This window comes from Crinia signifera, chromosome 8, assembly GCF_055691185.1.
Source record: "Crinia signifera chromosome 8, ASM5569118v1, whole genome shotgun sequence".
Taxonomy (NCBI): Eukaryota; Metazoa; Chordata; class Amphibia; order Anura; family Myobatrachidae; genus Crinia; species Crinia signifera.
Window position 1 is genome coordinate 54,342,419 of NC_139224.1, and position 144,179 is coordinate 54,486,597.

General features: G+C 45.1%; 2 protein-coding genes and 1 long non-coding RNA gene across 4 annotated transcripts in view; 1 reads left to right on the forward strand and 2 right to left on the reverse strand.

Moving 5' to 3' along the window:
- Positions 1-3,857: 3,857 nt before the first annotated feature.
- Positions 3,858-6,031, reverse strand: LOC146027012 (uncharacterized). The gene is made up of 3 exons (XR_014454623.1): positions 5,529-6,031; positions 4,540-4,695; positions 3,858-4,240 (listed from the first exon to the last, which is right to left on the reverse strand). It is a non-coding gene; the product is annotated as an uncharacterized LOC146027012 (long non-coding RNA).
- Positions 6,032-8,221: 2,190 nt separating this feature from the next.
- HDAC11 (histone deacetylase 11) lies at positions 8,222-73,145 on the reverse strand. Its single transcript, XM_083156419.1, has 10 exons — positions 73,031-73,145; positions 62,613-62,761; positions 54,973-55,073; positions 39,059-39,175; positions 34,743-34,785; positions 31,423-31,499; positions 29,373-29,435; positions 27,114-27,210; positions 22,884-23,062; positions 8,222-11,968 (listed from the first exon to the last, which is right to left on the reverse strand). Coding segments are annotated over exons 1-10 (1,014 nt in total). The 5' UTR covers positions 73,033-73,145; the 3' UTR covers positions 8,222-11,782.
- A 13,228-nt stretch (positions 73,146-86,373) lies between these two features.
- NUP210 (nucleoporin 210) overlaps positions 86,374-144,179 on the forward strand; it is a 66,289-nt gene continuing 8,483 nt past the window's right edge. The window contains exons 1-35 of one of the 2 annotated variants that reach the window (XM_083156418.1): positions 86,374-86,639; positions 86,673-86,905; positions 92,408-92,544; positions 95,927-96,058; positions 96,145-96,241; positions 97,820-97,970; positions 99,054-99,186; positions 100,395-100,553; positions 102,494-102,562; positions 103,750-103,856; positions 106,188-106,328; positions 107,355-107,492; positions 107,715-107,870; positions 109,822-110,017; positions 111,983-112,128; positions 113,635-113,856; positions 114,527-114,700; positions 118,398-118,590; positions 120,035-120,141; positions 122,392-122,496; positions 123,333-123,434; positions 124,719-124,847; positions 125,819-125,946; positions 126,064-126,199; positions 127,762-127,824; positions 127,924-128,103; positions 128,481-128,561; positions 129,615-129,746; positions 130,870-131,028; positions 131,933-132,024; positions 132,383-132,557; positions 136,206-136,381; positions 136,544-136,764; positions 138,719-138,855; positions 139,876-139,999. In XM_083156418.1, the coding sequence (XP_083012544.1) occupies positions 86,748-86,905; positions 92,408-92,544; positions 95,927-96,058; positions 96,145-96,241; positions 97,820-97,970; positions 99,054-99,186; positions 100,395-100,553; positions 102,494-102,562; positions 103,750-103,856; positions 106,188-106,328; positions 107,355-107,492; positions 107,715-107,870; positions 109,822-110,017; positions 111,983-112,128; positions 113,635-113,856; positions 114,527-114,700; positions 118,398-118,590; positions 120,035-120,141; positions 122,392-122,496; positions 123,333-123,434; positions 124,719-124,847; positions 125,819-125,946; positions 126,064-126,199; positions 127,762-127,824; positions 127,924-128,103; positions 128,481-128,561; positions 129,615-129,746; positions 130,870-131,028; positions 131,933-132,024; positions 132,383-132,557; positions 136,206-136,381; positions 136,544-136,764; positions 138,719-138,855; positions 139,876-139,999 (4,756 nt within the window). In that variant the 5' untranslated portion in view covers positions 86,374-86,639; positions 86,673-86,747. Of the gene's footprint in view, positions 86,906-92,407; positions 92,545-95,926; positions 96,059-96,144; positions 96,242-97,819; positions 97,971-99,053; positions 99,187-100,394; positions 100,554-102,493; positions 102,563-103,749; positions 103,857-106,187; positions 106,329-107,354; positions 107,493-107,714; positions 107,871-109,821; positions 110,018-111,982; positions 112,129-113,634; positions 113,857-114,526; positions 114,701-118,397; positions 118,591-120,034; positions 120,142-122,391; positions 122,497-123,332; positions 123,435-124,718; positions 124,848-125,818; positions 125,947-126,063; positions 126,200-127,761; positions 127,825-127,923; positions 128,104-128,480; positions 128,562-129,614; positions 129,747-130,869; positions 131,029-131,932; positions 132,025-132,382; positions 132,558-136,205; positions 136,382-136,543; positions 136,765-138,718; positions 138,856-139,875; positions 140,000-144,179 lie in introns of both variants that reach the window. The other variant, XM_083156416.1, reaches the window with a different exon arrangement.

Genomic DNA, 144,179 nt, shown 5'->3' on the forward strand with positions numbered 1-144,179 from the left:
GCAATGCCCCCAAAAGTGCCACTTACTTTAAATTTTTATATGAGCCTTCACTGCTGCTGCAGGGAGAGATGGAGAGCGGTGCAGCTGCTTCTATGGGGAGAGGAGCAGAGCACAGCGCAGAGCACGCTCCCAGAGCATGTGACATCGGGGTAGCACGCCGGGCGCCGGCACCACATGATTAAGGGGGGCGGGCTGAGGGGAAAGCGGGGAGAAGAATTGGAGCGGAAGCTACAGGGGTGACCGTCATTGACTGGGCAGAGAGCAGGGGGCTGCCCGGCTGTATTCAGAGCACTGCAGGTCACAGCTGTTTGAAATAATACCACTTTCAAAACAGAAAATACAGGGATTTGGGTTCGACTGAGATCAACCCCGAGCTTCAGTGATGCCGAAGGAGGAACTGGCAGCCGTTGAACTGGGTGGGGGTCGGAATTAGCGGGTCCCATGTTATCCTATAGGGAAAACATTCCAGATTTGCTTGGTAGTATCTCCGGTTCCCAGGGGGCTAGAGACACGGGGCTGGGCTCGTTGGAAAGCTCCATTCCTCAGCTATCAAATGGGCTAATGGGTGGTCCAGTGCACCACCGGACCACCTCCTAGATTCGCCTATGCTGCCCGGCTGTCATTTCTTTCAACTGTGTGAGTCCGGGGGCTCCCCCTTGGCAATGAGCAATTCCCTCCCCCTCGACAACGAGGTATAATGATAACTCTGCCCCCCCTCCTCCGACCCTACCTCCCCTGAGCAGCGTATTCAATTCAATGTGGTTTTTTATCATTACAATATTCAGTATGCAATATAATACACATCTGCTGCGCAGAGGGCCATAATAGCACCAGCACTTTGCATCACATTTACATTGCACAGTGAACATTTTATTATCTGTTGTTGTTTTTTCTTCTATAATTAATAACGGCCTGTTCATAAATAAGCCCGAATGAGGCAACAATTCCACACTATGGGGGAAATTTACTAAGATGTGTATTCTACTTCACATGTGATGTTGCTATGGGCAACCAATCAGAATCTACTTATTTATTTACCACCCTCTAGAAGATAGTAGACAGGAACTGGTTGGTTGCCCATAGCAACATTACATGTGAAGTCAAATACACATTTTAGTAAATTTCTCCCTATCACTTTTACCAGCACATCTACCTGGTACCCCTTCCCCCTTGTCAATGGCCCTGACTAGACAGAATATTCTCAGTGCAGCCCAAAGTAGAACTGTCATTAGATTAAACCTTTTTGGTGTCACCTGAAAATAATTAAAAACAAAACAAAAACATAAACCAGTTAATATAGGATTTTTTCAGCAATATCCGAGTAAAGGTGCCCATACACGGTACAATTGAATGGGTGCGATGTGATGCGCGCTCCCATGCAAATCACATCGCAGAGCACAAACAGTATGTCCTGCACATACTTTTTGTACTAGATTGCTCATTGCTTTGCAAAATGGATGTAATGCGATGCAAAACAGTCTAAATTGTATACAATAATTGTACCGTGTATGGGCACCTTAAGTTATATATGAAGTGAAAAAATAAGAAAGACAAAATAAACAACCAAAACATTGCCCAAATAAACAAATAAATAAATAAGAAAACACTGCCATGATAAACCAATAAAATAAAATAAAACACTGTCCTAATAAACAAAAAATGCTACTTCCCATGTGATGCATAGGTGCCGATTTATGTTTTCGCTGGTGGGTGCTCAAGCCAAAAAGATAGGGCAGTGGCTTCATGGGGAAGGGGCGTGGCCACAAAATAATACCAATTTATATTACGCAGCACAGTTGTCTCCAGTATTCAAATTAGACTGTGACTGTCAGCACATGGCCAGGCCCAGGCAGGCACCCCAAGAAAATAGAAGCTGACAAGCCTGACAGGACTGGAGTCAGATGCTGTTGTGAAACTACATGTACCAGCATGACCTGTCACAGTTTTAACAATCTATTATATAAAATGTATGGCAGGGCATTTCCATTCCATGGCTTTCCATTCATTTGTATGGGCGTTTTTTTTTTTTTTTAAGTCCTGCACTCCTGCCGCAGCTGCGCCGCCGTATATCAGGGAACCAGGGCGGATCGCCGGGGGGAGGAGAAAACGGACGGACAGGGAGTCAGGGACAATTGGCAGCTAGACTATTCTGTGTGCCCACCCAGTTCCCGGACATTTTATAGTCCGGGAACGCGGCCCAGCAGCGTGATTCATGCTGCCCGTGGGTGCTCATGGATTTCTGTGGGTGCTCAACCCCTTGAGCACCCACAGGATCGGCGCCTATGATGTTATGTTCCTATGGGCAAACAATCAGATCCTGTCTACTATCTTCTAGAGGGTGCTAAATAAATAAGAAGTAGATTCTGATTGGTTGCCCATAGCAACATCACATGTGAAGTAGATACATATCTTAGTAAATTTCCCCCATTGTCTCTCACCCACACTAACATTTCCTTTCTCTGTAAACTGCAGCACTAGTGCCTAATACAACACAGCAAACGCATACAAACAGCAAATATTCTCATTTCCCCTCCTTATTTTAATATATGGTAATTTTGTTTTATCAACGCAGGATACATTGAAATCGACATGATCTAATATTCTGTATTATAGAGCATAGGCGCATCTAAGGGGTGGTCTGGGGGTGCACCGGACCACCCATTAGACCACTAGCCGCTTAAAATTTAAAGAAATGACAGCCGGGCAGAGAGAGCTGTGTGCTGCCCGGCTGTTTAGGCTAAGGAATTGCTCATTGCCAAGGGGGATGTCTCACGCCGCTGGTTGCTGGATGCACCTAATTGAAATAAATGACAGCCGGGCGGAGAGCGATGTGCGCTGCACGGCTGTAGTCTCTAAGCAGTGGCATTGATATTTTCAGTTTTCCCTTCGGACCGCCGGCAGCCAATCAGGAGCGGCATTGGTGGTATTGAAAGCCGCTCCTGATTGGCTGCCGGACCCCAGCGTGAGAACTAAAAATATTGATGCGCCTGCAGAGACTGCAGCCGGGCAGCGCACATCACTCTCTCTCAGTGGCGTAACTTCAAAAATTGCGCCGTCCCCGTCCCTCCCCGCCAAAGGTTTCTGGTGGGTTCCCCCATGGATCCCCGCAAACCCCCATGCCCGCCCGCCACCCGCCACATATACATACATACTACATGATATATACTTACATAAACAGGGGCTCTGGCTGTCAGCGATGCGGGTGGGAGCTGGGATTCCTGTAAGCGCTGCAGTGGTCCCGGCTCCCGTCCTGACTCCTGGTTTCATTCTGATATGAAGAACGGACCATCACAAAATGTCCGCCCACATACAGCAGACAGTTTCAGAGAACTGTCTGCTATATGGGGGCGGACATTTTATGATGGTCCGTTCTTAATATCAGAATGATGCCAGGACGGGAGCCGGGACCACTGCAGCGCTGACAGGCATCCCAGCTCCCACCCGCACCACTATTACAATAGCACCGCAACCCCCTGGCGCCCGCACTTACACTGTGCCTCCCCGCGACTGCGGGGGCTGCGGTGCTATTGTTATGCCACTGCTCTCTCTGCCCGGCTGTCATTTATTTCAATTAGGTGAGTCCAGCGACGTGTAACATCCCCCCCCCTAGGTTACACCACACACCATGATGCCCATTACGCCACACACCGTGATGCCCATTACACTGCACACCATAATGCCCATTACACATTACACCACACACGTGATGCTCATTACATGATACGCCACACACCGTGATGCCCATTACATGTTATGCCAGGACTCTGCAAATTATTTAAAATGTAGGAGCCAGACAAACCACCAAAGGCGAATGCCAAAAATTTGCACCACAATGCCTATTACATGTCACACACCCATTACATATTATAACCATGCCATAATGCCCATTACACATTATGCCACACTACGTTATTCCCATAACACATACTACACAAGGTAATACTTATTACATATTACGCCACACGCTGTAATGCCCATTACACATTCTACTAAACACCGTAATGTCCATTACACATTATAACCAATACTGTAATGCCTATTACACATTATGCCACACACTGTAATGCCCATTATATATAATACCACATGCCGTAATGCCTATTACATATTACATATAAGTGCTGCTTACCTACATGCTTGTTGCTATGGGTTTCATTCTTAATGCCAGGGGTTTCAACGTTTCATGCTTTATGCCAGGGGTTTCAATGTTTCATGCTTGATGCCAGGGATTGTAAGCTCTCTGCAAGAAGATATATGATCTGCCAGGGGTTGTATGCTCTCTGCCAGGGGTTACATGCTCTATGCCAGGGGTTACATGCTCTATGCCAGAGGGTAAATGCTCTATGCCAGTGGTTACATACTCTATGCCAGGGGTTACATGATCTATGCCAGAGGTTACATGCTCTATGCCAGAGGGTACATGCTCTATGCCGGTGTTTACATGCTCTATGCAAGGGAGTACATGCTCATTGCCAAGGGTGTAGTGAGAGGTTTATTACCATGTGGGAGTTTGACGCCATTGACCATCACTGGACTCACTTCAGTGGTGGTGGTGCACTGGCACTGCTGTTTGTAGCTGTCTCAGTCACTGTCGTTCCGTCTGAGGTTGAGCTTGTGAGCTGCTGGCTGCTGCTTGCTCCTCCATTGGGGCCGCAGCCTGGGGCAGTAGCTGGGTGCCGCCGCCCAGATGAGGGGCTGAGGACACAGACAAGGGGTGCGAAGGGACTGCTCAGTGTCGTAAGTTAGTCCATGTCGCCTGGAGGCAGGAAAATAGTTGGTGCCCCCCCCCCCCCATTGATAGATAGCTAGAGTGAGGGAGAATGAGAGATAGGGAGTGCGAGGGAAAGAGAGATAGGGAATCATGGAGAAAGAAAGAAAGGAGGGTGTCAGGGATAGAGAGAAGGGTTGTAGAGAGAGAGAGAGAGAGTTCAGGTACAAAGTGAGAGGGGAAGTCAGGCAGAGAGAGGGATGGGGTGACAGGGGTGTCAGGCAGAGAGAGGGATGGGTTGTCAGGCAGAGTGAGGGATGGGGGGACAGGGGTGTCAGGCCGAGAGAGGGATGGGGTGTCAGGCAGAGTGAGGGATGGGGGGACAGGGGTGTCAGGCCGAGAGAGGATGGGGGGGGGACAGGGGTGTCAGGCCGAGAGAGGGATGGGGGGACAGGGGTGTCAGGCAGAGAGAGGGATGGGGGGACAGGGGTGTCAGGCAGAGAGAGGGATGGGGGGAAGGGGTGTCAGGCAGAGAGAGGGATGGGGGGACAGGGGTGTCAGGCAGAGAGAGAAGGATGGGGGGCAGGGGTGTCAGGCAGAGAGAGGGATGGGGGACAGGGGTGTCAGGCAGAGAGAGAGTGGTGGGCACAAGCCTAGTGCTGCTACAGCCTGGATGCAGGCACTCAGGGCTGGAGTGGGAGGGGGGACACTGCACCAACCTGCACAGGGCCCATGGTGCTGATCCCTTCTGGAACATGCACACAAAGCAGGGGCAGCCTGGGTGTGAGGTGATGGGGAGGGATGAGGGGGTGACAGGTACCTTCTTCTAGCTCCATGTCCACGGGCTCGCTGAGCTGCTGCTCCCCGGGCTTCTCCTGATGGTTCTTCATGTCTAGGTGTGGCCTCCAGGGTCCTGATCACTGTGCAGGCTTCGATTTGGCTGCAGGCCCGCTGGAACTTAGAGTGCCCTCGGCAGGGCCTGTGTACGGGCTGCAGCCTGGGCCTTCCCCGTGGGCAGGCGGCAGAAGCTCTGGTGGGGGGAGAGCGGAGGGGTCCGGGGGCAGGCATTTGATGCCTGGGACAGAAGCTCTGCTGGGGGGGAGAGAGGAGGGGTCCGGGGGCAGGCTGCGGTGCACATTTGACGCCTGTTGGAGGAAAGGCAGTGGGGATGCTTCTCCCTGGGGTCCCTCAACAGCTGCCGGTGACTTCAGGCTGGCTGACACCCAGGCATTGACTGAGACTCCTGCCGGGCCGTGCCGGGCTGCCGGGAGCTCCTATACTTTTTTCCACCAGTCCTGCGCTGGGGTATGGGTAAAATCCGGAATCGGATAAGACACCGGAATGCCGGACTGGACATCAAACTCTGCATTCCGGAGCTTGTAGTATCCGGTCCGGGGGTGTCCTGTGCGGGGGTGCTCCATCTGATGAGGCTGCTCTCGCACCTGTCACCTGGGAGAGGAGAGGGGGGAGAATACAGCCTCACCGCATGGTCCGGGGGTGTAATAAAAACTGGAACGGTCCAGACCACACAGGGAGGCTGTAATCTCCCCTTCCCCATGTCCCTGGTGTGAGCAATCACAGGCATCCCCCCGGACAAGACACCCCCCGCATGGGACACCCCTCGGACCAGACACTATAAGCTCCGGAATGCAGAGTTTGATGTCTGGTCCGGCGTTCCGGTGTCTTATCCGGGTCCGGTTTTTACTTAGTCCCCCTGCGCTGGCTGCGAGTCTCCCGCCCGACTCACAGTGAGTACAGTGTGTAGCAGCAAACCAGCTGACAAGGATGGGGTGGGGGGCTGCTGCACCGCTGTCTACAAATGTACCTCCACAAATGAGTGGAACATCGGGGGACAATGGAGCCAGTGCCCACTTTAAGGCTGGCACCCGGCGGGAGATGACTCCATTGCCTCCCGGAGTTCCGCCACTGAGGAGCAGCCCAACAGCCAGCCATAGTGTCAGGTTACGGGTATGTTATGTGTGATGAGGGAGGGGGATTGACATTGAAATGTATGCTGCGGAGGGTAGTGACATTGTAAATACATTCTGGGGCCTGGGAGGGGGCGGAGGGTTGTTTGTGTTTGACGTGGCAAGGTAGGTAATGTATGCTGGGGTGGGGGGGAGGGTACATGTGAATGTGTGCTGGGGGGGTGACATGGTAATGTGGGCTCTGGTGAATTAATTGGTGCTGGAGAGGGGTGTATTAATATTTACTGGGGGAAGTGTCAAACTAATTTATGCTGGGACAGGGTGAGGAGGTAATACCTGCTGACCCCCAGACCAGCTGTAGTGGTAGTCTAGGCGGAGAGTGGGGTGCTGGGTAGCAGTATGTAGTTTGCCAGAAAGGGGGGGGGGGGGGGCAGCATCAGTCTAGCTTGCAGGAAGGGGGGTGCCAGGTAGCAGCAATCTAGTGTGCAGTAATGAGGGTGCAGGGTAGCAGTGGTGTAGTGTGCAGTAAGGGGAGGTGCAAGGTAGCAGCGGTGTAGTGTGCAGGAAAAGGGGTGCAGGGTAACAGCAGTTTGTGTGGGGGTTGTAGGGCATGGTAGGGAGGTGTAGGGTAGTGGAGGTAGTGTACTGTGTGCATGGAGGGGGTGCAGGGTAGTGAAGGTAGTGTAGTGTGTGCGGGGAGTTGGGTGCAGAGCAGCAGTAATGTAATGTGCGGGGAGAGGTACAGGGTAGTGGTAATATATTCTGAGGGTGCAGAGTAGTGGTGGTAGTGAAGTATGTGCAGGGAGGCGGGTGTAGGGTATTGGTGTTGGCCATAGTGTAGTGTGTGCAAGGAGTAGAGGCGATGTGTGTGTGTGTGGTTGCAAGCTAGCGATGGTAGTGTGTGCAGGGATGGCGTGTAAAGGTATTGGCAGTTGAAGTGTGTGTGGAGATTAATGTGCAGGGTTGCATTGATGTAGTGTGGGGCAGGGGGTACAGGTAGAGATGCCAATCCTGTGGCATTTCTTTCAATCCTGGGCCCTGGGATTGAAAAATGTTCGATGCTGGGATTCCCGGGATTGGCATCACTAATAAAAACACGCCTGTCGCCCCACACCGGCTGCCCTGCATATTTACTTACTTTAGGGTGGCCAGGAGCAGGGCAGACAGCAGCGATACGGGGGTGCCAGGTGCCTCCGGGCATGAGGCAGCAGCAGAGTGTGCCCCCAAAATGTTGTAGTCACACCCCCTCCAGGGGGGCCCTGGGAAGTTGTTGTACCGTGGCCCAGGATTTTTCTTGGCGACTCTGCCCAACGTCTCTGGTTGTCAGACTCCTGGCCATCTCTTTGAAGAAACATTCTGATGCCTCTGATTGTAGGCTGCAGGGCAAACGTTTGTAAGGGCCCCTATGTACAATCAATGGTTTAAAATGCATTTAACACATTTAACTGTGACAGTAAAGATGGCCCCTCTCAGCTCTAGGCCCCATAGCAGCTGTACTTCCTGCACCTATGGTAGCAACACCCATGGGTGATTCTCTAATCTCAAGCTGAAGAAACAGAGATGAGACACAAGAAGACAGAATATGTTAAATATTAATGCCCATTTATTAACATACAAGTCACAGCAGCGAATTGACTGGAATACTGTACAATCATAAGTCAGTTAGTGTATGTATTAAAAGGTGCTTGCAATACAAATGTGCCAATGATAAAATATGGAAAAACATCTATAGTACTAGAAGACAAAAAATATACAGTATTCGAATATACAGATGTGTCCTCATTCACAGCATTTTAGTGCAGCATGCTGCAAATGTTATGAAACCCTCCTCTAATGGGGCATTCACACAGAGCGATTTAACCCTATTTCTAAGCGATCGTGGTAGAGTCTGTGAATCGGGGAAGGGGGATTTTCCTCTAATCGTGCACAGCGTGGGGGGAAAATGCCGGAGGGGGGGTACCTTTTCTCTTTCCGCTCTTGCTCTCTTCGCTCCCCCTCTCCCTGAAATCCCTCAATCTGGCCCTTATTCTGCTTGGAACGGCCGGAGCCGCATATGCGGCTCCGACCGTGCAGGCGAATCCCCGCCTTCCATACGGATCGCCACGGCCGTCCGTACGCGGACATGTGGCGGTCCGCATGAAAATGGCGGGGGATACGCCTCCACCATCTTGGAGCAGCCCCCTGCATTCGATGGTCACCGACCATCGAAGGCAGGGCCGCACGCTCCACCAGCTCCCGCACCCATAGACCTCACGGACACTTGTCCGTGTGAAAGCATGTATGGGGGCGGGCAGCTGACATCCGGCGATGTCAGATGCCCGCCCCCAACACATGCGTCACAGCCTCATTACCATGCGTACGCCCCGCGTTTGCATGGGAACGCCCATGAAACGCGGGGCGTATGCATAGGGAAATGAGGCTAAGTAGCCCCTCACGCCCCTATCCACCCCCTTTGCGGCGTTAAAAAAAATTGTGCAGCGATTTCGCCTGCACATGCGCAGAGTGCCCTCTGCACATGCGCAGAGCGAAAACATCGGCGGAACGGCCGCATGCGGCCGTTACCGCTTAGATCAGAATAAGGGCCTCTGTGATCTCTTTTTCTGCGCTCCCTCCCTCTCTCTCTCTCTGTTCTCCCTCTCATCTACTCTCCTTTTCTCTCTCCCTCTTCCCTTTCTCTCTGTGCTCTCCCTCTGTGCTGCCTCTCTCTCTGCGCCCACTCTCTGCACTCTCTCAGCTCTCTTGTTCTCTCCCTTCCTTCCTTTGTCTATCTCTCCCTCCCTATTTTTCTCTCTCTTGAGGGGAGAAGGGGGGACTAACTCTTAAATCCAACACTGCACAGGAGTACATGTATTTCCACCCCTAGTAGTTAGTGTACAATTACATAGTGTACAATTACACCATACTGTTGTCGCACTGCAGATGCAAATATGACACATATTTTGAGAAAACTGTAAAAAGTCGACACTCTAGATGGGACAGCTTTTTTGAATGCAATCTATTGTAATTAGAATGAACAATTAAAAGGTACATACATGTCCAGAGCTACATTTTCAAAATGGGGCAACTTGTGGCGATTTGATCTTAGGCGTATGTGGACACATCTGTTGGCTTTATTGCGGATATCTTAGTGCAAATGTAAAAGATTAAATATATAATTTACTGGTGGTGTCCGTGGCTGGGGACATTGCTTTCACAAGAAAGTATTGCCCATTAGTGTCACCTAGTTAAAAAAATATATACAAATTGCAATTACCTTGTGTTCATTCTAGAACCCTGCATCCTGCCTGGGGTGTTGCTTTCCACTGTGGGGCTTCTAGTACAGGTCTGGTCTGCATGTCAGTGCTGACATACAGACCACACTGTGTTAGAAGCACCACAGAAGAGTGTGACACCCCAAGCAGGGAAGAGGAACTGCATGGGTATGGAAAGATGCAGGGTGCTAGAACGAACACTAGTTACCTGATTGCTGTGCTCCTCTAGCATAACTTTAACCTTAGTCACTAAAATCAGCTGGCTGAGGATAGTGTTTAGGGCCTGATTCAGAAGTGGATGCTGTTTGCATCACTGATGCTAATTCCACAGGCGTTATCTCTAGAAAAAAGACGCCTCCTGCTGGCATCCGAAGATGCAGCATCAGATTATGTTATGACTACAGTCATGTCTAGGGTTTGGCAAACGTCGAAAGCACGGATGCCCATTGAAAAATAGTCACCGTCCCTGCACCCATCCCGCCCCCAACAGTGATGCAGCTTGGGGAAACAGAATGCAATCTCGCAGGTGGAGACCAGCATTTGATCGGACTGATTCTGTACATGTGCAGATTTCTCACTATTGGTGTTGTACGCAAACCATTGAAATGGAGTAAAAGTCTGAATTAAGCCCTCAAAGTGGGGTACCCACTGGAGCGATGTTGGGCCAATTTGCCTTTTCGTTAAGGACAAATCATCTATGGGAATCCTTGCACTATCGAAAGCATTATATGGTGCACATCACCTAGTGTGTACGGCAAACCGGATGACATGCGACATGTCAGTCCAATTTCAGGACACCTTCCCGGAGAAACTGACTGACGGTTCTACTATGAGCAACGATTAATCATATACAACCAAAGGATATACAGTTTCATTGTTGAGAAGAATGCAATGTATGAACCCTCAATTTGTTTAGATCTGAGTGCAAGGGAAATGGTCAGTAAAATATGTGGGTTCCAACTATGCCACCCTCCCTACTGGCCACGCTGCACTATTACACCGGGAGTGATCTATCGTCAGAACAACTGGCATTCAGAACAATTGGTGGTCGCTCCAGTATGTATCCAGCTTTGCGGCTGACAGCTATTCCTGTCCTGTTTCTGGTTAGCAACACAAGAGCTATTAATCACCATTGCCCAGCGGCAATCTCCTTTTGTGATAATATGATACAGATAATAAATACAGCAATATCCATCAGGAGAAGGATCCCAAACACCCTGCAGCCATCCCACAAAGTAATTATTGATGCTGCTTGAGAAACTATCCTATTCCTCTATTGCTACAATTACATGTCAGCCCCAAACAGACAAAAATGACTCTCTCTAGAAAGAGAAGCCTAAACATTTACTGTTGCTAGCACAGAATTGATCAAATATACACTAGGAATATGTATGGGTGATTTATTCTGTTATTATTACACAACCCTTTTAACCATTTCAGGTCCATCGTCTCTAGTCATGCTCAACAGCCCTAGCAGTAATAGCCGATCCAATGGTAAGACACTTTAAAATAAGAACCTTATCATTGTTCAACATTCAATGTAGACCCTTTTGAATAAAAATCAAATAAAAATGACAATTCATTTAAACCAGACTGTTTGAATTGCAAAAACAAATTTGGAGTGCAAAGGGTTAATGTGCACAATACATACAGCGGTTAAACAGTGTTATGTCCTTTTTCCGGCTGAACTGTAATGAAATGGCTTTATAAATGTATTACCAAGAACGATGGCATCGGTAATCATTAATTAAAAAGTCAAGGCTGCGCCAGCATTTGCTGCTTATTTTTCCCAAATAAATACATAGTATTTTAGATTTAATATTACATTTTTTAAAACAAAAATGACTTTCACATTGAGTTAGTTTCGAATGTCAGTTCAGCTTTCAAACCAGGGATCATATTCCAGGCTCATTTGATCCTGTCAAAGTCTTATCAATAAAGCCTTGGTTGTGCAGATTTAGAATGGAATCTGCGATTATCCGCGCTGTTCTCTTTTGGTAGCCACCAGAGGTGACCATCAGGATGGGGATTGAGCGGCTTCTGGCAATGCGAAACACAATCTCATCCCTCTTTATAATTCCCTAATCATAAAAACACAAAATAAAGATCAGGTTTAGTGCACACAAATATGGTACCAGGCTTACAGGCTATTGAGTACTGAAGTGATAGTTCTAGCTTAGTTGTTGTACAGAGTTGTTTGATATGCTGATACACAAGTCATGTCAGTAAGATATCTCACAGTGTACTTTGGGCCTGATTCACGCCTGTACGCTATGCTGAGTATGTTTGCAGTATACATTATGGGGAAATTTACTAAAGGAAATTTGTAAAAAATAGGTGTATTTTTATCCAGAAATACACTTATTTTTGACATTTACTATCCCGAAAATACGGCAATTCCTATTCGTATTGATAGCACATCAATATGAATACGAATTGCCGTATTTTCGGGATAGTAAATGTCAAAAATAAGTGAATTTCTGGATACAAATACACCTATTTTTTTTACAAATTTCCTTTAGTAAATTTCCCCCTATGTGGCTGTTTTAGAGTTAGGAGTAAAGTAAAAAAAAAATATATCATTATGCACCATAGTAAAAACATTTTGCAATGTACCTAAAGGACAACAAAAGGAACAATGGCTGCTCCGCACAGCGACCAGGGTGCTCTGTACATTGGGTGCATTCTACCTTTGTTTGCATAGATTTTCTATGATTAATTGTAAATAATAATCTTAGCCACACTATGGTACATGGTGTTTATATCATGCAAACTACAGAAAAATCGAGTTGGGATCATTTGGTCTACAGCATGATGGTCGACAGTCATTAGGTCGATTCCATTAGGTCGACATGGGAAAAGGTCAACATGGTTCTAGGTCGACATTAGTTCGACAGGTCGTTAGTTAGACAGGTCATTAGTTTGACCATGTATATGTCGACAGTGAAAAGGTCGACATGGAGTTCTTCACTGTTTTTTTACCTGAATGTCAAAACAGTCGACATGGACACAGTTTAAAGTACACTGCATCCCCTTGCATCGCTCGCAGTGCGACGGGCACAGTGCCTCGCTACGCTTGGCACACTATTTTATTCTCCCACCATGCCCTAGTGGATGGTAGGGAATAAAATACAGCCTGTCGGTACATGTCGGCTCAAAAAACAGTGAAAAACCCCATGTCGACCTTTTGACTGTCAACCTAGACACTGTCGAACTAATGACCTGTCGAACTAATGACCTGTCGACCTAGAACCATGTCGACATAGACTCATGTCGACCTAATGCTGTCGACCCAATGACTGTCTACCATCATGCTGTAGACCAAATGACCACATCCCGAAAAATCTTCTAACCTGTAGTAATTAATGAAATATATAATTTTCTCAGTCTAGTGAAAGTTATATAAATGCTGATCACATTCTGTTGTTCCACCTAAAGCAAAGCGATGTGCCCATTTTGCATCCCAGACTGAGCGCTGTATCATTGTAGGGACTGTATGGTAAAAAGTGCCCAAAACCACAATCCATGCTTGCACACAGTGCTATTTTTCAGCAGGAATCAGCAGGAATCAGCAGGAACTTAGGGCCTTAGGGCCTTATTCTACTTAACTCTTTCTGACAAAATCCTTCTTAGATGGACAAAACCATGTGCACTGCAGGTGGGGCAGATATAACATGTGCAGAGAGAATTAGATTTGGGTGGAGATATATATATTGCAGTGTAGAAATAAAGCAGCCAGTATTTTCCCTGCACAGAAGAATAACGCAATGACTGCATAGGAAAGGAGTGAATTAAACATCCAAGGCTGTGTGTACACAATAGAGCATGTGACTCGGAGCCAATAGGAAAACAGGGGAGGGCAGAGTTAGCTGGGATAATAGGAACAGGGAAGGAGGAGTCTTCCTCTTATCCCAAAAAAAAAAATAAATAAAAAAAGTTATCCCTGTGGAATTTCCTCTGGATGGTTGGAGTGAGTACTGCTCCTGCTATAGCCTATTTCCTGGGGGATGGGGAGAGGGAATCCTTTGTTCTCACCACTGACCCTGCTGTAGATTTGAGGCCTAGGTTGTGAATTGCTTTCAGTGCTTAACAACTTTAGCATTATATAGTTGATTGTGCCTCACCTGGTTTAACGGGATATACATAGAAAAGGGGTTACTTTTATATTACTTTATCTAGTACTGTTAGGATTGTTATAGCAGGGAATCTCTTAGCATTTTTATCTGTGGAATCCCTGTGGAATTTCACTGGAATGGTTCTGGTGAGTGATGCTCCATGTTTTCATTGTTAGGCACCCCTGACCCTGTACTAGAATGGAGGCCTAGAATTTTATATTACCTGTCGTAGTTTCCAACAATTTCAACATTGTATATCTTACACATATTACAGCTGCATACAAGGGATAACTCTTTATAGTGCATTACTGCATAAAAGTACTGTTAGGAGTTATGTAAGGTATTTGTAACATTGGGCAGGGCCTATCAGTATCCTAGGCAGGGGTGCAAGGGTTGGAGCAAGGCAGGGCTTGTGGGGCAATCACAGGATTTATACACTGATTACATGGTTGCAGGAGTTGTACACATGGGTTATGCTACATCGATGGCAATTGCAGGGGCAGAGTTTTGCATCCCCATGCCTGATCTGTACTCACCGGGGGGGCTGTGCCCGATCAATGGCGCCCGCCGGTCTGCAATGCTGGTGCTGGCCGCCGCACACTTCGCTGCGGACGCCGGTCTGTACACGGGAGGCCCGGACACATTGCTGCATCCCCCGCATTGCCGCGCTGCGGGCAGGGGTCTCAATCCCCAACAGCGCCGAGCGGTGCCGCGCTGACCAACACTTCAGCGGGGCCTACGCCGCACCGCTCAGCGTCACTCCATGCCTCCCTTCTCCGGACGCGTCGCTCTATGGCACTCCGCTGGAGTGTGGGGAGAGGGTCAGCGCCGCCGTCGCACACGGTAGCCCGCGTTTGGCGGCGGGTAGGAGGAGGGCGTCTGGCGCACGGAGCAGCCGCATGGGGAGGGAGTCACCAAACAGCAACCAAGGTGCACTGGGCTGGAGTCCAGTGCATGAGGGAGCTAAGTCGGCTCGGTCACCGCGACCCCAGGAATCAATGTGGCGGCTCGGTCACCGCGACCCCAGGAATCAATGTGGCGGAAGCCAGGGGTCAAGGGTCGACGGTTGCCGAGCGCACATTACATAGGAAGGGGGAGAGAATGCCTGCAAAGGCAAATAGCTTGCAGTACCAGGGTAGACCAGAAGGAGCAGACTCACCACATAGTCACAGGGAAAGGAGAACTATAAGAGCAGTAGAGGGGAAACGCAGGGTATAGAGTCAGGGGAGCACTCCAGGTCCTCGATCAGGTCTGGTAATGACTACGGAGCAACCTCCCCGGCTCCCGCATATAACCCCTACATGCTGGCTACTTTCCTTAAATTCCGTTGGCACCACCAATGGAGAGATCATGTATGGTTACAGGCACGGGGAGAATAGAGGTAGAACCCCTGCCACAGGAAGGAGATCAGCAGGGGCCCCCGTGCGGGGAGTGAAGTTAAAGAGCCATGCCCCTGATAACAGCCATCCAAGAGAGGGTAGGGCCGCAAGGCATTAGTAAGGGTGGCCATGCTCCAAGGGCAAAGCTCGCATTGCAGAATAAAAAGACCATGCAGTACATTAGCTATTACAGGGGCGGAGTTTTACATCCCATGTTCAGATAAATGGGGCGTAGCAGCTCCAGAAGGCGAATGGATATTTACCATTGCCAAATTATTCACCATAAATCTCCCTCATTTTCAACTAACCCGCATTACACTGGTACATTATGTCGCTAAACAACTGCTTTGGGCCTTATCTACATTTGGTTATAAGGCACTTTAAAAAATTCCTCTCAGATGTAGCAGTACAAACCCCCGCTACTATTAGGTGCCACGTTCACAATCTCTCCTTATATAGAACTAGACACGGCCTTCGGAGAGTGCAGGACACCCCGCCTCAGGGGAACACTTTGCGACATTATATTACCAACTATAATCTTCATTAAGCTAGCTGTTAAAAGTAGCCTAGGATGTCCCAGGATAACAATACAATTGCAAGGGGGACACCACTGGTGGGAACCCAGAGGCCACTGATGTTATATGGCAATTTGTGGCGCATAGATGCAGCCGGGGGGCTCCAAGGTTAATAGCACACCGCCAAGACGGGCGCACTTATAATTATATACTGGTACAATTATAAAAAGACAAGCTCTCCAATAAATGAGTGGACAAGGTATTGCAGTTATACAAGGGCCCTACTGGTAACAGTGTTGCTAATCACTGCACCACCCTACCGTACATTGGTCACGCTGCACCTAACAGCAAACTGCCTTCTACAATTGTCACATTTGCGCTTATATTTATTGATTTACAGTTTCCTATATAGCGCAGCAGAGAGATATGCTGGCATATGGCCCACTAACCGCAATCTCTTGCTATAACTGACACTTGGCCCTTAGTAATTTATGTCTCAATAACATCCGCAATCCCTAGGTATACAGTTCTTAACAAAAGGTGTTTTGGCTTAGGGATCACCGTTCTCCAGGCATTGGCCCAAAAAGTGGGGCCTTATAACGGCATGATAAATAGAGGACATAATATGACGGTAGAGGTACAGAGCACCGCATAATGAGTAATTAAGACCACTAGCTTTTAATGGTCCGAGTAGCGGCATTCTAGGACAGAAGAGCGCCATCTGCTTCACAGATCTACAATTATTAACAGCAACAGCAAAGTTATGGCGGGTTTGGCTAAAAAGAAGCAAAAGTAATGTACAGGGACAGAGCTAGGTTCCCGCACAGATATTCACTATGACTTCCCGACTATGTCGGAGGCAGCACAATAACTAAAGTTACAACCGCTAGCATTACGCAATAACCAATAGTCCCAATTATAATATTCCACACTCATACTTGGGCATTCATTGGGTGCCAACAACGAAATGAGCGTTGGTGGACATATGCGTCCAGATGGAAGGAAATATAGATTTTAAGATCCAGGGCAGTGCACAATTGCAAGAATACATACATTGAGATGATATCATCCAACCTATTATTCGCTAGCCATGGTGGAAGGGGCTGGCGTATATGGCCATATGTCGCAATACCATATTAACATTTTGATCCCACCCCCCAGAACCCTACCTTACCCTTCACTGTTCGCACTATATATTCGTATATAACATAACTCCAGCATTAGGGAAGTGTGAGGGCAGTAGAACAGGGACCAGTCCCATGTCTCCACAGGTAACAACTTGCTCGAAAAACGTGGAAGGAATTGGAAATCGAATACAAATCGAACAAAGAGTTTGATGAGGTGTGGACAGCCGAGTCACAGCAAGCAGGTGACGGTCCTTCCAGTGGTAAGACAATGTTTTTTGGTTTTCTTCTTTTTCAGAGCATGCTGGCTCTCACTCCAGCCACTCTTGATAAGAAGGGGCCGGGAGTAAATAGCATGGCCAGAACTCCCAAGTGCAAAGCCAGCCAGGTATGCCAGTATGGGAGCGAGCAAGCAAGGACACATCAATAAGGGCAGGAGGGCGGCTTAACAAGGGGCAGTCCAATACGCAACACAACGGATCCGCAAGGCTTGAAAGAGAGCCGCGGGCACAACAGCCAATTACTGCTATCTCTCATAGCCCAGGGCAACCTTCACGACGGTTACAGCAGCCTTCAGGGGCTCAGTATTGTAATCCCTCTTACTTAACTACAGTAAGGGGAGAAAGTGGGGCATAAAGGGGACATGCTGACCTTCAGAGGGCTAAGGCGTAATAGCGCAGCAGGGAAGCTGCGGGCCCTGACCTGTTAGGTGGTCAGTTGGCCATGGGCACAGCATGGAAGCTGGGGGCCCACGACCTTAACTGGTCTGATGCATATTAGCGCAGCAGGGAAGCTGCGGGCCCTGACCTGTAAGCGGTCAGATGGCCATTGGGCACAGCATGGAGCTGTAGGCCCATTACCTTGAGTGTTCAGGTGCACATTAGCACAGCAGGGTAGTTGCGAACCCTGACCCAGAAGTGGGGTACCCATTCAGCTGGATGTTGCACTGACGCCTGGAGGGGTTAGGTCACTCCTCAAGGAAATTCTGCACACACTCTCACAGAAAAGGGGCAGCTACAACCGCGGCAAGGGCAAAATTTAGGGCCTTAGGACGATGGCGTACCGCTAGTTACAATAAGTACATCTGCCCGCATCATCTACTGCCATGAGGGCAGTGCGCCAGCCAGATCGCGCTAGCGCCTGGGTGGATGTTTGTATGTCATTTGTGCCCATCCTACTCGGGGATTAACTACGCTCTGTTGTTGGGCAGAGCGTCCGGAGTTTTCACGCTTTTTTACCTGAACTGACAGACTGAATTCTATAGTCAATAGTCCCTCAGCAGGTCCAGACGTTTTTGTCCTCCGGCCGAGTAATCCCCTTTCCCCAGAACCCTTCCCCCTTTGTGTCAAAAATGGGCGTTCTATTGGTACTTTACCAAATTATATGCAACCAAAATTGGGCATCAGAAATTTTATTTTCTTTGGCAGATCCTCCTAAAATAAGCTAACATATCATAGCCTTACAAACCAGTGCACAATTCTTGTAGCCACCCATAAGGGGTCGGGAAGTAGTATCGAGGTTGGAGGGCAGGTCACACCTTAGTCCAAAGGCTAGCTGTAAGCCCTGACCGCAAGTGGTCTGTTGGCCACTAGCGCAGGATGGTAACCACGGGCCCCGACCTTCAAGTGGTCAGTAGGCCACGGGCACAGCATGGAAGCTGGGGGGCCCACGACCTTGAGTGGTCTGATTCATATTAGCACAGCAGGGAAGCTGCGGGCCCTGACCTGTAAGTGGTCAGTTGGCCATTGGGCACAGCATGGAAGCTGTGGGCCCATGACCTTGAGCGGTCTGATGCATATTAGCGCAGCACAGAAGCTGCGGGCCCTGACCTGAAAGTGGACAGTTGGCCATTGGGCGCAGCATGGAAGCTGTGGGCCCATGACCTTGGGGGGTCTAATGCATATTAGCGCAGCAGGGAAGCTGCAGGCCCCGACCTGGAAGGGGTCAGCTGGCCAAGGGCACAGCAGGTAAGCTGCGGCCCCTGACCTCGAGTGCTCTGAGGCACACTAGCGCAGCAGGGAGATGCGGGCCCTGACCTGGAGAGGTCCAATGGCCATTAGCACGGCATAGGAACTGCGGGCCTCGACCTTTAGTAGTCTGATGGCCATTAGCGCATCATGACTTGCCCGCATCATAATTTAGACTTGCATCATGCCTCAGTTTGGCCTAGAAAGGTTAGGGGTAGGTCAAGGCAGCACGGTGGGCATGGCTGCCCAAGGTGCAGGCGACACACATGGGCAAATGAAGTTTCATTGCCACCATGGGTTTCTCCCTGTTAGAATCCCCTATGTAAACAAGGGGAGGCTCAGATTTGTGGAGGATCTATTTCTAGGAGCTGCCTTTTGGTGCTCTAGTCTGGTGGCGGGGCGGGGGTGGCCTGGGACCAGGACCCCCGCTTTGGCGGGAAAGAACGGCAGATTAATTGATTTAGGTCTTCAGTAAGCGATGTTTATACATCACATCGGTTGTTTTCGGTGCGCTCACCTTCATTGACTATAGGCCTGCGCTAGATCACCCGCTCGGGGGACAGCGAGACCACCCGCTCGGGTTGGCACTCAATGGAGTAGGTGGAGCCATACCGCTTGTGTAGGTAATACGTTATTACATACGTCAGTCGTGGGGTGGAGCTTAGATCACTAGCCGTTCTTTCTGGGCCACCATTTAATTAAGAAATTCTAATACAAACAATTAGCTTCAAATGTTTTAAATAAATTCAGCTAACAATTTCTGCCAGATCCAAGTCTCCGAGTCGTTATTTCAGGTTTATATAAGTAAGTGTTGAAATATGAAAATGTATACATGCACAAGGTCACACATCAGATGCTAGGATGTTTAGAATAACGCAATGACTGCATAGGAAAGGAGTGAATTAAACATCCAAGGCTGTGTGTACACAATAGAGCATGTGATTTGGAGCCAATAGGAAAACAGGGGAGGGCAGAGTTAGCTGGGATAATAGGAACAGGGAAGGAGGAGTCTTCCTCTTATCCCTGTGGAATTTCCCACCCTACCCGCCCTATCTCAATGTGGTAAGGGGGGGGGCTAAAAGGGGGGGGGCTGTAAACGCGTTGGCTGAAAGGCGGGAAAGAACGGCAGATTAATTGATTTAGGTCTTCAGTAAGCGATGTTTATACATCACATCGGTTGTTTTCGGTGCGCTCACCTTCATTGACTATAGGCCTGCGCTAGATCACCCGCTCGGGGGACAGCGAGACCACCCGCTCGGGTTGGCACTCAATGGAGTAGGTGGAGCCATACCGCTTGTGTAGGTAATACGTTATTACATACGTCAGTCGTGGGGTGGAGCTTAGATCACTAGCCGTTCTTTCTGGGCCACCATTTAATTAAGAAATTCTAATACAAACAATTAGCTTCAAATGTTTTAAATAAATTCAGCTAACAATTTCTGCCAGATCCAAGTCTCCGAGTCGTTATTTCAGGTTTATATAAGTAAGTGTTGAAATATGAAAATGTATACATGCACAAGGTCACACATCAGATGCTAGGATGTTTAACAAAATACTCACCCAAATCTAATTCTCTCTGCACATGTTACATTTGCCCCCCTGCAGCGCACATGGTTTTACCCATCTAAGAAGGAATTTGCCTCTAAGAGTGAACCAAAATAAGGCCCCATGTGCACTGCAGGGGGCAGATGTAGAATGTGCAGATAATTATAGGGCCTACACACATCCCGATTTTGGCCAGAGATATAGCATGCCAGATTTAGCATAGCAGATTTCCTTTGAGCACAAAATCATCTATATTGCTTAGAACGTGCAAAATGTGTCAACGATATGCCTCAGCGATTCTGCTTAGCGATTTAAGCATGCCAGATTGACACCACACAAAAGGCGCCCGATATGCAGGGTCTTGCTAAACGATTTTGCTAGATTGATGGGACATGCTCATTCTTCATCTTAATGCGATTTAGACGCGCGGGGCCGCGCATCTATATCGGTTTAGCCCCCACACACACACCGATGTATGCTTAGTTTCTAAGCGACCTTGCTAAATCGCTTAGAAAATGGCACAAAATCGGCATGTGTGTAGGCCCCATTAGATTTGGGTGAGTTATTTTGTTTCTGTGCAGGGTAAATACTGCTTTATTTTTACACTGCAATATAGATCTCACTTTGAAGTAAAACTCCACCCAAATCTAATTCTCTCTGCACAAGTAACATCTGCCCCACCTGCAGTGCACCTGGTTTTGTCCATCTAAAGCCATGTACACACGGCAGCGATAAGGGCTGATATCGCTGGGAATATGGGGGTTTATTCTGGTTCGGGCGGCTGGGCCGTAAGCATACGTTCCGGGTTTTTTTTATCTGCGCATGCGCACCTTCCGCAATGTGCAGGCGCGACAACTTAACAACGCTCACGGACGGTTGTTTCCATGCGAAAAAACCTGTCCGCAAGAGTAAGGTCATTGTGGGCGGCATAGGGGCGTGTTGAGGGGACCGGCCGAAATAATGAGGAAAACTGGGCGTAAACATGGGCGTACACGGGGGTGTGCACAAAAAATGTACGCTGCTACAACCGCTCGATCGGCGAAGCAACGTGCATTTCGGACACAAAACAGGCGGCCGCCACCTCCAGACCACCCCTACAGATACCGCATGAGAGCGGACGCCTGGGTCTGCTAATTAACGCTGATTACTACTCAAACACATACACCTGAATGTAATAAGCAATGCTGCAGCCTATTAAGTCCAAACCATTATTTCACTACCTGCAAGCCACACACAGCCCTCAAACACATTGGAAGCATATCTTTCTACACTTCTCTACATGTAAAGGTTGGTTTCATTTTAGTTAAGATTCTTTTTAAGACCTGCTTATATATGCCAAGGTAGTTATTTGGTAACCATTTACACACATTCAGTAAGTGTTTTCATATACTTTAAACAGCAGCACACTCAATCTACACAAGTCGACATTTGTAAACGTTTTCACTCGAATACAAAATTTTAATTTTGATAAAAACACATAAAACAATAATTGAATAACAATTAGAATAAATCATTTAATTGTCTTAATCATAGTTGAAAGGCTAGATTATGAGGGCCATATATGTGAAGGGTATGTCAGCGTGCACAGACGTACGCTCACTCTCACGATCGGTGACATACGCTGAGTTTTCCATTGAAAACAGACGAGACCCGTCCGTACAAGGTGGCGAACGCTTAGATAGCCGTAAGATGTCGGTGTGAAAACGGAAGAGTCCCGTCCGTAAACGGTGGTGTACGCTTTGTTGTACGCCAGTTGTCGGTGTATAAGCGGTGATCCGTCCGTGTACGGTGGCGTAAGCTCAAGTGTACGCCACTCCCCTTTGTCGGTGTTTGTGGCCGTCCGTATGCGGATGTTTTGTGGGTGGACTTTCGCTCAACGTCCGCGTACGGTAAACGTATGCTGATACGGAACGTACGTACGTTTGGCCGCCGCAACCAGAATAAGGCCCATGGTCACTGGTGACCATATTGCCAGTGATGGGAGTGTGCCCCGGCGATAAATCGCTGGATGCGCGCTCCCGTTTTCAGCCCCATTCTAATCGCTGGTCGTTCCTGAACCTGCTCTGGGCCAAAATGTACTTTCCATAAGATAAGTTTTATTTTAAAGTCCCCTGTGAGAGCCTTTTGTTTCCAAATACAATATATACATATTTCTTTCTCTCTATTTTTATTTAATAGATCCACCCCCAGACCCGGAGTTCCTGGACCTAGTTTTCCAGAAAAATAGTACTGCAGGCATGTGTCTGGGAAGCTTGATGAAAGCAATGGATCATATAAGCTACAGAACACTTGTGCTGTTTCCATCATGTTATAATTAGTCCTTTACCCTCACATGCAGTTATATTACTTACTTGAGGGGAAATGGATAGACCCCCAAGTGGATCCCCGTCCAAAATATCTGTGCCTGCATTGTACACGATCACATCTGAAGTAATTTCATTGAGTGCCCCTTTCACATGTGTTTCGACTTTTTCCAGATATTCTTTGTCTTCCGTACCCCAGTCTAGCTCAATCCTCCGTTTTATTGCTCCTATATAGTGTATAATGTACATGTTAGGTCAGAATTAACAGATTGTATTCTATCTTTAAGAGGCATACACATGGGGCGTGTTTCACCCCATTTCTAAGCAATCTGAATAAAAATAGAGCATTGAATGCCCTGTGTGTATAGCCCTGGGGGACGGCAATGCCCGGTCCCATGCGTCTTCATCACCTGCAGGGAAAGAAAGAGCTTGCACTGTCTCTCCTGCTAGATCATGGGGTTTTGCCTATAAGCCCCGCGCTGCACAGATCGCTCAGCACACATTGCAGTGTGCATCGTGGGTACCGCGATGTGTGTTGAGTGATCGTGCTTAAGCCCGTCGCTTGCCCTGTGTGTACGGGGCTTTACTCAGCATAACTACATGGCAAAGCACATGTATAATTTGCAACAGGCTTTTGAACCTCACAGCAGTCTTTACTTCACTGGTGCTGTGGTGCATAATTAATTCCTATAAGTATTTTTTTTTTCATCGTATAAATAGGTGTTTATTACAGGTGTAAATGTATTTACATAAGAAGAATAAATAAAAATACATACAGACACAAGCAAGCATTTATAACTAGATGTTGAGCAAGGAGCTGAATTGGGTGTGTTTGTTTTTGTGTGTGGTGTACGGTGTTTTTTTTTTTTCTTGTCCTTGATTTCTTTCTCCCTGTATTCCTACTACCTCTCTCGCTAGGGTGCCGGATGACTGCCAGACAGTCAGGATTCCGACGGTCAGTATTCAGACATTGGAATTCCAACTGTTTAAATACCTGACAGTCGAAATCCTGAAAGACAGTGGGCTATTCTCCCTTGTGGGGAGCTTCTTTGCGGTCACCCCCTGTCGGAGCACCGGCAGTCGTGATTCTGAAGTCGGGATACTGACAGTCGGGATCCCGATTGCGGGACCGACGTACCACACCCCTCTCACTATAGGCTCTCTGTATTGTCCCTCCCTCTCTCATTGCTACTCTATATCTCCATCTCTCTCTCTCTCTCCCTCTCTCTCTCTCCCTGTATTAAAATTCCCTCTCTCACTATAGGCTCTCTCCCTGTATTATCTCTAACTTTCTCATTGTTACTCCCTCTCTCTCTCCCTTTATTCCCACTATCTCTCTCACTATAGTCTATCTCTCCCTGTATTCCCTCAAAAAATGGCCGCCCCCATACAGCAGTCACTTTTTGAGGATGCTAGAGGAGGCGTCAGCCTCCTCTAGCATCCTCAAAAACGGTCTACTATTAGGGAGCGCCCATTTTTTGTGGGTCAGTTTCATTAAGCCTGCCAGGAGGAGAGAAGCACTTGACCGCAGACAAGAGATAAGAAGCATCTGCGGGTCCCGGGGGTAGCGGCAAACAGAGGGGGTAAGTAGCGGGGTTGGAGGCGGGGGGTTGGGGGCTTTATTTTAAGGGAGGGGGAGCGCAAAAATTTTCGTGGGGGGGGGGGGGGGGTGGTGCGCAAAAATAATTACGCCACTGTTCAAAACCCTCTCTCCCTGTATTCCCTCTTTTGCTAAATTGTCTCTCCCACTCTTGTATTATCTCTCACTCTCTTGCTGTATTCTCCCCCTCTCTCTCATATCTTATCTCAGATCAGTGTTTCGCAAAGGCAAAAATAGTTAACGAAACAGGGGATAGATGTACTAAGCCTTGGAAAGTGATAAAGTAGAAAAAGATTTCCAACAAATCAGCTCGCAATGGTCATTTTTCAAACGCAGGTCCGACTGTACTAAGGGGGAAATTTACCAATATGAAAAACCTAGTTTTTCGTATTAGTATTTTCCCTACGACTGCATACGACTGTTTCAGTCGTATGCAAAGTCGTGTTCCGGAGGGGAAATTACAAAGCAGTCATATACGACTGCTTTGTAACCCTCCGATGTCGTATTCATTCGTATTAGCTGGCCGTATATACGGCCAGCTAATACGAATTAGTGGAGGCAGTCTGCACGGATCAGTCAGATCCATGCAGGCTGCAGTGTGTAAAAGAAAAATAGAAAAAATAAATAAAAAAAAAACAGCGTGGGGTCCCCCCCACAGCTGTAACCAGCACCAGGCTGAAAGAGCCGGGGCCGGTAATTAAAAATCAGGGAACCCGACAAATAGGGGTTCCCCGATTTTTAACAACCAGGCTCCAGGTCCGGGGCTGGTTCCCAAAATACGGGGGACAAAATGACTAGGGGTCCCCCGTATTTTAAGAACCAGCCCCAGGCCAAACCAGCCAGCAGGGTAATGCCACAGCCGGGGGGAGACTTTTTATACAAGTCCCCCCGGCCAAAGCATTCAGCCCTACCGACCAGTCAGCCTGGCCAGGGGCCCTGGGGGAGTGGGGACCCCCCCCAATAAAGGGGTCCCCCCCTCCAGGACTTACCTGACCAGGCTGAAGCCTGGTGCTGTCCCCGGTGGCCCTGTGCGGTGGCCACTGGGCTGATCTTGGTGTAAAAAATAGAATAAACTATTGTTTTAAACTGTGGAACTATGAGTCCCAGCAAGCCTCCCCTGCAAGCTGGGACTTGGTGAACCACAAGTCCCAGCCTGCGGGGCATTAAAGGGCTCCTGATTGGCCGCTAGGCGGCTTCTGATTGGCCAGAATTCATTCTTAGTCCAGACGCCGAGGAGAAAGGATCTCTGCGGCTCTGACAGAGTCCCCCCGGCTGGTTGTTAAAAATCGGGGAACCCCTATTTGTTGGGTTCCCTGATTTTTAATTACCGGCCCGGGCTCCTTCAGCCTGGTGCTGGTTACAGCTGTGGGGGGGACCCCACGCTGTTTTTTTTATTTTTTTCTATTTTTTTACACTAAAGCCTGCACGGATCTGACTGATCCGTGCAGGCTTAAAGCAAATACGACAGGGAAAGCAAGGTGTATTTTCCTGTCGTATTTTCGTCAGAGCCGAATTTCCCATTAGGCACGTGAGGCACCGGCCTAGGGGCGGCACAAGTTTGGGGGCTGCACTTGGTGCCTGTGATAGTACTGTCAGCCCAAAATGTACCAATAACTGCAAAATATCCACTGTACTGTACTATATTTTCATCTTATATAGAGTGTAAATGGATAGGACATGCAGATACTGCCCCTATAAACTGTCCTACTTAGTAAACATTATTGTTGTGCCTAGGGGCGCCCTCCTCCCTAAATCCGCCCCTGATTTTCGTGCCTGTTTTACACCAATTAGCAGCCGTATTATCAATACGGCTGCTTAGTACATCAGGAACCACCATTCTTTTGAATGGTGTTTCCTGTCGTATCCTATCGATGGTGTAGACATTTGTATTTGTAAATACAAATACGAATGTCCCATCATTAGGAATACGAATTGTTGTATTTTCGGGATTGTAAATCCCGAAAATAGAAATGTGTAAAAAATAGGTGTATTTCTTCCTACGAATACACCTATTTTTTACGAATCCATTTTGGTAAATTTCACCCTCAGTATCAATGTGGTACATCCAATCACTTACCAGGTACATGCCAGCATTAATAAATCCACTATATACCTGGAAATGCAATTAAAATTGCAAAGTACAACTCTCCCGATAAGAGCCATTCTTTATGATCACTGGACTAACAGGTTTAGGGCCTTATTCTAGTTCACTCTTTCTGACAAAATCCTTCTTAGCTGTGTTACTGCCACTTTGCAATCGCCACAGAATGAACCCCATAGAAAGGATCAATTTTACCTTATAGTCAATCTCTGCTGGTGCTATATTAAGGGATATATTTACTAGCAGGTTACACAAGTAGAGATGTTGCCCATAGCAACCAATCAGATTCTACTTAATCATTTATCTACAGTAGCACCTTCTGGAAGATAATAGCTAGAATTTGGTTGTCTCCACTTCTGAAAGCCAGTTCATTGGTAAATATACCCCAGCAGGGTAGTTATCCGCCGACTCACATATGTGTTTTAGTTCTTGATGTACAATATATACATATTGCCATAATTACAGTTAGCAATTACACATTTTAATACAATGCAACTGGATTGTTATTGGCAATAAAACACTTTAATTCAGTGACCAATAGGGACTTTACATGGGCTATTGTATGTACTGTACATACGCTTTGCAACAGTATCTCCAGGATAAATATGCCGATTGTACACATCCATAATGTAGACCCTTTTATCATCCGTGAAATCTCTTTCATGTCCATTACCCTAAAGAAAAGAAAACATGTAGTATTAGGAAATTCCCTAAATAAATCACGCATCACACAGTGGCAGAATTCCCACTAGGTCCAGGGACACATCATGCTAGAGGTCGCACAGATGGCTGTCCCATCCCTCTTGCTGCATCTAACCTCCCTGTCACCCGCTGGCATCATCAAGTGTCATCATCAAGTGTGTATACACGCTGTGATCCAAATTCAGCCCCCGCCCCAATGGTCAGGGTTTGTGCATGCGCATTTCTAAACTTTTATGCGCACCTGCAGCCGCTTGGTGCGAGCGGCTGAGGCAAATTGCGCGGCAGGATGATAGCACCTAGCAGTGCGGTTGGGGGCATGGGGCAGTGATGACGGGCTGTGCTCATGGAAAAGCCCAGCGTTTCATGAGCATTATTTCCCATGTAAATGGGCCAGTGACGCAGGGACCGGGCAACTGCCGTCAGCTGCCCGTCCGCTTCCCGTACAGGGAGCTCACAGATGTAAGGTACCAGAGCGGTTACATCTGCGAGCGCCTGCAAAATCTTTGAGTGTCGGCAACCAGTGATCAAATGATTTTGTCCCCTGCATGGAAGGCTGCGAATGGATGTTTATGCTAAACATCCATTAGCAAGCATGCTGGGAAAACGGCATGCACGGGGGACGTCCGTTCATGCAGGCGGCGTTTAAATGACACGCAAATGTGCGAATTTCACAGCTTTGTGTGTCAACTAGAATAAGGTCTACAATGTTTTGTATTTGATCCTGCTGCTGGGGGGGGGGGGGATGCCATACCCCATATACTACCATCCGCTAGTATATAGGGACCTTTAAACACAAATACTATAGCGTGAAAACAGTAATTGCATAACATGGGGCCTGATTCAGAGATGATCAGTGATGTGTGAATGACTGCACATGTGAACGAATTGTAACGTTCATCTGTGAGCCTAAATAGTAACAAAAACAGTGAAAAGATATAATCAAAATCCCATGGCAATTTGACTGACAGGAAGTCAGCCTTTTCTGGCGTGCCAAGGCGTTTCAAGGGAGGTCTGTGATGTCAGTGCTGGCCTCACACAGCCTGTCTCTGTTGCTGAGTTCTGGAAGGGTCAGACTAGTGTAGGGTACACACCAGGACGACCCGCTCACGATGCACATTGTGAGCTGGTCGTCAGTGTCTTGTCCGACCCGCTCACGATGATGCGGAGCACACGGCTCACTCACGATGTGCACCGTGAGCGGTACCGATCTGATGACGACCCGCACCCAGCTGTATGGTCGTTTCCAGATCCTACCTGCTGCAGGTAGGATCTGAATAACGACCGACCCGCGGGGCCACGCATCCGATCGGAATCGGATCAGAACAGGACAGAAAAGGGCCCAAACACCACACAATCTACATCCAATCGGTCGGAATTGGATCTAGATTCAGGGCCGGCGCCACCACTAGGCAGCCTTAGGCATTTGCCTGGGGCGCCAGCCACTGGAGGGCGGCACTTGGGAGCAGGTCAGTGGCGTGGAGCAAGGTGAGTGGTGCCCGCACCTCTTCCCCCCCCGTAAAGCCAGTTAAGGCCCCACCAGCACTGCTCACCCACGCGACCGCTGACTTGCTGACTCCCCCCCCCTGCCCGCCCGTGCGCCGGAGCAAGTCACCTGCACTACCGCTGACTTGCTCCAGCGCCCGCACCCCCCTCCGCTGGGGCGCTGAGGTGCCTTGCACCGGCGCTGTCTAGATTGATGGGATCGGGCCCTAGTCGTCCTGGTGTGTACCCAGCATAAGGGTTCAAACTTCCCACACACTAATGCAACTTTTACGAGGAGAGAAGTCGCATACGATCCCCTTGAACCGCCTGGCAGCTTCCTGGGAGGCAGGATCACATGCGATATATTGTACGCAGTCTTTTTTGCTTATAATATGTTGCATGCAATCCTAGCAAGGGACTGTTGATTGGATCAGAATTGGAGCTGAAACACATGCGATTTGACACTTTTCATTCGATTTCTTGGCCCTATCCATCGGAATCAGATGAAATGTACCCAAATCACACTTGTGAATAAATTATGCCCATAGTTACCTTACAGTAAGAAAATTAGATTTTTGATATTACATTCTAACATTTTATCACCATGGTGATATTTATTAAATAACATGTATATATAGAAATATATCAGTACCTGATGGGCATCCAGATCTATTATGGTTGCCTTGGCTACACTTTCAACATGATCAAATAAAAACTACAAAAAGAAGACAATATACCTTATTAGTTTATTATACCACATACCTCTACTATCTAGAACTGTTCTTATCTATCATTTATATACATAATTTATTTATATAACTGTTGAAACTTTAGCTGTTAGCCTAATATAAATAATATAATAATATTAAAAAAAGAACAGAGACCCAAAAGTATGACATGGTTTTGTTATAATAGCTCTATAAAATATATTTTATTTAATATTAGTATTGTCGTGTTTTCAAATAGTGCTCCCTTAACTAATTGCATGGCATCTTCAAATGTATTGCAAACAGAGGCAGGTCGGCTTTACTTGTCATCTTCACATCTCAAGTGACAGCAAACTCAACTCAGCCCCTCTCATCTCCTCTCACCCCTGGTATGTACAGACTTGGTTGTCATGTGGGCAGTCTATGACCGCCGACATAACTTGTCCTCATACAGTAGCTCCCTACTTTCAGGATGGCCGAGAGGGGACACTCGAGCGTGTCCAAAATTTTGGGGCAGTGGTCTAACAGGAAGCAGGAAGGGGGCATGGCCTATACTCGGGAAGCTCTTGCGAGGCCATGCCCCATTTTTGCTGCTGTGGGTGCATGAATAGACACTGTGCCCCCCCTCCCAGGGACACTGCCGGCACCGGACGGGAACGTCCCCCAAAAACAGGCAGTTGGGAGGTACAGTATGATCTTCTGTGTGCACCCAAGAGGGCCTTGTTTTCAGCATTCTTGGATAAGTCCCTCTGTCCGGCCACATAAGTACTTGGTGGGAAAGTTATTTTACATAAAACACTATATACGAATATAGAATGTTCCAAACCTTTACAACACCCAAAAGTTTCTTACTGAGAAATGTTGACTTTTCAATGAAGTAATTTGTGTTTATATGCCATTCTTATGTTCAGTTATGTGGTGTAGGACAGGATACGCTTCTGTTTGTTCACATAAATTATGATTGGAAGCCACAAGCACTGGTTTTGCCTATAATATTGACAATAAATAATTTGAGTTGGTCCTGGACCACCAATCCAAGCCAACCCTGCAAGTGTCCCGAGGCACCCCAGGGTGCAACTGCACAGTTTGGGAACCGAACCAATGAATTAAATGATCAAATGATCTGATAGACATGCCCCCAGTGTAGCACAAGACACTATGGGCAGTATTCAATGAGGCTGATTCGCCTTGTTTTATGGCGATTTTGTTCTATTTTCGTGCTGTAAGGCGATTTTTTTGACTAAAACGGTGAATCACCCTATTCAATGACCAGATGGCGAATACATTTCAAGGTTTTTATCGCCATTATTCACCGAGTAGCAATCGCTATCTTTTTATGGTGAAGTGGAATGTGAACTTTTAAAATAAAGTGTTTTGTTTCTTACATTTGGTGTAAAAAAAACAGGAATTTTATTCTGAGGGGGGGCATGCTATTTTTATTCATGTGCTGTAAGCACATGAATATATATTTAATAAAAAAAAATATATATATATTTTTTTTTTGTACACAGAGCAGCCAGCAGGGGGCCGGGAGCCGAGCCGCTCATTAGATATTCATATATTCACTGCACCCGATCATTACATATGCACGATCGGGTGTAGTGAATACCCGGTCCCCTGCTGCCCCCCCCCCCCCCACAAACGTTCTGGGGCAGGCAGAATCTCCCTGCCTGCCGCCGTCCTCAGGCTCCCTGCGGCATCGCCGCAGGAGATAAAATTCGACGGTCAGGGGCAGTGAGCCCCTGACTCGTTGAATACTGGAGCCGGCGAGGCTCCGGAACGCGGCGGGCAGTGGCGAATGTGCAGCGAATCCTAAACAGGATTCACTGCACATCGTCAAAATTCTCATTGAATACTGCCCTATATATAAATATAATTAAAATGCTTTTAGATATATTTTTTACAAAATATCTTTAAAGATTAAAACAAAAAGAAATTAAACTATATCTGTTGTAATTTGTAATAAACATTTGTCAGTTAAGTGGATGATTGTACCTTTATAGCTAAGGTAATATCGGCATAAGCACAGAAGCCTCCGCCTTTATCACTGGAACAGTGATGAAATCCTCCGCCTTGAAATAAAACAAAAAATAGAAGGTTAATATAAGATGGTCCGTTTCCAGAACCAGAGAAGTATAACAACATGGTGTAAAAACAAACAGGCGGCCATTTTTGATTCAAATATGGGAGAGGTTTTTGTTGCTGCTGCAGCCAAAGTAATTTCTTTGTGGAGGCACACTTTTGATAGATCACAATCAATTGTTATATGAAGACATAACTTTTAATTATATCTTCTTAAATAGGGATTCTAGCAATTCAAACAACTTCCTTAAATAGGGATTCTACAAATATTAAAACATCACATCAATCATATCTCCGTGGAGCATAAACAAATGAATTCATCCACGCTCAGTACTTTAAGAGCGTATTTTGTGTGGTGCTGATATTAAATATTTAGGATATCAGAACTAAGTTATCAAATCACAATCCGATATACATTTCTTTATGATAGTTTTAGTTATTGCTCCAAAACCTGAACACATACTGTGTTTGTATATATATATATATATATATATATATATATATTTTTTTTTTTTTTTTTCACCTTGCATTCAGCCTTGACAAAGGGGCGTTTGGAGCCCCGAAACATTGTAGTTTGTCAGAGTACAGGCCTTTTTATCACTGGTAGATCATCTAATTTTTTTAATTATAAATAGCCATGCTTTCTAGAAGTATTGCATCTATGGCATTCATTTATCAATGAGTTTTTCATTGACAAATTCGTTTCCTGTTTTATTTAAGGGCTTTATTTATTTATGATAGGTTATAGAGCTGTTTAAGGCAGCGCTATACCTCTCAATGGGTCTAATTCAGTAAGCTTCACAGCTTCACAGGCAGTGGGTGACACGGAGAGGCAGAGGGTGTTAGATGGTGACTGGGGAGATAGTGGATGACAGAGAGGTGGAAAACATGGATGACTGGGGAGTCAGCAGGTGAGCAGAAGAGGCTGTGACAGTGGTAGGCAGGGGGTGACAGTGGGAGAGGCTGTGAGCAATGGAGACCCAGTTGGTGACTGGAAAATTAGTGGGTGACATACAGAGGTGGCTGGGAGGGTCAGAGTTTGACAAGGGAAGGCAGTAGATAGTAGATATAAGTAGATGGGTGATTGCAGAAGCAATGGATGATGGCAAGAGGCAGAGGGTGTTGGGTGGTGATTAGGAGACAGTAAGTGCTAGAGGTGGGTGAGTGGAAGAGGCAGATGGGTGACAGTGGGAGGCAGAGGGTGACAGGGTAAGAGTCTGTGGGTGTCAAAAAGGTTGTGGTTGATGGGGAGGTAAGTAGTGAAAGTTAGAGGTGGGTGGAAAAGACAGTGGGTGACAAGAAGAAGGCAGTGGGTAACAAGGAGATAGTGTAGGATGGGGGGAGGCAGAAGGTGACAGTTTGAAGCAGAGGGTGACTGGGGAGAGGCAGTGGATGACAATCTCACAGAGCCACAGCAGCAGGATTACAGCATGCTGCTGTGGCTGTGGACAGAGTGAGACTCCCTCCCAGGTCTGCAACGGCAAAGCAGCTACAGCAGGGGTGTCAAACTCAAATTCATTGGGGGCCGCATCAGCAGTTTGGTCACCCTCAAAGGGCCGCTGTATAATAATAATGCAATGACACCACAGGCTGCTCCCGCTGTATAATAATAATGCAATGACACCACAGGCTGCTCCCGCTGTATAATAATAATGCAATGACAGCACAGGCTGCTCCCGCTGTATAATATAACAATAGTAATGCCATGACACAAATTATTATACAGGGGGAGCAGCCTGTGGTGTCATTGCATTATTATTATACAGAGGGAGCAGCCTGTGGTGTCATGGCATTACTTTTATATTATACAGGGGGAGCAGCCTGTGGTGTCATGGCATTATTATTATACAGGGGGAGCAGCCTGTGGTGTCATGGCATAATGCCATGACACCACAGGCTGCTCCCCCTGTACAATAATAATGACACCACAGGCTGCTCCCCCTGTATAATATAAAAGTAATGCCATGACACCACCACCAGATATATTGTTTTTTTATGTAACTTACTGTATTTTATCCCTCAGGCTCCTTTACTGCTGCTGCGGCTCCAGTAATTTCAATTCCACTCTTTGCGCCGCGGCCTGTCCTGCTGCGGCCCCCCGACTCGGCCTGCCTTCCTTCCTCTCTGCAGACGCGTGGGTGGAAGGCGTCATCGTCATGACGTCCCCACCCAGCGTCTGCCACTGCCTCGATAAGAGGGAACAGGCTGCCGGGCCCTCCTCCTCGTAGCCGTGTAGGCCGGCGGCCATGTTCCTGTGGCCGCAGACATCTTAAAAGACCACAGGAACATGGCCGCCGGCAGTGCAAAAAAAAACTCTCAAAAAAGAGAATAAAAGGTGAAGGCTGGCGGCGGCTGCGCGGGCCACATGACGAGGTCTGTCGGGCCGGATTTGGCCCGCGGGCCTTGTGTTTGACACCCGTGAGCTACAGTATGGTGGATGACTTACTTACTTACTTCTGGTGCCGGGCCCACTTCACATCAGCAATTAATGACTGGCGTAGTCTGTGACTGTAATGGGCATGTTCTACAAAGGCTGGGGCAGTACTGTTCCTACTATAAACATGGCTGCGATCCTCATCCCACCAGCGCCACCTCCTCAGCTAGGCATGGCCATCAGAGGATTATCCATCGATGATCACTATCGATGGTAGTATTTATGGATAATCTTGATGGTGTAAACCCATTTGAAAGGGTACCATCGATGGGTCACCCCTGCTTTAGTGTTCAATGACATGTAGGCCAATTACAGCCTGTGGCGGGCTTCAGGGGTGGCAGGGGCAAAGCTAGCAATGTGACCTGACACTTGGAGATAGAAAAAATGATATAATAAAATCAGTAGCTCTGCATCATTATTGTCAGGAAACATCTGGTTACCATCCCATAGATGGTAAACGTAGTCACCATTGTCAATCAATGATTTCAAAATTATTGATGGTCAATGGCCATCCTTTCCCCTCAACACTCATCCATTCCCATTCACTCAGGAGGCAGAGAGGAGGAGCCGGGGAGAGACCTACAGTATGTCCAGAACACATCATCAGGGTTCACAGTACACTCCTCATACACCGGCTGCACCATCAGTGAAATAATTGCACAAACACATGGGAAAAGGCATATTATACATTTTGAAGCTCCAGTAATCATCCTATTTATCTTATGGTCTACTGCAGCCCCCACTTGGGTGGCAATATTCATAGAACCCCAAAGACCTGACTTTAAGTTTGTATACTTGCCAATATTTATCGCCCATCCTCTGTCAATGGCAAGTTTCCCAGCCTGAAAAAAAAGAACATACAGGTTCAATTGTCTGGCTGTCTAGCTTTATTTCTTTAGATCTTTCAGATTATGGGCCAGATTCTCTAAGCTTCAAAAGTGATAAAATGGAGAGTGATAAACAGCCAGCCAATCAGCTTCTGTCTGACATTTTTCAAACACAGTCTGTAACATGGCAGGTAGGAGCTGATTGGCTGGCTGTTTATCACTCTCCATTTTATCACTTTTGAAGCTTAGAGAATCTAGCCCTATAGCCTGTACTGTATGTATGCAACTTCATACAGTTATGCTGCTTTCAGACCGCATCTCTGGCTTTGACCCTGTATTTGGAAACGTTTCCAAAAACGGGTCTGCCAGATAAAACCCCTTTCACACCGCAGCACTTAAACGGTATATTACCGTTTAAGTGCCGATTTTTTGACACTGGCAGACCCGTTTTTGGAAACTTTCCAAATACAGGGTCAAAGCCAGTGCAGCCTTCAGCCCTCCCCTCCGTGCAGCTCCCCCCCCCTCGCGCGTGTCGACGCCCCCCGCGCATGTCGACGCCCCCGCGCATGTCGACGCCCCCCGCGCGTGTCGACCCCCCGTGTCGACTTACCCCGTGCCGGTACCTCCGTTGTGGATCCCGGCACTGCAGCTCAGTATGCTCGGAAAGCACTTATGAAAAAGTGTCTTCCAGAAAATGGCTGCCCCATAGGAAACCCAGTTTAAAAAAACTGTCTTTCGTATGGGGGCAGCCATTTTCTGAAAGACACTTTTTTCATAAGTGCTTTCCAAGCATACTGAGCTGCAGTGCCGGGAACCACAACGGAGATACCGGCACGGGGTAAGTCGACACGGGGGGGGGGGGGTGTCGACACGCGCGGGGGGCGTCGACACGCGCGCGGGGGCGTCGACACGCGCGGGGGGTGCTCCAGTGCTGTGAATACTTAATGAGCGCTCATTAAGTATTCCCTGTGCTGAATTTAGGACCCAGCTCATTGGCTGGGTCCTAAATACCGTTTCAGAACCGATTTTGAGCCTAAAATACCGGTTCTGAAACGGGTAGGACCCTGCATTTTAACCGGTTAGAAAAAACGTTTTTTTCTAACCGGTTAAGTGGTCCTGCACCTTTCAGACCGCACACATTACCGTTTTAAAACGGTAAAAAAACGGCAATATACCGTTTTTAAAGTGCGGTCTGAAAGGGGCATTACTACCAAGGCTCTCCCAGGATGATCAGCATGCTCAACATGCTGGTAACACTTCCATTTTCTGTTGCAAACAGCGGATACAAAGTTATTTGATCTTGTGTCTTGTTATTATTACAGCTTGCCTTTTTGGATACATAAATAGGGGTAAATTCACTAAGCTGAGAGTTGCTAAAAGTGTGAGATGTTCCCCCTAGCAACCAATCAGATTCTATTTAATATAATGTATAGCAAGGATGGGGAACCTTTGGCACTCCAGTTGTTGTTGAACTAAAAATACCAGCATGTCCTTCTACAATTTTGCTATTTGGCCATGCTAAAACTGTTGCAAAGCATGCTGGGATGTGTAGTTCAACAACAGCTGGAGGGACAAAGGTTCCCCATCCCTGCTCTAGAAGTTGCTAGATAAATGATATGTAGAATCTGATTGGTTACTGGGGGTCTGAAACTTTTAAAATCTCTCACCTTATTAAATTTATCCCGTAGGATTCCTTTTTGTTTTCTTTTTTTTTTTTTAAACACATTTTATTGGTTGGAACATGTCAGAGTACAAACAGATGAGATCTCGACGACACGGTACACATAGAGAAAAGATGCAAACAATATACAAGTCTGGTTTTCCGTGTTGTCCTGTTCCAATGAAAAGGGGAGAAGAATGGAGGAGAGAAAGAATTTAGGATTCCTTTTTGTTTTCACTTAATTTGTATCCATAAATGTGAATATAAAAACAGGTTTCCTGTGGGATTCCCGATTCTCGTCTCTGGGAGGTATCCCATTACCACTCATAAAACCTCAGGTGAAATGTAATAGGGTGACAGAATCAGAAAGTGAGAGATTTGGTAAGAAATCTCCAGTTTTTTTAAAGCGGCAATCATTTACCCTGCAAAACTAGTTTGAATATGCAGGGTAAATGACTGCCGCTTTAAAAAAAACCTGGAGATTTCTTACCAAATATCTCACTTTTTGATTCTCTCACCCTATTACATTTCACCCCTGGATTGGAACGCATCTAGTTTTACTAATGATGGTTCGCCAATATTTTTTTTTAAATCAGGCAATCCAAATAGATCTCCAGAAGAAAAAAAAAAAATTTGTCCAAAAAACAAACAGGTTTAGTGAAATCCCCCACTTTCGTTGAAAATGGGGCTGCTTTGGGGATTTTGATCAGCTTGCCTGGCTGCCGCATGCTCCAGCTTATCAGAATACCCCCCCTCCCAAATAAATTTCACAGTTAAGGCAGCTGAAGATCCACCATGCAGGCTTATTTCAGTGGATCTTGTGAAGACATTAGGTTCTAGCAGTTCAGCAGGCCATGCGTTATATAATTTAACCTATACAGAATATAGAATATGTTTTGGTTCAGTGCTGCGCTCTGCCCTTTTTTTATGGTTGAAATATAGGAATAAATGAAGAATAAATCGTGGGTGTTATTTAAATAAAAATAAGCTTTACTGATAGTAATAGAAATAAATAACCAGTGTCTGTGAACACTGCTAATGATCAATCCAATGATTCAATTAATCAATCAATCAGGGATTGGAAAGACAAAAAAAAACAAAACAAAAACAAAAAAACGAAAATAAATGAATAAATAAATCAAATATGAGTCAAGAACTCGGTATTTACACGGAGTTCATTTTCTGTAGTGTCCTGTTTGCAAATTCTGTGTGTTCTCCGCACAACACAGAACAAGAAAGGCTAAACAAAAATAATAATAAACCAAAAAAAAAAAAAAAAAAAAAGTACTGAATAATGAGGTGCATGTACGATACCAGTGGCTAAATTGAGCTGGGTTGCTCCTGGCTCAACTCTGCTGATGTCAATAATGTCTCACAAGTCTCAGTGTGTCAAAAAACGGCGTCCCGTTAGATGACAATATCTGGGGGTGTGTGCGCACAGTTCTTAACGGTGAATCTTCAGGTACCTCTGGTGGTCAGTGGCGCCCGGTTTTCGGGGGAAAGTAGTTGCCTGACGTTTTTTGACACACTGAGACTTGTGAGACATTATTGACATCAGCAGAGTTGAGCCAGGAGCAACCCAGCTCAATTTAGCCACTGGTATCATACATGCACCTCATTATTCAGTACTTTGGTTTTGTTTTTTTGGTTTTGTATTTTGGTTTTTGTTTTGGTTTATTATTATTTTTGTTTAGCCTTTCTTGTTCTGTGTTGTGCGGAGAACACACAGAATTTGCAAACAGGACACTACAGAAAATGAACTCCGTGTAAATACCGAGTTCTTGACTCATACCCCTTTCACATCGCCGACACGTTTTAAAAACCGGTATTTTAAAACGGTAATTAAAACGGGTCAGAGCCTTAACATTGCCGCAGATTACCGTTTTAAATACCGGTTAAGTCTCATTCAACATAGCAGTGAAACCGTTTCAACCCGAACACGTTTCAAGCCAGAGTGTCAACATTGCCTGTCATTTTAAAGGGGACAGCCTATCACTGCTCTGTAGCTTGTGTTGTTTGCCTGAAATACAGTTTCAGACACATTGTACACATTCACATTGCTCAAAAAACGGCAAGGTACCGTGTAGGACTCTGCTTTTTACACGGTTCGAAATACCAGTTAACTTTAAACGGTAAATCGGCTCTGGTGCATTCACAGTGCAGGCTTAAACGTTTTAAAATGACAAAAAATTTACCGTTTTAAAAGTGCGATGTGAAAGGGGTATCATATTTGATTTATTTATTCATTTATTTTTGTTTTTTTGTTTTTGTTTTGGTTTATTTGTCTTTCCAATCCCTGATCGATTGATTAATTGAATCATTGGATTGATCATTAGCAGTGTTCACAGACACTGGTTATTTATTTCTATTACTATCAGTAAAGCTTATTTTTATTTAAATAACACCCACGTTTTATTCTTCATTTATTCCTATATTTCAACCATAAAAAAAGGGCAGAGCGCAGCACTGAACCAAAACGTATTCTATAGTCAAACTCAGCGGATTAGTCATCCGTAAGTGCGGCAGCTAGCCCTAGGATTCGGTGCGCAGGTACAACCCCCGATAAATACTGCAAACCTATACAGAATGTTAGCAGGATAGTTTCAAGGAAACATTTTGTGTACATACCATTATAGTGCCCCCTGTCTGAGTCCTCAGGGGCTTTAAAACTCTTCTTTGTACTAAGAAGTTTGGGAGCAGGAAGAGTGGTGGGATCTCTGTTATTGTGGCCACCACATACGACCACTAAAATTACAAATACAAATACATTTTTTAACAGTAACATTTTACATAAGGGATTACTATAGATGCATATTGCTATTTAATTCTGTTCATTAAGCATAGTGAAGCTACACAATTATTGGTCTAAATAGTTCCCCCCACAGACTCCTTCATCAATAAAGTAAGTACATTGCACTCAATTTATCCACAACATACCCTAAACACTATTGGGGAAATTTACTAACACAAATACGCCTACAATAGGTGTGTTCCTATAAGCAAAATACACCTATTTTAGGAATATTCTTATTTTTGGCATTTACTATGCCAAAAATACCAATAATCCTATTCGTATTCATGGCACATTCATATTTGTATTCACGAATACGAATGTATACGCCATCAAATGAATATGACTAGGAATCACCATTCATTAGTATGGTGATTCCTAATTTACTAAGCTAAAATACAACCACTAATTAGTGGGATACGGCTACCTCATTTTACAGGCGTATTTGGCAGAAGCCTGCATTTTTCATCCTGAGCATGGATCCTGGGGAAGTGGGGACCCCCCCCAATGAATAGGTCCCCCCCCTCCAGAATTTACCTGCCCAGGCTGAAGCCTGGGGCTGTCCCCGGTGCCCCTGGGCAGTGGGCACTGGGCTGATAATAGTGTAAAAAATAGATTAAACTATTGTGTATTGCTGTGGAGCTATTAGTCCCAGCAAGCGCAGGGACTTGGAGACCCACAAGTCTGAGCACGCGGGGCGTTAAAGGGCCCGCTGGAACAGTACAACAGTACAAATAGTGAAATAAACACACACACAATTAAAGTATAACTTTATTACATACAGAGCCCATACATACTGATACTTAGCTACCTTGACAATTAGGTAGGTATCTGTCTGTCCGCTTGTCCTGTAGTAATCCATATGGGTACCATACTCACCAGGGTCCTCCAGCGTAGATCACGTCCTCTTGGGTCCATTTAGGCATCCCGGCAGGTCACGAACCCAGAACAAACTGAGCAGAGCCACAGAAAGCTTTGCTTATTTTCTACGGCTACACCCCTCGAATAAAGCTACTGGCCACCTAGCAGCCAATCAGGAGTCGCTAGGCGGCCAATAATGCTAATTGGGGGGTGGAACCACAGAAAGTAAACAAAGCTTTCTTCTGCTCTACTCAGTTCGTTCTGAGTTCGCGACTTGTTGGTTTGTTTTTTTGCCTAGTCCCCAGGATGACTACATGGACCCAAGAGGACGTGATCTATGCCAGAGGACCCTGGTGAGTATGGTTTCCTTCCACAGGTACCCTATATGGATTACTACAGGACCAGTGGACGGACAGTTACCTACCTACATGTCATGAATGGGATCTGTATGTAATAAAGTTTTACTTTCATTGTGTGTGTGTGTTTATTTCACTATTTGTACTGTTGTGGAACAAGAAGTTCCAGCGGGCTCTTTAATACCCCACATGCTGGGACTTGTGGTTATTCAAGTCCCTGCATGGGACTCATAGTTTCACAGCAATACACAATAGTTTATTCTATTTTTTTACAATACCATCAGCCCAGTTCCCACCGCCATGGTGCACCGGGGACAGCCCTTGGCTTCAGCTCCAGATGTCAGCTGCCCGCCATGTTCCCCTCCAGAACATATGCAAAGTGTGGGTACTTGTTTCCTAGCACGGTGCCCATCGCATCGCATACTATAAGGCATACAATGGTATTTGATGCGATGCAACGCGATGGCCCCCGATGTCATACAATGTTAAAATTGTATACCATTGTATATGGCATACAATGCCATACAATGCGATGGTATACGATTTAAAATTGTATAAGCACCCTAATGGGTGCTTTCAATGTTAAATGGCCCCCCTATAAGATTAATAATTGTATAAGCACCGTAATGGTTGCTTACAATGTTAAAAGCACCCCCACGACACCCCACTATCAACGCCAACCCGAAGCGTGGCGAGCGTAGCGCGCCCGCGAGGGGCGGCGGTACGCGTCCTCCGACCTTTTCATCCCCCCACTATCCACGTCAGCGTGGAGTTGATTTTAGATAGTGTGGCGAGCGCAGCGAGCCACCGAGCCCGAAGCGTGGCGACGCGGAATACATGTGAAGTAATACGCATCCGCTCGCCACGTTTCGGGCTCGATGGCTCGCTGCGCTCGCCACACTATAAAAAATAAACTCCACGCCGACGTGGATAGTGGGGGTATGAAAAGGTCGGAGCACGCGGACCGCCGACCCACGCTGGCTCGCTGCGCTTGCCACGCTTTGGGTTGGCGTTGATATTGGGGGTGGCGTGGGGGTGTATTTCACATTATAATCACCCATTAGGGTGCTTATACAATTTAAAATCGTATAGGGGCTTATACAATTTTTAATCACATGCAATGAGATGCCATACAATGTAATATCGTGGGCGCCGTGCTAGGAAACAAGTACCAAAGTGTGTTCTGGAGGGGAACATGTGTCTTTTTCATGCACCTTCCACATTATTCGATGGTCAGCGACCATCGAATGATGTGGGTTTGGCCCCGTAGGCTGTGAATGGATGTTTATGCAAAACATCCATTCGCAGCCATGTGGGCACACTCGCCCTGTGAAGGGGGGCAGCGGCCTGTGAGAGTTGTGGGTGGGTTTAAAAAGACAGCGCTGCATGTCAACTAGAATAACCTCCTATATACAGCATATACATTGGACACAGGCACGACTCCAGCAAGTTAGCCTGCGTTTTTAAAGCAACAATAATTTAAAGGGCAATACCATATATATATATATATATATATATATATATATATATATGCAACAGTTTGTATAGGGAATGGTGCGCTGACACCTGCAGTTCCACAAATCAGCTTGCTCCACAAGCTCACAACCATACACTAGTCCTTCCAATGATTTTTAGGACAGCTGCTCCCCGGTGCCAGAGCCTGATCCCAACGGCTCACAAATAGAGTATTTCTGGAAAAAGAGGAAGACACAGGGGGCGCCTATGGTGTATTACCGTTTTAATCTTTAAAAAACAGCTGACTCAATAGACATAAAATAACGGGGTATAATGCCCGTACCAAATAATTCGTCCGCTGTGGACTGAACTACCACATGATTTCATAAAACATCCCACAGGCAACACGGCTGCTTAAATTGTAATGGACTCACGACCCTCAGGCACCGCCGGCAATGTCCCGCACTGTCGTTCGCGTACCCGGGCTTCTCCTCTGTCCTTCCTCCAGCCTGCTCTGTGGGAACTCCGTTCAGCGTCACAGTGGCCACGCCCCAACGCGTTTCGTCACCAGACTTCGTCAGAGGGGTGGCGACTGTGACACTCTATCCCTCCCTTTAAACTCCCAGCAGCCTATCACTGCTCACACAATTTACATACATGATTTTTAGCATATTCCCTCACTCAGGAACATCGTAATTTCTAAAAGAATTGCGCTACTTCTTTAGCGGTTAGGGTTGAGGGGATATTAGAAATATTGGTTGCGTGTGTGTGTTTCTTTTGCTCAAAATTGAGAAACATGATCACGCACAGAGTCTGCTGATCAATCCGGTGTACTCTCCATGTTTCTCACATCATTTGAATCAAGCTATGAATGCTTGTATCTGATTCTTAGAAAATGTATTATTCAGAAGTTCATGCATCTACAACTGCAAGACAACTGCATATTGACCAAGAGAGAAACATTTTGGATCCTGACATTAGATACCCTAATACCGAAGGGGTTGAACGAAAATTATGAAATTACACCTTTTATTCAGGATGCCTAAAAAGAGGGGTTAGGAAATCTATGTATATTGGAGGGATTTCTTGTATATATATATTTTTTGTATAATTTCTTGGCTACTGTAAAGTATGATCCCACCTCAGGAACAGAATGAATAAGTTTGGTATTCCCCACTTTTTCCCCCATTTTTTCCCCCCTTTTTTCTCCTCTTTTCCCCACCATTGTCCCCAGGACTCTGTGCTCCTGCTGTAGTCTTTTTGAAATCTTTTTGAAATCTTTTGAACTTTCTGAATTTTATTGTAATCTGTGTGAGATTATTTCTAAGAAGATTTATAATGCACTGTCACTTTAATGGTGCTACAATATAAAGGTTATAGTAATTGATAAGTAAAAAGGTATAAGATCACTGTTATTAACCTTATGTGTCGACAATCAACCGTATGTGTTGATTGTAGTGTCCCTACGTTGTAGTCAAGTAATGTTCCATGATAGTTTTTCATGATAATTTTTAACACACTGTCTCTTTAAGAGAAACTTAGAAAGCACTGTCACTTTAAGAAATTTTGAGAACGATGCTGCTACATGTATTTAGTTTGTCTAGTAGCGAATCTGTATGCATCTTGCAGTTGTAGATGCATGAACTTCTGAATAATACATTTTCTAAGAATCAGATACAAGCATTCATAGCTTGATTCAAATGATGTGAGAAACATGGAGAGTACTCCGGATTGATCAGCAGACTCTGTGCGTGATCATGTTTCTCAATTTTGAGCAAAAGAAACACACACACGCAACCAATATTTCTAATATCCCCTCAACCCTAACCGCTAAAGAAGTAGCGCAATTCTTTTAGAAATTACGATGTTCCTGAGTGAGGGAATATGCTAAAAATCATGTATGTAAATTGTGTGAGCAGTGATAGGCTGCTGGGAGTTTAAAGGGAGGGATAGAGCGTCACAGTCGCCACCCCTCTGACGAAGTCTGGTGACGAAACGCGTTGGGGCGTGGCCACTGTGACGCTGAACGGAGTTCCCACAGAGCAGGCTGGAGGAAGGACAGAGGAGAAGCCCGGGTACGCGAACGACAGTGCGGGACATTGCCGGCGGTGCCTGAGGGTCGTGAGTCCATTACAATTTAAGCAGCCGTGTTGCCTGTGGGATGTTTTATGAAATCATGTGGTAGTTCAGTCCACAGCGGACGAATTATTTGGTACGGGCATTATACCCCGTTATTTTATGTCTATTGAGTCAGCTGTTTTTTAAAGATTAAAACGGTAATACACCATAGGCGCCCCCTGTGTCTTCCTCTTTTTCCAGAAATATATATATATATATATATATATATATATATACTATATGTGTATAGTATGGTATTTTCAAGATGTGAATTGGATCATAGATAAAGGTGACAAGTGCTTGCTTAACAGTGATAAATAAAACAAACTTAACTGTTTAGATGTACAAACACAGGAACTGCAAAGGATTATTGATTTTTTTCAGTTGTATGGACTTCCCAGGATACATAAGGATGACCGGTGGGAGGAATGCCAGAGTTCAGAATATTAACACCGGCATCCCAGTGGCAGGAATCCCATTGGGACTCCGGTGAGTATACTTACCTTTGCCCTGCCACTTCCCACCGTTACCCTTACCCTTTTTCCTTGCTGCCTTAACTTCTCCCTTGCAGCCTAAGCCTTACTGTTATCTACCCTGCTAATGCCTAACCCTTCACTCTGGACCCAAACACGCCCAGCCTATTTCCCCTTCTAATACCCCTTTCAGACAGAAAAGTCTGAAAATTCCGGCAAATACACAGCATTTCAAATGCTGTGTCATTTTTCCGGGAGCAGCCTGACCCCCCCCCCCTCAAACAGAAAAAACAAATTACCGGGTTGAACATTTCTGCCTGGTATGCTGAATAGCACGGGTATTTATTCTGTGTCAAAGGGTCAACCCGGGTCATAAATCCCGTGTCCTCGACTCTGGTCAATTCCAGGGTCGGAGACACGGGATTTACGACATGGGTGTGCCCTTTCACACATAAAAAGGACCCATGTTATTCACAAAATTACCGGGTGGAACTGCTTCATCCGGCAATTTTGTTTTCTGTCTGAAAGGGGTATTAGTATCTAATGCTAACACTCCCCATAGCCTAACCCTAACTATCCCACTAAGTCTAACAATAAGTCCCCCCTAGTGCCTAAACCTAACACCACCCCCTCCCTGGCCTAACCCTAACCCGCCCCGCATGCTTATGTTCAGCTTCCCAACAGTCGGAATTTCATAGTCAGCACCCTCAATGATGTTGGGATTCCAGGGCCAGTCTCCTGGCTGTAATTGGGATGCTGGTGTCGGTATTTTGAGCGCATCCAGACTTCCCAAACTTTATAGAAAATAAGAGGGTAACGCAACAGTGGAATATCAAGACCGACAATGATGTAGTCGACCGCTCTGGTCTACAAGGGACCTGTTACATTGGGCATTATTCTGGTCGGAGCGGCCAAACGTGCGTACGTTCGCCATTACCGCACGCTAGCCGTACGCGGCCGTTAGGGTTAAGTCCACCCACAAATCAGCCGCTTACGTACGGGCAGAAATACCGTAGAAGGGGAGTGGCGTACAAATGAGCGTACGGCAACGTACGCGGACGGCTCAGCCCTTGCACTCCGACAACAGGCGTACAACTGAGCGTACGGCGCCGTGTACGGCCGTCTTTCCTCCGTCTCCCCACCGACTTCTTGCGGAGATCTGAGCGTACGCCAGTTTGCACGGACGGGTCCCTATTGTTTTCAATGGAAAACTCAGCTTATGTCACCGCTCGTGAGAGTGAGCGTACGTCCGTGCACGCTGGCATACCCTTCACATATATGGACCTGCAAATCTTGCCTCTCAACTACTAATCTGACAATTGATTAATTAATCTATTTGTTATTCAATTATTGTTTTCTATTAACTCAATTGTCTACCTTAATAAAGACCTAATAAAACTACATTTGAACCCACATTACATGTATATTTGTTATGTTCTAATGTGGCATTTTAATCACTATCTATGTGTCCCCATATTGCTGTTACTTTTAAATCAAGTTATGTTGGTGTTTCTGTATATGTACTAAATTATGTACGTAATTACTTTGTCCAAAATGTGTAACATGTATACCTACCCTGATGTTATGTGTGATGTTTTAATCGAACAACATTAAACATTCATGCATTTTCACTATGTGTTATTTTACTCAAAAACACACACATTCACACATCAATCATTACCCCTCACCTCAAATTACAAGTATAACTTACAGTACACATCTGTATGTACCTACCCTTACACGCCCTCTAACATATTTATTATTAAAAACACAGGCAATTTCAAACTGTAATCAAACTTTTATTTTATCCAAAAATAAAAAGGGGGGGGGATAAATAAAAAATTAAAGGCGGGCCGCCAGAAGCCTAAAAAGGAGCTGGAGGTACAGGAGAGTCACCATGATCTCCCACATTATTGCTGCCACCTCCTCCTGCTGCTGTTCAGTGTCTGTAATGAAGGGATAAAACAAAAAATTAATATATAACATACACAAATGTTTGTTGTATTTGTACATAATAAAAAGTTCAGAGTTATGTGTGAAGGCCACATACATTTAGAAACTACATTGAAGATGGGTCTGCTGTAAACACAGTACTAAAAAAAAATATGTTAACACACACATACTGTACATAGTAAATAACATTAATTCAATTACTCCTTCATCAATGAATGTATGCTGTATCCCAATTGGTACTTTGGTTTTGGGGGACTCTCCTCTAACCTCACAATTAGCCTGTGCTATTTAAGGGTTATGACATTGTTGTGGCTTAAGCACTCCTTAGTATTTTAAATTTAGGACATTGCTGTACAAATTATAGGCCTACAGCTATGTTTGTAAAGCATGCATCCGCATGGCCTCACACACTATGAACAAAACAATCTCTACATTTAAGTTGCACCAGTGGCAGATTAAGCCTTTGGGGGGCCCGGGGTACTTTAGAACGGGGGGCCCCCTTGCACTTGTCATTAATGGCCGCACACTGCATGGGCGAATATTATACTGTCAAAACACAGAGTAAAGGCAGAATAAACTTGGTCAATGGTTACCTGCAGGGTATATATATATATATATATATATATATATATATATATATACATACATACACACACCACATGAAAAGCCTGTGTTTGTCCCTCTGCCCCTTACTCTGGAGGAGACCTCACAGTCCTAGTGCTGCCTCTGATTAAAAACCCTCCTATGACTAAGCTGCTGCTGCTGTTCTCCATGGACCTGAGAAGCATGTAATGAGCTCCACCAATCAGAGCTCAGCACAAACTTCTCAGCCTCTGTCCTCTGGTGCAAAGTGTCATGGGACTTAGTCAACTCCCAGAAATGCACTGCACACTTGTGCAATCAGTGTGCCTTGGCTCCCGATGCTCAGCACCAGAAATCATTGTCACATTGGCAGATAGGTGAAGCTGCAGCACTACCCCACCCATGCACAAAACATTTAGCTAAAAAAAAAAACCATAACTTAAACATTTTATTTTTAAAAAATACATGACAACCACAGGGGGCCCCTAGCTAGAGGGGGGCCCAGGGGCACTGACCCCTTGCGCCTCCATTATAATCCGGCCCTGTGTTGCACATCATGCTGGGAACTGGAGTTACCCAACACCTGGAGCCACATAACTACCACACCACTAATGTCGGATATCTCATTGGATGTACTGTTATGTCAATTATTCAAGGGGTGAGGCATGGCCACACTCAAAAAAACCACCAAGGGGAGCCTTGTTCCTGGAGAAGGACAGGACACACCTCATGGTCGGCCTGCAGTGATATGTTGCAACTAATGTTGATGTTGGATACACATATGTGGTTGTTGTGATTGTTTATGTGTAGAAATGTGTAGGTCAACATTAGACACATTATTTACTTACGGCTACTTGAGCCATCCTGGTTGCCGCTGGTTGGCTGTGCAGTGGTTGGGGGGGTCAGTAGCAAGGTGGATGGTCCAGGAGTTTGGCCCGAGGTAGTGGGTGTGAGTGGGGAGTGGAGAGGTTTGGGGGTGGGTGGTGGAGAGGTGTAGGGGGGTAGGAAATGGGGTGGGGAGGGGGGGGGTGGTGGTTGTGGAGGTGGTGGGGGTTGTGGAGGGGGTGGGGGTTGTGGAGGGGGTGGGGGTTGTGGAGGGGGAAGGGGATGGGGAAATGGTGTGGGTCCAAACTGCACCCAGTGTCTCCAGTGTTGGGGAGGGGGTGTGGGTTGGGGAGGGGGTGTGGAGGGGGTGGGGGTTGTGGAGGGGGTGGGGGTTGTGGAGGGGGTGGGGGTTGTGGAGGGGGAAGGGGATGGGGAAATGGTGTGGGTCCAAACTGCACCCAGTGTCTCCTCTTCTTCCTCCTCCTCTTCTTCCTCCTCCTCTTCTTCCTCCTCCTCCTCTTCCTCCTCCTCTTTCTTCTCCTCCTCCTCCTCTTCCTCCTCCTCCTCTTCCTCCTCCTCTTCTTCCTCCTCCTCCTCTTCCTCCTCCAGGGCTGCCTGGTCCCGGGCTGCCTGGTCCCGGGCTGCCTGCTCCCGGGCTTCCATACGTGCCCTTGCCCGTGCTGAAATGTTCATGTTGATGGCATAGAAATCGAAGATTGGGTTTCATAAAAAAGGGGGAAAGAAAAATTCACATTAGTCATGCTCATAACCTTCAAAATTATAATTGCTGTGATATTTCAGACATTTATCATGCAAACTATTTGATATCCTACACCCAAAAACTGATCAACTACTTAAACCCCCCCCTATACACCCCCATATACACCCATATACACCCCCATATACCCCCCATATACACCCCCATATACACCCCCATACACCCATATACCCCCCATATACACCCCATATACCCCCCATACACCCATATACACCCATATACACCCATATACACCACCATATACCCCCCATATACCCCCCATATACCCCCCATATACACCCCCATATACACCCCCATACTCAGGAACATATTTATAAAAAGTACACAAAACATTGCTAAAAAACGCTGACATACTAGTAATCAAAACTTACATCGGGCAATATGGCGGCGAAGGCTGCTGAGAAGAACCGGCTGCCGCCGGCGCAGGTCTGACCAGCGCCGCTCAACCTGCCCCAGGCTTCTGCGGACGCCGGTCGTACAGAAGATCAGGCGGCGGGCAGCAGTATACGCCCGCCGCTTGTCGGCATTGCTGACATATGGGCCCCTGGGCCCCAGGTGACGGTCCATAACGTCCACCAGGGCCAACAGCTCAGGGGTGGAAAATGGCCTAGCTCTGTTGGAAGTCATATTGGCAATGGCGCAGTTATTAATTGCAGGTACATATATCACTTTTGGTGCTTGCTGATTGGTGTAAAAAATTGTTTGTTTGGTATTAACTTTATTAATCCCTCTTACAGTAACAAACTGGATGCGAATAGAAACTTACGCGGACCGTTCCGATATACACACACCACAACCAACAGCATAAATTCAATGAAGAGAGAAGTACTGTATTTACAGTGTGCGGAAAATAATACACGCAACCCTCTACTTATAACTACGCTGCCTAAAGGGGGCACGATGCACCGATATGCATGGAGAGGAGTACTGTATATACAGTAGGCGGAAAATAATACACGCAACCCTCTACTTATAACTACGCTGCCTAAAGGGCCACAATGCAACATGTTGCTGTATGACAATTTCATACACATTACATATGTAAGGAAAGCATTATAACGTGATGTTTTGAAATGTGACTCACAAAGCATACACGAACTCCAACAGATACCAGCTGACAACACTCGTCATTGGAATGACAGGTGCCCACATTTCACGATGTAGCACAATGCTCCACAACCTGTGTATGTGCATATACAGGTGTTTGATCAGGTGCGTTGAGACCTGCGTAATTTAAGCGGGAATTATCGGCGTAAATTTGCATCTACATTGCGGGAAAAAATATACGCCCCCTTGTTCATGGCGGGAGATTAACATATAAATATTCAGTCAGATGCAGCCCACAATTGCTGCAAACATGTCTGACTCAGACGATTCTGCAGCAGAGGACGCTCTGCAGAGAGCTACAGCACAATCCCTGCTTGATGCACTCAACAAGAGGGAACAGGAGCGGAGAAGGAGGGCCCAAGAGAGGAGTCGCCTGCAAGATCAAGCGGGCCCCTCAGTAACAGGCCCTGGTGAACCTCCACCAGCTCCACAAGGGCCAAGCAACCAGCCAGAACAAGAGGTTGCATCTCTCCAAACAGGTGTGACCCAGCAGGTGCATGGTGAGAGAACTGGGGCCACCAGAAAACGTGCTGCAACATCTAGGGTGATGACTGAGCAGGATACCACCACCAGAAAGAGAAACCCTGCATTTGTAGAGGCCGAAATGCGAATTCTAGTGCCCAGGGCACGCGAATGGATTGAATTGGCAACCAGGAAGCCGGGTGCCAGTGCAAGGAGAAACCTTTGGGACAAGATCACAGAGGAAGTGAACCAGGTGTCACCAGTGGTCAGAACTTGGGACGCGGTGAAGAAAAGGTTAGTGTGTTTGTCAGGGCAATTTTTCAGCAGTCTCCAGCAGGAACTGAGGCCCTTATTCTAGTTCACTCTTTCTGCCCAAATATTTCTTAGATGGACAAAACCATGTGCACTGCAGGTGAGGCAGGTGTTACTTGTGCAGAGATAATCAGATTTGGGTGGGGTTTTACACCTGCCTCACCTGCAGTGCACATGGTTTTGTCCATCAAAGAAATATTTGGCCACACATGGCAAAAAAACATAAGATCACCCACACTAGGAAATGTCACGTAGCTAGGGGTACCACATAGTCCCTTTAATTCCGGACACATATTAATTACACAGGTTCTGTGGCTGGCTGACTTCAAGACTCCACTTCACCTAATTTTAAACTGCCACAGAACCTGTGTAAGTAACATGTGTCCGGAATTAAAGGGACTAGGTGGTAACCCTACACGTAGCACAGTGGTGCACATATCTCATGGTGATATTTGTATTTTTAAACTTGTAGGTGGACTGACTTCAAAAGTGCACTGAAGAGGAAGATGACTGACCGGTACAACCACAGCATGTCCACCGGGAGCGGTCCTATGCCTGACCATTTGGAGTATACCCCCTGGAGCTGGACTCCTGTGACGTGATCGATGTGGGGGAGATCAGGGGGATCTCCAATATGGACAGTGAGCTCCCGGCGGAGGTCTTTGCTGCTGCTTTTGATGGTAAGTCACAGTAATGCATTGTATTTAGAAAGATATTTTTTATTGCGTATGTGATGGTGACATTGTTTTCAATTCTTATCCTAGCAGAAGCAGAAAGTCAGGATGTACCGGCAGCATCTTCCTCTGCAGAGCCACAGGTGGAGCAAGTGGTCCAGCCTCCACCAAGACGTCGCCCCCAGCCCCAGCCACAGGAGACATGGAGTGAGAGCCTGTTGGTGACGCTGGACAGGATCGAGCAGCAAGGGGTGGATGCTGCGATCCGTCAGCAGCAGGTGGCGGATTTTCTGGCGGAGTGGAAGGCCACAAACCAGCTGCAGGTTGAGGCCTTGAACCGCATTAATGAAACTCTGGCGGCTGGCATGCTAAGCATTGGCCAACACCTCAGCCGCCAGAATGAACTTCTTGCGGAGCAGCTGTCCACCGCCAGGTCCCTAAGGGACAATCCCCCATCTGCTGCCCCACCCCAAGCTGCTCCCCAACCTTCCACCTCGGCTGACCCTCCTGTGTCGACTAGGGGAAGACGCCGAAAGCCAGCTGAGCCAAAGGCCCCTGTCCCCAAGGCCCCATCTAAAAGGGGCAAAAAAGGGCCCAAATGAGACCTGGTTCACTTCCTCTGTGGTTGGAGCCCAAAGGTTTAAATTGCACTGGACATCCGCTTCCTGAGTTGCCCATCGATCCATTTGCGTGCCATGGGCATGAAAGTTCGTATTTTGACCTCTACAAATGCAGGATATTTTTTTTTGGTGGTGTGTATCTTGCTTAGTATTCACCCTGGTTGTTGCAGTACGTATTCTGGTGTCCCCATTTCTTTCACCATTGCATTTGCAGGGTAACACATGTTTGGAGATATGCAACCTCTTGTTCTGGCTGTTTTATTATTTGTGTGTCTATTTTATTTGTTTATTTGATTTCTCACATTAAAGTGTCAAGCTGTGATGCTGAACAGCAAATAAATTTATTTTACAAATTAAATCTAAATTGTGGTATGTGTAATTTCTTGTGTGAAACAAATACTAGATTTATGTGTACTTACTGACCAGGGTATTTTTGAACATTTGTTGAAGTGTGGTCGAAGTTTCCCATGTGTAACCCTCTCCATGGCCATTCCCATGTTCCTATCCAACTTTTCCCTGCTAATTAGTTTGTGTCAGCACATGTGCAGAGCAACTTCAGTGGCAAACGCAGGATTTTCAGAAGGGGGTTTCCAGAGGGGCGGAGCAAAGCACGGAAATGGACACTTAGGTGACCCAGTATATGCCGGGTCAGTTAAAGTATTATAGATAGACCAAATGTATATAAATAATAAAAACAAATAAATATATATATATATATACATACATACATACATGGGCATCAACAGCAGTGTAGGCCCCTGGGCATAGCAATGTATTGGGGCCCCTACCGATCCTCCAGGGGTAGGGGTGGGGGTGCTATGAGCAGAAGCTTTGATGTCCCGCGGGTGGGAGGGGGTATTATATCAACTGCTCAGCATGTAGAGCCTGGATCAGTAATTTCCACTAATTACCCCTTTACTGCACAGATGGTGGGAGATAGGGTGGGCGAAGGGGGCATTGGGCTGAATGAAGGGGCCCTGATACATAACTTCCAGGGTGGTAGAGGATGTTTAATATGCAGAGGAGGGGTGTATAGTGGAGTGGGCTTATTATTCATAACTTTCTGGTGGAAGGACAGCTTGCTTGACTGCAGATATCTCCAGTTCCCGGAAATAGTTTTCATAGATTGTAATGGAATTAAAAACTAGAGAATCCCACCTACCAAATGATATTGGGGACTGGGGGATCAGAGTTCAGGAGGCAGAGCAATCTGCCAATGAGCATATAAAACTACATACCAGGTGTGTGGAGCTGGAGCAGTAACCAGCTGCTGGAAGGCTGATATCTCTGGTTCTGGGAACAGTAGAGACAAGCTACTAGTGTCCATCAAATAAGCAGAGTCCCAGCTTTTGGAATATACCCTCAGAAAAACTCTAGGTCAGACAAAACCTGAAATATCTGACTGGGAAGAGCAATTAACAGGCTTAGATGGGGACCACTGCTTTGAAGTCCTATATCTCCGGTTCCCAAGGGCCGATTTTTAAAATTCTTGTACCCATGGAAAGCGGGGACCCTCAGCTTTCAGCCTAGGGCCCTTAGACTTCTGGGGGGGTTTCTGGGTACTCGGAAACCCCCCCTGCGTGCGCTACTGAACTTAATAGGTGAGAAAGCAGTTTGTGTGCAGGTGAGGTAGCTCCTACAGTAGTAGGTAAAAGCAGGTCCAGAACAATGCTTTCCTCATGGAGTGGGTGAGGCAGACAAACATGGGTGAAAAGGTACATTTGTGTAGGAATGCATATGTGTCCTCCCTAAAAAAAGATGTGTGAATGGGCCAAACATGATAAATTAGCTTGTGAACAAACATGCATAACTTTTTAAATATATATGATTTGACAGTGTCATAAGCAGATGTAGGAATCCTTTGTTAGAGAGATGAGAGTGCAATAATGTGATTGGTGGCATCTTACATCCAGAGTGTAGTCAAATCCAAATCATAGCAGATGAGATAGTGGTACAGGTCATTATTTTGGGTACTATACAAAGATTGTGTGGAAAATAGTGGTCATGGGCTTCAAACATTGCTGAAACATCCTTTGTAGGTGTTAGATGTGGTTTATGTTATTGTATCCTAAATACAAAACCTATGTTAGTATTAGAGTGAACACGTTGACACATGTCGACTTGTGTAGATTGAGTGTGCTACTGCGTAAAGTCTATGAAAGCACGTAGTGAATGTGTCTGTTTAGCAAATACCTACCTTAGCGTATAAAAAGATTCTTACCTTCAATTAAACAAACCTTTAAATGTGGAGAAGTATAGAAACATAAGCTTCCAATGTGTTTGCGTGCTGTATGTGTGGCTTGCAGGCAGTGAAATCATGGTTTGGAGTTAATAGACTGCAGCATTGCTTATTACATTCAGGTGTATGTGTTTGAGTAGTAATCAGCGTTAATTAGCCAACTCAGGCGCACGCTGGCATGCGGTATCTGTAGGGGTGGTTTGAGCTGGCGGTTGGCGGCCGCCTGTTTGGTGTCCGAAATGAACGGTGCCTTAGTCGATCGTGCGGTAGTAGCACCGCTCATTTTTGGTGCACACCCCCGTGTACGCCCATATTTACGCCCATTTTCCCTCATTATTTCGGCCGCTCCCATCAACACGCCCCTATGCCGCCCCATTACCCGTACACTCGCGTACAGGTTTTTTCGCACGTTGAGACACCGGCCGTAAGCGTTGTGGAGTGTTCGCGCCGGCGCATTAGCGTATCTGCACATGCGCAGATCGTTAAAAACCCCGGGACGTACGCGTACGGCCCGGACGCTCCAACCAGAATAAGGCCCATTGTACCATGTATGGGCACCTTTAGAAACAAGCGTTAGATCAATGGGGACGTGATCGACAGTTACAGTCGACACAATTTTTTTTTCACTTTTTTTGGTGCCTATTTCGTCAAAGGTCAACATATACACTAAAAAAAGTGCACAGTGTGCATTTGCCATACATTCCCTTCAATTTGTACTTCTTGTATGCCGACTCTCCTGCACTCAATACAACATGGTCCGGTGCAACTCTCAAACAATAAACAGATTTCCAATATAAGAGGCACACGAACACTCCACAGCAAATAAAAAAAAAAAGGTATTAGGGCATAGCACTAATCGAGCGCTTTCGGGGTCACCACCCCGTCTTCAGGATGACAGCCCTTTACAAATACAAGTGAATATCAATGGTGAATTACCTTCAATTTGTTTATGTAGCGTCTAGTATGTACAACCAGTAAGTCTTCCTCAGTCGCCTCCTTAGCAGCTACAATAGTGTCATCTGTAATCAACTTCTCATCTAAAAAAGGGAAAATAGAACATTTACTATTGTTTGGTTAGACAGAAAGCAGAAGGTTCAGCAATGAAGTTGTCTTTCTTTTCTCAAACTAAAATGAAGCATAATCTGGATTATGAGTTATTAATTAGGACTGTGAGGCCTTTGTTTGCAAATGGCCAAAACCATTTGCACTGCAGGTGAGGTAGATATAACATATGCAGAGAGAGTTAGATTTGTGTTTGTCCACATATTTTATGATTAGCAGCGACAATCACTGTTTTAGTCTATTACACTGACTTTGAATTACACCTCAGGATGCCACGGCACACAGTTTGGGAATCACTGCATTTTACATACTTGCCTACCCTCCCGGAATGGCCGGGAGTCTCCTGAAAATCTAGACCATCTCCCGGTCCCCGTAAAGGTGGGCAAGCACCCCTCATTTTCCTGGGACCTGTAGACCTTCCCCGCAATTACTCTCCGCCACACTAGATGTCCGTGGTAGATCGGGAGTGGGCGGGGCTAAAAATGGCACGAACCGTGTCATTTTGCAACATTTCAGCCCATTCCCCCTCCTCTCCATAGAGCAGCAAATCACGGTATTTGCCCTAAATGGGGACAGGGCATAATGAAGTCAGCATTCATTCCGCTCCCAAAATGTAGACCACTGTCTCGTCTCCGTGCTTCTCCCAGAGAGGAGCACTGAAAACTAGGTAAGTATGCTGCATTATGCATTACACTTTGACATGATCATTAAAGCCACTTTAGCAGGGACCTTGCAGTAAAATATAATCTAATCTGCAAAACTCATTCACAACTCCAACATTTGTTGAATTTCTGTTCCTAGTGGAACTGTCCATAGTGGTCTATTTCTATATGAACCACAGCATTACTTTTATGACTTCCTGGAAGGATAAGCTTTATACACTACCATTCAATATAATACCCCTGTAAAAGTGGTCAACCCATGTCCCTTTACACGGAACTTCTACCTAGTTTCTGACCAGGGTAGAACAGGGACAGAACCTGGGTAGTGGGCAGTGTAAATGGGTACGCCGGGTCATCTGACCTGGCTCCCATTTACAGCAATGGGGAAAGCCAAACCTGTGTGTGCCATCCAATCGACTCGCAGAGGGGCTGGGGGGGATGTGCACAGCTCGGCGGTCCAGGTGGGGTGATCGGCGATCCTGTCACTTAGAGATGATGTCATCTCCAAGCGCTGTCCCGTCTACACTGTGGGTAGGCAGTGTAAATGGTGCAAATCCCAGATCCTATCTGGCTTCTCTCTCTCTGCACAAGTAACATCTGCCCCACCTGCAGTGCACATGGTTTTGTCTATCTAAGAAGGAATTTGTCAGAAAGAGTGAACCAAAATAACCCCCATAGTCTCTACTACAAGTTCACGCTAAGGCCGTTTATTGATACACTCACCGGCTGCCGATGTAATCTGTAGCAGTGTACAAACAGACACACCAACGAATGGACTTTATCTCCACATTTGGAAATTAGATCAACCCTATGGATGCTTAGAATAGTTGATGTACCAGTGGATTTAAGTATTCTAAGGCAGTCCCTGACAATGGCATGCCCCCAACACATCCAAATTAAAAAGCCACTCTCTCATGCAATTAGATCTCCATTGAATTCTGATGTGTCCCCTGGCGGTAATCATCTGGAACTATGTGCAGAATTAAAATGTTTTAAATGTGTCCACCTCTGAATACTTATACCCCTTTCACACCAGCTTAAATTCCCGGGTTGGGTCCAGGAACAACCCTGGACTAGCTCTGGTGTGAAAGGTTCCAGGGACAAATTACCGGGTTCATTTGCCGGCAATTCAACCCTGCTAGGTAGCAGGGCTGCTCCCGGGTCCTTCCAGGGTTACTGGCTGGTGTGAAAGGTGCAGGAACATGTCCCTGCTTCCCGTGTTGCCTCTGCTAGTGCTGATTTGCTAGCAAGGCAACTTCCTGTTGTGGTGGACACTCACAGACATGCCCAGAGGCAGCATAGAGTGTGCAGGGAGACAGTGTGCATGTTCTGTGGCACCACAGACCCCAGAAGTTCATTTTAACCCCTGAAAGCCTGCAATGTGTGCCATGTCTTGGACAAATGAGTAGGTGAAAGAGCTATTAATCATTAGAGGGGAAGATGCTTTCATAAGCCTTTTAATTTGTTTTATACAAGTAAACAAAGGCTGAAACACTACAAATGTTTTGTGTCTTTTTTATTAATCATCAATAATCTAATGTGAGCCTAAAAAAGGCCATTTTCAATGCTATTCTCATAGAAATGCAGGGTCATCCCGGGTTCAGTGTGAAAGTGCCGACCCGGGTTGTCCCTGCTTCAAAAGCATGTGTGAATGGGTCCCAACCCGGGAATGTCCCTGCTTGTCCCTGTAAATTTTATTCCCGGGTTTGTCTCTGCATTTCTGGTGTGAAAGGGGTATTAGGGTGAGATTTAATAGGATGAGATATTCAGAAAGTGAGAGATTTGGGAAGAAATCTCCAGGTTTTTTTTAAAGTGGCAATCATTTACACGTCAAAATCAAACTGGTTTTGCAGTGTAAATGATTGCCGCTTTAAAAAAACTGGAGATTTCTTCCCAAATCTCTCACTTTCTGAATCTCTAATCCAATTAAATCTCACACTTAGGGGGAAATTTACCAATATGAAAAACCTAGTTTTTCGTATTGGTATTTCCCCTACGACTGCATACGACTGTTTCAGTCGTATGCAAAGTCGTGTTCCGGAGAGGAACGTACAAAGCAGTCAGATACGACTGCTTTGTAACCCTCCGATGGTGTAATGATTCGTATTAGCTGGCCATATATACGGCCGCTAATACGAATTTGTATAGCCAGTCTGCACGGATCAGTCAGATCCGTGCAGGCTGCAGTGTAAAAAAAATAGAAAAATTAAATAAATTTTAAAAAAAAACAGCGTGGGGTCCCCCCCACAGCTGTAACCAGCACCAGGCTGAAAGAGCCGGGGCCGGTAATTAAAAATCAGGGAACCCGACAAATAGGGGTTCCCTGACTTTTAACAACCAGCCCCAGGCTCCAGCTCCAGGTAAGGACTTTGGATGTATTAAAGTTTTATTTTAAGTGTGTGTCAGTGTGTTTTATTTAACTTTTTTTTTTTACTGTGGAACTACAAGACCCAGCGGGCCCTTTAATGCCCCGCAGGCTGGGACTTGTGGTTCTCCAAGTCCCAGCTTGCGGGGGAGGCTTGCTGGGACTCATAGTTCACCAGTATTAAACAATAGTTTATTCTTTTTTTTACACTTTAATCAGCCCGGTGACCACAGCCCAGGGTCACCGGGGACAGCTAATAAATGCATATATGTTTGCATTCATTTATTTTATTTAGTTTCTTATATAGCGCAACATAAACTTTTGTGCTTTACAATTGGAATCAATAGATAAGACAAACTGGGTAATCACAGACAGACACAAGGTGCCCATACACTTGAGTCACCCGGGATGTATCTCATGCGGTCCTTTCACATACGATGTATCCCGCCACCGGGAGGGGGGCCGAGTCGGAAGTGGGTTGGGCAGTAGGTTTGACCTCTGGCTAAGGTCCGATGCGCACGGGACCGCGCATCAGACCCGAGGGGGACAAACACATCAGATTTGGGACAATTTTTTGGCCCGATACGTCGGGATCGGTTTAAATCGTGTATGGGCATCTATAGAGGTAGGAAGGCCCTACTCGCAAGCCTGCAATGCAGATGTAATTCATTGAAAAAGCTAAAAGTATTCAGTCTCAATATTTCAGACAAGCCCAACTAACATTGATCCCTATACTTTTAGCTACTTACTATAAATACTATAAATGATTGTAGACAACTATATACAGGTCGAGAATCCCTTATCCGAAATGTTCAGGACCACAAGAATTTTGGATAAGGGATATTTACGGTTTTTGGAATAATTTAGTTTTTTAATACTTACCTGGTCCCCTGGTGGTGCCCCGATGGTCCTCCGCTGTCCACAGTGTCCCCTGGCGTCCACAGAGGCCTTCAGGATCCACTTCAGCTGTCCCAGGGGTGTATTATGTGAGTGCGCGGGCATGCCCTCCTGGGACCACTGAGGGTGCTGAAGAGAATCCTGAAGGCTGCCATGGACATCGGGGGACTTGGTAAGTATGAAAACAGGGTGAGGGGGGGGGAACCCTCCCCACCCCAAAAAAATAAAACCCGAAATATTCCACAAAAAACACAGTTAAATAATAGATCTATGGATACAGGAAACTCGACCTGTATTCGATATCTATGTGAATGCATTGACTCATCATGATTATTTGTATTATTAAACAGTTCTATGCTGCGGTTATGTTTTAATATTTATGCTAAAGGAATTGAGGACAATTTATAATTGTATATTTGCAGCTTATTTGGGGGTTAACCACACATATTAAGTACAAGCTCTTGAATATGTGACAAAAGCGACCACAGCAGTCGTGCCCCCCATCATTTTCTATAAAGGATGCGTTGCTGCAAGATTTATCAATTTCTGGAATGGCAGCATTCCCAAGGCTGACCCCATGCAGCTACCGCCATCTGCAGATTGCTGTAGTCTATTACAGCCTTTGAGTTACAGATCACAGAACCCTCCACCAGAGAATGGCCATTGTGCATGTGAAGTTAGCAGGACAATGCATGCACACAAGACCCAGCAGCCCTTATTGTACATCACAGGGACAGATACACTATGCCAGGGGTGGCCAACCCGCGGCTCTCGAGCCGCATGTGGGTCTCCCCCTTGCTAAGTGCGGCTCCTGCTGCCCTCAGTCCCCCCGCTGCTGGTTCCCCGGCCCGAATCCATCTCCTTGAGGGGAGGAGAGCGCGCATTGCGCATCTCTCCTACCCATTAGTGTGCATCATTGTGACTGGGCCGTCCGCCAATTAGAGCTTGCGGGCCGGCAGCCAATCAGGAGCTGGCCCGCGAGCTTTGATTCGTGGATGGACCAGTCACAGGGAAGTGAGGGGGGGGAAGGAGACGTGCGCTGTGCTGTGCTCTCCTCCCCTCCGTGACATGCAGGAGTCGGACTGCAGGGGGACGCCGCGGCCAGACTGTCCTCTCCCCACCCGGCAGCAGCAGCAACAACGGTGAGTGCTGCTGCTGGGAAATTATCACGGGGGGCATAACTAGCACTGTGGGGGGGGCATATGTGGCATTGTGGTAACATATCTGGCACTGGGCACATAACTAGCACTGTGGGGGCATATGTGTGGCATTGTGGGGACATACCTGGCACTGGGCACATAACTAGCACTGTGGGGGCATATGTGTGTCATTGTGGGGGTATATATGGCACTGGGCGCATAACTAGCACTGTGGGGCATATATGTGTGGCACCGGGGGCATATCTGGCACCGTGGGGCATATATGTGTGGCACTGGGGGCATATCTGGCACCGTGGGGCATATATGTGTGGCACTGGGGGCATATCTGGCACCGTGGGACATATATGTGTAGCACTGGGGGCATACCTAGCACTGTGGGAGGCATATCTGGCACTGGGGGCATAAAGTTTTGTCATGTAGCCACTCCCCCTTGTGTCATATGACTACTCCCCTGACCACGCCCCTGACCACACCCCTTTTTGCCACGCGCACCGAAGGCTCTTTGGCTTGATTGCCGATATTTTTCGGCTCTTTACCTCGGACCGGTTGGCCACCCCTGCACTATGCAATGCGGTCTTCAGAAATTAAGTAACTCTTTGCCAAGGGAATTTGTCAAAATAGGTGTGAAAAATTGCAATGGAAACATTTTTATTCATCATAATGACCTGTAAAGTTTACCTTATATAGGAGATATAATCTTTCTTGTTACAAAATATTTCTGTGGTGTTATATAACAAATGGTAGTGACACTGGCATTTTAGTGGATATTTTGTGTATCTCTATGGGTTAATCCTTATTACATACACCACCGGCCTGACAGCCGTTTCAGCTGTTCTCTGGCAGATTCCCTGACGAAAACTGCCTATGGATTAAATAAAGTCACTTTGTTTTCAATTAATGCCTAAAAACGGAGTGCAGATCTTATTCTATTTTCTGCTAAGGAGTTAGTGGTTTTTTTCTTTCCATCTTTATCTATCTATACAGTATACAGATGGGTCTTCTCCCATCTTGGCAGGGGATGGCGCTGGCGTTGCCAGCCGCCATCCCCCGCCAGCGCCATGGCGATGGTGAGAAGGGGACGCGCGCGCACGAGCGGCGCGCGCGTCCCCTTCCGACGGCGCTTTCATCCGTTCCCCCGGGTCCCCGCCGGCTTGCCGGCGGTAACCCGGGGTCCCCACCGCCTGCCCGCACCCCCCCCTAACCCCCCCTAACCCTGTCCGTCTCCCTGAGGAGGAGACGGACAGGGTTTCCGTCGCGCTAGCGACGGAGACTGAGACGCGCGTGCGCGTGAGACGCACGCGCGTCTCAGTCTCCTCGCTGGCGTGGCTGCTGGCGGGTCGCCAGCGCGTACGTTCTGGCGACCCGCCAGCAAGGATGGGACCTGCCCCATCTGTATATATATATATTTATAATCGCATCGCTGTGCATCGGGTGTATGGCATGCGATGCGATTATAGGTCGTGCGGCCTAATATCGTGGGCGCCGTGATAATACACAAGTACCGGTTTGTCAATTAAAGAAGGAATTTGCTTTTGTAAACCAACCAGAATCACCCCCTTTGTGCAAGTGTTGCAAGAATTGATGCTTTTTTGAAAGTGAAGAGCGGTCACACCAAAGTTTGACATGATTTCTACTTTTGTTACATGATAAAAATAAACTCTTAATAAGTTTCCAAACCTAAATGTTTTAAACAGTAGTGTGTTTGTGTTGCACTGTTCTGTTAATGATGGAATTTTCAGATTCCTTCATTCTTACACAGGGCCTTATTCTGGTTGAATCGGACGGATGTGTACTTCGGATGAGCACTGAGTGTTCTTAGCCCCGCCTACCATACGGATCGCTCACGCTGTCCGAATGCGGTAAGACACCAAGTGAATGGACCGCGAGTGGATGTTTCATGTGAACACCTACCCCATCTTTGGGAACCTCCCCCATTCTCCGATGGTCGCTGACCATCGAATGATGGACCGAGCAGTCAGGCAGCCCGAGTGCTCCAGACCACTCTGACATTTTTCCGTTTGAAAGCAGGGATATGGGAGGGCAGCTGACATCCGGCTATGTCAGCTGTCCGCCCCCCACACGTGCGTCACGGCCGGATTACCATACAAATACGCCCATACATACGGCCGGATTACCATGGGAACGCCTATGAAACGCAGGCGTACGCATATGGTAATGAGCCCAAACAACCCTTCACGCCCCTCTCCACCCCCTGCTCGGATGGTTCTGACCAATCGTTTTCTGCACGGAATTCACGCCGTGTTCGGACGTGCGAGGCGCTCGCACATGCGCAGAAATGCCTCTGCACATGCGCAAACACAAAACATCGGCCGGCCGCACACGCAGCCGTCCGACTCAGTCAGAATAAGGGCCACAGTAAATATGTCAGCAACAAAGTATCCCGTAGAATATTCAAGAACATAAAATTACCTCTGAGAAAGTTTATAACTTTTCCCCATTTCCCGGAGTCAAAAGGATGGAGTTTCTCAAGTCCGATAAACGTGATGTTATAGTCAGCAGAATACACAATCGGCCAACAAGTTGTAGGAATGTCATCATACAGTTTTGTTGTGTGAGGCCTATTCAACACACAGAAACAACACATTTTTAGGTGTGATATATTGTTCTGCTTCACACAAAGCGGTCTTGTACTAATGAGACAATAATATACCATTTGGACATTACCTGCTGTCATTTTTATGAAATGCATTATCTTTTTAGAATTTTCAAAGACAGTAAAGGATTGTACGATATTGGAAACAGTGGAGCATATGTATTAAGCGTGGTGAAGAGATAAAGTGAAAGGTGATAACGCACCAGCCAATCAATTCCTAACTGTCATTTTTCAAACATAGCTGATTGGCTGGTGCGTTATCACCTTCCACTATATCTCTTCACCAGGCTAAATACAACTGCCTCATTGTATTGATTTTCATATGATTTGTAATTAAAGTATTTGAATGTAGAAAAAACCTTTAAAAAAGTTATTTTACCATTCCATTTTAAACTTCTCAATATGTTTAAACATTTGATTACATTAGATGTCACTTAACTTAAACAGAAATAATTGTTTTACATAAATTATTAGTTGCCTACTCTTCTGGAAAATGCATGAGGCACACAATTAGGGAGGGGCCTGTCGGAGCGTACAATTCTCCCACAATAAGAAAACCAAGTTAGAAACAATGCAAGGGAAATTCCAAAGTAGTGTTCAATATAACAGATCTACTGAAATGAACACATTGTCTACCTTTTAATAGGAACCTCAATTTTATTTTTACTAGACTCAAGAAATGTGTAATCGTGTGGAATTGTTTTAATTGATTACCAGAGCGCATGAAAAATATTAAATGTAATAATAAAATTCATTTATCACCATATGGTTCTCACTCGAATAAATAGAATCTATAGCTCTACCTTTCCTAAAGAGGAGGTGGGAATCGAGGCACCTTTCTAGCATTCGATTGTGGACCATTTACATGCTGTATTTAATTCCCCCATAATCTCTAACACATGGTTCTTTCTTTTGGGTCTTCCCTTTGACCCTCTGGAAAAATATGAAGTCAAACTGGCAACCAAAATCCTTATTGCAGCAAGATGCCTTGTTGCTTCCCATTGAAAAAATCTTGCTTCTCCCCTTCTGCAGTTTACAATAATATTTGGCACAATATATGGACATGGTTATACTTTACGGTATCTCCAGGACAATATGCGGGACTCCCACACTTTACCGCTCAGCCGATGAGCTCTCAGAAAAAGTGTCCTGTGACAAGTTTGCCATGTCTGCTCCTTTATGCTCCTTTATACTCCTTTGTACACACGTACAGTACTTCATTGTTTAATTCCATTGTTTGCTTTGATGTTTGTTATAAAAAACGAAAAAACCCAATAAGTAAAGTTTTAAAATATATATATATTTGGCACAATATAATTCTGCTATTGGCTAAATTTGGCACATAGCCACAATGGAGAAGATGACAGCCTACGGCAATTTGTGCGTACCCCACTCACATGATAAGACATAAATGTATACACATACAAGTTTCTTTTGTATTGAAAAAAAGCGTACCGGCACTCACAAGGAAAAACACCTTTTTCTCCTTCATATTTATGGCACTAGGTACACCTTCACTAGACACCAACGCACCACTCCTTTCATACCCTTTTTTAGGACTTCAGTGGGTAATTCGGGTGCGGGCTGTACCCCTCTATTGAAGCCACTGCAACACTCTACTCATTCACATCAGTCATTACTGCAATTCACCGGTTACTGTAAGTCTTCCTTGGCGGTACACTTCTTTCAATATAAAAGAAACCTTGATGTGTATACAAATCCATACTCGAGCATCTACATAAAGGGCCTCATTCAGACCTGATTGCAGGACAAATGTTTTCTTAAAATGGGCAAAACCATGTTGCACTGCAGGTGGGACAAATGTAACATGTGCATATAGAGAGTTAGATTTGGGTGGGGTGTGTTCAAGCTGAAATCTAAACTGCAGCTTGAATACACCCCTACCTGCAGTGCACACCGTTTTGCCCTTTTTGAGTACATATTTGTCCTGCGATCAGGTATGAATTAGGCCCAAGATACAGGAGCACACTATTGTATGCAATAAAAATCAAATGTGGCTTGAACACCAACTGAGGGAGGCAAGAGAGCCCTCTGTCCAATAGGAATGTGCTGTTAGGGCAATACCCATAGTGATAAGCTCCCTAGAAATGCGTCTCACCGTCCTCACCATAAAACTCTGTTTGCTTACAGGTACTTGAATTCCCAAGGCAGGGCCGGCTCTACTATTAGGCAGCTTTAGGCACCTGATTTTTTTAGCCTTCCTGCGATTCTGGAATGTTAGGCAAATTTGCCTTAAGGGGTTTGAAAGTGGTTATTAGTGGCAGTATGGGGGGTGGGAGTAGGTTAAAGTTTTGCCTAGGGTGCTGAGAATCCTTACACCGGCCCAGACCCAAGGCCCCCAAGTTCCAAATACTAGGAACTTAATTTAGGGTATTTTGGGTGGTACTTGGATTGCTGTGTCCTTAAGCAAGTCAATGTCAGGTGCTTTACATTGGTGGAATCAGAACAAGCAAAGAGAATTGTAGAGACTTCAGAGAGCAGGCTAACATACCTCCCAACTGTCACGATTCCGTCGGGACAGTCCCGATTTTCGGGTCCTGTCCCGACGTCCCACCCGCGGCAGGCATTGTCCCGCTGCGGGGGGGTGGCAGTTGGGAGACCCCCCCAAGCTAGTAGAATAGACGCTGTGCGCATGCGCACAGCGTCTATTCTCGTATGAAAATGAGGTCGCGGCTAATTAGCATAAGCCGCGCCCTCATTTGCATACGCCCCGCCCCCTTTTCGGGCGCTCGCGCGGCTTCGCCGCGCGAGTGTCCCTATTTCCTCCGGCCAGAAGTTGGGAGGTATGGGCTAATATAGCACTCTGAGGTCAATCCTGGTGATCAACAAAATGCTCATTAACGCATATTAAACAACTGGGCCAGTGGGGACTATCACCAGCACAGCTGAAACAAACAGGAAATATATAAACTCTAAGGAGCCAAAGTTATATCTGGAGAACCAGACCACTTCTAATTAGCAAACATGACACCTGGAGTATAGGAAATTTCAGACAGTCTAGGGAAAGTTTCCAGGGCAACTGTCCCTAAAGCAAGAAGAGTTGTGGCCGGGCCTGTGTTCAGGATTCCACTGCTGCCACTGACATCAGGATAATATGGCTGTACATATTTGAGGAATGTGGTGTTGTTATGGAGCTGTAAGACTTTATTTGTGTGATTGGAACTCATACATACACCAGGTAACAGACACATGATGCAAATTACAGCAGGCAAGGCTGAATTAGTCTTAGAGCCAAAGGTCTTCTGTTATATAGGAGGTGGTAACAGATGGAAGACATTCTTGCTTACATTCCTTATTGATACATTGTGAAAGCAGCAGTAAGTGTGGTCACTATGTAGCATGTTGTCCAGTATCCAGAAGATAATATTCTCTTGATGCTAAAAGAACAAATGTATTAATATGTCACGTATCACTGCGCGGAGATGTCCTGCACCACCGCTTATTGCAGTTTAGCAATGTAAGAAAATGCTGCCTATGCTTTCACTCTGACAACCGGAGACCTTGGGCCCAATTGAGACCTGTCCAAACAGTACTGAATTCGGACGCTGGCCGATGTTTGCCGTATTGCACATGCGCTGGGCATGCCAGCGCCTTCACCAAATTTTTTCCTATTTGCAAGGTGCTTGCAATCTAATTGCCCGGGAGTGGGCATGTGGGGATGGATCCCCGGCATTATATGGGTGTGCCCACAAAAACGGTTGGCAAGCCCAATGAAACGCTTGAAGGGTTCCGACTAGACGCAGGCATGTTTATGCCTTCTAGGGGCGGGCGCATGACATCGGCGATTGCCTGGAAGTAGCTGGCGAGCACCAGGGAGAAGAGAAAAAAATCATTCAATGGTAAGTGTAAAATCAAATGATTTTTCCGCTACGCTGCTGCATGCGAATGGATGTGTACCTGCACACATCTGCTCACAGCACGGCAAACTCATTCGTAAGACAGGATTTTGCGGGGCTTTATATATTTATCACTTCCACATCTCCGATACGAATGGGATGTGATAAAATCGCCCAAACTCGCAATCCGATAATTGAATACATCACAGGGATAAATTAATTATCGCCTGCAGGGACAGAACTTGTAAGAAAGCTCTATGCCTGCAAATCCACTCCCAACTAGATTTTATTGCAATGAGAGTATCTCCGTACATATGCTGCCACCGGGTACTTTTTCCCCCTACACACACCTACCGCAGTGGCACTTGCCCATGGATTGTTGACCTGGTGAGGTCGATTTCAGGTCTGTGAGCACCGCATCTGCTGTAAACTGAGAGGCTGGTTTCAAGCAGATGAGGTCAGATGACTGGGGTCACATAGCAGGAAGCCAGGCTGCGATCAGATAACTGAAGTCATGGAGGAGCTCACTAGGGGCCAGATGCACTAAGCTTCAAAAGTGATAAAATGGAGAGTGATAAACAGCCAGCCAATCAGATCCTACCTGCCATGTCACAGATTGTGTTTGAAAAATGTAATTTAGGAGCTGATTGGTTGGTTGTTTATCACTCTCCATTGTATCACTTTTAAAGCTTAGTGCATCTGGCTCTGGGTCACCAATGAATGCCCTGGCAGCCAGTAAATCATATATATTTTTTATGTGAAGAAAACGGTAATCAGCCCCCTAGGCACATGCAGGGGGGTTTCTGGTTGCCCAGAACCCCCCCCCCTCCCCTCTTGGCAAGGGACTCAAAATATGACAAAAATAGCATTGGTATCTAATCCGATTACTAGAGCTGCAGCCACATCATGCAGATTGCGGGACAGAGTAGAGCTGCTGCACATGCTCAGTGGCAGCAGTTTCTTCTACCAAGCAAGCTGTGTGAGTTGATACGATTCCTTAATCAGTGCACTGAGCCAGAGAGAGTAGCTACTAGGAAGAGACATGAATCATACCATGAGGTGGGAGAATTTGAGATTCGCGGGTGGGCTTAATGCCGATACTGCATCATTTTAGCCCTGCCCCTCTCTGCGGACCCGCGGTTTGGGATAACTGAATTAGTGGGTAGAGGGGGGGGGGGGGGTGCGGGGGCTCTAACCAGCAAGCGGGAGATTTGCCCATCTTCCCGCAGCCATCTCAGGAGGGTAGGCATGCTCATGTGGGGGTCCCTGAAAAAAGGGTGTGGCATATGTCAACTTGGAAGTGGCCTCTCCATGGTGGCAGGCCATGCCCCCATTTTCTACTGTGTAAACTGCTGGCCATAGATTATTATTCTATTCCCCGATGCTTTGCTCAGAGTAGTAGCAAGCAGAGGGGACTCCCAACTTCCCCCACCCACCCACAGTGGGACACTGACGGACCCAGGAGGGACGGGAAGAAATGGGACGTTCCCGCGAAAAACGGGATGGTCCAGCAAAAAGCAGGGCCATTTGGGAGGTATGATACTGCAGGTATACAGCTCTTGTATGTGCAAAACTTTTTATGACAATCAATAACAAATCCTAATGCTCCCTAACTTATGAATAATTCAAGCAATCAATTAGTCAAAGGTGAGCAGTATATTAAGACAAGAAATTAACAATGTAATGAAAGGGGCGCCTAATCACAATTCTAGTTTGCAGAGGTATTATCATGAGTGGCGGGTAAGGCCTTCACACAAGTGTGTGGTGAGCAGTTCTCAATGTGCTGTTGGAGCCAAAGATTCATTTTTACATCAAATTATTTTTACGTTTACGCCCTGGGGCACTCCACATTTAAAACAGTTGGCATTGGCATAAGGGCTCTACTGTCTCTGTAAGCAGATAAACTTGGCACAGACTCTGGGACAGATGCACGAAGCTTCAAAAGAGATAAAATGGAGAGTGATAAACAACCAGCCAATCAGCTCCTGTCTGACATTTTTCAAACACAGTCTATGATATGGCAGGTAGGTGCTTATTGGCTGGCTGTTTATCACTCTCCATTTGATCACTTTTAAAGCTTAGTGCATCTGGCCCTCTGTCAGTACGTGTTCAACTGGGGGCCAATGTGTTCTTTTTGTGTTTTATAGGGGACAATATGAATCGGTATGGGTGATTAGGTCGACAGTGTCTAGTCAATAGGTCGCCCACTATTGATCGACAGTCAAAAGGTTAACACATAAAAAATGTCAACATGCATTAGTCAACGTGGTCAAAAGATCGTCATGGAAAAAGGTCAACAGACTTTTTCATGTTTTTCGGTGTCTATGTTGACATAGGTGTACCGCGTCCCCCCCACTGCTTGCTGCACTCACCATGCTTCGGGCACACTAATATAATCTCCTTCTATGACCACTGGGATGGTAAAGTATGGACAAGTCTTTTTTTCTTTTTTTTTAAAGCATGAAAACGATGCATCATCAAATTACTTGAGTGAACATCGGAGTGAACATCTGAGCAACCCCTAAGGTTACTGGGGATGGCTTTAAGGGCCAGTAAATCTGTGTTGGAAGACACAGACACGCCCCCAATTTCAGGAAATTTTAAATGGCCACAGCCTGTCAATCAGGCTGCAGCTTAGAGGGGCATGTGAAGTCCTCCCACCATCGTAATACATAAACCAATGGGTTTTTGTACAACTATGAATCAGCTGCATCAACAGATGCTTAATTCTATATTGCAAAACTTAAGCTGGGTACACACTATCCAATTTTAATGAATGATCTGAACGATTTCGATATCATCATTCATATCATTCAGTGTTTACCTACTATATTGTTAACGATAAGATCGATCTTCTGAATATCATCAGTGACTGCATGTTTGGTGGGGTTCCCGGTGACGGCACTGTATGAATGATGTCTTTAACGAAATCATTCAGTGTTTACCCACAGGTGGTTCGTTGACGGGGCGCTGGCGTTATTGTTAACAGACCTTCACTCATACTAGTAATAACATGATAAACCAAAATCCAACATGCTTCCATACAAGCCCTATCAAGCATATAGTTAAAATATGAATTAGCTGTAGTAGTCTGCAACTATTTCCCAGTGACTATAGTACCTAAAAAGCACAAAATAGAACACACACAGTCAAGGGGAAATGAAGTAGCCCGTGACATGCATTTATGGGCAAGATTCCAGCAAATCAGCTAGATGTCTTAAAGTGGCAATCATTTAAAAGGAATTTTAAATGGTTGCCACTTTAAAACATCATATAGACTCATTGAAATGTTGCAGTTGTCTACAAGTCACCGGCTATTACATTTCCACCTTGGAAGTAGGGCCTAATTCAGGTTGGTTTGCTATGCAGCGGCCGCTCGCAGCCTAACGAGACCATTAACGGCTCCCGCGTGCATAATACCCTCTGTACTATGCAAGGGGATGTGTACGGATTCACATACACTTGCATACGACTGAAGGGGAGAGAGTGATTTCTCTGTAATAATTAGAGACAGGATTATAAGCATTTGCATATTTTGCCCATTCTCACTGGTTATTGCATATTTTACCTAAAATCTAGTGATGGTGCATATTTTAGGCCCCACCCTCTTCCCACCCGCGAGTCACAGCACTGCTTTGCCCTGCTGCTGCTGGCCAGGTGCAGGCTGGGGCAATATGTGCGCAGTGTGGGGAACCTTGGATGTACGATATGTCTGACACTGCTCTAGGCTGCCAATCCATGTTGATAAAAGTCAGTGAGGGCGGATGCCATTAAGAAGCTCCTGAACCTTTGCCTGCCCCTGGCCTGGGACTTTACACCAAGAGACAGACTTCTGCAGCAGAGGAGGCGGGTGGAAGGGTTGTAACATCACGCGGCGCAGAGGAAATGCCGTGTCACAGTGAGTATGCGGTGCAGGGAGGAAGCCTTCTACTGCACCAACCTCACATGCTATGCTGACATTTGATCTATTGGCGCTGGAGATGAGGGTCCGTGTAGTTGATGCAAGAAGAACCTAGGATTCTGCAGTATGCTGTAGCAGCCAGGAAGAAAACAAATCATGTGTACAGCACTAGACATCTGCAGATGCTGTGGGCCTATTGTTGAGGTCCATTTGCTACTAATTGTATGCTGATTTTTAAATAAATAAGTTAAATATTACTGTTTTTATTATTTAATGTAGCATATTTTAACAATTTTCATGCATATATTAAGTATATTTCATGCATATTTGCATGCATATTTCAAGCTTTTTATGTTGCATATAATCCTGTCTCTAGTAATAATAGTCAGTCTAAACTGAGTTTTATTTCCGACCCTCCCTGCAGCATACGGCCCAGCGATTGTGTAACTCTCCAAAGCCGTTTGTTGCTGGAGTTTGCACATGTGCAGAAATTAAAAAAAAAAAAAATTGGGTCTGGGGCCGAATTCAGATTGCAACGAGCCTTCCTGAATTGGCCCCATACTGCCTGCACGTGTTCTATGTATACACTGACATGCTGCCTGCACTCTCATCTCCCATGTATACACTGACATGCTGCCTGCACTCTCATCTCCCATGTAATCATACACTGACATGCTGCCTGCACTCTCATCTCCCATGTAATCATACACTGACATACTGCCTGCACGTGTTCTATGTATACACTGATATACTCCCTGCACTCTCTTCTCCCATGTATACACTGACATGCTGCCTGCACTCTTCTCCCATCTATACATACACTGACATGCTGCCTGCACTCTTCTCCCATGTATACATACACTGACATGCTGCCTGCACTCTTCTCCCATGTATACATACACTGACATGCTGCCTGCACTCTCTTCTCCCATGTATACACTGACATGCTGCCTGCACTCTCTTCTCCCATGTATACATACACTGACATGCTGCCTGCACTCTCATCTCCCATGTATACACTGACATGCTGCCTGCACTCTCATCTCCCATGTATACATACATTGACATGCTGCCTGCACTCTCTACTCCCATGTATACACTAACATGCTGCCTGCACTCTTATCTCCCATGTATACACTGACATGCTGCCTGCACTCTCATCTCCCATGTATACACTGACATGCTGCCTGCACTCTCATCTCCCATGTATACACTGACATGCTGCCTGCACTCTCATCTCCCATGTATACATACATTGACATGCTGCCTGCACTCTCTACTTCCATGTATACACTGACACGCTGCCTGCACTATCTTCTCCCATGTATACACTGACATGCTGCCTGTACTATCTTCTCCCATGTATACACTGACATGCTGCCTGCACTCTCTTCTCCCATGTATACACTGACATGCTGCCTGCACTCTCTTCTCCCATGTATACATACACTGACATGCTGCCTGCACTCTCTTCTCCCATGTATACACTGACATGCTGCCTGCACTCTCTTCTCCCATGTATACACTGACATGCTGCCTGCACTCTTTTCTCCCATGTATACACTGACATGCTGCCTGCACTCTCATCTCCCATGTATACATACACTGACATGCTGCCTGCACTCTCTACTCCCATGTATACACTGACACGCTGCCTGCACTATCTTCTCCCATGTATACACTGACATGCTGCCTGCACTCTCTTCTCCCATGTATACACTGACATGCTGCCTGTACTATCTTCTCCCATGTATACACTGACATGCTGCCTGCACTCTCTTCTCCCATGTATACACTGACATGCTGCCTGCACTCTTTTCTCCCATGTATACACTGACATGCTGCCTGCACTCTCTTCTCCCATGTATACATACACTGACATGCTGCCTGCACTCTCTTCTCCCATGTATACACTGACATGCTGCCTGCACTCTCTTCTCCCATGTATACATACACTGACATGCTGCCTGCACTCTCTTCTCCCATGTATACATACACTGACATGCTGCCTGCACTCTCTTCTCCCATGTATACACTGACATGCTGCCTGCACTCTCTTCTCCCATGTATACACTGACATGCTGCCTGCACTATTTTACGCCGTCTATACAGGAACCTGCAGCCTGAACTGTTACATGCCACTATACAGTAAGGTGGTTTCTTTCCCCTTATACATATACAAAGTACAGCAGTCTGACCTTCCTATTCTCCTGTCTGTATCTGTATCCATGCCAGCAGCCTTCATCTGTTTACAACAATCAGAAGGCTGCACACTCTGCACTGCTATGTGTATAGTGACCAGCAGCCTGAGTTCTCTTTCCCTACACAGTGATCAGAAGCCTGCAATTTCCTTCCCATATTTATACATAAAGCAGCATTTTGTTCTCGCTCTCATACTGTCTACATGCTGCACAATCAGCCAGCTCTCCCTATTGTTTTGTTACCATACAAATCCCCCCCCTCTATGGTTACTCACATGTTTCCTTCCGCAAGGCCGGATCACTTGTCAGGAAATAAGACCTACAAATGACGTCAGACACAAGGAGGGACTTGTGCACTTGTCACAATGACATCATGACAACCTGGTCACATTGTAACACGTGTGTTAATATGACAAGCATAAGAGTTACCTTATGCTCTTCTAGTTGCTATGAGAGGGTAAGAAACGTGAAGCAGGATTACAGCAGAGCAGAGCTGTCTAGATTAGGAAGGGTCTGTGTTTATGAGTTTGGAAGGAGTGTCTAAGGGTGGTGACAAATGCACAATAGTCCCAGCTGCAGGTAGACTATAAGGAAGTATAAAACACATTCCCTGGTGTCCGGCAACTGCAACAGCAAAGCAGCATTTTATTTATACAACAAAATTTGTGTCTTGAAAGTAAGGAGATATGGAAATGTCCCTTATTTATTACCAGTTTCTTATATAGCGCACACATCTTCCGCAGCGCTGTACAGAGATTATTATTACCAGTTATTATATAGCGCACACATATTCCGCAGCGCTTTACAGAGAATATTTGAACATTCACATCAGTCCCTGCCCCAGTGGAGCTTACAATATATATTCCCTACCACATGTACACGCACACACACAGACATTCTAGGGTTAATTTGTTAGGAGCCAATTAGCCTACCAGTATATTTTTGGATTGTGGGAGGAAACCGCAGTACCCGGAGGAAACCCACGCAAGCACAGGGAGGATATACAAACTCTGCACAGTTAGTGGCATATGGGAATCGAACAAATGACCTCAGTGCTGTGAGGCAGTAATGCTATCCAATACACCGTCCGTGCTGACCCTTTAAATTGTAAGCTTGCAGCAGGGCTCTCTTACCTCCAAGTCTGTCTGTTGTTACCCAGTTTGTTTTATCTCGGTTTACAATTGTAAAGCACAACAGAATCTGCTGCGCTATATAAGAAACTGGACCAGAAGTCCTATAAAGCACATACCTCCCAACTTGTAGGGAGACAGAGGAGGAACAATGAGAAGCGCATCTCCGGGGTGCAGAAAATGCATGGGGGCGTGGCCTAATAAAAGGGGGCGTGGGTTATACTCGCCTCCATTTTGACGTTATGGGGACATGACCCAGAGGCCACTAGCCATGCCCCCAGCCCCCTGGCTGCAGGAATAAACGCTGTGCGCATGCTCACAGCGTTTATCCACCACTGCTCAGCTGCTGTCAGGGGGACTTTTGGGGGCATGGCCTAATCGTGGGAGGTGGTCACGCCTCCTGTGATTAGGCCACATCCCTAAAATTTACCTGCATACTTCTCGATGGCTCTGGTCAGTACCACCATGTCATTCTCCTGATATTGTATTTCCTGTACCTGCATTATTATCTGGACTTCATCAGTGTTGCTACACTGCACCCCACCCCATTGTCATTACAGTGGTCATTATTGCTAAGTATTATCTGGACTCCATCAGTGTGCAAACACTGCTACACTAGGTACTCCAAGCTCTCATAAACTGCATCAGCATTCCTATGCTGCACCTCTTGCCTACCACTTATAATAACTTATAACATTCCTATGGTACTAAATCCTGTTTGTTATTGCCGTTCAAATACGCTTCAAGGCTCAACGTTCATCAACTGTACCATTTGTGGTATTAATAAAGACTCGTGCTTTTAAATTGTGGTCCTGCTTTTAAAGTCAAACTCTGTACTATTTACATACAATTCACACTATCTACATTCGATTTGCACTATATAGTCATTGCTGCCCTGTCTATTTCGCTATTCGATATGTGCTGAACGTGAGTGTGCGTCGGCATTCAAAGGTTCAAAACCTGTTTGATCACCATGTACAGTATATGCAATCCCAATGCAATTTTGACTATTTAGTCAAAATCTAATGTTAAATCTCAGTGTGTACACAGCATTACTGTCCTGGGTGCCTCCTCATTTTATGTACTGGTCAGCCCCTACGCATGTGGTTGTTTCCAGCCCGGATCTGACCACAGGCGTGACACTAATGCCCCTTTCCCACTGCAGCTAAAAAACTGTAAATTGCACATTTTCAGCGCAATTTACCGTTTTAAGGCTGCAGTGGGAAAGTGCCAGAGTTGAAATACCGTTTAAAGCTAAATGGTATTTCAACCCGTTTTTAAAGCAGAGTCCTACACGTTAAAATAACGTTTAAGAGGGAGTGGGAATGCCTCTTAAACGTTATTTAGCCTCCAGGCAGTCCCAGTGCCTGATGAGAACTAGTAGTTCTCACTTTGTGCATGTGTAATGAGTGCATGTGCATAATAAAGAGCCACTCATTACATATGCGCATATGTAATGAGCGGCTCATTATTATGCACGTGCACTCATTACATATGCGCAAAGTGAGAACTACTAGTTCTCATCAGGCACTGGGACTGCCTGTACCCCACATGGACCCCCGCTGCCTCCCCACTGCCCTGCATCCCCGTGCAGGTAAGTACAAGGGGAGGTGGGGTCACAGGGCAGGTACGGGGGGGGGGGGGGGGTTAGGCACGCTTTACACCTTTACACTTGGGGGGGGGGGGGATTAGGCACTCTTTACACTGGGGGGGGGGGGGTTAGGCACTCTACATTTTACACGGTTCACTGCATTGGGAATGGTACTTAAATGGTATTTAAAACGGTAATCTGCTGCAGTGGGAATGCTAATACCGTTTTAAATACCATTTAAGATTACCAGTACTTTAAACTGGTCTTCAGTGGGAAAGCAGCACTATTTACCTTCTTTAATATGATATATTTTGCACAATTGTTTAGGTTTGCCAGTGGGGGTGCAGTTCATCGTATATTCACAATGTTACAGTTACAAGGTAATAAAACCTTTCAATTTGTAAAATTATTCAACTCAATAGAATGGTCTTGGTACATTTATATCAGGATTTTGACCATTGGATTATGGATGGGCTAATGGTTAGCATTAATGCCTCCCAGCACTGAGATCATGGGTCCAATTCCCGCTATGGCCATCACTGTGTGGAGTTTGTATATTCTCCCCGTGCTTTGCATTGGTTTCCTCTGGGTACTCAGATTTCCTATCGCAATCTACATGATATATACAGTACTGGTAAGATAATTGTCTCCCAACACAAATGAACCCTAGTGTGTGCGTGTACATGGGTTTTCGGGCCAAGTGGTTCTCATTCTCCATAAAACTCTATGGGGGAAATTTACTATGATGGGAATTCTATTTCACATGGGATGTTGCTATGGGCAACCAATCAGAATCTACTAATTTATTTAGCACCTTCTAAAATATAATAGATCTGATTGGTTGCCCATAGCAACATCCCATGTGAAATAAAATGGGAAAATTTCCCCCTATATTTCTAAAGAAAACATGCATACATGTAAAACAGGAACACGAATAGGTATGGAAAAATAACTTATATTCCCAGCTGCAACCAACATAAACAATTGAAATTGATATTAAAGAATTAATGTAATATTTTTGGTGTTACAATATTTAATTTTTTTTTTTGTCACATTTGGTTTCTTTCTTCTTTTGTCTTTGTTCAAAATGTCACTGGAACCTGATGATGTTGCAGCAGCAGAGTATTTAATCATTTATCACTCAGTTAAAATGTATTTATTAATCAGCAGCCTCCATCCATTGTCATCAGTTTTCCTTTAACATCCTCATTTTTATTACCATGAAACTGTATGCCTTTCCCCATGCCTTGTAGTGTATATAGCATAGCTTCCTCAGCTTCCCAGCTACTGTATTATTTCCCATAACCCATTCTGGTCTCATTGGCCAGGCTTGACCTGACAGCATCTTCACCCTCTGAGACTATACATTTATATAACAAAGACACAATCAAGCAAAATCCATTTTAAAATAAATGTATTAAATATTAAAAGTTTCAAACTATAATAAAACTGGTACTTGTTTCCTAGCACGGCGCCCGTCGGGTTGATCGCATGCCTTAAGTTTAAGGTACTTATAGATTATAATGGGCCGTGATGCGACCGACGCGATCAACTCAATTTTCCCATAGAGAATAATGTCAAATTATTTTTAAAGTTAAAATCGGGTTGATCAACCCGATTTTACATAGGGAACAATGGGAAATGGGCCAATATGGCCCATTTCTCATTGTATAGGGTTAGAAAGTATGGTTAATGTCCCCCCATTTTTAACGCCACCCCACTATTGACGCCAACCCGAAGCATGGCGAGCGCAACGAGCCCACGAGGGGCGGCGTTAAGAGTCCTCCGACCTTTTCATACCCCCACTATCCACGTTGGCGTGGAGTTGATTTTATATAGTGTGGCGAGTGCAGCGAGCCACCGAGCCCGAAGCATGTCGAGCACAGCGAGCCCCGCGAGGGGACGCGTATACCTGTGAAGTTATGCGTGTCCCCTTGCGGGGCTCGCTGCACTCGCCACACTATATAAAATCAACTCCACGCCGACGTGGATAGTGGGGGTATGAAAAGGTCGGTATTAAAATGGGGGGTTTTGGGGCTTTTTACATTGAAATCAATGTAAAATCGGGTCTCAGGGACCATTTTACATTGATTCCAATGTAAAGATCGGGTCGATCGCATCGGCGCGATTTTTCTGACCCGATCAATACAATCAAAATCGGTGGCGCCGTGCTAGGAAACAAGTACCATAAAACTTTTTAACTCGGCATTATAAATTAGAAAATGATTGATCAAGACTGGCCGGCAGCTCTTTCAAGCTTGTCCTATAGAAGGACCAAGCTGGTGGTAGCCTCCTGACTCACAAAGAGTCATCCTTCAGCACTCAGGAGAGGAAAAAAACCCTGTGGAGAGACCTCTGGGGACCCATGGCTGAAGGACTACCCGTCCCTCTGGGCATTAGGAGGCTATGCAGAGTTACATTAACAAACTTAATGAAATACTGTATGAACATTGCAGATTGAAATATACATTATACCCTAATAGCTAACATTGGCTGACATCAATAATATGGCTCCTGTCCACGTCTCCTGATATTACCCAATTCACATTCCTCACAAATCTGGAATTTTCGGAAGAGGATGCTCATCCCCTTTGAAGAAGCACCGAATATTCCTGAATGGTGACGGTCGCCATAGCTGCGATTTTCTGATAGAACCTCCAATGGTAGTAAACAAGTTCAAGGTAATTTCTTTCTTTTAGGATAGTCAAGTTCCAAGTCTTCAGGCACATCCAAGTGAGGCACAGTGTCTGTGACAAGGTACTTACCTCCCACTGGGATCTCTCCCCAAGAAGGCTAGGTATATACTGTATGAGGAAACATCAGGTTGCAGAAGACGTATCTGGAGGATGGTAAAGACAGCAATGGTTATACTGTGTCCATGTCCTGGGTAGGTGAGAGAGGCAGCAGGAAAGCATTGGTATACAGTAGTCAGTCACCATTATCACATCACTGCACAACCTCATTTGTGGGTTTCTACAGTCTTTAAAGGAGAAGCACTCAAAATAATCTCTAGTGATGTTTCTATTCCTCCACACCTATTATGTAATACACAACTGTCCCCTTACCATCGCTATATTTGCCAAATGGCATTCAGTACGCTTCTATCACAACTTTCTTATTTAATTACTCTGCTGGTTTTGTCTATGTTTTTTTCAAGACTGCTGGTAGGGTAGAAAACAGGCAAAATTTGGAAATAATACCAAAAACCAGTTTCTCTTACTGGGAGGTATACAGTCGTTGGATCGACACACAAAAGGTCGACATAGCTTAGGTGAACATAACTGAAAAAGAGGTACTTGCGTATCTGTAGGGGCGCCTGTAAAAAGTTGCAGTGCCAAGCTGTAACAGAAAAAGGGGTGTTACTCCCTTTATAAGAACAAATAAATATATGGTGGTTGGGGGCAGTAACCGACGCGTTTCGCTGCTTCAGCTGCTTTTTCAAGGCGGGTGAAAAAAGCTGCTGAAACAGCGAAACGCGTTGGTTACTGGTAACCCAACATGCAAAAGCAACCAGTATTTATCCTGCACAGAAAAAATATAAATGTATGGGAACACATGATAATCAACCATGTGCTCCCAAACACTGGAAAACAGACAATTGTCATTCATAGAAATAGCTGAAATCCATGTGATTTTACAAATGTATCCTAACAATTGTTCTTGCCCATTTTTGTGTGTTTGGGATCAAATGGTTGATTGTCATGTGCACCCATACATTACCAGATTTTTGTTCCCACCAGACAGATTGGACAGATAAATTCTTCTGTTTTGTACCCAGCTTCATGCTCATGAATCATGCCCATAGATAATAGCACAGTCTTGCCAGACCCATATTACATACACAGGAATTAAATGGTATTTAGGTGCCACTTACACAAAATGCCCCCTGTATTGCCACATACACACATATAATGCCCCTGCAGTGCTGCTGACACACATAATGCCAGCTGTAATGCCATTGCAAACAAAATGTTTGCTGTACTGCCGCTTGCCCCTGTAGAGCCATAACACATATAGGGGCAGATGTATCATAGCAGCGCTTATCGCGCCGCTATGATACTTCCTGCTTCGCCTCAATAGCGAGGCGAAGCAGGAAGGGACATCGACAAGATGTATTAACATCTTGTCTGCCGAAGCGGGGGAGCGTTAACTCCCCCCTTCGGCGATGTCCCTTTCTGGAGATAGCGCATCAGTTAATACTGATGCGCTATCTCCTGTCCCCCGGCCGGCCGCACTGGGCATGCGCGGGATCTCGCTGTTCACGCGAGATCCCCAGCGCAGCCCACAGCTGACAGCAGGGACAGCGCTGTCCCTGCTGTTTACATAGGGCTTCGCCAGCCTGATGCTGGCGAAGCCAAAGCCGGCTTCGTGCGGAACGGTCAGCGATGCTGACCGTTCATACATTCGGCCTGCTATCATTTTGATAGCAGCGCCGATATGGACAGGGGCGCATAGCGCCCCTGTCCATTACCGCACGCTGGCTGCTTCATACATGGGGGAGAAGCGGTATCAGCGCACATAACGTGCGCTAATACCCCTTCTCCCCCATAACGACAGATGATACATCTGCCCCATAGGGCGGTATTCAATGAGGCTGATTCGACAGGTTTTTATGACGATTTTGTGCTGTAAGGCGAATTTCTGACTAAAACGGTGAATCACCCTATTCAATGACCAGATGGCGAATACATTTCAAGGTTTTTTTCGCCATGATTCACCGAGTAGCAATCGCTATCTTTTTATGGTGAAGTGGAAGGTGAACTTTTAAAATAAAGTGTTTTGTTTTTTACAATTGGTGTAAAAAAATCTGGAATTTTATTCTGAGGAGGGGCATGCTATTTGTATTCATGTGATGTAAGCACATGAATATATTTTTAATTAAAAAAAATTATTATATTTTTTTTTACACAGACCAGCCAGCAGGGGGCCGGAGCCGAGCCGCTCATTACATATTCATATATTCACTTCACCCGATCATTACATATGCATGATCGGGTGTAGTGAATATACCCAGTCCCCTGCTGGCACCCCCGGAGGGCAGCCTGTGCTGCCTGGCACTCGGGGAGCCCACCTCTCCCCCACAAACGTTCTGGGGCAGGCAGGGAGACTTCCATCTCCCTGCCTGCCACCGTCCTCAGGCTCCCTGTGGCGTCCGCTGCAGGAGCTCAAATTCGCCAGTCAGGGGCAGCGAGCCCCTGACTCGTTGAATACCGGAGCCGGCGAGGCTCCGGAACGCAGCGAGCAGTGGCGATTGTGAAGCGAATCCTAAACAGGATTCGCTGCACGCCGCCAGTATTCACATTGAATACTGCCCATAATGGCTGCTGCAGTGTAGTTACACCCATAATGCCGTCTTTAGTGACTTAATAATGCCGTCATTTCCAGACTAGTGGGTCTTTCACACATAATTCCCTAGTAAGACTTACCACCCTACGTGCTCATTGCCAGGGGTTAAATGCTCATTGCCAGGGGTTACATGCCTGTTACCAGGGAGCAAGTATGCACACAGAGCGCCACCGCTCCTGGAATCCGGCACTTTTAGTTACCACTGCACGCTCTGCAATCTCCTGACAGACGTTACAAATTCAGTAGGCTGTAGCCATGTTTGGAGGGGCGCAGGGTCTTTGTCAATGCATATATCCCTGTCAATGTGGACAGAGACTCTGCATCCCTGTAGCGTCAGCGCTTAAGGGCCCTACACACAGTGTGATATTCAGCCACTTTGAGCGATTTTACATAATTTGGTACTTATGTAGTATCTGGATGCCCGATTATCGCATGCGATGTGATGCGATGGACCCGATTTTCCATAGGATTCTATGGGAAAAAGGGTCCTTTTCATTTCCCCACTATCCAACTATGCATGGAGTTGGATATAAACCTGTGGCGAGCCACCGAGCCCGAAGCGTGGCGAGCGCAGCGAGCCCCGCGAGGGGACGCGGATCTGTTAAAAAGTATTCCGCATCCCCTCGCGGGGCTTATCACGCTTCGGGCTCGGTTGCTCGCTACGCACTCCATGCGTAGTTGGATAGTGGGGAAATGAAAAGGACCCTTTTTCCATAGAATCCTATGTTAAAATGGACTCAGTCCATTTTAACATTGAATCCTATGGAAAAATCGGGTCCATCGCATCGCGTCGCATGCGATGCAATGCGATGGACCCGATTTTTTAATCGGGCGTCCAGATACTACATAAGTACCCATAATTTTACTAAATTGCTCAGAAAGTGGCTGACTGTGTGTGTGTGTAGCCCACACAGCGATACGGTTGCGCGGGACCGCGATACATAACAGCTCTGCCAGTTATTGTCACTCAGAAGGCCCACACATCTGTGTTTGTGTGGTGGCTGGCCTTCTGAGCTGACTACACCGTCACCCACCTGCTGCTGAGGCAGCGTGGCTCAGATCCCGCCGCTAGTGCCCCTTTGCCCACTGTGCTTGGGATACGCCGGGTGATGGTCCCCCTGCATGAGTGCTGCCGTCCAACTGAGCCGCTCCCCCCTAGCAGCCGCCTCTTCCCCGCTGGCTCTGCTCTTGCACATCAGAGCTGAGCCAGCAGCCGCGTTCACTGAAGTGTGTGAGGCGTCGGCGGCCGGGTGATGGTCCCCGGTACATGAGTGCTGCTGTCCATCTAATTGAGCCGCTCCTCCCTGGCAGACTAGGTAAGGATTGCTGTCATAGGTTTTAGTTGTAAGCACTGGCACAGTTGCTGGCGCATACATACAAACGGTACCAGAGATGAGAGAGCTTTTAAAAAAATTGGCACCTAGGCTGATTGGGTGGCATGGATGCCAATGGCAAGTTTTTAAATAGTTAGTGCCAAAATTATAATATGTGTATTTTTTTTGTATGTCCGTCCTGTTCTGAGGGGCATGCGACCTGGACAAATGTATATTTTGGTGTAATTGGGCTTTTCATGGTGGGAACTGGGCTGCAGCAATGCAAGTAGACAGAAACACCCTGATTTATGGGTGTGTATCGAATGCTCCGTGTGACTCGGAGGAGGTACGCTAGTTTCTGACGCATATATTGTAGGTAGCAGAGGGCTGGCGTGGATGGTTGGGGATTATTCGGTCAACAGGTAATATAGGTAGAGCACTATTATTAGACAGGCAATAGGTCGACACACGAAAATGGTCTCAAATGGTTGACAAAATCAAATGGTCGACAGGAAAAGGTTTACATATTTGTTTTCCCCCTTTTTCTTTTTGTTTGGAGTGTTTTTATCGCGATCTGCCAACAGGGACACCTTTCAAGTGTACTGCATCCCCTCGCATGGTTCGCTGCGTTCACTACACTCAGCACACTATTATAATCTAACTCTATGTCCACTTGGTTCGTGAAGAAAGAGGTAAGTTGAGTAATGTTGATATTTGCTTGTGTCAAATTTTTGTCAATGTCCATCTAAACCAAGGTTAACTTTTTTCACGTGTCAACCTTTTGCCTCTCGACCTAATTACTGAGGACCAATCAACAGTAAACCGGTGCGGGTTTGGTTCATAGGGTTGACAGTTTACATTGGAAAAAGGTTGACATGATGTTTTTTATTTAGATTATTGGGGTATTAATTTTTTATCTTGGTGCAATAAACATCTAGGACCTGAATCTAATTTGAATACAACTGCAATGACACAGGGAAGTGGTTGTGGAATTCTATACAAACACAATACAAATGCAGCAGGAGGTGTTTGTTGGAGATAGATGCTTCACCCTGCTGCATGCATTTGCGAGATCAGAGTGCAGCCTCTGACCCTTCTCAGTTTTTGTGTAAACTGCTTTAAGCCCATGGAGGCATGGTAACTTCCATCCATTGCTGGCTCCAATTTATGACACTGACACACATGGGCAGTGTCAGATTCCCCCAGAGAAGTCTTGCACAAATGTGAATATCTCCAAAATGTGTTGGATAAAACGTGCAGAAAAAAGTGGCTAACGCAACCACTATCCCTGCACGTTTTATGGAATCAGTGGTGGTTTTTACCTGGAAGCGGTACATCTGTCAGAATGAACTTAGGTCTACAGTCATTAGGTCGACCCCACTAGGTCGACTGGCAGGAAGGTGGACCTGACTTAAGGTCGACATGGGCCAAGGTCGACATGACTTAAGGGCGAATTTGCATAAAGGTCGACATGAGGAAGGTCAACTGGTCATAAGGTCGACATGGGTTTTTCACTGTTTTTTTTTTATCCGAATGTCGACACAGTCGACATGGACACAGTTGGCAATGAGAATCGGACCCTCGCATCGCTCGCAATGCTTCGGGCACGGTGCCTCGCTGCGCTCGGCACACTATTTTATTCTCCCACCACGCCCTAGTGGATGGTAGGGCATGAAATACCGCCTGTCGGCACATGTCGGCTCAAAAAACAGTGTAAAACCCATGTCGACCTTATGACCAGTCGACCGTTCTCATGTCGACCTTTATGCAAATTCGACCTTAAGTCATGTCGACCTTGGCCCATGTCGACCTTAAGTCAGGTCGACCTTCCTGCCAGTCGACCTAGTGGGGTCGACCTAATGACTGTAGACCTAAGTTCATTCTAATAGATGACCGCATCCCTTTTACCTATAGGCTGCAGCCCCTCCAGGTAAAATCTGCCACTGTGCTCTGCCTTAGTGAAGCCAGAGGCAGTTTGTGAGTTTGCACTGGCTTCACTGTGACTGGCAATGGCTTCCAACTGGAAGTCAGACCTGCCAGTCACCCGAGACAGTACCATTGGGAGGTGTTCCCGCCCTCTGGGATTCCTCTATGGCAGGGGTTCCCAATCTTTTTCTAATCACGGCACCCTAGAGTATCAGAATTTTTCCAAGGCACCCCTAGGCCCCCCAAAAATATATATCAAATGAAGTAGATTGTATTTATATGTGCTTCTTAGGTTCAGTTATGTGGTAAAGGGTAGGATTTGGTTCTGATTGTACACATTTTATGATTGACAGCCATCAGCACTGGTTTTGTCCAGAAATAATTGATCATAAATAATTAGAATTGGTCCTGGACGACCAATCCGAGGCACCCCTGCAAGTGTCCCGAGGCACCCCAGGGAGCCTAGGTGCACAGTTTGGGAACCACTGCTCTATGGGCTGTTTCAGCAGCAGCCCATAGAATCTGGGGTATGCGCAGTACCAAATCCGATACTGCACATGCACCAGTTCCGGTACCTGTCATCTGCAGTGTACAGGCGCCAGGAACGTGATTTAGCTTCTATGGGCAGCTACCAAAGAAGTCCATAGAAAATGGGGCATATGCATTCGCAGTACCGAGGACGATTCTGCACATGCGTCAGTCCCCGTGACCGCGACGGGGTCCATTATGGTGGCAGCAAGGACCAGGGGCGGCATTGGAGGGGGAGGTGGTATTGCGGCCAGCAGAAGCCCCCCTTGCTACACTGAGATAGGAGCTGCCGCTGAACGCATCGCATCTGTACCTAGCACCCGCGACGGTGGGAGACCACAGGACTCAGTGCTCTCCACCAGCAGCTACAGACCGGAACCTGCCCCCCACAGGCTTGACTTCCCGAACCACCCCTACATGGACAGGATCCCCCGGGTCCGGCACCCTGGCTGCCGCCATCTCCCGACTCTACAGAACGACTGCAGTGAGTAGAAGCCAGGAAGGCCCCTTTCACACCAGCCCGGGCTGGTAGCGGGAGCAACCCAGGAATTTGGGCTGGTGTGAAAGGGATATGAGTTTCTTGGCACAGTAGCAGTGGTGTAGCTATAAATTGAGCACCCCCCCCCCCAGTAAAATAAAGTCCGCCGGCTGCCTCCAACCCCCAACCCTGCTGCTTACCCCTCTGCCCACCGTGATCCGCAGATCTACTTGTCTGCGGTCCAGGCTCTCCTCCTGGCTGGTTCCTGCAAATGAAAATGACCCTCACAAAATGGCTGCCCCTAACAGCAGACCATTTTTTGAGGATGCTAGAGGAGGCCGCAGCCTCCTCTAGCATCCTCAAAAAGTATCTTCTGTAAGGGGGCGGACATTTTGTGTGGGCTATTTTTCATTAACAGGAGCCTGCCAGAAAAAAAGCCGGGTCACGGCAGTGAGCAGAAGGGTCGGTCCCAGCAACAGTGCAGCGCATTGATAGCCCCGCAAACCCCTGGCGCCCACACTTACTCAGCGCCTCCCCGCAGGGTCTGTGGGGCTATTGTTACGCCACTGCACAGTGGGCTGTAGGGCAGTGTTTCCCAACCCTGTTCTTCAAGTACCCCAACAGTGCATGTTTTCCAGGTCTCCACACAGAATCACAGGTAAAATAATTAGCTCTAGCTGTGAATCTTTTAAAATGTGCCAGTGATTAATCAGTGCACATGCCTGGGAACCTGGAAATGTGCACTGTTGGGGGGTACTTGAGGACCAGTGTTTGGAACCACTGCTATAGGGAAAAAACTTCCCCAAGCGAATTTTACTAAAAAAAGAAATACAGAATTAAAAATGAAAGGTTAAATAATTGATGTTTATACTAATTGTAACCCCCCAAATGGTGTTAATCAGGATAACAAATATGCAGTAGACACCACTGGTTATATCAAGAAGATACATTTTTTTAAAACGATAATAAAGGCTTAAAAAATGCTCTCTTGTCTGGTATGCACATCATAACACCTCCCCATCCACCCCCGGGCGTAGTACTATGTAATGTGCTGCTGCCTGACACCGGTGCATCATCCTCTGCTCACACCTGCTCTACACCGCTAGCCTAGTACATGCACTGATATTATATACGATGCAGTATATGGGAGTCTCAGGAACCGCACGAGTGGTGCCCCGTAGTGGGACAGTTTGGATGGGTTATTATAATTAACCCTTTGTGCTGCCATGTAGTGCTGACAGGCTGTAGCCCGGCTCGGTGGCAGCAGCACGTTTTCACAGTGCGGTACGTCTGTGCCTGTGAGTGTGTTCAGCAGCAGCACCCGCCTCCCTCTCTTTACGGCGCTTCCTCCTCTCCCGCGAGTCGGATAGCGGTGTGTGAGTGTGAGTGGAGGAGGGGACGCTGCTGCTGCAGCACATGAAACACATGGCGGGAGCTGATAACAAGCAGCCCGCCTCCTGCTCACCGTGATCTGTGCGGTACTTGTGGAAAACGGCTCCCCGCAAACGCTGTGACCTTCCCCGCCGGTGAACCAGACACCCGGAATATTGTCACCCATCAGACAGCTGGTCACTGAGGTGCAGGGTGCTGTAGTCACAGGGTCACCTGGAGGATACTGAAAGCCGGGCCACTACAAAAACAGTTGCTGGTACTTGCAGGACGAGAGCACTGCTGGCAGACATGGGGCATCTGGCTGTGTGGGTGCTGGGTGTCCTCCTGGGTGGGGGGCTGCACGCCTCCTACTCTTCCAAACTCAACATTCCCAAAGTCCTGCTGCCTTTCACCCGGGGGACCCGGATCAACTTCACGTTGGAGGGTACAGAGGGGTGCTATAAGTGGTGAGTGACCCTCTTCCTTCCCCCCTTCCTCTTCCTTCCCCCCTTCCTCTTCCTCCCCCCCCCCCCTCTTCCTCCCCCCCCCCCCTCTTCCTCCCCCCCCTCTTCCTCCCCCCCCCCCCTCTTCCTCCCCCCCCCCCCCTCTTCCTCCCCCCCCCCCCCTCTTCCTCCCCCCCCCCTTCCTCCCCCCCCCCTCTTCCTCCCCCCCCTCTTACTTCCCCCCCCCCCCCTCTTCCTCCCCCCCCCCCCCGTCCCCCCATTGGTGCAAATTTACCCACCTCCAACACCCACCTGTGCGGCGCTCCTGTTGCTGCTTCATTCATTCATTTATTTATTTTGTCCACCTTATTTGACACCATGGCTTTATAGATGTGTCAGCATGCACCGTGACTAGTATTGTGCCAAACAGATCGGTATAGTGCAGTGGTTCCCAAACTTTTTTGAATCACGGCACCCTAGAGTATCAAAATATTTTTCAGGGCAACCCTAGGCCAAAAGTTTGTTACCAAAAATAAAAAAAATAATTAAAGTTGTGCTTAAATGTCATCCTTAGGTCCAGTATATAGTGAAGAAAATGATTCACTTCTGTTTATCCACACATTTTATAATTGAAAGCCACAAGCACTGATTTTGCCTATTACATTGAACATAAATAATTTGGTTCTGGACCAACAACCTGAGGCACCCCTGCAAGTGCTCCGAGGCACCCCAGGGAGCCTAGGCGCACAGTTTGGGAACCACTGGTATAGTGCGACATAGCCGCGCCATAGGGTCCAGATGGAGACTTTCTCAAATATATATCGCAGCACTATAATATATATCGCAGCACTAATGTGATAATACAATGCCCGGGGTCACTGACACTTGCTGCTTGCTTTGTACGTCCCCCTGTGTCCCATTCATTTGCTAATCAAAGTACAAAAGATAGTTTTGATATGAGCGACTGCATCATGCCACATCGCTGGTCATGCCACATATCGCTACGAACCTTTACAACAACTTTCTTTGCATTAGAAGCACTAATGATGTGCTAGGTGCCTTGCCAGCTCCTTCAAGGATGGCTTAGTTGATAATAAAACTCAATTTCATATGGAATCGCTACCTGTGGCGGAACATCTAAAAGGGCGTTAGACAATAATGTGTATACAGCAACGTACTTGGTGACAGGACCTGATGGGGCATCGGCAGGTACATACCCTCTTACTGGTGCTGGCTGTAAAGAGCAACAGTGGGGGTGGCACTGCAGCTTGGCCCCCGCTAGCGATGTAATGCGTTGTACTGCATGTACAGGCAACGGCGGACATTACGGGCAGGCATTAGACCAGGCATGTCCAAACTATGGCCCTCCAGCTGTTGTGAAACTACACATCTCAGCATGCTTTGCCATCGTTTTAGCATTCCCTAATAGCAAAACTGGCATGGCATGATGGGACTTGTAATTTCACAACAGCTGGAGGGCCATAGTTTGGACATGCCTGCATTAAACGATATGCACAAAAATAACGTTTACGATCATTGTTATCATGTGTATTGCTAATATTAGCATCTAATGTGTATGCACTTTTAGCTGCGCCAAGCGTTACATGCCATATGTTGTAATAATGTTAGATGATAGCAGTTCTACAGACAGTAGGGACGCAGGTGCACACATCATTGTGGGGTTTGGATAAAAGCTGGAAAGCATATCATTGTGAAGTGTGACATTCCAGCAGTACTTACAGATGCATGTTTGCAGCTGGCTGTTCTTGTAAATCAAATACAAGTAGATCATTTGTTGAGGTTTCCCGATGAAAGTTCATCCGCACTTCTCTGAATGGCTGGGAAGTAGGAAGTGGTGTGTTCTACATTAATTATTAAATACCTGCATTGCAGGCGGGAAGGGTTATTGTGCCTGGCGTGTTTCACACTGAAATGCTAGAAATAAAAAAGCAGATTTTAGTCATATCCGCAACTGTGCTGTTACTTTGCACACAAAACCAGAAATAGTGTATTGAGGAAGTCGGCCCTCCTATAACCCATAGTATTTTATGCATGGGGATTTCTAAATACTGTAGAGGTGGTTTGGCTAAATGCCTATGATCTCTGTGCTATGGTGCATAACCCTGCACAACAGCGAAAATGCTTCTGATGTGAAAATAGTTACTTCTAACCCTGTGACGAGTGAATTTGTCAAAATAGATGTGGAAATTGCCAAGGAAACATTTGTATTCATCATAATGCCCCCTAATGTTTTACCTTTTTATTTAGGAAATATAATCTTTTTTTTTTTCACGCACATTTTTTTTATTGGCATTTTTAATAAATGTGAGTGACGCTGGCATTTTTTAGCGGAGATATTGCACATCTCTCACAGAGATTTTGGCACTCAAAGGGTTAAAAGATTTTGGCAAGCAAGGAACGAGTATGATGTTTTAAAGGTCTGTTAGTTCTCCTTTCCAATATAGAGCTTATTTATGATGGTGGTATTGGGGTAAATACGAGGTAAGATTGGTCTCAATAGAAAGTTGGTAAATCTGAATACAGGAATGCCGAGTCACTGTAGGCCATGTTTTGAATATTGTCTGAATATGGGTTGCATCAAGCAAAGGTTATTGGAGAATTCGATTGCCTGCAAATGTGTGTGATTGGATGAAAGTCCCTCTATCAGGCAATTTACAGAGTTGCCATAGAAAAGGAAGTTACTCTGTCTGGTAAGCAACCTGAGGGGGCTTATTTCACAACTCCTAGGGCAGTGATTCCCAATCTGTGTGCTGTTGCACCCTGGGGTGCCTCATAGCACTTGCAGGTGTGCCCTGGGTTAGTGGTCTAGGACCAATTCAAACCATTAGTTATGGTCCATGTAATGGGCAAAAACCCGTGCTTGTGGCTTCCAATAATAAAATATGTGGACAAACAGAAGTGAATTATGTCCCTCGTCACATAACTGAGACTAAAGGAGCCCATACACGGTCCGTTGTGTATGGCTCCGTTCTGTACTATGCGATGCGCGCTCCCGCGCATCACATAGTACGGTACAAAAAGTATGTGCTGCACATACTTTTTGTACTAGGTACACATCGGATCGCAGTGCATGCACACTGCATGCACTAGGGATCCGATCCGATGTGTGCTAATTAAGTCCCAAACGGATCCGTTAAACGGACCATGTATGGGCTGCTTTAGGATGACTTCTAATTAAATGTACTAAGTTTAATATTGGCTATGGGTGCCACAAAAACATTTCTCATACTCTAGGGTGCCGTGATTTGAAAAAGTTTGGGAACCAGTCCTAGGGAATTGGGATTCACTTTCATGGCCAGTGCTGACTGTTACTCCTTCCCCTGTGTTGTCGTAATATGAATGACCTGCAATGCCAGTCTACTAATTTGGCATCGGAACCTACTTATGTCTACAGTTGGTTAGAGCTTTTGAATTGGTAAACCCTGGGTTCAACCACAAGACAGCCGGATAATGGAATGGCATATGTACTGTTATGCTTATCGTAGGACACAAGCAGGCATATTCAGAAAAAGGAGGAAAATGATTCTGTATAAAGACTGTAAATTGCACATCATACAACGAAACCATATGACTCCTCTCAAGGTGGTCATTGTGCAGTGTCTGTGTACTGTGAAAGGGAAATATATAGATACTGTAGCCATGAACATGGTCTTTCAGGTGATCGGTTTACAGTCAATAGGTTGACATGGTTGACACGTGAAAACGTCAACATGAGTTGTTTTTTCTTTTTCCTTAACCATTCACGTGGGCTCAAATTGGGAACAATACACTCATTTAAGGTCCATATCATGAAATCTACAAAATGACACAAAACCCCTACAAAATCTCATGTCGACATGCTTTTTGCGACAATCTTTTGCCCGTGTTGACTTTCGGCTTTGAAATCAGATGTTTCCAGGGAAAATCCTGAACATATTATTTGATAAATAGACCCCCTTTAATGCTTTTCCTGGTCATAGTAAACCCAGTTATTACAAATAAGGGAATATAGAAATATATATACACGGTATAAAAAAAAGTTCTGTTTGTGATTTTTGTTAATACCTGTTAAGTTACATTACAACATATTTTGTGTGTTTTAGACTTTGTGCGTGACAGCTGCTGCATACATGGGATTAGTGTCTTTGTCTAACTGCCTAATGATTTTTGTTACTCTACTATTAACTCTTTGTAAAAGTGCTGTTTGGGCATTGTCTAAGCATATATGTACTGTAAATTCAAATGCCCTGTTTAATGCACAAATAGAAATAGCTGCACTGACACATTATAGCTATGAAAATGTGTTGGTTTTTGATTAACCTAATCACTGACGTTGGTACGGATGCAGAGTTGGTATGAGACTTGCATACCCTATATAAAAATAAAATGCAAGTACTCCTGGTGCATTTACCCTATTGTATATGAGCAAATAGCGCTGAGTGCCTAATGCTGTCATCACTAATGCCTCTTTAATACCAAAATCCCGGATCCGACCTGGTATTTGGTTCTTATCCGGGTCGGATCCAGGATTTTCCCCGTTTACACTGCAGTGCCAACCCGCAGTGTAAACGTGGGCGGCACTTGGCGATGACATCTCCAAGTGCCAGGACCACCAATCGCCCTGCTGGGACCGCTGATCGCCGCGCTGGGGTATGCTGCTGAGCTGCCTCCAGCCTCCGTGCTCCCCCTAGCCCCCGTCTGCAAGGTGAAGATGCCGCACACCTCCTCCTGGGCTCTGCTGCTGTCAGTGCACAGTACAGCAGTGGAAGCTGTGTGCGCCTCCACCCAACTTCCATACTGACCGCAGGACACTGTGGTCCAGAGGCTGGTCTCCCCATTGCCGCCCCACCCGGGTCCTCCGTGTGTTCCACCCTGATCAGGACCAGGGTAGAATTCACAAGGAAATGGACCCGTGTTTTTTTTTTCAGCTATCCCTTTTATACAGTCCCGGGTCCACGATGCAAAACCCAGGTTTAAAAGGGGTATTAAGCATCTCTTGCTCTAATTAGGTATGCGACTATATGCTAATGTTAGTATCAGCCCTACCCTTGGTGTACAAGCAAGGAATTTACAGGTAATCGTTCAGGTAAAGGAAATGGTTGTTAGAATACAAGTACTACACACACACACAAATTTTTTGTTGTGAAGTGTTATGCTTTTTCTATTAAGGATAGAAACTTTGTGTAAGGGGATTAATCAGCATTAGGTATTACGATTAATATGGAACAAACTGTGCACTTCTGCTTATGCGTTTCCTGCCAGCACATGTATGGGGGAGCAGATCCGTTGACTTCGGAGGGTGGTCTGGTATAGATGGTTGCCCTCAGCCCTGAACCCCACTGCACCTTAAGCTCTGCGATACTGGCACTTCTTCCTTTTGAAGTCAGGTTATAGATGATTATTACATTATATGGAGACTTATGAAACAGAATAGAGGTTTATCCATACATATTACCTTGTAAAAAAAAAAAAAGTATAATCCTAAATTACTGTTATACCAAATAACATTTCTTTTTTTTTTTATAGGTCCTCAACCAGACCTGAAGTTGCCAGTATAGTGCCTGTAAACAGTAATGACCAGCAGTGCTCACAGCGGGCTTTGGTACAAGCCCGGGCGTCGCACCCTACACGGCTAACCAGCATCATATTTGCTGAAGATATATGTAAGTCGTGTCTCTCCATATTGAGGGGTGTCCATGTATCCAATTTAGTTCTGAAAATTCTTCCGTTGCGAAAAATAAGCGTTTTATTTATTTATTTATTTTTTTCCCCCGACATTTTCTTTATTTTTGACCTATCCAATATTTTTAGCCCCTGAAAAATTATCTCTCGAATATACAGACAATAAAGGAAAAGTTAAGTCTGTATTTTCACGCCTGTGATCGTGTATAAAACTAGTTTCCAGGGTTATGGGTCGAAACAAAATGCACAATAAAGGCCGGCATTGGGGTTAATTGGATAGCCCCATCATATTTATTAGCCACTGCTAATTACTGCATTACTGCTGCTAATTGGATAGGTTGGGATGAGGGATAGATTAAGTAGGTAGTACAAAAAACTCTGGTTTTAAATAATAATGGTACAACGAAATTCCATACTCCAGGTTTCACTTCCTTTTATTAATAACTGACTTCTTGTAAATAATACTCGTATTGCTACTGCTTATGTGCATTTTCTAAGATAATCTTATGCACAGTTGCTCACCATGCTCATCGGGTCCAGTCTTCTCTCTCACCGAGGAACATTATGGAAGCCAGTTGCTGGGTCATAACACTGACCTCTCTGTTCCCAAAATAACCTTTGTCAACGTTACCTTCTGGGCATTCCTTGGTTAGTGTGGGGTTACAAAGGTGCAGTACTATACAGTATTACTATACGGTAGCACTTTAGAGAAACCAAACGCAGAACTTGCTGCATAAATGTATAATATATTGTGTTTTTTGGTACTTGTTTCCTAGCACGGCCACACCGATTAAGATCGGGGTGGTCGTGCTGAAAAAATCGGGTCGATCGCATCGCATGCGATTTGGTCGCATGCGATGCGATCGACGCGACCGACCGATTTTTGACCCGATTTTTTTCATTCAATCCAATGTAAATTGGGTCCCTGGGACCCAATTTTACATTGTATTCAATGAAAAAAATTCCCAACCCCCCCAAATTGAAGCGCGTAAACAGCAGCCCACGATAGACGCATACCCGAAGCGTGGCGAGCGCAGCGAGCCCGCGAGGGGCGGCGGTACGCGTCCTCCGACCTTTTCATGCCCTACTATCCACTAGGGCGTGGAGTGAGAATAGAATAGTGTGGCGAGCGCAGCGAGCCACCGAGCCCGAAGCGTGGCGAGCGGACGCGGATACCTTCACAGGTAAACGCGTCCCTTCGCGGGCTTCACAGGTGTCTGCGTCGCCACGGACACCTGTGAAGCCCGCAAGGGGACGCGTATAACTGTGAAGGTATCCGCGTCCCCTCGCGGGGCTCGCTGCGCTCGCCACGCTTCGGGCTCGGTGGCTCGCTGCGCTCGCCACACTATTCTATTCTCACTCCACGCCCTAGTGGATAGTAGGGCATGAAAAGGTCGGAGGACGCGTACCGCCGCCCCTCGTGGGCTCGCTGCGCTCGCCACGCTTCGGGTGGGCGTCTATCGTGGGGCGACGACGGGGACATCTATAATGTGAAATGGGTCATATGGACCCATTTCAAATTTTTTTACATTTTTACACCATTTCAATGTTAAAATTTTTTTTAACATTGAATCCTATGCAAAAATCGGGGGCATCGCGTCGCATCGCGTCGGGACCAATGTTAATGGTCCCGACCGACGCGATGCCCCCGATATTTTACCTTCCCGACAAGATTTCAATGTTAAAATATTTTTTAACATTGAAGTCTATGGAAATATCGGGGGCATCGCGTCGGTCGCGTCGGGACCAATGTTAATGGTCCCGACCGACGCGATGCCCCCGATATTTTATCCTAGCCGGCAAAATGGACCTGATTTCAAAAGAAATCGGGTCCATCGTGGGTAATCGTGTCCCTTAAGTAAGGGACACGATTACTCACGATTGTGGCCGTGCTAGGAAACAAGTACCTGTTTTTTTTCTCCATTTGCTAATCCAGTACTCATTCAATCAGCGGCGACCATCTCCTGAGGGGGAGATGGCTGCCGGGCCCTATTCAATGCTGTCTTCCCCGATAGCATTGAACAAGGGAGCCCGACTTCCCAAGCAGTCGGGCTCGTTCTGCCGAGAACGGCCAGGAAGTGATGAGCTGCCGGCTGCAGCTCGCCTCTTCCCGGCCGCAACTCGCGGCCACGCCCCCTTCTCGTCCCACTGCAGGTGGGACATTGAATCCCGCATGCGTTTTTCTCGGCCGAGCAGACCGAGAACTGGACAGGGTCACGGCTGTCGAGCAAGCTCGACAGCCGTGACCCCCAGATTGAATACCCCCTTAATCTTTGGGTCACAGTTTCTTACGGTTCAGCCATTACCCCCAATCATCTGTGGACTTCATTATGAGCACTGTGGTGTACTGGACCAGTGCAAAATGTACTTATTTCTGTTACTAGGGTCCTAAATAAGTGGTTTAATGTGTTTTTTTTTTGTTTTTTTTTTCAAGGCTTTTGGTTTGTTTCTATTGAAATGTGGAAGCCTCTAGAAAGGCATCGCTGTAATATTTGGCCTTCTTTGTTCACCACAAATGCTGAATTATTAGTAGACTCCATCATATTGTACTATACGGATAGTGAACTTGTGCGCTGTCATCTGTTTTATTGCTGTTCGTTCCCTTACTGTTCCCATGACCAGTTCAAACACCATGCACAGTACAAGAAGACAAACAGGAAAGTCTATTCCAATAGCTGTATAGCATGGACTAAAGTGAACTGTTACTTTTGGCATGTATATATTTCTGTAAGGAGGTGTTTACATGCTTATAACTAGTATGTAACAAATGTGTTGTCATACTGGACAGGCGTGACAGGTTAGATCTAGGGAGAATAAATCGCACCCGGCGATTTATCGCCCACAGCACATACATATCACTGGTAATATGTGCTTAAAATCGCCCCATGTGTACACAGAGCTAGAATTCTTGCTGCGTTAGAATGAAGTCCCAATTATTACTCCAACAGGCATAACTCTACTGCTGCCTGCATTCAATCACTGCTAATTGAATATAAATGGTTCAGAGGGAAAAAAAAGACAAAAAAGCAGCATGGAGAGAAGTCGGCTGGATAAGAGATCTTCTTTAATAACTGTATACTATACTTGTACAGTAGGTAGGGATTTCTATGGTTTTTTTTTTTTTTTTAAATAAAAAAACAAAAAAAAAAACATTTTTATTTAAATAAAACCGGTTCTAATCATGAAACATCTGTAATTATAAAAAACAATCAGGATAATGGTACAACACAAAATATATTATTTTTCCATAATGAACCAAAATAATGATTTACAAATAAAATGAATGAATCTCTACATCTATATCTCAGTCGGTAATATTTCTACACTTTTTTTTTTTTTTAAATATATTTTTTCTTTTGTCAGTTACTGGACAAGTCCTTCGTTGCGATGCGATTGTGGATATTATTAATGAGGTTCAGATTGTATCAACCACGAGGGAACTTTATCTGGAGGACTCACCACTGGAGCTAAAAATACAAGCTCTGGACTCTGAAGGTAAAGAATCAGTCTGACCTATATTCTGTGCTGAACTGCGTATTTGCATGCAAACATGTATGTAACCTGTTCTGATTTAACTCCAGGCAACACGTTCAGCACGTTAGCCGGAATAGCCTTCGACTGGACTGTGGTGAAGGATGCAGAAATGGAAGGTTACTCAGATTCCCACAATACATTGCGGTAAGAGAGGAATAGATACTTCTAAGACTGCAAGAATCTAAAGTAAACGCCAAATGTTTGTGCACTGATCTGCTGGTAGATAAATCACCCCACTCTTCTGCAGTGGTAAGCCACATGCAGCACTTCAATCGGGGGTGTAACTCCCAGAGGCAGTGGAGTAGTCTGCCTCTAGGCAGAAACGCATCCTAAAAGTGGCCACACACCCTGCAATTATCGATTGTCAGATTGTGGCACTAATTATACAGCGGGTGACATCAATTATCACTTTGTTGGACATGAGAAATCTTTCAGTAATTTGTACTTGCATCTCATAGCAGATATACAGATGTAGCCATGCTTATTGGTGCTGCAGCATGGCCTCTAGTGCCTGCTTGGCTCAGCAAATTCCATCCATTTGGCATGTGCAACTTCGGAACACAAGCATGGAGGGGGATGCACTCCTTACGACACGCATGTGCAACTTGGCAGGACTAAAGCTGTACTGTACGTCAGAGAGGTCATTTATCTGATGGTGTATGGTAATGTTAGATAATTGGTCTGTCTGATGGTGAGTTTTATCTCACAGTCTGTTGCCAGCAATAAGTACCTAGGCCCTCATTCTAGTTGATTCGGTCCCTGGCGTGCTTGAACCGGGGACTGATGTTTCTTTTCTGTGCAAAGGCTTCGTGTCGCTCGCACAGGGGGGTGGAGGGGGCGTTTGCATGCCAATGCCCTGCGTTTCCTGGCCATACCCACCAAATGCTGGGCGTCCCCATGTGAACACAGTTGGGCACCTGCCTTCCGGGGGTGGGCGGCTGACGGCAGCCACCTGCTTAGTTCTCGGACCAGGATGCTGCAAGTCTAGGTCAGCTGAGACTGACTTAGATTTGCAAGCACTGTAGAAATCATTCGATGGTCAAATAATAATCGAATGATTTTGAGCCCGAACGCTACCCTGCGAATGGATATTTATGCAAAACATTCATTTGCAAGTGCGGTAGGGATATTCACTGGGCGCCCGGGAGTGGACATTCGCATGCCCGGCAGGCGGCGTTGCTACTCACCGAACTACCACTGCTTTGCAAGCCAACCAGAATGACCCCCTTAGTGCGCTTATTAGTAAAAAATTGAGGAAAAGGTACGCAGTCTGTGTAAAAAAGGCAAATGAGAGACCTGCTCTATGTATTATTTTGCTGTATATGTGACTTTTTGCTGATTGCTCTACAACCAAAAGAAACAAATCCAGTACATAGGAGTAAATGTTTGAAGATGGGCGTTATAATGAAGATGGGATGTTGCCCATAGCAACCAGGTTCAATCTATGATCTTCTAATCTAGAAGTAGATAGATAGATTGTCTGTCTGTCTATCCTCTTGAGCCTGCAAAAATGGTAGGTGGATGTGGACACCACTGTCTCTTGCAGTGTGCCTGATTTACACCTAGTAAGTCATTCATATGCTCCAGCAATGTCAATCATAGAAAAAGCTAAATCACTATATAACAAAAACGCTCCCTTCTAAAATATTTTTTCTGTAAATAATAATTTTAAGTCCTTAGTGAAATGCTAGGAAAGTGAACTTTGAATGTCTTCATTTGCAGGATCCTTAAGTTCTTGGAGTCCACCTATGTTCCTCCAGCCTATATTACAGAAATGGAAAAAGTTGCAAAACAGGGTGACACTGTTCTGGTGTCCGGCATAAAAACTGGAAGCTCAAAACTCAGGGCAAGAATGTTGGAACCGGTGTATGAGGTTAGTTTTATTAGCTTCATTTTGATTGTATAGATTTTTGCCAGTAATTGGTATTGTGTTTTGTGTAGTAACATGCTTTTAGAGCAAGTTCAGCCTAATTTATTATAATAGTGAAAGCTGTCTGTCTGTGAGTTATGTTATTTACAGTTTCTTACATACTACTCCTCACCTCTATAAGGTGAAGTACCGCTACTGACCAGTAGAGACCACTCGAAGGAAAAATGACTCTCAACAGAAAGTGAAAGCAATTTTTACAGTGAAACTGATCTGTTTCAAACTTGCTGGATATTGAGAGAGGGAGCAGCTAGGCACTGGGGATGGGGTGGAGAGTTTGTGGGCTGAAAACTGTCACCGCTCAAAGTGAAAATACGTTGCAGAAGCTGTCATTTTGACAGGCTTAAAACTAGTATTAATATATATGTATAACTTATATGATGGCTGTGCCGACTTGCCATACAGGAATGTCCTGTACTATGTGCAAAAGGGACCGCATTAGAACTCTCTTAATTATGTATGTTCTTAATTAGTGGGTGGAGCTGCAGCTTTCAGCAGGGAAATGGGGGGCAGGGCTGCAGCTAGGGCTCTGCAAGAGGGGCAACTAACTAGTGCGCAAGGCTGAAGTGGAGTATAGGGCATTGTGTAGTTTGGACAAGAGAGAGGCTAACATTTAAAGTTCTAGTTCTAAGAAGATGATCAGTTAACAAAGGTGCACTGGCTCTACTGAATAAGGTTCTACGATGGTTTATATCTGGAGATTACATTGTGGTGGTTATGTGTTCTTTCATTCCCTGTTTGATTTGTTGGATCTTTGCTGACATGGATGGTATCCTTTCCATATTTCTGCTCCATTGCTTTGTGATTTCCATTGACCTGTTACTGTAGTTGGGGGTGTCTGCAGTTGTGACTGCTCTGCACTACAGTGATGAATCATGGAGTTTGCCCCCACCACCTGTGCCTGCCTGAGCTGCTGGCTTCTGGGTGGTCATTTGTAGCTGGCCATCTGTGACCTATTTATTCCTTAGTAATATTCATTTGGCAATTGCTTAATATGGTGATTTTCATCTCTGCTATCTTGTTTTTCAGAAAGTGAACCCAGCAGAGGTCAGACTTCTTATTCTAGAAAACATTCTCCTTAATCCAGCATCTGATGTTTATCTGCTTGTGGGATCATCTATAGTATACAAAGTACAGAAGATCAAACAGGGAAAGATCACTGGTGAGATTATTCTGTATATACCCTTATGCATCTCCTTAAGGCTCCTATACACTTATATGATTTCACCCGATTCCAACACATCGGACAGGGAAATCGGATGAAAAGTGGCCAAATCTTATTTGCCTCACTTCCGATCCAAAGTGCGGTCCTGTGCTCATCGGATCGGATACCGAGATGGCAAGTGCTGCACATAAGATTTATCGGATTCGGCAACACTTGCTTGGGGGCCGCATAGGGTACATTGTATGCTAAAGGACAGCATATGATATGTTGCAGTTGCTCAGGTATCACACTGGAGGCTACATATGATAAGTGTATGGGGGCCTTTAGTCTTGGCTCTATGATGGCCGTTTCGGGCACTAGAACGGTTCCTAAACTCAAAATGAACATTGCTTATGAAGTAAAGGGGAACACAGTCTGCAGATGGTTCCATATTTATTGATTTTTGCATTATGCGCGAAGATAAATGCTGTGTTCATGTGTAACTACAGATGGAGCGGGAGTCATCTTTGCAGGGGATGGCGGAAGAATCGCCATCCCCCACCAGCTGCCGTAAGGGGACGCGCGCGCACAAGATGCACATGTCCCCTTACAACGGGGCTCCCCCCGGGTCCCCGCCGCCTCACCGACGGCCGCCTTGCTGCCACCCCCTAACCCTGTCCGTCTCCCTGAAGCGGAGACGGACAGGGTTCCCGTCCCCCCGACGACGGGAAACTAGGACGCGCGTGCGTGTGGGGCGCACGCGCGTCCCAGTCAGATGGAGCGCCTTTCCGCCGGTGATCGCCAGCGGACAGATTCTGGCGATCCCTGGGCAAGAATGAGAGGCGCTCCATCTGTATATAGCATAGACCTAAGATCATCTAATGTTATATTTTATGGTAATGATAATAAAATATTTGTTTGGCCCATAGAAATGTAGATGCCATTATAACTCCTAGTGGCCTATAATCCTTGGGGGGAAAAACTCTGTAATCCACTCTTATGTGCAGTTATGAACTTATGACCAAGCTATTTCCTTTCTACACATTAAATACAATACAATGTTTACTCACAAGATAAAATGTTAAGGTAAAGGCTGCTGTGCTAATTGCACCTATTGCTAAATGTTTAGTTAGGGCTTTCTTGCACACAGAAGATGATCCCTATGGGCAGTGTTGCATTGGTGATTGTCTTGGACTCTAACAATCTCTTATGCTTTGTCTTTCCAGATCTAGTTATGCCCTCTGAGCAATACAAACTACAGCTACAGAACCACGTTGCTGCTCCCGGGGGTAACAGAAATGAGCCGGTGGCTAAGCTGGAGCAGGGAACATCCACAGTCACTGCAATGCAACAGGGTCACACCAACATTGTGTTGCTTCATAAAAATATCCTTCTGTGATAATTGCCTGTGCTTTCCTAGTTGTGTATATGCTAAGTGGGCGAGGGATTATTCTATTTGTGTAATGGGCACTGGCTGGCATAGGAATGCAGCAGTAAAGCTTGTGTTGTGCTCAATAGGAAACACTAATATCTGATTGTCAGCAGTTACAAGAAGCCTTTGTGCCTTGGTGCAGTATGATATCTATTAGCATCTGCGTTGTACATTCCCACTCGGGATTGACAAGGAAATCTGTGTGACTGTACAAAGGGTGAAATGCTGAACCAGATGCAAGAACGTTCTCTCTAGTGTCTGCATGAGTATGGCCGATCATGGAATGATTCCACTGACTGCAGACCATATGTGCTAGATTTCCCTTTCCAGTTTTATGTCCAGCAATATATTATATTGCTGTTTAAAAGACATTACATTATGGTAAAGAAACAGACCAGCGAAACAGCCAGGCTTTGTAATTTTGGGCTAGATTTACTAAGCTTCAAGCGCCAGATTCTCTAAGCTTCAAAAGTGATAAAGTGGAGAGTGATAAACAGCCAGCCAATCAGCTCCTGTCTGACATTTTTCAAACACATCCTGTGACATGGCAGGTAGGATCTGATTGGCTGGCTGTTTATCACTCTCCATTTTATCACTTTTGAAGCTTAGAGAATCTGGCCCCAAAAGTGATAAAATGGAGAGTGATAAACAGCCAGCCAATCAGCACTTGCCTGGCATGTCACAGGCTGTGTTTGAAAAATGACAGGTAGAAACTGATTTATTGGTTGTTTATCACTCTCCATTTTATCACTTTTGAGGCTTTGTGCCTCTGGCCCTATATCTTTTTCACAGATTGTAACATGTAGGGGGTTCTTCAATTTCCAGTAACCCCTAGAAAGCAAGCATACATTTATTATGTCCACTAAATTTCTCCAGCTCACTGGTTATTTTGGATTCATTTATCTTCTTTTTGTTAAAAATAACCCCCATTGTTTGCTTAATAATTTAGTCACACTTTTTTTGTGTGTGCTTGTTTTTAAATGTATGTGACAAAGGTCACATGGGTACATGCAACCGCCAGCAAACTAATGTATAAAAATGCTAACAGCAGTACAGAGTATTTCTCTTGCATGTGTAACGAAGACAGAGGGCGGTATTTAATGTCATCCACTATTTCAGTTTGCGGATTTAGGGGGGTATTCAAACACAGTCGTGCTCCCGCAGCCATCTCCCGACGGGGGAGATGGCTGTGGGGCCCTATTTAATGCTGTCTTCCCCGACAGCATTGAACAGGGTTTCACAGCAGAACGAGCCCGACATCACAAGCTGTCGGGCTCGTTCTGCCAAGAAAAGCCGGAAATAGGCGAGCTCCTGGCCGGAGCTCGTCTATTTCCATCATCAACTCGCGGCCACGCCCCCTTCTCGCCGCTCGGCGGCCGGGACATTGAATCCCGACCGCCGAGCTCCAGTCGAGAACGGGACAGGGGCACGGCTGTCGAGCTTGCTCGACAGCCGTTCCCCTGACATTGAATACCCCCCATAGTGTCCGACAGCATTGAAGGTGGATTTCGACAAAACCAATCCGACTTTAAAACAAGTCTGATCTGTTTTGTCAAAAACAACCGTGTGAAAGGTCCTCAATCGTTTTCGGTGACATGCCCACTTTTCAACAGTCGAAACATTGAAGTGCGGCTGTCAATTTATAGAGGAGCTGACTGAAAACGGCTGGGATTCTGACTGTCAGGATGTTCCGACAGTTGGAATCCCATATTGAATACCCCCCTGAAGCATAAGAAGCTAAACTAGGATAGACTAATGAATGGATGTTACACTTTCCCAACTTTTCTCTAAATGTATTCATGATTTGCTTTATCATCCATATGTTTGTGCCCCAAATATCACCACTCTCCCTTTTACAATGCTGCATAATGGTCCTTAATGATGTTTGTCAACATATTCGTATGCAAGGTGTGTCACGGCTGCCAAATGGCACAATATTTGTGGTGGAGCCTGGATACTTAGGTAATTGACTAGAACTTATTTTTAGTGCAGAACCTCCTATATTGCAGAAATAACCATTTGTAATATTTTTTTTCCTCCATTTGTCCTCAAGGCATAGCCTTGCATGTACAGTAAGATCTGTTGTAAGCCGTATAATGCATAAATAATGGAAATGTATTCTATAATGCAATTGTGTGGTCGTCTGGTCTTTAACAGACAAGAAGTACTATAGACTAGCGAGCCTCTAACAAATATGACACCATGTATTGCAAACCACATTTATAAATATTCCATAACTCAGGGGTGGGGAACCTGTGGCACTCTAGCTGCTGGAACTACACATCCCAGCGTGTCCTAACATCAAAAGTGTGGCTGAGCATCCTGGGAGGTTTAGTACCACAGCAGATACAGTGCCACAGGTTGCATTTGCCCTAATTATGCATAAGTGGCTTAACCAAGGCAGCAGTTACAAAACCATAAAATCCTAAATTCTGAAGAACAAAAGGGAACGTGTAAATCTAGTCTGTCTTTTGTAATGCCTACTGATACGCTGTGGTGTATGTAAATGTGTAATCTATATTTATTTTTGTATTTTATGTATCCTTTTTCATTTAGGCTTCTTACTGTTTGTTACCTGTGCTTAGAAATAATCTCACTGACTGGACTGTCCTTAGATCTGAGATTGTGGAATAGCACAATGGTTCCTAAACTTCTTTTAAACATGGCGCCCTAGGGTATCAGTATTTTCTTTACTGTACCCTAGGGATAACCTTTTTGTTAATTGATTAACTTTGGACAAAAATATTCAAGTTAGTAAATTGTGCCTAATTGTCATCCTTCGGGTCAGTTATGTTGTGGTGTACAGTTGTGCTTGTCCATTTTTTTTTTTTTTTATGATGGACAAAACCAGTGCTAGTTGCTGCCAATCACTGACCATAAACAATTTAATTTGCTCTTGGACCACCAACCATGGGCCTCCCAACACCACAGGGCGCCTAGGCACACAGTTTGGGAACCACTGGTTAGTCCATGTAATTCAGTGCTAACACTTGAACTAGTATTAAATAATTTAAACGTAAAGGACAAGTACATTAAAAATCTTCTTTTATGCTATCTTTGTGTTAAGCTAAAAACTGATAATGTTCTCCTGCTGTTTTCTGGCTATAGAAAGTTTTAGTTCTGATGATGCATAAATCTGCACTTTTCAGGTTTTACAGTTCATCCTGGTGACCGGTGGGTTCTCGAAACTGGGAGATACTATGAAATAACTATAGATGTGTATGACAAGTCTAGTAACAAGGTCTACTTGGCAGATGTGAGTATTTCTTTTTATTTATTTAGCCTGGGCCAGAGCTATAAGTAGACATTTTAGGTCCCTTGTTATAAGAGAGTACTACTTTTGGGGGAAGGCCTAGCAGTTTCCAATATTTAGACTGCCCTTTAACTATTTGTGTTTTTATTCCTACCTATTTTTTTCCCTACCTATATGTTGTAGCTATGATTAGCTGGTGCTGTTACTAGTTAATTAAGTTAGAATTCAGCTTGGCTAATTTGTATATATATATTTGTATATTGGCACAAAATTCTTAAACTGTGCTCTAAGATGCGACGGACCGTTGCTGGCATGTCCGGGGAGGGCAGCTCTGCGGCTGTGGGACATTATATGCAGCTGCTGTGACCCCAAACATGGCCGACCTACACCTGGCTGCGCAGCCGGTGTTGGGTGAGCGCTTTGCTGTATAGCGATGCACTCACACTTAAGTTACACAAATGGAAAATGCACCCGGGAGTTGTAACTTTTTGTAAAGTTTCACAAAATTACAACTCCTCATGAATCAGGTCCATTGTTGGAAAAGAGAGAAGTATTATTTCAATTAAAGGCCAAGTAATAAGTGAACACTCTAGGCCTCAAACCACATCAACATTAAATCGATCACTTCCACAATTAATAATTAAGCCTCCTGCACTACCTCAAAAGAGCCTGACTAAAGGCCTTCCCTCCCAAACACAGAATGTTATAAATAGCATTAACATGAAATAAATGTTAATTTCTACCCAAACTGCACTACGTTAAATTAATAACTTAGGCTTCCTTCCATGACCCAATCCGAACTTTATTCTAAAATTTTAATAAACTCTTTTCCCAGCTAGATCCAGCATTAAAAGGCATATGATTTAAAAAATGACACATTCTCTCGCATGTATAGACACCAATACTGAAGTTCATTTATTTTAAGAGAATCCATATTGTATGACTAACCCCCAAGCCAGCATTACATTTATGCCCACACCAGCTACAACATAATATTAATGATCCCATATGACATTCCTAATTCCCACATGTTTCCCTAAAACAAACTGACCTGATCTCCAGTTGGTTTGGTGGATCGATATATTCATTCAGTGACCTTCTAACACCAAAACATGGGATCTGAAGTGTGAGGAGAAAGAGAGGAATGTAAAAGGATTGAGCAAAGAGAATAAAGGACTTCCAGTCCATATCATGTAGAACAAATGGGCAGTCCTGTGGTGGGACTACTAGAACAAAGCTATGCCAGTGAGAAATAAGAGCATTCTAAAAGGTATATAGATGATCACTTCATTCTGGCACTTGAGATCACTTAGGGCGGTATTCAATGTCAGGGTCACGGCAGTCGAGCTTGCTCGACCGCCGTGACCCAGTCCCGTTCTCGGTCAGCTCGACCGAGAACACGCAGGCGGGATTCAATGTCCCGCCTGCCAGGGAGCGAAAAGGGGGCGTGGCCGCGAGTTGCGGCCGGGAAGAGGCGAGCTGGCAGCTCGTCACTTCCCGGCTGTTCTCGGCAGAACGAGCTCGACAACTTGTGATGTCGGGCTCGTTCTGCCGAGATACCCTGCTCAATGCTGTCGGGGAAGACAGCATTGAATAGGGCCCGGCGGGCATCTCCCCGGTGGGAGGTGCTCGCCGGAGATTGAATATCCCCCTTACTATCACTGTGAAGATCTGAGTTGGCAGCAGTTATCAACTGTCATTGTCGGTCCTCTATGTGGCCCTGAACCCACCCCTAATACATCTGAGCCAGCGTTTCCTCCTCCACTTTTTGCCCTGTGGGGTAGCACATTCTGTACCACCTTAGGGCCAGCCGTGACAGTGGCTGCTTTATATGATTCCATTTCTCAGATATGACTCCTACACAAATGGGTTCACTTATGAGACCAGTCTTACTTTTACAGGTTGATTTACGTAAACTTTTACAGGTTGCTTTACTAGGTATATATAGGATTTTTTATATCAATAAGTTGGCTTAAGTGAGGAATGTGGGTATACACCTAAAGGTTTATCTGCCCAATCTGTCTGTTGAGAACAAAAATCTGGAAATGGATGGTAGGGTAGAAAAGGACAATCAATAATAATTTGCTTCCAAATGCTGGAAAATGGATAAAAATGATTGTTTAGATACATTTTATTAAATCAAAAGGATGTAACCAATTTGTCTGAATAACGACTTCTGTTTTTCAGTATTTTGGTGCAAATGGTTGATGCCGTACATTACCAGATTTTTGTTCCCATCCGACAGATTGAACAGATAAATCTTTAGGGCTGTATGTAGCCCTAGTTAAAATGTCAAATTGATGTATTTTGCAAGTAATTCTAATTCATTTTTAGAATTTACGCATTGAAGCAAAAATGCCTAAGGAATACTTTGAGGTACTGGAAACGTCACTGAATGGGTCATACCACCGGGTAAAGGCCTTGAAGAGTGGTCAGACCATTATTGATGCAGCCCTGACATGCATGGTAGATGAGGTATATATATCAGTCCTAATTTGTCTTCTTGCTTTTTTTTATCTTTGCTTTGATTTATGTTATGTGCTTGTTGCCATACAGTGCACATTACAAACTGGTATGAATTTTTATATTATAACTTGGCTGCAGAGCATTAGATGGAGAGTGGTCACCTCTGATGTAATACATTTGGGGCAATTTAGCTGTTTGGAGCAAACAATTGACACTTGTATCTTACAGTGTTACCCAACTCCAGTACTCTGGGATGCCTAATGGTATTTTTTTTTTATATTCATTACTATGCCACATAAAATAAATAACTGGGTAATTTATTTTTATTTTATTTAGATATTACTGCTCCTTTTTGCTTCTATTATGGCTTAGTTCAGGCCTGACAAACCTGCGGCCCTCCAGCTGTTAAACTACATGTCCCAGCCATAGTTTTAGCATTTTCTAACCACAATACTGTGGCATGGCATGTTGGGATGTGTAGTTTCACAACAGCTGGAGAGCCACAGGTTGGCCAGGCCTAGCTTAGTGGATTGTCAGTAGCTCCTGATCTATTTTCCCAGAATGCAGTGGGTGAGGAAAGGTTGCCCCTAGTCAGTCCTGGTCTTCTCTCTTGTGATAGAACATCTTGAAGCGTTGATTAGAGGTTTGGAATCTCTCTTTAGATGGGGAATAGAGACCAGTAATATAAAAAAAAAATTTTTTGTGGAAAATATAATTTTTGACCCCGCCTCCCCTAACACTCCCTTGTAGCAGCCTAACTTTAACACTCCTTCCTCGCTATTGCCTAACCCCCACCCCACAACCTAACCTTAAGTCCCCACCTCCATTAGTGCCTAAATCTAACCCCCCTTCCCTGGCTGCCGGGATACTTACCGATCGGGATCCTGACTTGGTATTTTTCGGCATTCAGTTCCTGATCTATTCCAGGTTCCGGATACTGTTGTCTGTATAGTGAATGATAAGTTCAGGTATTTGCCTTACTTTTTATTCTTTATACCTTATTAAAATTATTAACAAATCTTGTTTCTTGTTCAGGATGGAGGCGTTCACGTGTTATCAAATCCAGTGAGGAATCAGCAGGAGGTGGAAATCTACACACCAATTACCCTGTCTCCCAAAATCCTAACCTTTCCCTGGCAACCAAAGCCGGGGGCGTATCAGTACATTATTAAGGTAATTTTACATTCTATACAGTTAATGAATACACTCTTAAGGTGAGTACATGCAGAATTATCTATGGATGCATTGAACATATTATACAGCTACATGCAATTATAGTAGTATAATCTACAGATACGGTAAGTGTGAAAATTATATTTAAGTGCCTTCTTTAGAAAATTAACACTTACTTGATATATTATATATTCACAAATTTCTTTCGTTCGAAATTCCAAGGTACAAGGCGGAAGTGGCAATTTTACATGGTTCTCCTCAAATAATGCAGTGGCCACTGTGACAGTCAAAGGGCTGATGACGACTGGGGATGACATTGGCGTTGCTGTCATACAGGCACGGGATGTCCAAAATCTTCTACACTTTGGTGAAATGAAGGTGAAAAGACCATATTTAATACTATACTCTGCTATATGCAGTGTCCTTGCCAGCTGAAATGAGTTCATAGTAATGTTAAGCAGTCTTCCATTAAGAGCTAGATCTGGTGACTTGACTTGACGAGGCTTGGGGGCATAGCATACACCTGCGCAGGTATATGTAACCAATATCTCTGAATTCTATTATGTAGTGTTCTAGATTGGTTACTAATATTACTCAGTGTGCTGAGGGAAAAAATGTCTTGTTTACTTACTCAGTATTTAACCCCTCCCTCATGCACCTGGGTAATATTACTGAACTAATTGAGCATCTACCACTATCTGTATGACTTGATCATCTAAAATAAGCTATGTGGATTGGGGCAGTTCTACTCAGCACAGGGCCAGTATTAGACTACCCTGAGACAATAAGAGGTATTGGCAGATTGTAATGGAGTGTGGAGAATAATATTTGCCTGTTTTACAAGCTGCAGTTAATGTCAGGGTAATGCTAAAAATACAATTTTATCAGCATGGTTTTCACTTGAAATAGTATTAACCCTTTTAGTGCCAGCGTTGCTGTGAGAGATAGTCCAGATATCTGCTGAAAATCACAGCGACTGCTTTTTTTTTTTTTTTGGGTGCAATGTTTGAATAAGCTTTAATTAATTGACCTGGCTGTATTTGTATTTATTTCTACTAAAAGAACAGTTGCTGTGAGACGCTGACAATTTTTTTTGGCCGATATTTGGCACTCAAAGGGTGAAATGGTGATAAGAGAGCTGGTTTATTTCTTTTGAAATGACCTATGCATATACAGGTGTCCTCATACATGCTGCAATCTAGTCAAACTGCCTCTCTGTGTGCTCGCCCATGTGCAACCTTGCAAGCATTTTTGTTTTAGTCCTTTTTATCCGAGAATGTCACGATACAAAAAGGCACAAAGGTGTAAAACTAGGACGCACCTGATACTGATATTTTACTGATAAGTTTTGTGTTGTTAGTATGGGGCCGATCTAGTCACATCAAACATTGGGGCCGAATTTAGCCCCGTTAGTTAGGGTTCAAACCCTTCCCTGATGATCAGGGTTTTTTCGCTTGGGCTGTGAGTGTACACAGCCTAGCGAACAGGACTGAATTGGGCCCAAAATGTAGTGGGATAGTTTAGTAACTGTTCTAAAGAGGACAAGTGGAGGTGTTTCCCATAGCTGTCTATCTGATTCTAGTTATAGTTATTTTAATAAATGTTCTGTGTAAAATACAGTTATAGGTCCAGATACACTGAGCTTCAAAACTGATAAAATGGAGAGTGATAAACAGCCAGCCAATCGGTTCCTGCCTGACATTTATCAAACAGTCTGTGACATGGAAGTTAGGTGCTGATTGGTTGGTTGTTTATCACTCTCCATTTTATGACTTTTGAAGCTTAGTGCATCTGGACCATAATCTGATTTGTGCTATGGTCAACATTATTCGTTGTCAATGAGACTTTAGAACTCCCCTCTGAACTGGTTTCACTGTGACATCTTCCCAATACTCATTCATTCTCCCCTCTGCATGTCTTTGTATCTGGCTGGCAGCCATACTTATCACAGAGGAAGACATCTTTTTAGAGCCATTAAAAAAATGACTTTGTAAAATGTGCAATGCTAATTAAAGAAAATAAAATCTTCATTGTGGGGTAGCTGCTTTTAAAAAGGTTAAAAAAAAACAATACATGTTCTCTGACTTCTAATTACAGTTAGTATCATAATTTGATGATTCTATGTCAGGCCGTAGCCTATACACATAGCAGTGCAAGGAGGTGATCAGTATTTTCTCAGAAATGCTTTGGAAGTACTGTAGGAGTTTGGTTGTTGTGGAGTTCCTGTGAATTCTAAAACTCTCACATTAGTAATTCACACTACATAGTTTAAGAACATAACAAGATCATTAAAAAGACACACAATACTTAATATATCCATTGTTTTTAGGTTTTCGTCATTGAGCCTACTGGCATGGAATTTATCCCTTGTCAAGTTGAAGCCCGTGTAGGAAACAGACTTGAGCTGCCGCTAAGGATATTTGGCCTTCTGAATGGGGACAATGAGGCTGTGACACTGAGCGACTGCTCACACTTTGCTTTGGCTGTAGAAATGGAGACTCCTGGGAAATTTAAAATCCTGCCAGGTATGCAGAGAAGTATGGCAGTCACCTTTTAGACATTACTGGAAAATGGCAGCTTACATTGGTGATATACAGTTTAAAAAAAAAAAAAAGATGTATATACAGATGGAGCCGCTCTCATTAAAGTGGCTCCTGACACAACATTGAGATGCATGAACGTCCCCTCCACTCCCGTCAGTCTACCAGGGTTCGCCAGCTATATAGATATGATGCACTGGCGGATGGAATGAGAAAGGTTCCGTGTGTGTAGATATAGATATCACACACGAGGAGGAAGCATATACGACGGTGGGTGTAGTATGATTTACCGAGAACTATCACAATTTTAAGTATTACTGTATTTTGGCAGGTTTTATGGTGAAAGTGGAGCAAAAATGATGATGTACCTCCAAAAGCGCAGCAATGCTGATTTGACTCTTGCATTTATATATGCAAGTGTGTATCTGCGCTTGCAGCAACACAGAAGTAGCAGTAATATATACCAGGGGCTGTCGGTCATCTTGCCTGTATTACCTTCATCACTTCTGTCAAATATACAGTATAACACCTTTTGATATAACAGTATAATTAAGTTGACAGTTTTAATAAAAATGGTTAGCTAAAATGTATCTAATAAAAGGCACAAATGATCCAGCAAATAATGCAAAACATGCAGCAATCAGCTCAAGTATATAGTTAGTTCTGCCATGAATCAGTAATTGTCTACAAATTTAGATGACCCCGGGCAACCCAAGAAGGAATATCTGGCTTGTTTAACCCTTTGAGCGCCAAGTGAATTTGTCAAAATTGGTGTGAAAATTGTCACGCAAACCTTTTTATTCATCAGAATGACCTGTAATGTTTACCATTTATTTAGGAAATGTAATTTTTTTTTTTTTTACATTATATTTTTTTTTATTTGAAAATTATATAACAAATGTGAGCGACGCTGGCATTTTTAGCCGATATTTTGCACATCTCACCGATGTTGGCACAAAGGGTTAAACACTATTGCAGATGGCCTCCTATTGGTCCCCCTGGGTTCCGTACGATTTCTCAATGTTCAAAATACAGGTGATCAAAATACCGACCAGCATTAACAAACAGGCAAAATACAGACATGGGAAAAAAATGTTGGCATGTCATAAAGTCGTTGTTTGGTTGTCAACATGGACACGCATGGCTCACTGGCACACTATTCTAATCTAACTCTATGCCTTGGATTGTGAAGTAAGAGCAAGTCTGTTTCAAAGAAAAAAAATCATGAAAAGCTTTTGGCAATGTTTTGCCATGTCGACATTTGAAATGACAGCATTGTCTACCAATGGTTGTCGGTATTTTGCCCATCTGTATTTAGACTGTTGGTAAATTGACTGCATCCCGGTCCCCCTGGCCAATGTTAATGTCCGTGGCCCAAGACCACTGAATGCCAAGATGTCAAATAGAGGCAAACTATGTATGACTGTCACCAAATTTACTCTCGGTGGAATCCAGTCCACAGGATCTAACACAAGGGGTTTCTGTGGTTTCCCATTAAGTCATTGTAGTGAACAGGCCACCTGTCATCGCTTTCACTGAGAGGAAATATTTGCTGGAGCTCACTCCAAATAAGATTTAGGTGTCCTATAAGCCTGGACACAACCTCCATTTCTAAAATAGGCAATTTAGGACCTAAAGTTCAGACTTGGCAACAGTTGTGAGTCTAAAGGTACACCGTAACATAATGCTCCACTTAGCTGAGGTTTTATCAATTACTCTAATGGTGCCCATACACGGTGCATTTGGGCAGCCAGAAACAGTCCAAAAACGCTCACAGCTTTAGCACATCGGATGCGTTTTGAACTAGATATGATGCAATCTAGCAAAAGGCACGGTGTGAATTGCACTGTGTGTGCGACTTAACTCAATCACTAAAATTCCCTTTGCAAATCTGTCGTCTTGTCTGTAATTCTGCATTTTTTCTCATCCTTCCTCATTTTCTTTTGCTAGGAAGACTCAAGCCAGGTGCCAATTTCTGTAGTGGCATTACAGTTCAAGCAGAAGCTGCCGGGCATTCCACAGTATTTGTTAGTTACACATATGGTCATATACATCTAAAGGCCAAAATCATTATTGCTGCCTATCTGCCTCTGAAGGTAAGCTCTGTTCCAAATAATTCACACAGTCTTGTCTAGCAAAATGACTTGTATAATTAAAGGAAAAAATTGGGAGTCTGTTGTTTCTCGGTAACGCCTATTGTATACGATGCACAGGTAGACCTGTCGAATGGTAATGCAGGTGTTCCTCCTACCTTGAAAGTAGAGTTAGGGGTCACACACTTAATCCGTTTCGTTAGGTCCTTCCATATCCCTCAGAAATAAAAGCATAGAGAGGGAGAACTCATTGATTAAAATATACTTTTTACGCTAGAACACATCCACAAAAAAAGTAACTCATATAAAAGACTGGTACCGTATCTGTTCTTTTAAAAAAGGCTAAATTTGGAGCTTAGTGTGGGGTCAGATGTTGAGAACCGGGTAGCACTGAGTCTGCACCATGAGATCTCTTTCGTTTCGCCTCCCCCCCCCCCCCCCCCCTCTTGCAGTCCTTTCGTGGGGGCAGGTTTCGGAGTATGCCCAGGGGTGGTAGGGAAATACAGCGTAGTCTCAGTTCTTCAGTCACAGAGATGCTGCGGCTGCAGGGGATAAACATCATCCCTTACCTGGACGACCTCCTCATAAAGGCGAGGTCCAAGGAACAGCTGTCATTCAGCATTTCTCGGATCACTCAGCTGTTGTCCCAACACGTGTGGTTTCTAAATTATAAAAAGTCTCACCTGCTGCCTACCCAGAGACTTCTCTTTCTGGGGATGATTGTGGATACAGTGGCCCAGAGGATTTCCCTTTCGCCGGACAAAGCGGCGGCCATTCAGGAGTTGGTCAGGGAGGTACTGAAGCTGAATGAGGTCTCAGTCCATCTCTGTGTTCGCCTGTTGGTAAAGTTGGTGACGTCCTACGATGCCATCCAATTCGGGCGTTTCCACACCCAGGAGTTTTCAGTTGGATCTCCTGCGCAAATGGTCGGGCTCCCACCTGCACATGCATCGGCTGATACAGCTATCCCCTCGGACCAGAGTTTCTTTGATGTGGTGGCTACAGTCGTCTCACCTGTTGGAGGGGTCCAAAATTGGGTCCTTTTAACGACGGATGCAAGCGTAAGAGGTTGGGGAGCTGTAACCCAAGGGGTACAGTTTCAGGGCAGGTGGTCATGCCACGAGTCTCTCCTTTCACTCAACATTCTGGAACTTTGGGCGATTTACAAGGATCTGATTCAGGCCTCTAATCTGCTCCTGAATCAGCTATAACCCCACCATTTGGATTAGGGAGCAGGGTACCAGTGTGGCTTACCCAATGGTTCAGCCGCAATCTCATCGGTGCTTTGGTGCCGTGTCTATACAGCTGGGACCCTGTGCGAGGTGCCACATGTTTCGTCGTTTACCCGAGAACTTTTTTAAGATGCTATGAAATGGTTTAGTGAATGCTTTATACCTTGGTGAATGTATTAACTCCTACGTTTTTTCCCTATATTTGTTTCATATTTTTCTTCTTTTTTACAGTTAAATTTTAGATGTTGTAATTGATTTTGTTTTTAAAATTTCTTAGACAATTGACCCACCTTCAGTTGCTCTAGTTACATTGGGCTCTTCAAAAGACATGCTATTTGAAGGGGGACCCAAGCCATGGGTTTTGGAACCCCTGAAATCCTTCAGAAATGTATCTGCTGATGACCAGGAGAGTAGCGGCCTGTTCCTGCTTGAGACCTCTTTATCCCGTAACCATTTCCAGCACTGGGTTAGGGCTGTCTGCAGAGACCTCGGAGAACAGGTAGTTATAACTTATGTAGCAGAATATACAGCTACGTAGTGTTTTCAGCTAAAAATCATTTTAAATTAAATACATTACATATATAGAGATTTGGTGGCCTCCGTATGTCAACACACATGTGCAAGTTATGGAGCACTATACATAGGGCAGTATTCAATGAGGCTGATTCGCTGTGTTCTACGGCGAATGTGTGCTATTTTCGTGCTCTAAGGTGAAGCTTTTTACTGAAAAACTGATTCGCTCTATTCAACATGCACTATTCGCCGACGGCGAACAGTGAATGACGGACAATTCGCCGAATGATAGTCGCCATAATTCGCTGTAGGTTTTCAATGTGTTTTTCAGTGTGATTCGTCTTGAGTGTATTCAATGATCAGATGGCGAATTGCTTTCTAAGTGAATTTCGCCGTGTGTCATTGTGTAGCAATCGCCATCTTTTTATGGTGAACTGAACTCTGATCTTTTTGTGTAAAAGGGGTACAGGGAGCAAGGCAATGTGTGTAATGAGTATAACACAAGTATGAAAACTTTATACATTTATTTTTTTTATTTTTTTAAGCCGATTTTATTTTTTATGTATTTGCTGAAGCACAGAGCTGGTCAGCTCATCTCCAGTTAGTGACTTGTCACAGAAGTAGTATGTTAACGTACCTGTTTTATTTTGTGTTAGGTCATTTCATTGTCTGTCGGAAACCATCCCACTGAAACCAATCCATTTCCAGCAGTTGAAAGCGTAGTTGTGAAGCTGACCTGTGCTCCTCCATCACGATTTACAATGAATCCTGTGTACAAACATTTCCATATGGATCTCGTCTGTCCGTTAATGAAGCACGAGAAGCAAGTGGTAGGTTCTATATCCAGAAGTGCCCTGTAATTCACTTATATATATGTTCGACTTCAATTATTTAATTTTATTTTCTTGTTAAGACTTATGCAGACCCCAAGTTACAATTTTGGATATTTTTCCTAGAATAGGATTTGCTACACCAGTACCCAATCAAAACATTAACCATTCATCTGTGCTGGACATTGCTGTCTGCATTTCATATCTGCTGTGGCTGGAATGTATGGTCGGATTGGGCTTGTGCCCTGTATGTGGTACTGATTATCTCCCACAGCATAACCAACCTAGTATGCCCATGACGCAGCCACCTTGTGTGCTTGAGGAGAGTATGAAAGATACATGTACCTGACCGATATGTTGGGATTCTACTAGTGTTAGAAGTGATTACACAAAACTGGTGGATGCAGAATCCTAAGTGTTACCTATTCCAACCAGGGTAATCTTGCCAGGTAAAGCTCACTAGGCCGACTTTTCCTAAGGACATGTTGGACCCGATTTGCCCTTGAGCTCACCCGGCCGCTTCCGGGAGGATTCACATACGATTTGGCAATTGATGTGCCATTTTGTACCAGGACTCCCGGGTAGCTGCAGGAGAATTACAAAAAAAAAAAAAAAACATTCCAATGCACCTCGATGGCTGAACATACAATTTATCTTCAGTGGATCACATCTAACCTCCGACTCCGGTCCGACATAGGACCGCGGATTGGATCAGATGTCCTACACAAACGATTAGTTAGTTTTAACCGATTTCTCGTCCGGATTGGGTGAAATGGGGCCCAAATCACATAGTGTATGGGGGCCTTGAACATGGCTGCCTCACGTTTTTACCTTTCATGGGTGGAATATTTAACCCATATAAGTTAGAACCCACAATGTCTGCACCAAACCCTTCACTATGCCTATTATGCTATATAGGTTTACCTGGTCTTATTTATCTCTGTATGTGTTTGTCTTGGTTCTGTTTTGGCTTTTCTTGAACTTCTATAATTCTGCTAATTTATTGTAAAGTGAATTTTATATTCCTGAAGTAGCAAAGCGCTATATAAATATTATTTATTATTAACCCCTTCACGACATTTGACGTATATATACGTCATGGTCGGGAAGTACTTCCCGACACATGACGTATATATACGTCATGACTTCTAACTGTCACTGCGTCTAGAGACGCAGTGACAGTTAGGTGATGTCTGCTGTCCCTGACAGCAGACATCCCCCCTCGCCGCCCAGGGGGGGCAGGGGTGCCCCCCCCGGTCGGCGATCGCTGTGATTGGCTGTTCAAATCTGAACAGCCATTCACAGCGTTTCCTGTGTTACCGGCGGCTAAGCCGCTCGGTAACACAGGGATCGGTGGTGATCGGTGCTGTCAAGTACAGCACCGATCACCTCCGATGTGCAGCCCCCCCTCCAACCCGCCGGGCACTCACCCGGCAGCAGCGGCTCCCCCGGAGCGTCTGAAGCGCACGCAGCGCTGACCTCCTCCCCCCCTCCCCCCCGCAGCAGCAGCATCAAGCTGCAGAAAAAGTAAAAAAAATAAATATATGCACTGAAAAACTATATGTGTGTGTGTGTGTGTGTGTGTGTGTATATATATGTGTATATATATATATATATATATGTGTGTGTGTGTGTATATACCGCACCGATCGCCAGCCCCCCTCCCACCCGGCAGCCCCCCTCCCTCCCACCCACCCGGCTGCCGCAGCACCAGCACCCCTCCCACCCCCCCGCCAGCCGCAGCGCCAGCCCCCCTCCCAAAGCTGGTGACTAAAATGGGGTCACTTGTGGGGGGGTTCCACTGTATTGGTGCTTCGGGGGTCTTGCTAATGCGACATAGCACCCACCATTCATTCCACCACCAAAAATCACTCCTTCCCTTCTGAGTCCTGCCATGCACCCAACTGGTATTTTTTGGTCACACGTGAGGCATTGCCGTACTCGGGAGAAATCGGGGCACAGATTTTGGGGTGCTTTGTCTCCTTCATTCCTTGTGAAAATAAAAAATTTTGAGCCAGAACTGCATTTTTCTGTAAAAAATTACATTTTTTACACAAAAATGCAGATCTGGCTCAAAATTTTTCATTTTCACAAGGAATGAAGGAGACAAAGCACCCCAAAATCTGTGCCCCAATTTCTCCCGAGTACGGCAATGCCTCATGTGTGACCAAAAAATACCAGTTGGGTGCATGGCAGGACTCAGAAGGGAAGGAGTGATTTTTGGATTTTGCAGCACAGATTCTGGTTGAATGACCCCCGAAACACCCATACAGTGGAACCCCCCCACAAGTGACCCCATTTTGCAAACTACACCCTTCAGGGAATTCATCAAGGGGTATAGTGTACATTTCAAACCCCCCGGGGTTTCACCAATTTTGATACAACTGAGCTGTGAAAATGAAAAATTAATTTTTTTTTCATTTTCACTGCCCAGTTGTACCACAATTGGTGAAACCCCTGGGGGTTTGAAATGTACACTATACCCCTAGATGAATTCCCTGAAGGGTGTAGTTTGCAAAATGGGGTCACTTGTGGGGGGGTACCTAACTTTTAGCATCTTATGGTGCCTAGAAACCTACATTGTGCCTAAAAAATAATCTCATAAAAAGGAGGCTCCAAAATCAAGTAGGTGCTCCTTCTATTATGAAGCCTGTGGTTTGGTCACCGTGCACACTAGGGCCACATATAGGATATTTATGAAAACCAAAGAATTGGGGGAATCAATTTTTAGTCACATTTCTCTAGTAAAATCTACTGTGTTCCTTAGAAAAATGTATTAAAATTGCAAATCTGCAAAAAAAATGAAATTTTGAAATTTCACCTACACTTTCTTTTAATTCCTGTGAAACACCTAAAGGGTTAACAAACTTCCAAAATGCTGTTTTGAATACTGTGAGGGGTGCAGTTTTTGAAATGGCATCATTTATGGGGGTGTCTCACATACAAGTCCCTCAAAGTCACATCAGAACTGAACTGGTCCCTAAAAAAATCAGTGTTTGAAATTTTCTTGAAAATTTGAGAATTTGCTATTCATATTTTAAGCCTCCTAGTGTCCAAAAAAATGAAAATGAGGTTGAAATAATGATGGCAACATAAAGTAGACATATGGTCTATGTTAGTTATTCACTATTTTGAGTGGTAAGATTATTTGTCTCACAAGCAGAAAATTTAACATTTTGCAAATCGCTAAATTTTCCATTTTTTTACGACATTTTGGTATTTTTCACAAAAAAACACAGACTGTATCGACGAAAATTTACCACTAACTTGAAGTACAATGTGTCACGAGAAAACAATCTCAAAATCACTGGGATAAGTAAAAGCAAAAAAAAGTTATCCCCACTTAAGTGATACATGCCAGATTTGAAAAAAAGGGCTCTGTCAGGAAGGCAAAAACTGGCTCTGTCATGAAGGGGTTAATAATGAAAATGGAAACTTTGCCTTAACAAAAGGATGCTTGCACTTTGCGTTATGGAATAGTCCCCATGATGCAAATAGTTATTATTTAATGAGTGTGATTATGTAAACACGATGTAGAGGGTATGTTCACAGCTTGGTGGAAGTCTGCAGGTTTTCTCCCTGTAGAAGGATTTGCTTTTCCGAGAAAATAGCATTTCTCGTGTTCTGAAGTCTTTATACTGAAATGCTACAAATGTCACATGTAAATGTAAGCTGTATATGTGTGATTTTATTATAGATTCCAGTGTCGAACTACCGCAACCAATTACTGCAGTTATCAGCCTACGATCATCAGGGAAGGAAATTTGATAATTTCAGTTCTTTGGCTATTAATTGGGAGTCATCCAAGGTGCTGTTAGCCAGCTTTGATGCTTCCAAACCTATGGACTATATCCAGAAAGAGGATGGAAGTGGCCAAAAGAAACTGCATGGTACAACATTTATTTACCTTTTTTTTGTTGTTCTACATCATCAGTTATGTCCACTGACTGCTTAATGTTATTAGACAAATAGCAGATGGCCTTTTTAAAAAGAGGGAACCAAGCATAATCTGGTCTATTACTTTGTTATTCAAAAGCCAGATACACACTATGCTACGTGTGTACCCGGTGATATTGACAGCAGCTCCAGCATCGGAAAGTACAAACCTTGCTGCTGCAGCATAGCCCTCATTGACTAGGTCAGTGGTTCCCAACCTGGGGTACTAGTACCCCTGGGGGTACTTGAAAATAATAATGGTAATGGCGGACAATGAAAAGGTATTTTAATGGCTGAAGAAGACCCATTGCCATGGAGACAAACCATGTTGTGTCATATACGTGACCAGCAATCCACTGGGAGCTTCCCATGCTGCCCTCAGACATCAGCAGTCATCTGCCCAGCACTGACAAAGGTGGAGGAAGCAGCGGCATTATTCCTACCGGTGTTAGCGGGAATCCTGGAGATAATACACAACCAGAGTCTAGACACAGAAGGGCATGATTCCTTGCTGTATACTACTCCTCTGCTCCTCCTTAATATATGACATGCATAAGGATCCGCATACCACTAAGTACTGTCCATATTTCAAAATGAGAGGAGGGGGTACTTATCAATGAAAAGCCTAATCAAGGGGTACGGGAGAGAAAAAAGGTTGGGAACCACTGGACTAGGTCCACTCTTATCTGTACTGAACGCACATCGTTAACGATGTTGAGTCTTTGCACTAGACTCAGAGGGATGCAGTTAAAATCCCGGCGGTCGGGATCCCGGCGTTCAGAATCCCGACCGCCGAAATGCCGACACATTCTCCCTCCTGGACACCCCTGGAGGGAGAATAAATTAGCGTAGCGAGGCATCGGGCCCGCAAAGGGGGGCGATCCACGTGTGTGTCGTCCCCCCCCCCCCCCCCCTGTCGGCATTTCGGCGGTCGGGATTCCGGTGTCGGGATTCTGAACGCCGGGATCCCGACCGCCGGGATTCAATACTGAATCCGACTCAGAAGGACCCTACGGTCTCATCTAGTGTGTCTGAGGCTGAAGTCCTACAATTCTGAAACCAACTGTGGCGATGTAGAGAAATAATATGCAGGAAAAATTGAGTGTTGCGACATTTCCTTTGAACTTTCTATTCCACTGTAGCTCATTATGAGAGATAGGGGCGGATGTATTAAGCCTGGTAACGTGATAAAGGGGAAGGATCAGAATGCACCAGCCATTTACCTCCTAACGGTCATTTTTCCAACACAGCTGATTGCCAGTTGCTTTATCACCGTCCACTTTATCACTTTACAAGGCTCAATGCATCTGCCCCTTTGTTGGCATATTTTATACCCCAATTTAAATAGATGCTGTAGTTTGATAATAATACATTTATGTTCTATCTCATTATGATTAGGTCTGAACACTGTTCATGTTCATCAAGTATCTGGAACAGCAGTTATTACCGCCAAAGCACTCAATTACCAGGAATCACATCACAGGGCGGCTAAAGTGAGAACACCGGTATGTACATAAAGCTGAACTCCTGACTTTCCTTCACAAAGGCAACTGAAGGCTCTGTGTCCCCATCAGATTCTGAGTTTGCCGAGTATACTGTATGTAGGGGATTCTGGTTTATGAGATGGAGTATACAGTTTACACCAGGCATGTCCAACGTTGGCCCTCCAGATGTTGTGAAACTACACATCCCAGCATGCTTTGCCACAGTTTTGCTATTAGAGAATACTAAAACTATTGCAAAGCATGCTGGGATGTGTAGTTTCACAACAACTGGAGGGCCAACGTTGGACATGCCTGGTTTAGACCTAAAAGTGGTAAGGTCCACAGGAGGAGTAGAGTTACAGGGTTTAGGCGTAATGTGAAATCAGGTCACGAAATAGATAAATTTACGCCTAATGACGCCTCTGATCTCTCAGCCAGTGATGCATGGAGACTGAAGTCACAAAATACAGTTTGTTTTTCAGACTCCTTGGATTATTGGGTTAGGGATCTGATGAGTCAACAGGCAGCTCTGCTCCCACTTCAGTCCTTTGCCTCTCCTGTCCCGCCCAGCACAGATGCTCCTGCCACAAGCAGGATCCCTACTCTACACAGCTGGCATTGAGGGCCCTCCCGGATCCCGGGGCTTCTGAGCTGTAGGAGATACATTGCAAATGTGATCTGCCTGTTTTATATAAAGGAAAGAGTGTCTAGGGCAGAGGGGGGGGGGGGGGGGGGGTAATTATCCGGAGGCACAAGGAGGTGCGGATCCAGATACAGCAGCAGGGGGAGTATGAGGGAAGGAGAGGAGCACGGAGCACAGATTTTATGGTATGTGTCTGTGGAGAGGAGAAATAGGGGAAAACTCATTAAGTAAATATGTCTGCCTTACTCTTCCGTCCCCCATTACCAGCTGCCTCCTCTTCACATTACTTTTTTTGTGCCTCTGCAATGCTGCCTTGCATGTGCGGTCTGCTAGCCACGCATGTGCAGCCATTCTGTGGTAACTTGCTGGGGTCTTGTAATCATTTTTATTGTCTGACTGGGTTCTAGAGCAAAATGGTTTGAGAATCTCTGAGCTAGGAGACTGGCTGGCTTGAGAGAGAAGTGTAATATGCACAAGATTATTTGTGAATAAACTTTACCCATCATTTGAAGTTAGTAATTGTCTAAGAGCAGCTCAATTAAAAATAGTTAGCAAATTTCATAAAAATGATAATTTATCGCCAAGCTGCGAATAAGCCATAAATCAGAATAAGCCATATTCTGTCCCATATTTTCCTAGATTAATATCTATTAGTGATAAATTCCTCTGTTGTCATGGGTAACACAGATGCAGCTGAAGAGGACTTTACAAAAGGAATTTGGGTACTTGTGTACTAGCACGGCGCCCATCACATCGCAGACCATATCGCATGCGATGGTATGCGATGCGACGCGATATCGGCCGATGTTGTACAATGGCATACAATTTTAAAATTGTATGCCATTGTATATGGCATACAATGCGATGTGATGCGATTTTAAATTGTATAAGCACCCTAATGGGTGTTTACAATGGTTAAATGCACCCCCACGCCACCCCCCAAGTATAAACGTGAACCCGAAGCGTGGCGAGCGGCGGCGGTACGCGTCCTACGACCTTTTCATACCCCCACTATCCACGCCGGCGTGGAGTTGAGAATAGAAAGTGTGGCGAGCGCAGCGAGCCACCGAGCCCGAAGCGTGGCGACCGCACACGGATACCTTCACAGGTATACGCGTCCCCTTGCGGACTTCACAGGTATCCGCGTCCCCTCGCGGGGCTCCCCACGCTTCGGGCTCGTTGGCTAGCTGCGCTCGCCACACTTTCTATTCTCAACTCCACACCGACGTGGATAGTGGGGGTAGGAAAAGTACCGCCGCCCCTCGCGGGTTTGCTGCGCTCGCCACACTTCGGGTTCACGTTTATACTTGGGGGGTGGCGTGGGGGTGCATTTAAGCATTGCACCCATTAGGGTGCTTAAAAGCACCCATTAGGGTGCTTATACAATTTAATATCGAATATGAGTTAAAATCACATCGCATGCCATCGGGTGTATGGCATGCGATGCGATTCGATTAAAAAATTGGGCGACTCATTATCGGAGCACCGTGCTAGTACACAAGTACCGGAATTTGCATAGGGAAGTACCAAATGTAATGTTAAAATGTATTCATTGTCTTTTCATTTAAATGTACATGTGTGTTGATGTTTTTAGCAAGTGTTATATTTTATGGTCTTGTATGTTCCAGGTCAAAGTATTGACACCGGTCTCTGCTAGTTTAGAACTTCTGCTTGTGGAGGATGTAAGAGTAAATCCTGGATCAATTTCCCTTTACAATCATCCTGATGTAACGGTGAGTTTGCATGTGCCTGACTGGTGCTATGTGCTAGCTCAGACTAGGAGCACCTGGGATGCGATCAAGATACCGGCGGTCGGAATCCGGACATATTCTCCCTCTGGTGGTGTCCACGACTAAACTAGCGCGGCACCGGGCCCGCAGCGAGCCTGTAAGGGGCGTTATTGTGCTCACCCCGTTAGGATTGTGGCTGTATGGATCCTGGCGTCGGTATTTTGATTGTAGGTAAATTGACTGCATCCTGTTCTGAGCAATTATGTGTTGATGTCCCACATTCTATATCTTCCATACACATGAAGAGATTTACACAAAAACTTTGTGCTGAGCAATTTATGGGGCCTACACTCAGGGTGACTGTGCTTAGCGATGTGTGCTGAGCGATCTGTCAGGGCCAGTGTACTTCGGTAAGAACACTGGTCCTGCCTGGCAAGCTTACTAGATTTATCCTGCATACACATAGCATGCATGCAGGATCTTAATCACCCTAAAATCACCATAAAATGGCGACGCGCAAGGCTGCACATCACTTTGGCGCTTACACACGGAGTGATGTAGGGTCATTTTCTAAGTGATCTAGTCAGATGGCGTAGAAAATGGGCTGATCTCGCCCCATGTATAGGCCCCATTCGTATAGGAGAGTATTGTATTGTATTAGGCCCTCTGTAATATGAATCTATAGCCTCAGGAGCAGTCAGTTCCTTATGGTTACCATGCATCAAATCATAGCAAATATGTATTTGTAAGTTTTCCCTGTCTAATATGCTATTTTAATGAAAGTTATGTATGGAATTATTGGAGCAGTTACTTTAAATCTCCATTACTTCAACTTTCAGGCTGAATTCACAATTCTGGAGGGATCGGGATATTTTTTCATCAATAGCAGTGTTTCCAATATTGTTAATACAGCCTTTCAAGAAACAAAGGGAATTGTGACGGTAAGAGCAAAATTGCATTTTAACATTGAAAGTTCTCCTCGGTATGTCCTGTAACCTAATGTCATGCAGGATTATGCACCAATGACAAATTGGACATACAGTGTCTTTAAGTGTGTGTGATTTGTGTGCTCCTTCGGGTTGTACAGCCAACCAGAAGCTATGGTGTATTATTACGCAGTATGGATTCCTATATCGCACTGTCATCCCATGCATTGTGCTAGTATGTACGCACTGGATGATGCAGGGTCCCATCGCCCATCGGATCGGTTGGGTAGACATCCGTATTCCTGTCCTAAGGAAAGAAATTATGGAACTATAGCCTCTTGATATGTTTACTAACAGGATAGATGCATACAACAATCTCACTTTTTGCTAATATTTTGATGTACATAAAGGGGGCTGCAATGGAATTTATTTTGGCCAACTACTTCAATTACGGAGCAGTCTAATTTTTATTCTAGCTTGTGGTGTCTTGAAATAACTATAAGGTTGCCTCAGAATGAGAGAGTTTGTGAACCACTGGTCTAAGGGTATTAAACCGTGCAAAGAGGGATTATTTAATTTACTACTTTCACAGGTTGAGTCATCTACACATAATTTGGATATCATATTTTTGCGTAATCCAAAATATTTGTGTATTTCAATGGGCAGAGGACCCAAAATTTAACTTGAAAAGCATTTGTGTCATTTTGTAAAAAAAAAATTTAAGTCCTTTTGTGCATGATCAAAGTATGTGTAAGTTGAACAATCAGAAACAAGGGTGTTACTATATCATTCATGCTTAAGAAATTACTTATTTTGGATTTGTGAGCCACGGCCTATAGCTGGTGTTGGATTTATTGTGTTCTACTGCAGAGTAATTTGAGTAGCATGTGGCATTTAAATGCAGTCCAGATTTTAGTAAGGACTTACAGTGGTACGATGTAACCCCGCAAAAAACAATGATCCTGTGAAAAATGATTCTTCTGTATTCAACATGTGTATTAATACATGCTCTGATACTACTAAGCTGTTTCCTTTATTGTCTTTCCTGATTATCCTTCCTTTATTTACCATTTTGTTCACTTCTCCTTTTATACCATGTTCCTGTGATGTTCCGTGTGTGTAGTAACCTTTAGGTGCCAGTTGTTTCACAGCTCATTACAGGATTGGAGTTACTCATCCTTGGGTTAATATATTAGTAGAGCTATATTGGTGTTATTAAATATACTAAATCAATGTGGTGTAATGATGCTTCTGTATTTCTGTATGTGGCTGTAAGACCTGTGCTTTTTTTTCTTACAGGTTTATCCTCTGCGCCCAGGGACATTATCAATCATGGTCTATGATCTTTGTCTGGCTTTCCCAGCACCAGCTACCGTCAGTGTTTATGTGTCTGATATTTTCCAGGTGGATGTTAGAGTGGTTGATAAGGTAATGTTGTTTATGATCATTCATAACACAATGCTGTGACCAGCGGTTGAACAAAATTGGTTTCTGCAATGTAGGTGTTTTTTTTTCTTTGTTCAAATATTGTTGTAATGTGTTGGTCTAATCCCATCACATTATTACTAGCATGCAGTAAACGCTGCACGGTGATCAGAGGATGCAAAACTCTTTAGACCCATAAACAATAGGCGATTTTGAGTAGCTCACTTTTCACCTTTGCACTGTTTTTAGCTAAAAATCTCCTAGTGTGGGTGGGCGGTGAGCGCTAATGTACACTCCCGCATTATCGCTGGCTGCCACCGACCTGCATTACAAGCAGAGTGAACCACTTTCCATAGTAAGAGTATAGTAATAGTAATTTTATTACACCCCCCCACCCCCCCCTTCTACTAAGCGATTTATTGGCCAGTGATTTTCATAGCTTCACTTAAGGGCAAAGACGCCCAAGTGTGCACCTTTAGTTGAATCTAGAAACAACTGAATTTAGTAATCCATTGAATATACTGTATGTAGCACATGGGTCCTTAAACTATTTTGCTCTGGGACCCCATCAACAAAAAACAATAAAAATTATGACAGGACCCCAGCAAGTTAGTGCAGAAGGTCATCACATCACATCACATGTAGTCAGCAGACAGCACATACATGGCAGCATTGTGGAGGCAGAGTATGATGGGAGGAGTCTAAAATAACAGACAATTCAACAGATTTTTCAGACTCCTTCAATCACTGACTGAGATTAGAAAAGTCATCAGCCTGATGGTCTGCAACATGGAGTCGTGACCCCATGCTGAGAAGGTTGGGACCCACTTTGGGGTCAGGGCCCACAGTTTGAGAACCGCTGCTGTAGCATATTGGTTGTGTGTCAAAGAAAATCTTGCTAATTATGGTTTCCTTAATTATGTAAATCAGATGTTATATAGAGTCCTAAACAAGTGTTTTCAATTGCTCTACAGGTAGAAATAGGAAAGACTGTTAAAGCCTATGTGAAGGTCCTGGACTCTTCCCAAAAACCATTCCTCGCTAAATATTTTGCTTATATGGACTTGGTGCTGGGGTCGTCATCACAGATTGTGACAATCAAGTGAGTATGTTTTGTCAATGTTTATTTTAGTAGTAGTTTAGGTTTGATTTACAACCTAGGGAACATAATGTGGAATGCCTAGGTCTTATTGTGAACCAACATGATTTCATCTTGCAGAGCACTCAATGAGAAGGTTGATGAGGTCACTGCCGTCTATTCTGTCCATGGTCTGGCCATAGGGCAAACAAGTCTCACCGCATCTGCCATTGACCAAGCTGGGAACAAATTAGATTCTTCACCAAGGTCACTGGAGGTAACTCGAGTAGTGTACGCATTGAAGTTTCCACAAAGGTCTAACCCAGGGATGTGGAACCGAAGGCCCTCCAGCTGTTGATGAACTACATGTCCCAGCATGCCCTGCAACAGTTTTACTATTTGGACATGCTAAAACTGTTGCAGGGCATGCTGGGATGCGTAGCTCATCAACAGCTGGAGGGCCAAAGGTTCCCCCAATCCCTGGTCTAACCCTTAATGGAAATACTGTAAGATCAGCAAGTTCTGTTATGATTTATGTAGTATGGAGACTGTGTATGATAAATTAAATTTCTATATTTATATCCGTAAACATGCTAATAATGCAGTTCAAAGGTCTATGATGCCATCTCGGCGCTTCAGTTTAGCCAAAGTGAATCGCCTACAATTTTTTTTTTTTTTTTTAACATCAATCATTTTTATGGAAAGGTTACATTTTTAAGGCGATAAAGAAAAAAGAAAAGGGGGGAAGGGCATATCTAGATTCCGGAAACGTACAAAGTTATCACATTGTCAACAGAATAGTTATCACAATACAACAGCATATAACCGCTTTGCTCGCCACGCTATCTAAAATCAACTCCACGCCGACGTGGATAGTGGGGGTAGGCTGTAGGCTCTTTATGATAGTTTTCCACAAATGAACAATTTGAAAATAATGAAGAAGCTCGGAGTCAGGCAGAGAAAAGTTTTTTTTGTGGGCGGTAAGAGATTTTGGCATTAAACATGCCGAACGTTTTCATGTCAGATGTGATCCATTTCAAGAGATTTTAATTTGGAATTATGAGGCTGGATTGAAAAGTAATGCCTCCATGGCTATATAAGTTATTTTTTTTTTTTTTTTTTTTTTGTGAACGCATTTGAACACTTTTTTTTTTTGTACATGATAACTCTGTTTATCCTCTGTCATGCACTATTCACTTTTTTTTTTATGTATCCCCATCCCTTTCCACGCATGTGCGCCAAGACTTAAAGAGTCGGGCAAACCTGTCAGAGAAGAAAGCTGGTTGTGGTTGTCAACACCAGGACTGAATGTCAGCTTTCACCTCGTCGTCAGAGTTGAAGTGTTGACCCTTATGGTGCGCTTTCATATTTGGGAAGAGGGTTACAGCGCCTGCAGTTCAAGGAGGTTCTGCCACACCTGTCGTACAACCCCGACCTTGCACCCTGCGTCTTTCACCTCTTCCCAAAGATGAAAGAGCACCTTTTATAACGGTCAACACTTCAACTCGACGAGTTGAAAGCTCCCATTCGGTCCTGGTGTCCACAAAACAACCACCAGCTTTCTTCTCTGACAGGGTTGCCCGACTCGTCAAATGTTGGCGCACGTGGGAAAGGGATGGGGACTACATTGAAAAGTGAATAGTGCATTACATAAAGGGTAAACTGAGTTATTATGTACACCCACCTCACCTCCGAGTCTGCAACCGAGTATGCATTAACTTGAGCAAGCATGCAAGCTTCTTGATATTGCACATATTAAATTTCTAGTGTGGGCCAAAGGCTTTTATCTGATCAGTTTATTTTGGCTTATATGTCCCGTTCATCTCTACTGTGTCACAGGTGTTCCCTCCGTTCCGGCTTTTACCTAGACGGATTACACTCCTCATTGGTGCCACAATGCAGGTACATATTTTGTGGGATGCAGTGTGGTGTTTGTTATTATTATTATTATGGTGCATATAGTATCATAATGTATCCACTTCTATATTGCACTGCTTCTAGATCACATCAGAAGGGGGTCCTCAGCCTCAGTCTAACATCAATTTCTCCATCACGGATGGGAATGTTGCATCTGTAGGCGGTAATGGATTGGTGAAAGGGACAATGATCGGAAATGGGACAGTGACTGGAGTCATTCAAGCTGTTGATACCGAATCTGGAAAAATGGTTATTGTGTCTAAGGTAATGTTCTGTTGCCAGGAATATTTATTTACAGTTTCTTATATATAGCACACATATTCCGCAGCGCTTTACAGAGAATATTTCAACATTCACATCTGCCCCGGCCCCAGTGCAGCTTACAATCTATATTCCCTACTCCATGTACACGCACACACAGAGGGTTAATTTGTTGGTAGCCAATTAGCCTGCCAGTATATTTTTGGATTGTGGGAGGAAACGGGAGTACCCGGAGGAAACCCACGCAAGTACGGGGAGAATATACAAATGCCACACAGTTAGGGCCATGGTGGGGATCAAACCGATGACCTCAGTGCTGAAAAATAAATGTGTTCATACCAGAATTGGAGGGCATCTGTTCATCCCGTTTATAATTTCAGGATAAAGTGGAGGTTGAAGTGATACAGCTGAAAGGTGTCCGGATTCATGCGCCTGTCACCAGAATGAAAAGTGGCACACAGGTGAGTCTGGTGCAATAGAAAGTAGCAACCAGAAGTCATCAAGTTATTCATTTTATTAGGTACAAGAAGGTGCATGAGCATAATAGATTTGGTACACCTACAATCAAATCAAATAAACAGCATAAATACACGGCAATGAGCAGTCACATGACATGTTCTTATCCGTAATATTTTACTCATCATATGGGCAAGCATGGAACATCAGAGTCGCTGATTGAGGGAAGACAGACCAGCATCTTTGGTTGTAAATAACGTACAAAGGGAAGATGAAATGAGAAGACTCTGCCTGAAATCTTTCATTCTAAATGGAGGGTGAACTGAGAGAAGTGAGCGAAAGAGGAGTTGAGAGAAGGCCTGGTAGGCTTTAGTGATGTGGTGTATTGTGCATGTTAAGCTGGTCAGAGACTTAGGGGGATATTCAAACCCGCGTCACGACTGTCAAGGCTAGCCAACAGCTGTGGCCCTGTCCTATTCTCGACTGGCAGGACTGGCAATCCGCAGGTGGGATTCAATGTCCCTAATGCTGAAAAGGGGCGTGGCCGGGAGATACAGCCGCGGACAAACTGCTTCTAAAGTTGGGCCCGTACTGTGGAGATCCCTGTTCAGTGCTGTCAGGAAATACAACATTGAATAGGGCACCACTGCTATTTCCCCCGTCGGGAATAGCAGCTGCAGATTTGAATACACCCCTTAGTCAAACCAAGTCAAACTTCGTGATGAAGTGAACTTCAGAGGAGGGGACAGGCCAAGAGAAATCTTAAACTGGACATACACTTGTTCGATTTGGCCTCTTTTCACCCGATTCTGATGTTTTGGGCCGAGAAATCCACGTGAAAAGTGGCCAAACCGGTTGCATTTAACATCTGATCTGATGAGTGGTTCTGTGTGGATCAGAGTCTGAGATCAGACCTGCTTGGGACTTCCAGAAGAAGCTGGCAGGGAAAGAGAGGTGATAGTTTACATTCTCATACAGTTAGCATGTCATGTGTAATAAATACATTATGTGCCAATATATATTATGCATGTGTAGAATCATTTGTTATTTCACAACAGATGCCGGTTTATGTGATGGGAATATCCAGCAACCAAACACCATTCTCCTTTGGTAATGCTGTTCCTGGACTCCTCTTCCAATGGTCTGTGGTGAAACGGGATTTTGTGGAATTGAAGAGCAGACATGATGAGGTGAGCCGTACAATACAGTAGGTAACGGGTTTTAATTAGGAACCATCATTTTCCTATGGACATATACAGATTGCTTGGGATTACAATGCTCTTGGGAAATAACTTCTACACTATGCTGGAAGTGTTGGGTGAGAGAAGGGGGAAGTTCTGCTCAGCTTTTAAAGTGCAGCCAGTAATCCGCCACAGATTGCTGGCTGCCATACGCCAGCTGCAAAGATACTGTTGAGTTTTCTGTTACAAGAAGCTATTAGAATTTGTTATTTGGTAGATGTGCTCCCTTAGATGTAGTTAGCAGATTACCAGACAGTAACAATATACACTATTGTTAGCAAGTCCATAGATCTAGAGACCAGAGCCCAACCATCTATGCATCAATAGACACAAGGGTTACCACATATAATTCAGCAAGACTGCTTCCAAAATGTTGTGCAATGCTTGGTACTATATTGCTCTTAAACATGAGTTTTAACCTCATTCATAGCCCAATATAAAGGCTGCCATACATCTACAGATCGATTGTCAGATTGGGCTAATTGGAACAAAAACCTGGTAATGGATTTTTGAAAAGTTTTTGGCAGTTTTCCAGCATTTCAAAGCCAATGGTCAACTGTCATTTACCCTCATCCATTATCAGGTTTTTGTTCCAACCAGCCCAATCTGACAATAGATCTGTAGATGTATGACCACCTTAATTCCAAATATGGATGCTTCTATTGATCTTTCGCACCACACATATGCACAATGAATGGAGCTCCATGTACGGCCGGCAATGTTTTCTAAATGTAGCTGGATTTCCGTACTGTTCTGAGGCGTATGCATGATGGCGGGACACTTGTTATGATGAATATTTCTCTTTCATCCATCCTGGTGACACAGCTCAACCATGGGATGTAGGAGGGTCCAAAGGTGCCAGGCACCTATGCTAAAGCTTTGAGAGGCAGGCTCCTCCCTTCTGCATCCCAGCATTCCCCAGTTTGTTTTAGGTGCCCACCGGAGTGGGTACTATGCTGAAGGGCTGTATGTAACCAACAGATCAGCACGGGGGGAGAAAAGCCTCAGTAGTGAAGGAGTTAATATCTGCTAAGTCATACTATACAATGCTTTTCTGATTTTCTACTAACAGGCATCAGTGAACCTTCCTGAGAAATACAACTTTGCTATGAATGTTTATGCCAAAATGAAAGGAAAAACTGGACTCAAAGTGACCATCCGTTTAACTGACCCTATGGCCAATCAGTTCTTTGGGCAGACGCGGGAGCTATCTGATGAGATCCAGATTCAGGTAACTGATCCAAAAACAATGCATTGGTTTACCATGGACCACATTCCTGTTGTACAATAGTGTTTGTGTGAACATTTTAATAATAGGAAACAATTGTCACTACGTAGAGGCCCAGGGAAAACAATTGGTACAACAGTAAGGAGTCTGAACCTTAAACCTCTAAGGACCATCGTCTGTTTTCATGTACCTGATTAGGTAATCACAACCACATTGTAAATGAATGGTGGAATAGAGTGCAGAAAATAAATAAGAATATGGCTGGGGACACAGCGGCCAAACTGTTCCCGTTCAGCGAAACCAGCTTGGCTGCGAGGAGCGTGCATACAGGCTCCTATGCGGCCACACGCATTCACGGCAGGGCCCCAGTCAGCGGATCATACCTCCAGCATACTGCGGTTGCACCAGATGACAGATACATAGGGGGTTGCAGGTCGATCTCCGCTAAATGCTAGAGTGGGGTGGGGGTTGATCAATACATGAAAATAGGAAGCCCATGGCTCCTAGGTTTTGTTAAAGTTGTTGGGGGGAAAAATAACGCTAGAGCTGTGTTTCAAAGTATGAAGCGGTAACTTTAGTTATGATCTCCCAAACAGTGAGGACATGTGGTTTTTTTTTTCCATGTAGCTGCCATGGTATTATGCCGAAACAATTGACGATGAGTGGTATTTGCCAGGATTATCGAATAGGGAGATTATTGGATTCACAATGTAATAGTGGTGATTAGCAAAATCCCATAAAGGTCTCTAACTTTATGCAGAATTGAATTGTATTTTACTTTTGTGGTCATTATGGCTGGATCTCCCGTTTGATGTTTTTCATATTTCTTATATTTTTATATTTGATTAATGTTAAAATAATGCATCCAGGAAGTCTTCTCATTTTAAACCACAATTTTATGTCCCAGGTGTTTGAAAACTTACATTTAATAAACCCGAATGTGGAAGCTGAACAAATATTAATGTCGCCAAACTCCATCCTGAGGCTTCAAACCAACAGGTAACACAATTGTCTGCTGTGTGTATTGTTACATAATTATTTTAAATGTGTTTAGAGTCCCCTCTACAATGTATGTATATATAGAATGTCACTTAAAGGCTATGTAGACTTGCGTTCCACACCTGACCTAAGGGCAGTGATACGATTTCCATGAGGTTTGGGGAGATGGCCGTGGTCCAGTCCCTTCAGCTTTCTTGTGCAATGGCTAGCGCAGTGGTTCCCAAACACTGTGCTGTGGCATCCTGGGGTGCCTTGGGGCACTTGCAGCCACATGTGATCCTATTCACCCCACACAATATCTAGTTCAGGAATTGTTGTATTGGTACATTTATCACTGCACATTTCTGTTTGTTTGCAGGGATCATACAGCCACGGTTAGTTACCGGACACTAAATAGTCCCAACAAGTTGCCTGCTGTTCAGGTGGATGACAATGGACTGCTGACATCAGGTTCTCTCACTGGAGTTTCTGTGGTGGAAATTATTTCTCAGGAACCTTTTGGAATCAACCAAACCATTATTGTGTCTGTTAAGGTAAATTCAGACAACTTTGGGGGAGGTAGAGTAATGTGTTATTTTACAGTGGCTACGATAGAAAATATTTAATTGAACAATTATTGTCTACTTTTCCTTTATACTTTGTCTCTTTGATCTGAAACGCTTGTGTATTGCTGGAGCTCTTGTTGTAGCAATCAGTTAAATTACCTGAGGTGCAGATGTCCGGTGTTAGGAGCTCAATTATACCAAGTGCAGAGTTGTGCTTGTGTAGAACTGCTGGAATGTGACATAAGTTATAGCTCGCATTGTATTAGTTTCCTGGCTGGCTCTGAACGCTGGTGCGGAGACCATTATTTATGGCTAGGCTGTAGATCTGATTGATATACTAAGGTACAATAGAGCTGGAGCAGAATTGGCCTGTGGTTTATTAAAAGTTCATAGCCGAGCCAATCTGGATTACGGATATATCACAATCCATGTCAGCTGTCCCTTGGGTGTATGATGTTGCATGCAGGATCTCTTAGAAAAGTACAGCTAGGCCTGGTGTTTAGAGATAGATACAGTATCCTGAAGGGACTATTTTTTTGATAATTAAGTATACTACAAGAAGAATTATCTTATTTATATTATTCATTGTTAGGCCAAGTAATAGTTGTACTATTGTAGTGCAAGCCGCAGTTACACTTGCTTCATGGAACTAAATTCTGGGTTGTACCCATCTCGGTAACAGCACCAACTCTATCCATGCACTTGGCTTTATAGCCTCAGTGATTTTCCGTTCACCAGTCATGTATTGGGTGCTGGCAATTCTGTGTACACACCCTTGACATGCCATCACTAAATGGAACCTTCCTGCAAATGCCCGGTTACCGCCTGCGGTGCCCATTCGATCGTAGATGTGGGTGTAACTGAAACGTATCAGTCTGATTCTCAATTTAAGGGTGAATAAAATTAAGAACTCATGTCTACCTTTTTATGTTGACCGTTTTGACCCTGTTGCCCTATTGCATATCAGCCTTTTGGAGTACACCTATTGGCTGTCTTTCTAGACACTAGATTTATCAACCAGAACCATCTCTCACACCGACCAGGATGGCTGTATGTTATCTCTCATGCAGACCACAGTGATCACACTGAGCAAAAAATGTGTGGGTCCAGGGACCCCTCACTTTAGAAAATTGAGGCGCTACTCCTGTCACACATTATGGGGAGGTGGTGAGGGTCATAGTATGTATTTTCACTGGACCAAAACGGCTGCCGCATATGTGGTATCTCTGATACAATCCAGGGAAATGCTGAATGTTAGTATTTCTCATATAGTGTTCACTCTAGAAATGCGGGCGGGCAGGGCGCCGCTGCACAGGGGTTGGACCGGGCCCGCCGACATCACAGTTGTGGGTGTTCCCGGGCTGCCAACGTCACAAAAGGGACGTGCCCGGGCCGTGATGTCATGAAAAGGGGCGGGTCCGGCCGCCACCGTCACTAAAGGGTGCGGGCCTGGCCCCGCCAAAGTTGCCATGCTGCCGGGGAAGTGCTGGGAATCGCCGTCTAAGGCGGCGCTGCACTTCCCAGTGCACACAGTCGGGGCAGGCACCAGGCTGTTTTAGCTGGATGCTGATATTGGGGCAGGGCGCATTTTGCCCTTTAAAAATCTGGCAGGGCGCAGCGCCCCACTAAAACAGCCTAGCAGGAACACTGTCATACAGACCATGATTGCTGCTGTTTGGACAGTAAATGGCATTAAATTTACTGCAATGCACCCATTGGATCTCCAGACAAGTGAGCCAGCAGTAACTTTGTAATAGGTTTGTTACTGGCTGGCCTTTTCACACTAAACCATTCATTGATCTACTTTTATCGGTATTCTTTACCTAGAACGGCGCCCGTGATTAGCATCGCGGGCAAAAAATCGCGGGCATCGCGGGTACATAAAAACCGGGTGCGACGCGATGCCCGCGATTTTCCCATAGGGATCAATGTTAAAAGTCAGATTGGACGCGATTTTAGTGTTAAATGCCTCAATGCCCGCGATTTTCCCATAGGGATCAATGTTAAAAGTCAGATTGGACGCGATTTTAGTGTTAAATGCCTCAATGCCCGCGATTTTTACATAGGAAACAATGTTAAATGGGCCACAGAGCCCTAATAGTCCCCCTGAAGTCTTAAATGGCCCCCACAATTTTTAACGCCACCCCACGATCAACGTGAACCCGAAGCGTGGCGAGCGCAGCGAGCCCGCGAGGGGCGGCGGTACGCGTCCTCCGACCTTTTCATTCCCCTACTATCCACGTCTGCGTGGAGTTGAGAATAGAATAGTGTGGCGAGCGGATGCTGATACCTTCACAGTTATACGCGTCCCCTCGCGGGCTTCACAGGTGTCCGTGGCGACGCGGACACCTGTGAAGCCCGCGAGGGGACGCGTTTACCTGTGAAGGTATCCGCGTCCCCTCGCGGGGCTCGCTGCGCTCGCCACGCTTCGGGCTCGCTGCGCTCGCCACACTATTCTATTCTCAACTCCACGCCGACGTGGATAGTGGGGGTATGAAAAGGTCAGAGGACGCGTACCGCCGCCCCTCGCGGGCTCGCTGCGCTCGCCACGCTTCGGGTTGACGTTGATCGTGGGGTGCCGTTAAAAATTGTGGGGGCCATTTCAGACTTCAGGGGGACTATTAGGGCTCTGTGGCCCATTTAACATTGTTTCCTATGGAAAAATCGCGGGCATTGAGGCATTGAACACTAAAATCGCGTCCAATCTGACTTTTAACATTGGTCCCTATGGGAAATCGCGGGCATCGCATCGCACCCGTTTTTTTTGTGCATTCGATGGTCGCGATGGGCGCCGTTCTAGGTAAAGAGTACCCTTTTATCCTACAGATATTGGTTGGACACATGCCACTCACTTTCTATTTTCCAGTAGTGACCAAACACGCACCATCACCGTGTTTTTGTAGCGTTGTTATAGCCAAGGGGACACATCCATGTGTCCCCTTGCAGATGTGATAATGAGGTCCAACAGTAAAAAACAAAACAAAAAAAAAAACGCTCACATGTGTATCAGTCACATTTGAGTAGTTCAATATAAGTAAGGAGATTTCTAATGCCAATCAGATGGTAGCTATCAATTTAGAGGGGGGGTATTCAATGCTTTTTGCGAGCTGTGACAGCGAGCAGTGCTGCCTGCTCGCAGGTTCAGTATTCAACTGACCCCCTGCACACGCCGTTTCCCCCTTGCTAGGTTTTTGGAGCAAGGGAAAAATGGCATATGCGGCTGCTAAAACAGCGAGGCTTGTGGCTAAATGCAGCAGGCTCCCTGCATTGGCAACGAGCCTCGCTGTTTGGGGGGAATATTTGCTGTTCTCTAACCCCATAATACAACACCATAATACGGTATGTACTAGAAAATTGGGGCAAATGGACACCAACTCCACTTGTCCTCTTTAAAAAGGTTTAATTAAAAATGAGGCGGCAGCCTTCTTATTGGTTGTTCTAAACTTGTGATCATGTGATTTTCTGTAATAAGAAGCCACTTATTCTGTTGTCTGTGGAAACTTTAAAGTTTTGTAGATTTAAGAAATGCCCTACATTTTTACAATTGCAACTGTGAAGATGATGGTATAACCCAATGTATTTCTTCACTATCTTAATTACTGAGGAATCCCTCCTTTTTTTTTTTTTTTTAAACAGGTGTCGCCAATTTCGTATATGAGCATAGTAACCAGTCCTGTGTTTCACATGGGAAGCACGCATTCACTGGTCGCAATTCCATTGGGTGTAACGTTGCGTTTCTCAGCCCGTTTCCATGATAACACTGGCGAGGTTTTCCATGCGCAGAATTCTGTTCTCAACTTTGCAATTAACAGGTGAGTGTTTGCTGCATAACCCTATGGGGGGGAATCAATGTGGGATCACGGCTGTTGATCTGGCTCGACAGCAGTGACCCTGTCCCGTTCTCGGTCAGCTCGACTGAAAAATCACAGGCGGGATTCAATGTTTATATGATTTTATATTTTCTGTGGTTTCAGAGATGACTTTGTACAGATTGCAAAGGGAGCCACAAATGACAGTCTCATTGTGCGCACAGTCAATATCGGATTCACAATATTTAAAGTGTGGGACATTGAGAACCCTGGAATCTCAGATTACATTCCCTTGCCCGTAGAACATAGCATTTACCCCCGTGTAAAGGAAGAGGCCACAGTTGGTGATGTCATTTGCTTTACATGTGCAGTAAACACTCAGGACGGTAAGAATTTTTCTGTGTTTTTTTTTTTTTTGCATCTACAGTGTATAAATAGGCTGATTTCCTTTTTTGTGTTCTTATTTTTTAGATATGATGCATATTAATGACCCTAAAACGAAGTTTTGTTTGCTAATCAAATTGCCCAGCAGTTTTTATTTTTTAATAATTTAAATTTCTGTAATTTGAAACTGGGGTAAATGTATGAATACTATTAATGGTGAAGAAGCCGCTATCTGCACTGCTGCTGCTTTTCCTGCATGTATGGGGAAGTGTACTCGGTTACAGGGTTGCTATGCACATCTCTTATTATTGTCGCTGCTATCTACAAACTAGCACGCTTATACCAGGAGGCAATGTATGAATGGTTAGCAGGGATGACTATTCCAACACTTAAAGCTATCAATTTCGATTACTCCAGGTGGTGTTGCCCATATCCACCAGTAGGGACAGCAATGTCCTGGCTCTGGGCTAGCTCAATGGTTTATGGCTAATGTTAAATACTTTTACCATGAATGGAGGAGAACCAGATGGTTTCCCTACATCGGTGGCACAGCAAAAACAATGTTTTTTGTTTTTTTTTTCAAGATGCAGGGACACTGAGCATAGCTCCACCCCCTGACAACTCAGAAGCTGCACCCCATGTTCTGATTTGCCTATGGGCCAGTCAGTCAAAAGGTTGTCCATCACCTAGTTTATAGCGATTGATGGCTGTTTGCAGAATCACTATCGATGGAAACCATCAATGGCGACTGCACCGATGGCCATCACTACTCTGGCTGCATGTGTGATCTCACTAGCGAGATCTCATGCATGCTTAGTTGAGCTTGTCGTGGAAGAAACAAAGTCCATCAGCTTTGTTAGGTTTAATAAATCTCTGTGCTGCTGCTTTCTTTGCCTTGGTAAAAAGGCGAAGCGGGGAACATTATTGCAGGCACGTATTGTGTGGGTATAATTCATTTACCCTAGTGTATGAAATATGACAGATTGCTACTTTATTTTTGTCCTCTATCTAATTCGAAGCTTTGATGAATGTGATTGAATTGATCTTTTTTTTTTTTTTTTTTTTTTTGTCCACTGCACAGGATAATCCTTACAGTGGCTAAATCAAATCTCCCACAATGCCTGGCCTTCCTGTCCCCTACCCCTATACCTTGCCCCCAGATGCAGTGTGTGCCCAGCCCTCTGCACTTCCTCACTAGACAACCAGGGTACAGCAGCAGGGCAGGTGTGCAGTATACCTGGGGTTTTAGAATCTGAAGGGGAGGATGCCTAGGCGACCTGTCCCAGGCTAACTCCGCCCCCTCCTAGACTGGCCAGCCCAGAAAACGCTGTGCAGCCATTCTAACAGAACCTGCTGATGGAATTCCTGCAGAGAGGGAAGGCTTTGGCTTACTGTCCCCTACACCTCACTCTTGGGCCTGGTTCAGCTGATCTCCTGCCTAATATTGCTGAACAGTTGAGACATTACTGTATTTTACTTGCATTGTGTGTGTGCTATTTAAAATATGAAGAAAAGTTTTTCTTTGAATAGTGCTGAGGAGGGTGGATGGGGAGACAGCCATTGTTGTGAGTGTTTAATAGAATGTTATACAAGGTGTTTGTTATTTCTTGTATTTATTATTGTACAGGCTGCAACTATTTTTTTTTTTTTTTTAACCGCTACTATTGACATGGATGCTGAGTGGGAATAGTTATGCTGCAGTGTAATGCACCAATCATAGACATTTGTTTTACATTCACATCTAGGCAACATAAAAAAAATATACTATCCTATTGTATATGTTAAGAAAACCATTATGGGGCAGTTCCATTTGTCATGATGCTGTTGATGTACGATTGGACTGTGGGAGCTCTGATTATGGTGGCACATCGCAGGCATATATGTATGTAAATGACAAATATTCTGTAGTTACGAGTAATGTCAGAAGTAAATGACAGGCCCTTTATAATTTAATAGGATTGGCTGGAACGTGGAGTTCTTCCTCTAGCTCCACCCTTCAGATTGATCCTAGAACCGGTGCTGCTTTAGCAAAGGATGCTGGATTTGTGACGGTGTATTATGAAATTCCTGGGCTCCTGAAGACATACAGCGAGGTGATCAGAGCACTCTACACTCACTTGGTTTTAGCCAGATAGCTTATTGTACAGTATACATGTTCTAGGCATATAAGCATTTATTGTCACATATAAAGTATATCCAGCATATATTCAGATAATTTATGTCCCCCACAAACGATCACAGATCTTTCATTTTACTATGTCATGTCCAATTTTGATAATGAATTAATATTTCTCAAAATCCATTAGATTAATAGTAAACCAAAGTCCTATAAGGATGACTGGCAACCGAATGCTTTTGTTGGTAGATTTCCTTATTTTTCCCAACTTTCCCAAAGTTATGTCACAAAGCGATCGATTCTTACTAGCAACCAGAGCGATTGGTGATCTGTGAGCAGTTCTGTTAGTTGTAGACCTTCAATAAAGATGTTTTGTCCCAAGTTGTCTTTGCATTTTACTTAAATTGCATATTTCAACATATCCACAATATTTTTGTCGCTGCTTTATTTCTTGACAAAAGCAGCTTCTTAGTAGTCTGTTAAATCAGAAGGTCCATCGTCATTTTATTTTACTTTTGGTATTACATTGACATTACATCATACTTACCTACCCTCCCAGAATGGCCGGGAGGGTCCCGACTATCGGGTCCCCCTCACGGCCCCCTGGAAGGGTGGGCAAACAAGGAATATTTGATCTGTCAGTACATCTCTCAGTAGAGCTTATTGTCTAAATCAGGCATGTCCAAACTATGGCCCTCCAGCTGTTGTGAAACTACAAGTCCCATCATGCCTTGCCACCGTTTTGCTATTAGGGAATGCTAAAACGATGGCAAGGCATGCTGGGATGTGTAGTTTCACAACAGCTGGAGGGCCACAGTTTGGACATGCCTGGTCTAAATGATATACCACACAAGCACAAATAACCTACAAACCGCACAGTGTGTATTTCATTTCTTTAAAAATAATCGACATTTAAAATAATTGCATGCCTTCTGAGTGCCAGTTAGCCTATTATGCAGCAGTATATTTGTATATCTAACATTGAAGTCTGTTTCAGGTGTTAATACGATATCCACAAAGAACTCGAGCTCTAGATGCAAATGGAGAGAAAATCAATTTGCAGACTGCAAACGTGCATACATTTCTGGTTGAAATTGGGGGAAATAGCAATAATTTGAAAGGTAAGTGTAACAAATGTTTCTCATAGCATTCAGGCTGAATTGGCTCTTTAAGCAGTAATAATATAACAATGTGGCTGGTCACTTAGCACTTGCTTCTGCTTTTGTTTAACTATCATCTGCCATGGTAAATTTATTTCTCCATGAAATGCTTTTTAGTGTGCAGCATTTAGTATTGGGTTATAGATCTTTTACGTAAGGGTTTTTAATGCATTAATGATTACATTTTAAAATAGGATAAATAAGACTCATTGGGAGCCATTTGCTTTTACTAATCTTATTATGGGATGTTCCATGTTTGATTCCTTTATGTTCTACCTTTGGGCCTTACCCTGGTTCTTGCAAACGAACAGTTTGTACTATTATAAATTGAAGTACACTATATTTCTTGGAAGACCATCAGAACGTGACTCTTTGTACTGCCCTTCTCTATTGTTCAAATCACACCTGTATAGTGTAATTCTGAAGACGAAGCCCTCAATACAGCCAACCATGGTTCTCTTCTTTTTGGATATCACTACTGATATTTTGAGTTTGGATCACTCTGAGGACAAGTAATGGCCAGCCTCCAAGCAGACTATAGCCCTTTGGATCATGGTGGTCATCCCCCAGGCCTACATTACAGTGTGTTTGCCAGTTCTGACCCGTGTGAAGGCTGCAATGAGCTGCTTGTTAGAGGCTACATTGGTGGCGGGACGGGTCACTCTGAATAACTTTGTAGAGCGCCTACTCTGACTGCTTGGGATATTGCTGGACACAACCACCAAATATGTAGAAAACTACCTGGGGCCGAATTGCATTTCCTGCATTGATTAGATAAATTGGGGTACAATTTGTGAAGTATAGTGGGGATTCTATAACAGAGTTATAGAAATTTTCTCAAGTGTATAAATTAAGAGAGCTTGCATGTGTATTTTTGTAGACTATTTCCCAATCATTGGAAAAGCACATGCGCAAACCCCGTACCCCAAACATTGAGGAAGGGGCTGAATTCGGCCAGCTACAAGCGGGTCTTGATTCGGCTTCTGAGTGTGAAGAGTAAGGGGGGTACACACCAGAACGATTAGGGCTCAATTTCATCAATCTGGATCCAATTCCGACTGATTGGATGCAGATTGTATGTAGATTGGGCATGTTTAGGTCCAATTCCGATCCAATACCAATCCGATGCGCGTCCCCGCTGTCGTTTTGGTTGTTTTACAGATCCTACCTGCTGCAAGTAGGATCTGTAAAAGATCAATTCAACTAGATACAGGCTCAGATCGGATTGGGATCATATTGGATGCAGATCGTTAGCAGATTGTTAGCAGATCGTGTGCTCCAACAGATCGTGCGACCATCACACAATCTGCTAACGATCTACTAACAATCAGGATCGTTCTGGTGTGTACCAGGCCACTCGCCACTACCAGTAAACAGCTAGGGGAATCAGAAAGCTTCCAGGGAGGAGGAGTTATGGAGGTGGAAAGTGCCAGACAGGGTCCAGCCAGTGTTCTTGGCACCTTGCTGGCTGCCTTACCGGTAATATGCAGGGAGCTGGTCAGCTGTGGGGAAGGAATCTGTGAAGCACTGCCTAGTTGGGAGATTCATGCTAATGACAGCTGGGTACATAGTGTGAGAGTAGTGGTAAATGCAGGTCCCGTTTTCGTGGGGATGCGAGGAGGCTGCAACCCACAGGCATGTAAAAATTGTCCCCTGGCTCCGTGACTTGACCCCGCTACCTCAGGGTTATAATGCAGCAGTGAGGAGGTCTGATGAGGAAGACAAGGGTCCCCCTAAGGTAGGGCTCGACAAACCCTGGTCGCCATGGCGACCAGATTTTGCTGTCTGACGACTAGATTCTGTGAGAGGTGGGGCCTGCTGAGGTGTGTCCCTGCTCCTGCCTAAGCCACATGACATACCCGCGGATAGCAGTGTCTCTGTCTGGTGATCAGCTCCGTCTTTAGCAGGAAGCTGTGGTTGTCCGAGCAGCTCCTACCCTCCTGCTAATTGTTACTGGCTGGGGCTTACTGGCAGCACACTGTCCTGCCCATATTGTAAGTTTCTGTAAATATATTCTATATTAGGAAGCAGCGCTGCCAGCCAATCGGAGCTCGGGTGCCAGAAGCCGGGTCAGTGATTGGCTGACGAGCTGGCTTCATATTTCAAATGGCTGCCGGGTTCAATGGTGGGAGAAGCGCAATCTTTGCTTCTCCCCGAACATAAATTTGGAGCATCAGCAGAAGAGGGCGGGGTGGTGAGCATTACTGGTGCGCTACATCTCTGTCACTGCTGGGTGCATTATACACTGTATGTTTCACTGCTGGGTGGTTTACATGTGTGTTATGCTAGGGCGGATAACGTGTCACTGCTGGGGGGATAACGTGTGTCACTTCTGGGGCGGATAACACTGCTGGGGGGGAATAACGTGTGTCACTGCTGGGGGGGAATAACGTGTGTCACTGCTGGGGGGGGGGAGATAACGTTTGTCACTGCTGGGGGGGGGGGATTACGTATGTCACTGCTGGGGGGGGGGGATAACCTGGGTGTCACTGCTGGGGGGGATTATATGGGTGTCACTGCTGGGGGGATTATATGTGGGTGTCAATGCTGGGGGGATAACATGGGTGTCAATGCTGGGGGGGATTTTATGTGGGTGTCAATGCTGGGGGGGGGGGGGATAACCTGTGTGTCACTGCTGGGGAGGGTGGATTATATGGGTGTCACTGCTGGGGGGATTAGATGTGGGTGTCAATGCTGGGGAAATTTTGGCTATGGCACTATTGGGATAATTATATCTGTGTCACTATTGGGATAATTATATCTGTGTCACTATTGGGATAATTATATCTGTGTCACTATTGGGATAATTATATCTGTGTCACTATTGGGATAATTATCTGTGTCACTATTGGCAGCATGGCACTGCTGGGGCATTATTACTGTATAATGTGCCCTGCCCTACAAAAAAATCTAGAGCGAACACGACCTACCTGCCCGCACTGCTGTGCGGCGTTCAGCTCCGTCCTCATCAGGTGTCAGCGCAGGAGCTGGTATAGTAATAATGAGCAGATGTTTTTTTTAAATGTGATATTTTGAAAGGGACAATCGGGGTTAATTTACTAAGCATAGGTTGTTATGGTGCTGTTTTGCGAATTGCCATCGTTCAAACCCTTATCCCACTGCAATTCTGAAAAGAGCTATACATTCTACTTCTGAACTGATGCTGATTTTAGTTCTACCAGCTATACCCCTATTTATACTGTATTTTTCAACACACCCTGTACGTTACCTTGTAATTTGTTTTTTGTTTGCTATGTACGGTGCTGCGGACACTTGCGGCGCCTTATAAATAAACGTACTACTATACATAGTGTATTTCTACAAGAAAGTCAGTAAATGGATAATGTCAACTACATTTTAGTTGACATTATCCAGTTACTGGTTTTATTCTAGAAATGCAGTATTCATTGCTCTTCTGTGCATAATAATTGCTTGTTTGACTGCAGTTGATGATCAGGAATTATATTCGTTACTAAATCTCTGCAGCATATTTATTTATTTACAGTTTCTTATATAGCGCAGCATATTCCGTTGCGCTTTATCTCTGTTTGGTGGCCCACCGGTTTAAATCCACATGTGCATATATCCCTATACATGTGGTGTGGCAGTCAAATAAGTCATTATTATGCAGAAAAGAGCTATACAGTACATAGTGCATTTCTACAATAAAGTCACCAAATTAACTAAGTCACTAAATTTTAGTTGACATTATCCAGTTACTGGCTTTATTCTAGAAATGCCGTCAAACAAGCATAATAATTGCTATGCAGAAAAGAGCTATACAGGTGCTATAGGGTGTAATAGTTAGCATTACAGCCTCACAGCACTGAGGTCATCAGTTCCATTCCCACCATGGCTCTAACTGTGTGGAGTTTGTATATTCTCCCCGTACTTGCGTGAGTTTCCTCTGGGTGCTCCCACAAATACAAAAATATACAGGTAGGTTATTTGGCTCCTCACAAAATTAACCTGAATGAATGTGTGTGCGTGTAGATGTGGTAGGGAATATAGATTGTAATCTCCACTGGGGCAGGGACTGATGTGAATGTTCAAATATTCACTGTCATTGGAACGGTCGGCACCACAGACAGGACTGCATACCCCCTGAGCTTGTTGGAATACAACCAACTGCATAGCAGCA

Excerpts from the sequence above, each read along its gene's own strand:
- HDAC11 (XM_083156419.1), bottom strand. Across the intron at positions 39,176-54,972 it reads GCTACATAAACAAATTGAAG|TGGTCGTATGTGGTGGCCAC; the intron begins GTAATTCACCAT and ends TTGTAATTTTAG. Across the intron at positions 34,786-39,058 it reads AGACAGGGGGCACTATAATG|GCTGGGAAACTTGCCATTGA; the intron begins GTATGTACACAA and ends CTTTTTTTTCAG.